Source organism: Ylistrum balloti, unplaced genomic scaffold (genome assembly GCF_031769215.1).
Source record: "Ylistrum balloti isolate Yb309-2 unplaced genomic scaffold, AGI_CSIRO_Ybal_v1 Utg370190, whole genome shotgun sequence".
Taxonomy (NCBI): Eukaryota; Metazoa; Mollusca; class Bivalvia; order Pectinida; family Pectinidae; genus Ylistrum; species Ylistrum balloti.
In genome coordinates, this window is record NW_026782170.1 from 991176 (window position 1) to 1135354 (window position 144179).

General features: G+C 35.1%; 3 protein-coding genes across 5 annotated transcripts; 2 read left to right on the forward strand and 1 right to left on the reverse strand.

Annotated features, from left to right (window-relative positions):
• Positions 1-33229: 33229 nt before the first annotated feature.
• Positions 33230-94530, forward strand: LOC132551283 (trinucleotide repeat-containing gene 18 protein-like). 3 transcript variants are annotated; one of them, XM_060215408.1, is made up of 32 exons: positions 33230-33292; positions 36591-36899; positions 57487-57603; positions 61916-62086; positions 64107-64808; positions 65088-66098; positions 70010-70075; positions 74004-74118; positions 74363-74466; positions 74581-74838; positions 75206-75399; positions 75559-75757; positions 76006-77082; positions 79642-79783; positions 81877-81963; positions 82121-82226; positions 82406-82523; positions 82838-82918; positions 83310-83378; positions 83614-83691; positions 83942-84238; positions 84605-84709; positions 84822-84928; positions 85036-85359; positions 85777-85897; positions 86189-86379; positions 86656-86764; positions 86979-87095; positions 87268-87777; positions 89747-89868; positions 90775-90939; positions 91087-94530. In XM_060215408.1, exons 2-32 carry the CDS (start codon positions 36671-36673, stop codon positions 91300-91302), a joined length of 7308 nt encoding a protein of 2435 aa, XP_060071391.1. In that variant the 5' UTR covers positions 33230-33292; positions 36591-36670; the 3' UTR covers positions 91303-94530. The 3 variants fall into 3 exon arrangements, with proteins under 3 accessions (XP_060071391.1, XP_060071393.1, XP_060071392.1); XM_060215410.1 differs by having other exon boundaries at positions 85036-85299; XM_060215409.1 differs by having other exon boundaries at positions 79666-79783.
• A 10574-nt stretch (positions 94531-105104) lies between these two features.
• LOC132551280 (uncharacterized) lies at positions 105105-119055 on the forward strand. The gene is made up of 6 exons (XM_060215404.1): positions 105105-105145; positions 111181-111352; positions 112857-112974; positions 113120-113166; positions 113400-113552; positions 118771-119055. The coding sequence occupies exons 2-6, from the start codon at positions 111227-111229 to the stop codon at positions 119053-119055; spliced, it is 729 nt and encodes a 242-aa protein (XP_060071387.1). The 5' UTR covers positions 105105-105145; positions 111181-111226.
• Positions 119056-119909: 854 nt separating this feature from the next.
• Positions 119910-122977, reverse strand: LOC132551282 (FAD-linked sulfhydryl oxidase ALR-like). The gene is made up of 3 exons (XM_060215406.1): positions 122870-122977; positions 121465-121679; positions 119910-120445 (listed from the first exon to the last, which is right to left on the reverse strand). The coding sequence occupies exons 1-3, from the start codon at positions 122975-122977 to the stop codon at positions 120283-120285; spliced, it is 486 nt and encodes a 161-aa protein (XP_060071389.1). The 3' UTR covers positions 119910-120282.
• Positions 122978-144179: the final 21202 nt, after the last annotated feature.

Consider the following 144179-nt stretch of genomic DNA (forward strand, 5'->3'; position numbering starts at 1 on the left):
TGTTCTTATGATTTGATGAAATAACGTCATGGTGTATTAAGTCCTGTAACAGGTTAGTAATCCTCTTCTTTTTTCATTCTGACCATGAAATTACGGTCTATACTTTGATAAATCACAGAGATTAATTCTCTCATTCATTGGCAGAGTATTTTAACTCATCTTTTACTTGGACAGTAATAACAACACTAGCCGTATGGAAAGGAAAGACTAGCATTACATTACATTACTGTCTATAATACAGTGTAAATATAACTATTGTCCATTCGGTGTCCATTCTATCAGAGCGGAAAGGTCACCCGGAGACTAGCAATCAGATCTGTCAAGCATCATCAGCTTCATTCCGCTTTATAAGAAGGAAATGTTGCACCGCGAAGCTTTAAGTTTGAAAAATTTCATTTCGGTTTATTTGTATTTTCTTGACAATGCTTGCACACATCACAATACTTACTCAAAACCTACATCAATGCATAGGGATAAGAGTCCATAACGTTTATAAAGCTTTTCAGCTTTTTGCCGACTTGAGCTCGGGTCAGGTGTCCATTTTAGTGATCGATGTTCATTTCACCACACACTACCGTGATGGCCTCAGCCACACAGAAAATTTAAATAAGTAAATCGCTAGACGTGCCGGTAACACGGCCTTTTGCCAGGGCACAAAGTTATTTTTATGATAAGGGTGTTTTTATATTCATGACAAATATCAGCCTTCCAAGACATCACGGCAGGTCGATGGGATCAGCTTATCCTAACAGCCTTCTCCCACATACAGGGGAACAGAAACGTATACATCCTCACTTCAAAACCAATCTAACGATCACGGCTCGTATGTACACCTTAACACTGACATAGATATATGGAAACACACGTCGGGGGTTCTCTCACAACCAAAACGGATTTATATAGGACTGGGGTTGTGCTACCTTCTACTTGTGATATAAACCTGGGGACATGATGTCCTCTTCGTATGGATGTACAAGTGAAGGATAAAACAGTGGATATCTTCCGAAGATAATTGTTCAGGTGAGTGAAATTACTTATTTAGTAACAGACGTGTCTTTAAAATCCATATGCTATTTTTTTATTTTTCATTATATTAAAAAAAAGACATTTGAAGAGAAATGAAACATGAAATAAGACAAATCTGACATGTTCCCCGAGCCGTTTTAAATATTTGTTTGAAGATGATATTTGCTTTTTATCAATACAGGAATTCAAAAAGATATTTTTTATTAACATATCTATTTCACAGCATTATCATTGTTCTCTCTGTTTTTTTTCATTACATGATATAATAACACGTGTATCCGGCGTTAAATACTCTGAATACATCAAATACGGTCTCAGTTTCCTAACATAGATTTTATTAATACAGTGTTCAATAAACTATATATTTACGAAAACGTTTAACTCATTAACGAAAATCATTGTCATAAAACCAAAACAATATAGTAATTAGCATATTCAATAAATTATACATATATTTACGTAATAACCAATCAATTTCTAGCCGGTGAAACGTTGGTGGTTTATAGACTTCTGCAGTCCTTCCCATCCCAATCTAGCCGCCTGTCTATACGCCAGAGACTTCTATCAGCCTAAAAAATCAACACGATTTAAATGTCAAAAGATGCTAATCTCCTATCTTTTCACTGATGACACTCACAGGACTCGCTCAATAAAACGCGAGAACATTTTCGCTTTTGACTACACTCTGGGTGCCCGTTTCCTCATGGTGTCAAGAGTATTTCGTCCATACGTGTATGCATTACATCCTGCAAGGTATAGCAGTAGCAAATAATAATTGTTGCTTGTTGGCTATGAATCATTGATAATTCATTACCATAAGTGTAATCAGTGTCTAATTGAAGCTTTACCTATAGCCGAAGGGGGATTGATTTTTCAAAATAATTTCATTTTGTTTTTGTTTTCTCTACCATCTTCCCAAAAAGAACTTGAAAAAACCCCACCTTTTTAAAAAGAAATATTTGACATGAGCTAGAGAAGTAACATAGCATGAAATTAGTTTGTAGTATTCAAGGAATCTGAAGAAGATGATCCTTACGGTGACATAAAGTAGTGGTTGATTTCTGGCACAGAGCCAAGTCCTTCCCTTTTAATGTTTTGTTAACTGTCGCTATTATTGAACAGAATTCTTTATAGATAAATGTATACGAAAGTTATACATAGAAATGTTCTCTGAATTGTATTCTATCGCGTTGTGAGACATAAATTGTCGTTAACGAGGACAAGGAAGGAAGGCCAGGGTTAGGTTGTAACTGGGGGTTTATGACTTCACCTAAAAACCTGATTCAGAGTAAAGAAAGATAAAACAGAATTTAGATACATGTACTTTCTTGTATAAAAGAACCTTCGTAGCAAATTTTGATATTTTTCCAATTCAGTTTAAAGAATGTTCCGGTAGATTTCAATAATGTTAGAAAAATAATGCCGTGTTTATGTCAATCAAAATTATATTATATATGTTCATCGATATTTTGACGAATGGCTTTAGTATAAATATTATCAAATGACTTTATAAATGAAGACCTGCCAGTCATTGATATGAGGCTACAGGCGGTATCTTTATCATTGTAGAGAACTCCTTATTTTCCAAAATTGACATGATGTATCAAAAACATTTTAAATATAAAAAATTGTCAATTTAAAAAGATGAATTTCACTGACGAAGATGCAATCAATGTTCGTTGTTTTAGTTTTAAAAAATACATACATATATTTTCCTTAGAGTACTAATTTTGTCTACAGATAGACCTGATGTTAAACAAATCAGGTTCACGTTATTTATAACACTACAATGTTATTTTATGAAAGAAATATTTGCGCTGAGAAGTCGAAGAATGACAAAAAAATTAAGATATGATGCAGAAAAATAGTTTGTGATTTGATTTACCTCGGCTATCGTTACAGTAAACTGGATATCAATGTTGGATTTGGTTTTTACCAGAAACAGACACAATACTGACATTATCATGACACTACATTGAACGATGGACATTATGACAACTTATGGAAAACTCATTTAATGGACTGAAAAGAGCATCACATGATTTATACCGTATTGTCGCCGGAAATGGTATTCTCGATAGGTGCCATATGTTTTGTTAATGTATTTTGAAAGTTTCGTCATTTTTTAACAGTATAGTTTAGCTGCTACTAAAATTCCTTAAAATGCTGAGATACAATATCCTTGTGATATACTTAATATTCATATTAAGTTTTTTATAAATATTTTCAAACATTTGTCCGAATGTCTATTTCAAACTGAAGAAATTATGCTGTAATTAATTGTGAAATAGGACGTTCATCTTGCCAGCTTTCCTTTACATAAAATACTGTACACGCTATGATTAATAAGACATCTGTACACTGTGCACAGTTGTTTTTCTTAATATTAATTTTCACAATTCGAGATCTTAACTCTTTTGGTGATCTTGTCCACAGGATATGGCTGTGTAAGGCCTATAAATTGTAATTCACCTGACATTTCCCTTGTTAGTAAACCGAGCAAACATCTTTCAAACCTCTTTTCTTTACATATTTACATAAGACCACTATGAAATTTCCGGTGGTCTTTCAAATATTCCTTATATTGTATATATGCTGTTGTGATGAGCCTAGGACAGTATTCAATATCTTGTTCAAACATTCCAGTTTTTCTTCGAGTTCGCACGTTGAATACATGGAGTTTATGTTTTGTGGTGATATCGAGGATATATATGTCAGCGTTTTGATATTGAAAAAGGATTACTTTCAAAACTCAATGGTTATTAACGAAACAGAACAAAATCAGTGTGTCTTGTCATACTGCTCATCTACTATGATTATTATAATGGAAAATTCACTTTATATGCGTTAGTAAAGACAAATATAAACATCATTAATTATAAAGACCGCCTTTCCTTTGTTAAAGCAGGGACTAAAATATATAGATAAAGCTGATTATAAACATTTGTTCTATATTTACTTTAAAGCGATGTCTCATCACACGTAAATAATATATTACAAACAATTCATTTAAATGGATTCGTAGGTAGATATAAAGCAGTAAGTTTCTACCCTTCAACAAACGAGCATTGGTATTTTTTCAGGTATATTTAATTGACAATTACACTATATCATAATGTCAAAACGTGGCATTTTTACGATAACTACAGATGTGTTAGATAAACTAATTTTGTTCTCTTTATGCAGTTGTCAAAATCTGTAATTTATTGAATAGATTTTTATTTTAATATTGATGTTTTGTAAAGTACCAATTTTTTGTAGATTTTCCAAACCCAATTCACACTTAAGGTATCAAGGTTTGACTGGTTTATGTCTTGTTTCGAGAGCCTTTTGATACCTGACATCATTTGTTTATATAATACAAACCAGACTGTTTACCTTGAGACCAGACTATATGTTTCTTATAATTAGGTAATATAGACCTCGTGATAGATAACCTTTATTTCTCTGTAATATTTATTGACCGTTTCCAATACTGCTTTCTTTGTCATGTAAACTATGAGTATCACAGCTCAGGTCAAATAAAGACTGACCAAAGCATCAATAACTTTAAATTAACATCAAACTTACTTAGTCTTGCTTCTGTTTACAAACCAGTTAACGTGTGTAATTTCTATATATAACTTGAAATCACCGCTTTGCTTCAGTATTATAATACAAGATTTCGAATTGAATCGGATCGTCACTTAGATATTATGTTGTAAACGTAATTCATGACATTTATTTGTAGATAAAGCGAAGAAAAAAGCCAATTTTTCTAAAGTCTAAATTCGTCATTCATATATGATTCATTTCTTTTCTAAATATGCAAACCAATCATTATCTTACTTTTTATACCTCACTGTACATGATATCTGCCAGCGACCGGTTGAATATTTTGTATAAAGCCCATGCCATCTGGTGATAAACAAAGGCAGATAATTTACATGTGTATTACAATTGCCTTATCCATTAAAGTGCAGTAAAATGTCCCTTCATTGAACATTTCATGATCAGTCTTTTAATATGGTCGGTAATCATAATACAGTATAGATATTATCAAAGATTGATTGAATGAGAACAAACACTATACATTTATTTTTTTCCTCAAACGTAATCATAAAACATTTAACTATAACATAATTTTATTAAAAGTTGATAGATCAATTCTATATAAATGAAATAATTTGTAAATAATTATTATAACGCCCTTCATTATTCACAAACTAGAATATTGTTATGTTATGTATCTTTATTTGCTCTATCCAATGCATATCAGACATGTCCGTGTTTACATTGGAAACATAAGTATCACATACATTGTTTTCACTTTTCCGTATCAATTTATTTTGTGGACAATTCTTATCAGTTAGTACTTCAGGACTTCATGGCAAAATACGGATAAGTGACGAAGTAATAACTGTCAAACGAGGTTAGGGTTTATAACTCAATGTCTATGATATGGTGTAATGTTGTGTATCATCTCGTCACACTTTATCATAATTGGTTTTAACAGAAATTATCAAAACAGTTAAATGTCTGATAAAGTTTTTACTATCATATTACACTAAATATTTTTATATCTATTTATCATATTTTGCACAGTACTTTCCAGGACTTAGCTAGATTATATGAGCGTTGTAGAAATTTGCATGTATATCCGGCTAAAACATGATTTTATCATGTTTTAGCCGGATATACATGCAAATTTGTAATATTACAAAATTCCATTGGATTTTATCATTAATAAAATTTCTCTGATAACAATATTCTATTCCTCTATATTTTTGTGTTGCTAATATCTGATATAATTCTCAGTTGTTTGAATCCCGATATATTCCTTTTGACCCCACGCATCCAGTGTAAAATGTATTTTTGGGGATAGTTTTGACGTCATTTTAAGTATCTTCGGATGTTGTGCCAGTTACATCACACGTAAGAAAAGAGAGCGACATTTCATTGACTATAAATAAGCATTTGTAGTTAGTAAATGTGTATTTTAAGTCCATTTTAAATGCAGACGATGATTAAAATGAGGAAGTAAAAACTATATGATCAAGTTCATCAACACTCAATTTATCTTACGAATATGCACATCGGGTACATATACTATCTATTTATATTGGTAATTTGATATAAAAAATATATTTTAATCATGTTATCTTCGTTATATATTTTGATGATACCCAATCTTATCTAAAAGACAGGTTTGTTGATATTAAGTAGACTTGGTGTAAGTTCTCTTAGATAATTCAAATCTGATTTTTTATATTTAACATATGTTTGTAGTGTGATTAAAACACAACCAAAAATAAAAGTAAACTCAGGAGTAGTAATGAGTTGTGTACACCATCAATGTTAAACAGAAACAGTAGACAAAAGCATGAAAGTAATAAGTGTGATAACAGCGTTCCAAATTAGGTTGTCCACAATTGTTTATAGATAAGAAAGAATAGTTGAAAGGGAAAAAAACATTAATGAAAAACGTGTTTACCATCGCATTGCATGTACATGAAATAGTTAATCAATGACCTGCACCTACATGAACTCCTGGTATGGAAATCGATTTATACCGGCTTGTTTACTGCAGCGAAGTAGAAAAGTAGACGGAGGGTATTGATATTACAAGTTATATGGGTAACAAAACCTAGAGCTGGATCACATTGTAATCGCTTTGACCCTTAACATCAGACGAATAATGCTAGGTCGAGTTGAATAGTTCTGTTCTGTTCATATAGTGTAAATATGATATAGTGTAAATATGGTTTTTCGTTTGATTTCGGGAAGCAACTAGTAAGTAAATTTTCGACTGAAAAATATAAGTTCATGAAGAACATGGCAGAAATCAATCACATTAATATCGATTTATTGTTTCCTGTGGACTCAAAAAAGTATGTATGCAAAATGATATATAGTATATATGATATGTATGGCAGGTACATTAGCCACCATGAGTTATTTAATTGCATCTTCTCCGTCACCATTGATCCTGTATTTGAATAAGACTACACCCTCTCACTGCATTCAAATTACTATAAAACATTCCGTGTCCTATTTCATCCTCTTAGAAATTCATTACTGTTCGTACATTTATCCAGTTTCTCGAAGAATGTGCAATGTCCATGGAGACGTGTACGTTGATATAAATGAGATTGTGGTCTGCGATGTGTTTGAAAAGAAAAGTTATTTATTGATAATTAACATCACTTTTTTGCTTTAGATACCAACCAGCAAAGTTTAAGAGGCCAGGCAAAGCATTATGTGTCATATGTCTTCAACTGCTGCTTTGTGTATGCTTAGAAAGTCGTTAGCTGATACACTACATACAGGTTACATACACACAAATTACACTATACAGCTGTTTAACATTTGACCAAATTGAAACATTGTTAGCACACGTGTAGAGGACAAAATCTGTTTTTTTATAAACAGTTTAACCTGAGTAAACCCGTAACCTGATTATGGCGAGAGCCTATTATGTAACACACAAAGGAGTCACACTAATAAACTTGTCACACGGCTGTACTAAAAACTGGTGTTTGGCTGCAGCTCGCTGTGAAAGGAATGCATGACATACATCCAAAATATTTCTTCTTCGCTTTCTTCAAGTCAATACCAAAATCACTTTAGCAATCCAAAACGTGACACGTCTGACGACCGCAGGATCAATTGCAATAACAGATTATATCAGAAACAGGTTTCCTCTTTAACTTCTTAACCAAGTTAATATGTCAGCTTGTATAATGTATAAACTGATAACAATCATCTGTAGGTCTTGGTATTATTATCATTATGGCTGACTCAAAAATGTGTATGTCATGTTTGTATTAACTGAATGATTGACTTGAAGGTTTGTTAGACTGTATGATTGACTTGAAGGTTTGTCAGACTGTATGATTGACTTGAAGGTTTGTCAGACTGTATGATTGACTGTTTGTCAGACTGTATGATTGACATGAAGGTTTGTCAGACTGTATGATTGACTTGAAGGTTTGTCAGACTATATGATTGACTTGAAGGTTTGTTAGACTGTATGATTGACTTGAGGGTTTGTCAGACTGTATGATTGACTTGAATGTTTGTCAGACTGTATGATTGATTGTTTGTCAGACTGTATGGTTGACTGTTTGTCAGACTGTATGACTGATTGTTTGTCAGACTGTATGATTGACTTGAAGGTTTGTTAGACTGTATGATTGACTTGAAGGTTTGTCAGACTGTATGATTGACTTGAAGGTTTGTCAGACTGTATGATTGATTGTTTGTCAGACTGTATGATTGACTGTTTGTCAGACTGTATGACTGATTGTTTGTCAGACTGTATGATTGACTTGAAGGTTTGTTAGACTGTATGATTGACTTGAAGGTTTGTCAGACTGTATGATTGACTTGAGGGTTTGTCTGACTGTATGATTGACTTGAAGGTTTGTCAGACTGTATGATTGACTTGAAGGTTTGTTAGACTGTATGATTGACTTGAAGTTTGTCAGACTGTATGATTGACTGTTTGTCAGACTGTATGATTGACTTGAAGGTTTGTCAGACTGTATGATTGACTGTTTGTCAGACTGTATGATTGACTTGAAGGTTTGTCAGACTGTATGATTGACCTGAAGGTTTGTTAGACTGTATGATTGACGTGAAGGTTTGTCTGACTGTATGATTGACTGTTTGTCAGACTGTATGATTGACTTGAAGGTTTGTTAGACTGTATGATTGACTTGAAGGTTTGTCAGACTGTATGATTGACTTGAAGGTTTGTCAGACTGTATGATTGACGTGTCGGTTCGTCAGACTGTATGATTGACTTGAAGGTTTGTTAGACTGTATGATTTACTTGAAGGTTTGTCAGACTGTATGATTGACTTGAAGGTTTATCAGACTGTATGATTGACTGTTTGTCAGACTGTATGATTGACGTGAAGGTTTGTCAGACTGTATGATTGACTTGAAGGTTTGTCAGACTGTATGATTGACGTGAAGGTTTGTCAGACTGTATGATTGACTTGAAGGTTTGTCAGACTGTATGATTGAATTGTTTGTCAGACTGTATGATTGACTTGAAGGTTTGTCAGACTGTATGATTGACTGTTTGTCAGACTGTATGATTGACATGAAGGTTTGTTAGACTGTATGATTGACATGAAGGTTGGTCAGACTGTATGATTGACTTGAAGGTTTGTCAGACTGTATGATTGACTGTTTGTCAGACTGTATGATTGACTTGAAGGTTTGTCAGACTGTATGATTGACTTGAAGGTTTGTCAGACTGTATGATTGACTTGAAGGTTTGTCAGACTGTATGATTGACTGTTTGTCAGACTGTATGATTGACTTGAGGGTTTGTCAGACTGTATGATTGACTGTTTGTCAGACTGTATGATTGACTTGAATGTTTGTCAGACTGTATGATTGACTGTTTGTCAGACTGTATGATTGACTTGAGGGTTTGTCAGACTGTATGATTGACTTGAAGGTTTGTCAGACTGTATGATTAACTTGAAGGTTTGTCAGACTGTATGATTAACTGTTTGTCAGACTGTATGATTGACTTGAAGGTTTGTCAGACTGTATGATTGACTTGAAGGTTTGTCAGACTGTATGATTAACTTGAAGGTTTGTCAGACTGTATGATTAACTGTTTGTCAGACTGTATGATTGACTTGAAGGTTTGTCAGACTGTATGATTGACCTGAAGGTTTGTTAGACTGTATGATTGACGTGAAGGTTTGTCTGACTGTATGATTGACTGTTTGTCAGACTGTATGATTGACTGTTTGTCAGACTGTATGATTGACTTGAAGGTTTGTCAGACTGTATGATTGACTTGAAGGTTTGTCAGACTGTATGATTGATTGTTTGTCAGACTGTATGATTGACTTGAAGGTTTGTCAGACTGTATGACTGATTGTTTGTCAGACTGTATGATTGACTTGAAGGTTTGTCAGACTGTATGATTGATTGTTTGTCAGACTGTATGACTGATTGTTTGTCAGACTGTATGATTGACTTGAAGGTTTGTCAGACTGTATGATTGACTTGAGGGTTTGTCAGACTGTATGATTGACTTGAAGGTTTGTCAGACTGTATGATTGACTTGAAGGTTTGTCAGACTGTATGATTGACTTGAAGGTTTGTCAGACTGTATGATTGACTTGAAGGTTTGTTAGACTGTATGATTGACTTGAAGGTTTGTCAGACTGTATGATTGACTTGAAGGTTTGTCAGACTGTATGATTGACTTAAAGTTTGTCAGACTGTATGATTGACTTGAGGGTTTGTCAGACTGTATGATTGACTGTTTGTCAGACTGTATGATTGACTGTTTGTCAGACTGTATGATTGACTTGAAGGTTTGTCAGACTGTACGTTTGACGTGAAGGTTTGTCAGACTGTATGATTGACTTGAGGGCTTGTCAGACTGTATGATTAACTGTTTGTTAGACTGTATGATTGACTTGAGGGTTTGTCTGACTGTATGATTGACTGGAAGGTTTGTCAGACTGTATGATTGACTGTTTGTCAGACTGTATGATTGACTTGAAGGTTGGTCAGACTGTATGATTGACTTGAAGGTTTGTCAGACTGTATGATTGACTTGAGGGCTTGTCAGACTGTATGATTAACTGTTTGTCAGACTGTATGATTGACTTGAAGGTTTGTCAGACTGTATGATTGACTTGAAGGTTTGTCAGACTGTATGATTGACTTGAGGGCTTGTCAGACTGTATGATTAACTGTTTGTCAGACTGTATGATTGACTTGAGGGCTTGTCAGACTGTATGATTAACTGTTTGTTAGACTGTATGATTGACTTGAAGGTTTGTCAGACTGTATGATTGACTTGAAGGTTTGTCAGACTGTATGATTGACTTGAGGGTTTGTCTGACTGTATGATTGACTTGAAGGTTTGTCAGACTGTATGATTGACTTGAAGGTTGGTCAGACTGTATGATTGACTTGAAGGTTTGTCAGACTGTATGATTGACTTGAAGGTTTGTCAGACTGTATGATTGACTTGAAGGTTTGTCAGACTGTATGTTTGACGTGAAGGTTTGTTAGACTGTATGATTGACTGTTTGTCAGACTGTATGATTGACTTGAAGGTTTGTCAGACTGTATGATTGACTTGAGGGTTTGTCAGACTGTATGATTGACTTGAGGGTTTGTCAGACTGTATGATTGACTGTTTGTCAGACTGTATGATTGACTTGAGGGTTTGTCAGACTGTATGATTGACTGTTTGTCTGACTGTATGATTGACTGTTTATCAGACTGTATGATTGACTTGAAGGTTTGTTAGACTGTATGATTTTCGTGAAGGTTTGTCAGACTGTATGATTGACTTGAGGGTTTGTCTGACTGTATGATTGACTTGAAGGTTTGTCAGACTGTATGATTGACGTGAAGGTTTGTCAGACTGTATGATTGACTTGAAGGTTTGTCAGACTGTATGATTGACTGTTTGTCAGACTGTATGATTGATTGTTTGTCAGACTGTATGATTGACTTGAAGGTTTGTCAGACTGTATGATTGACGTAAAGGTTTGTCAGACTGTATGATTGACTTGAAGGTTTGTTAGACTGTATGATTGACTTGAGGGTTTGTCAGACTGTATGATTGACTTGAAGGTTTGTTAGACTGTATGATTGACTTGAAGGTTTGTCAGACTGTATGATTGACTTGAAGGTTTATCAGACTGTATGATTGACTGTTTGTCAGACTGTATGATTGACGTGAAGGTTTGTCAGACTGTATGATTGACTTGAAGGTTTGTCAGACTGTATGATTGACGTGAAGGTTTGTCAGACTGTATGATTGACTTGAAGGTTTGTCAGACTGTATGATTGACTGTTTGTCAGACTGTATGATTGACTTGAAGGTTTGTCAGACTGTATGATTGACTGTTTGTCAGACTGTATGATTGACATGAAGGTTTGTTAGACTGTATGATTGACATGAAGGTTGGTCAGACTGTATGATTGACTTGAAGGTTTGTCAGACTGTATGATTGACTGTTTGTCAGACTGTATGATTGACTTGAAGGTTTGTCAGACTATGATTGACTTGAAGGTTTGTCAGACTATGATTGACTTGAAGGTTTGTCAGACTGTATGATTGATTGTTTGTCAGACTGTATGATCGACTGTTTGTCAGACTGTATGATTGACTTGAGGGTTTGTCAGACTGTATGATTGACTGTTTGTCAGACTGTATGATTGACTTGAATGTTTGTCAGACTGTATGATTGACTGTTTGTCAGACTGTATGATTGACTTGAGGGTTTGTCAGACTGTATGATTGACTTGAAGGTTTGTCAGACTGTATGATTAACTTGAAGGTTTGTCAGACTGTATGATTAACTGTTTGTCAGACTGTATGATTGACTTGAAGGTTTGTCAGACTGTATGATTGACGTGAAGGTTTGTCAGACTGTATGATTGACTTGAAGGTTTGTCAGACTGTATGATTGACTTGAAGGTTTGTCAGACTGTATGATTGACTTGAAGGTTTGTCAGATTGTATGATTGATTGTTTGTCAGACTGTATGATTGACTTGAAGATTTGTTAGACCGTATGATTGACTTGAAGGTTTGTCAGACTATGATTGACTTGAAGGTTGGTCAGACTATGATTGACTTGAAGGTTGGTCAGACTGTATGATTGACTTGAGGGTTTGTCAGACTGTATGATTGACTTGAGGGTTTGTCAGACTGTATGATTGACTTGAGGGTTTGTCAGACTGTATGATTGACTTGAAGGTTTATCAGACTGTATGATTGACTGTTTGTCAGACTATATGATTGACTTGAGGGTTTGTTAGACTGTATGATTGACTTGAAGGTTTGTTAGACTGTATGATTGACTTGAAGCTTTGTCTGACTGCCTGAATGATTTATAGATTTGTATGCCATATATATGCTGAGTGTATACTTTGTTATATTAAACACTTATGCCATACTGTTACCCGACTTAGTTTTGTATGCTATTTTTAATCTCTATTTGACAGGCAATAACCTTTTAGAATGCACCTTGGAGCCATCAGATACGCATAACAGCACATGGCAATTTTGTATGTTATGCAATCTGCAAAGCTCATCATTTTTCAATTGTGTTGTGTCAACGTTAAAGTTAGCTTTAAAATATTTTTTTCATTCTTATTCTCTGTACACAGGAACATTGTGCGTCCGTAACAAAGTAGGTGGATATTGTACTTACAATGATAGTGTTTACCTTTGACACTGGCGAAGTGGCATTGTACAATGTTGTACGTCGATTGTCTTGGATCTTATTCATTATGTCTAGTTAAAATGAACGAAGCATACTGGATATTGTGAATCCAGTTGAAAACGCGAAAATTTCATTCACATTCGACAAATACATAATTCTTTATGATTATATTTCGAATGTGCTGTATGATTTTATTTTGGGCGGATCGTAAACCACAACCAGATGTATGTCATCACGTAATTTTTATCAGAACCGTCTTTTCCTTCACTAAACAACGCAGTCGGTTTGATTTTGAGTATCAACTAATTGATATGACAAATTAAGCTGGGTGTATATTACTTTAGAGGACTCCCCAAGGCCGTGTTGAGGCTGAGATCTATAAGCACGGTCTTGCCAAGCTGTTCTATATCATACCATATCCTCGGTACGTGAGATTGTCATTACTGCCGTAACGAGAATTACAATGGAGGACCATGAACAAATCCATTGGCCTACCTAGATCAAATCGGATTGATCATCAATATTCATGAGCAATTAAAATAAAATTAGTTGAAATTGTCAAGTAAGGTATAATGAATCCTCATTCATCTCAGTAAGCTGGGTTTTTGAGGCTGTCTGGTGAATAGATTTGCCCTGAAAGCCTCTACTCCAAGGATTGTCTGTAGATCCATCACTCACAACAATTCACGGACTGACGGTTCACGGCGATACCACCAACACAAAAGGCAGCATCTACCAAGGCACATTAAAGCGAAAAGGAGCTTAGGACATGTAAAGTAAAAGGGGAAGAGGAAATGAACGACGTTATATGTCGTACTTAGACACACGTGTGGTAAGACCAGCCTATTCAGAACCTACAGCTACCTAGATTGGATCAGTCACGTGTCCCCCTACCTCTCATAAAGGCCAGGGTAGCTATTCACCAAACTCCAACTCCATTTAAAATCTCATCTTGAAACCAGCAGAGTTTATGAAAGAAATTTGACAGAAGTGGACTATGAATTAAATATAGATAATGATACATGTATACAAACAACGATTATCTCCTTCACAACATCTAATCCACAAAACAACTGCGATAATCTGGCAGGTAAAAGTTTCACAGGTGCAAATTATGAAAAAAAGGCTAATGACTATTCCGGTTTTCCTTTTAATGCAGTATTTGCCGTAGCTAATGATATACAATACATACAACCGCATAATGGCTGTCGTATTTCACTCCTCAAACTCACAACATCCCATCATTTTCACACACTTTCTCTACGTTTTTGCCTTCTGGTTCTCCTTATCGTTCAATTCCATGATTGCTGTTTACCTTGTGTTCGACGTTCACAGTAGATCATGTATCGTAATTCTGCCACAGTTCTCTGGTAATACTGCTTTCTATTACAATCTCACGCGAATTTTCTCTGACTACGGGGTTAATTGGAAAGTACATTGGTACCGGTGTCCACAGTAGTTGGCACTAACACTAATTGTCTGGCTATCTTCAGCTTCCTGGCGTAGCTACAGACTAGGCATATTTACTCAAAGGATGCAATCATCTATAAACCTCAATGACGTCAGACCCTACAAAGCATACGTAACTGTGATAGGATCGGCGCACGGTGCGTTTGTCGGGCAGGCGTTTTACAGACGCTGCTTATAGTACACGCGCCCTGCACATCGCTGGTCATGCACCACTGACTTGTCAAGGTCAATGCAAAACTTACATATCCTTAATAGCTCTCTGCATATGAAATGTTGAAACTTCTACACAGCACCATATTGTTTGAGATTGCAAACTTCATTGACAGATGGGTTTATTGAGGAACTGAAGCTGTTAGTTGACACACGTTCATGAATATGGCCCAGTCATAAATTTAAACTAATTACAGAGCCAGTATGAATGTTGACAGCCTGTAAACCGTGTAGTTCGAACATAACACACAAATTTTACCGATATATCCAGCCAGATATTGTTGTGCAGCTTGTGAATTTTTTTTATATTTTTGGTCATCATTTGAAAAAATTAACCACCTTTCAACATTATAATTGTAACTTAGTGTCGCCATATGATTTTTCTTTTCGTTTTTATAAAGAAATGACAAACATTCTTTGGAACGACAACTTTGTTTATATGAAGCCTTGGCATCGAAGAGACATCAAAATGTTTTCGTGACAGTAGGTTCGTGTGCTTATGTTATCATTAATACAGAATGTGAACTTCTATGCCGAGCTTTTAGATCGAAAATAAACTGAATATGTCGGAGATGGTGAGATCAGGTGTCCATTCTTCGTCTTCTTAAATAAACGTCTGTACCACAGAATGCACCTGCTCCCTTAACAACGCCTATTGTTTCACTGATTGACTGAAAGATGAACCCTTGACACGTGCGGCGACCGACCATAACGAGAGTATGTCGTCCGTGCTACTCTTTACACGAGATGGTCAGATACAGCTGCTGTCCATTCTTTCAAGGGTCACCACACCATCAACATTTCCCTCACCTCCGGAGACCTTTATTATTGTTATTCGGCATCTACCGGTGTCGTTCGGCATCTCTCGACGTTTGCCGGTGTCCTCGGAATAGGAAGCTGTGACGAAGTACCACTTTGGAGAATATAATGCGACGAAGATGTGTCAATTAGACACAACGCCGCTGTATAAAGTCTGTACCACAAGGAAAAAAACGCACTTGTCCATTAAAGCCTATTTGATAAATCCTACAATGTAATTTCCCTCATCTAGTTTCTTTTCATTGTATTTTTTTTCTCGGAACTGTGGTATCATTTTACCCTATTGACCGGTAGCGACCTCGGGTATTGCTTGTGGGGTTTGTAAAGGACAAAGAAAACCGTCACAGTTACACAGCATGAAACAAACAAAATGAGCTAGATCTGCGGAGATCATCGGTAGGCATTAGTTGTCCCAGCTGTGAGATTCCGGAACCGACCCGACGTTATGGCCTGGAGACAGCACAACTTGGCATTGCATTGTTTTAGGTGGATGGGGCAATCAAACTTTTCTGTGGTAATTAGGCAGGGATTGAACTTTTTGTTGTGGGCCCGTATCATGGAACATTAACTTCTTGTAATGTAATGTGTGAGCGGGGCGCACGTAGAACCAAGGATGTATATATCTCAAAATATGTGATTCTTTATAAATCTAAAATAAATCCCTAAATATAACATAAAAATGATAGAATAAATATCAATCAAATTTCACTGTTACGAGTTACACTTCTTAAAATACAAACATGTCTTGTTTAAATGTAAGTCTTTTTAAAATATTTTTTTATCCAGGCGCTATTTCATTCATGTAGAGCTAATGCTTAGAGTGGTCAATTGTTATTTCATACTTAAAAAATAAATTAGAAATTTAGAATAATTTGTTTTCTAATAAATGAATCATAGTACCCATACTATAATTAATACTTGTTAATCTTTGGTTCATCTTTGTAGCAAGACATAGCTTTTCATGCATTACACGATTAATTACCACGTACACCTTAAACAATCTACGAAAGATTGTACTCAAACTTATGTTCAAAGTGCGATATATTATATAAGAAGTTTCATATCATATGTTTTGTTATAGAAATCTTCTTCCTATATGATATATTATATTGAGCCTGCCTTCTTACCGTTATTAAGTTTTTTTTAGCTAACTTTCTCTTTCCTGTCTTTCGGTAGGAATCTTAATATATTAGACTACATTACGGAAAGTCGTAATGTTCCCGTAGATCAACACGCTTCAATACAATCTTTTCCAACTGGATTCCTTAGAGGATTGGAGAATGTTGAAATGTTCCTTTTCTGTTGTAATATACTTGGCTATAATGAACGTTAATCACGTTTGTAACAAAATAACGTGATTCTGTTCAGAGCTATACCTAAAGGAATATTGTTTTTATAGCTGTTGACAAAATCTTCCGTTATGCAATATATAACTCATAGAAGAAAGATTTAATTAAGTGCCAAAAAAGTTAAACATATTAAGATATCAAAGTATTTCAGACATGTCATTCAATTTTCACAAATGAAAAAAAAATCATATACCGTTACCGCTTATATCTCACCAGTGATATGATACCAGAAAACTATATAGAACAGTAGCGTTATCGAACATGTATCATCTGATTGTATAAAATATGTGATCAGTTTTCTGTTTCGTGGATGATAGATAACGTAGAAGAATATGATATTAGCGCGCTGTGATAAACATACATGCAATGATGCATTAAATGATGAACGATACATTAATATTTACTTAGATATGAAAGCATAACAACTATTTAGATGTGTAAAAATACATAAACGTAGGCTATTATATTGTCGATTTTATTTTCATTTTTTCTTTCTTTCTGTCACCTTTCTTCATGATTGTAGGATTAGAATTTAAACACATTAACTAACTTCATTACATATTAGAAATATCAATTCTCTTTTAGTTAGTTTACCATTCAGGAAAAACTCAGTTCTCTTCCTTTAGTTAACTTAAATTTATACATTATTTAAAATCTCCAATTTATACAATATTTAAAATCTCAATTATTTCCTATTTGTAATCTTAAATTTCTCTCCAATATTCAAAATTTTTATTCTCTCATACTGGCTAACTGCCAGTTGTCTACCATTGAATAACTAACATTGATCTCGCATTTTATAGGATAAAGAACTTTTTCCTTATTTGGAACTATTAGTTAACTTAAGGTTCTCTCCTGTCAGTTTACTTACGGTCCTGTCCTATTGTTTAACTTACAGTCCTGTCCTATTGTTTAACGTACGTTTCTCTCCTATTAGTGAACTTAGTGTTCTCTTTTTATGCCTCCGAAGGGAGAGCATATAATCATAGCTTTGTCTGTCCGGAGCATAACAGAAAAACTTTAAAAGATATCAACATGAAACTTCGGATGTAGACAGATCTTACCAAGGAGAAGCACAGTGTATCAAAATCATTACTCTATCTTGCATAGTTTTTTTAGTTATTGCCCTTTGTTATTTTTCATATATTAATTCTTGTCCAATAAGGGGAGCATCGCCCGTCTCTGACGGCCCTTGTATCAGTTAACTTACGTTTCTCTCTATAAGTTAACTTAGAGATCTTTCCTATTAGATAACTTACAGTACTCTGCTATAAGTTAACTTACTGTTCTCGGCTATTAGTTAACTTAGTGTTCTCGGCTATAAGTTAACTTACTGTTCTTGGCTATTAGTTAACTTAATGTTCTCGGCTATAAGTTAACTTAGTGTTCTCGGCTATTATTTAACTTAGTGTTCTCGGCTATTAATTAACTTACTGTTCTCGGCTATTAGTTAACTTAGTGTTCTCTCCTATAGGTAACTTACAGATATTTCCTATAAGTTAACTTACGTTTTTCTCATAAAAACGAATTTTCTCTATTTTTTTTTAAATTTTTAACTCACAATTCTTTTCTTTTTATGATTTCCTAATTTTGCAATATTTTAATCCTTATGTCGCCCTATTATTTAAAGCGCCTTACTTCTTTAAGTCCCGATAAGCTTGTGTAACACAACAAAGGTGCGATTACATTCCATGTACGTGGGTGTTCCAAAGGATGATGAGTAAACTACATCTGTATACATATAGTTCATCACCGTTCGACATCCCCGTATCACAGCAGACGTCTGCTACCCTGGCAATCTCCTCTAAAACAGCTTCACTACAGCCACAGATTTCTTAATGTTTCACAGGAGGCAAAATAAAAAGAATTAACCGAACTGAACAATGGAATAATAAGTCTACACTCTCTTCGTTAATCTAGGTGCAGTCGCTGTACAACGACCGCACATCTGTTCGTCGTCAAAATCGTCGTCCGAGATAACATCGCCCTCCTCTGATGAAGATTACATCGCCTTGCTGTGACGACGATTACATCGCTAAGGCATATGTCTCCCGAGTACTGGACAGAGTAAACCTTTGAATGCTGAGATAACAGGCAAATAAAATTCACCATTAATGTTTGTTTTACCCGCAAAGTACATCGTTTATGACAATGCACTCTTTGGCAATGCATTTGTAATTGGCTCGTGCTACATCAAATATACCCTAGCATAATTTACCTCCAGCCGCAGTCTCTTGGCTGAGCACGGCCTATCACACCACGCTCTTTAGTGGACGCAGGGAACACACGCTAGATTGTCCTTATTTATTTTCTACATGTGCAATGTCATCATGTAGACATTTAACATATGTCTCATTAATTAACTTATCTCTGTTCTCAACATACATTATCATATATTCTATCATATACGCTAATACAGAAAGTGAAAAGCAATGAAGGAAGTTTCACTTAATTATTCATTTAATTGAATTATATGTAAATGGAAAGTAACCAAACATTGAAATATATGGAATCCATATGGTCTTTCTACTTGTAGCTGGATATAATGTAACTGAATGACAATATTACAAACAAGTACAAAATTAGGGAATTTTTTTCCAATTAAGTATATAGAGAATACATGGTCAGTGTCTTAAAATATATGCTGTATTTTGGAGAGGATGAAGTAGCTTGCCACTTTTGTCTTTCTGTCCCGAGTCAAAACTTAAACAGTCTTGTTGTTCAATCTGTGTTTACCTGACATTGATGTTACGCTGAATTTTGTGTGATGACGGACGCCAAAATAATTGCTCCACGCGGAAACATAGTTCCAAACTTCATCGGATATAACAGCGATTTTATGAATTTTCATAAATCAACTTTATCATTACATCATGTCAAATCGCTTATTTCAACAACTATTTATATTTCTAAACGTAATATTTAAGTAAATTCAGAGCGTAATTCTGCCGAATTACGGCACGTGCTAAAATAAAGCAGTTTTCCGTCACTGTCGAATACAGCAAAATATATATGTGGCAGGTGTATTCTGACAATGGCAGTGGCAGTTGCAGGAAAAACAATATAACCTGCTCTTTGCTATTTTGTTGGGGTGAATGTTGTGAAAACCCTAAGGATATGATATATTTTGTGAAGGATCAGTGACAAGCTGAAATCTGTATCAGATTGTATATATAATAAGACTAAGGGCGTGTCCTTAAATGGATGAGAGAGACTATATTGCAGAAGGAAAAAAGGGATAATTTGTGTAACCGAAAATTTATTATTTGGTCATACAACTGGTCCAGACAGGTATATTTAGTACGAGCTAAAAGGGATATCATTCTATCTCGCCAACATACAGCTAATGTATTTAAAGAAGTGACATACGGATTTAACAACATCTAATTTGAAAATGACATCGTTGTGTTTACGTAGATTTTGATGGGCTGATATCATAAACAGAAATATGCATGGCTGATGCACTTATCTCCTACTTTTGCAGGAGTCTCCGTGCAAATATTTTGTTCATTTTTCTCCATAGTTTTATTGAATAATAGTTTGGATTATGATTATTTTCATATGGTTGGTGTTTCTGTGTGTTTTATCATTAACACTGACATCAAAGGATTGTTGCGATGTACCATCATTGAACAACCTCAATATCTAACGCATAGAACCATTAATTGTTTTCTAGATAGAGCGGTAAATAGACATACAATACAACACGGATTTGTTTAGGCTTTCACTTGTTTCCAGTACCTTATCATTGTAACTACTTTGCTTATTGTCTATCATTCTTTATTATCATAGTGTTTGAAGTTATGATAATCATAATAAAGGATATATTTATTGACTACAAAACGAAACATAATTGATCATGTTTACTGTTTTTTCTGTGATTATTAAAGTGAAATAAATAACGTTATTTTCGTATTATTTTCGAATAAAATATGATAAGGATGAACTTACTTTCTTTCTGACGGCATTAATATTTATTAAGATAGAAAAAAATCTCCCCTCTTCAATGTTTCCTTAGTGAATGTTATCGTCCTTTTGTTCTGATTTTGGCCAGCTGTGTTGATCTTGTTCGCAGAAATGTTCCGTGTTATATAGACTTAACGCGTTGTTTACTCTTGTTTATTGTCATCTGTGTGGAAATTAACGCGATATTAAACAAGTGTGTTATCGTGATGAGTTGACACGGCAATATGTTTCCCTCCACACATGCACTATTGATGAAGTTGATCGGGATGGTTTAATTTTCGACGTTAACTTTTTCATATTATTAGGACTTATCTATCATATATCTACTTCTCTATTGATCTCGTAAATATTTAATATGCATGACTATCTAAATTTCCAAGATTTTTTTTCCTCAAAAATTTTTATGTTTTCATTTTTTTTTCATTTTTATCATAAAATATTTATAAGGATAGTGCAAACACGTACAGGAAAAGAGCGTCTTTTACATTGATTTTAGCAATGAATAATAAAAGAGTAAAATCGTCAAAATTAGTTACCAGATACGATTCATAAGGCTCTGTCTTTGTGTCAATTACTTCTATAGATGTGAAATTGTTCTAGGAATATCATTGGTACCATGTGTAAAACTATTGTTGTACAAAGTCACCGTGGCGTCAGCACGCAAATTGTTTGTCAAAATGTATTTTGTTTTTGTTTTTACAATTCATTTGCAAACCACTTGAATAGGCCCATTTTGATGCAGGCCCGAAAAATGGATCTGGAATCTAAATCAATATATACCAGATAGTTTCCATGAAAATTAACATTAGAAGCAGATATTTAGTATACCTTTTTATGTCTGATATCCGGTGTTTTGTACATAATAGCCAATACTTTTTTCCTCACTACCTTGTGTTTTTCACCGATTCCTCAGTAACTGACCATGTGGGGAGAAATGTGATAGTACATTTCGATTGCTTTAATCGTTATTCATCTAATTTATCATTTAGATAAAAAATAAGATATCTCTGGACAAGGTATTGTTGGGTTTCTTTTGTCTTGCTAACACCAGGCTGCTCTGAATCAAACATTTGTCATATGAATAAGTTATAGAGAATATCCGTTTACGTATTATCATATTAATTATATCTATGAACTGAGAGAATGTCCCGAAGGCCATAATATGTAAAATTGTATTGATGAAATCCAGTTCTTGGTGTAATGTTTAGGTCCATTTCATATTCCGACACGTTCACAGAGGCAAACACACTGTACATCACGGACGACAGTCGTTACGCACTCAAGCAATCCATCAAGTGGAACAACAGCTGGTTTACTTCCAACGTTTTGCAATAATCTTGAATTTTAAATGTCACTTCATATCTATATATGACAATTAAGTGTTTTGAAACATAATATTAACATTGTATGTAACAAATATTCAGTTTATATGGTTTCTATTTAAATACTGAGTACACATCATATTTCATGTTAACATTTGGCGCCGAGTATAGTATCCGTCTGTAGTCCTATAACAACGAGTCATTAAAACAGTGAAGCGTTCACAAGAATTCTTGTGGTTGAAATCCGTTCGTCCTTATTGTAGTTTATTCAGTGCTTTTTTTCTAAGGTAAAAAATAACTACAGCGACCACTTCAACATCAGGTAAAACCAGGAAACCGCATTGGATGAAGTTTTTTTCGCTTATAACCTAAACCGACCACACCGCCACGTTTCTCGTGCTCTCTTCCAACACCTTTATGTACTTCCTTTTTTTTGTCCAAATGTCTCGTGTTATCGGACTGCTATTATATCTCATGTTTTACAAAAATGAAACGGACTATGAAATTAATATTCCTTTTTTTTCAGATTCGTATTGATTGATAATCGACTGAATCCGGCAGTAACTTTGGACGATGCAAAATGAAAACGTGCTTAAATTCTTTATTAAAATGTTTTTCATTTGGCACGTTTGATAGCGGGGATTCAATCTACAGTATCAAACGTGCTAATAGTTAATAGTAACCATAGTCAATCGATAAAAATAGACATGTACAGAAATATATGGTATGAAGATAATTTTAACTTGTAACCTTTTTAAGAAGTTTTAACATCAGAATGCCTTTTACTGTTCTCTGTTGACTATCGTAGGTAATACCATACCGAATTTCCTCTTTATTTCGATATTTTCTTTCCAGAGAACAGTTAAGTGCGATATAAAATGTTGTGGAGCATTCAGTACGGAAATCACATAAGAAGATATTACAGATAAAAAGCAATGTTGTAATTGTAACTAAACTTGACGAATGATAAATCAACTGAAGGCGATATATAAAATAAATATTTACACTGATCAATGACATTGAGGATGGAATCGTGACAATGATTGAATTCTCTCTTTGACACTTCTTTTGTGGAGATGGAAGGGATTGATTTTCCGATCATTTCCCCTGGATATTCACACCTTTGTTCCTTTTATCACTGAAGAGACCTAGAAGGACGGGAAAAAAAACTATGATGGTGTCCATTTGGTTTTGTCATATACCTATTACTAAAGTAATGTTCCTGTATGATATATTTTGGTAACGGAACAATCCGTTTATGACACTAAATTTAACTAAACACTTATCAGACATATTGATAACTTTATAGGTTTCAGGTTCCCTCTGTGGTTTCCTTTACAATTCTCTGAGCTAGTTCATATATTCCATTTGTTTGCTATGTATCTACACTTAGTTCAGCTGTAACATTAAGGTTATTAATCAATACTGAATCTGGTGTAGATACACATTTGGCATTTAAAAGATGCTATATGAGCATGTTTATTAAATTATAAAAGTTGGTACATGCGGTGGAAAATAGTTGCTCGAAGTATTCGATTGTTTGCACGCCAAGCTGAATTATTCAGTGAGTTTATCATAAAATGTTTCAAAAGGACTGCTAATATTTTTAATCCAGATTTAAACATTTCTTGTATTGTCATGGGGAATTACATTGACAAATATATTTTACGTAATTTACACCGACTTGGATTATTCATTTCAATTCAACAATAATAAAGGTATTGACAAAGAACGATAATCAGATTAGAAAGACAAGATATAAAACTATACAAGTCAATCCAAGTCATGAAGTCCTCTCCTTAAACAATGCATCATATTGCAATATACAAATAAATCAAGTAACGACACCAAAATATAATCATATTCAGTAGGTGGAGGACTTAAGTCAATAAAATGTTTTGTTTGACAAGTCGTAGAGAAGAAACACTATCTCTACGGTATTATATAAATACTGAAGAGTGATTGTTACTTGGTTGAAATCCCTGTTGATTGTTTAAGGAAAAGAACAGTACACGTCTTCTGTAATAACATTTGAAAAAAAACCACTATGACTTGGTGGTCTCAGTTGTAGCAATTTACATTACACTCATACATGTATGCTATCTCATATTTGTCTCTGTAAAAAGCCTCTTTGAGTATACTTACATTTTCAGGTAGCAAAATATTCTTGTTAATAATTTAATGTATATATGTTATCTTCGTTTTTTTTACATATCTATACAAAGTATAAAAAGAAAAAAATAATTAAACACTAAAAATCTGTAATGTTCTTTATAGAACGGAAATAAGATAAAAAAAAACGAGTAAGAATTATAACGTTTGCGAGTGTGACCAGTAATTCCTGTATTTGTGTGATGTACATTTGCATGGTCTTTACACATTAATAGGCTTATTCGGGTTATGTATTTAATTCTCAGCATACATTACATGAATGTATTAAAGATGATTTAGGTGCATTAGGTTATATTTCCGATGAAGCATTTTGATTGATGTAGTAAATGCGCTTTACTTAATGATATCAATACAATGTTTTATGTAAATATATATTTATTTGTTTCTTAAATGTATTAGTTTTGCTACATGAGTAATAATGTTCGCTTAGCAAAGATTTTCGAATAACTGTTTTTTTGTTTTTTTAGTATTTTCTGTTTTTATGAAATCTTCTGTATAGTTATTCGAGACACTCTTTCGCTATTTAGGAAACATTTTTATTGTGCTGTTGTCAATTTCACTCCTTCATAAGTGCAGCACATGCGCAATAAAGAAATTACCCGCACGTAATGGAAATTGACGTGTTGATGCGGGTGGCTTATTCTCAACACTTTCCTCAGTCACTACAATGACATTCATCGCTTGTCAACATCATTACAGCGCCTGCCGGAGTTAGACCCCGAAGGCGTTATAACCAAGTCATCCGAAACGGCAATGGTCAATAGCGCGTGCTACCTTGTACATACCAGTGCTGTTCCCTTGTCTTATCATGATACGTAGATTTGGGTAGGAGCACGTAGCCTTTAATACTCGTTGATTTATTGGCCCTAGAACAGGTCGTCTTCTCTCATGTATGTATACTAAAAATCCCCGCTTCGTTATTATCGACGGCACATTCATCAAATAGATGAGCATCATAATTTATTAAAGAATATCAATGGAATAAGTTATCTCTACTTCCGGTCAGGAAAAGGCGCGATCACACAACAGGGAATAAGGACGGGCGCAACTTCTAAAAATGTAGTTAAGTATTGTTGTCTTTAAAAATTGGAACATGTGTTCACTTTCTATTCGGGAACGTCGGCAAAAGATATCCGACTGTGTTGTAATTCATCTTTTCGTTCGATGATTATATAAAAGACACACGAGGGAATAGCACTTTTTAATACAAAGTTAGAGTTAGATACATTATAGAGCCAAACAATGAATTAAACTGCATTACACAGCTGTGATGCTTAGGGCCTGAATATTGAAACCTGCGAAGCCAAAGAAGAAAATCCAAAGTGATCAAAAGAAAAAGAAAACTCTAGATAGGGAGGTGCATTAGCCCAAAAATTCAATAAATTTCGTCAGATGAGATAATTTTAGAACGTCACGTACATGTGTATATTCTGAACCGTGCGGTTATTCGATGCACGATGTTGTTCAGGATGTATTGCTGCGTTCAACAAAACCTCCAGAGATTAAGACGTGACTGCCATGTTGTCAATACTCGTTTAGTTTGGAGTCTAGTTGACCACCAGCAAGGGTCTCGCACTCGTGTGTTATTGTCACTTACGAAATTGTCTGTAAGTAGATTTGTTATGATCGCAGTCAGTATTCCCGTCTGATGATTTAGAGAAAACGTTTTTCGTTCGAGTGACACAATTCATTACATCGTGTGTATGATTGAATATGGAAAAAAACTGAATTTTGTCATAAAATATTAGATGTTTTCATTTTCATCGCCAGAGCCGATTTCAATAATAGTTATTCATATAAAGTTCCAAGTGCACAAGGACAAATTTAGTTTATTTTTTAATTCAAGGTAAATTTACATTACATGTAATGCTGAGCATTGCAGAAAATCTTAACTGCAATTCATCTCCAAAAACTACTTCGTGAAAAGATGGCAAAGGTACACACTACTGACTACGACAGACGTCACGTTGAAGACTAACACGTTTAGCACAAAAACAATAATTTTCACGAAACACCTGACACCAATAATACTAGAAAGTAGAGATCTCGTCAAACATTGCTTCCTTCATCTCGTTTAGATGTCCCCTCAGCTAACAGTCTCAAATTTTAATATCTATCGACGTTGTGTTAAAATTTAATGTCAGTGTCGTCACTCGGTGGGATATCTATGTTGATTTCAGCTGTAGGGAAATTGATGTTACGTCAATTAAAGAGAAATAGGGTATGGTGTCGCACTTGTTGATATTTGATTTACCCAAAATTGTCCATTTTTGCATCAATAATACCAAATTCTTGTTCAGTCTACTGTTCATGATTCGTGGTACAGGAAACAGATTTAACATGAAAGAAAAATGCTTTATTCAATAATTGTACGCGGATATCTACATCTTTTGTTTGTTGATTTATCTTCGTAATTCACCTTTATCTTAATGATGGAGTAATGCACATTACCTTACAAACCTGTATATATATGATTTTTTTTCTGTTGTGAACTAGCAACCACAATGGTACAATGTTTCTCTAGAAATATCAAGCAGTTTGACAGGACCTGGACATGAGAATATTTAATTTTGATATCAACGTTGCAAATCTGGTACATTTAAGGTTAATCTGAAATCACAATGATAGTGCACAAACAGTTATATACAACTTACTAACTTTTCATATGCAATGGCATCGCCAAAACAAAGCCAACAAGAATTAACCGACCTGTCATCAGGATTCAAATACAGAATCAATGGAACAATAGCCTCAACCGTCATGCTATTTGCAGAGTATAGATCTGCATGTTGTTTTTAAAATGTTAATGAATGCGCCACAGTTACCTTTCTAGTATTTAAATATTATTTGGAAGTCGTCCAGTTACCAGCTAACGGTTCCCTCATCTCTTCTTCCAATCTGTTCTCGTTGTCACGTTGTGATTGGTGAATTAATGACGATGATTTGTTTATATCGGTTTAATTGTTGCCCGATAATCACAGGCTTTGTTTCGATACGTTTAATAGTTGCCCGATAATCACAGGCTTTGTTTCGATACGTTTAATTGTTGCCCGTTAATCACAGGCTTTGTTTCGATACGTTTAATTGTTGCCCGATAATCACAGGCTTTGTTTCGATACGTTTAATTGTTGCCCGATAATCACAGGCTTTGTTTCGATACGTTTACTTGTTGCCTGTTAATCACTGGCTTTGTTTCGATACGTTTACTTGGTGCCCGTTAATCACTGGCTTTGTTTCGATACGTTTAATTGTTGCCCGTTCATCACTGGCTTTGTTTCGATACGTTTACTTGTTGCCCGTTAATCACAAGAAAATATTGATATGCTTTATTGCTGATTTGTTTTGAAATGTTCTCTGTTGTAAATCCGAAGAAAGGCATAGAACGACTATTATATTGAATTATTTCAGAGATTTATTTTTCTTGCTTTGTTTTGTACAATATGCACAAAACACATTGTATTAATAATCATTAAATTCATTTCATGGTTTTATCACCAATAACGGATTGATGCGAAAGCATTTTATGATTATTTGCAGTTTTGAGCAACTCTTACGTAAAGAAATGTTACAAATGTTATTGGATGATTTGGATTAAGTGAAATACTGAGTCAACAACACTGTCGAAATAACTAACTATAACATGTTTTTATTGCAAAATATATTTATTTTTGAATTCTTCATCATAGGTATGTATACATGTATAATTATCACAACAATAATATAAAGTCAACAGTCTAACAGAATATAAGGATTAACATACCCTTCATAGCACAGACACAGATAAAACACTATATTGGGTAAGGCATAGATCGATATAATAATGGTAATATTGTAGAAGTGACAACGATATAATACTAACAGTATTGCAGAACTGATATTATGCTTTCAAACTTGTAGAAATGGAATGGATGTGAGACAGACAGTGTCATAGTTCTAACGGTTTAACATTACTTTAGTACTAACAGCAATATAATAGTGCTGATAATGTTGTAATACTTAAAAGCAATATAAAGCTGATAATATTGTAATTTTATCAACAAAATACTAACACTGGCATTGATGTTTCAATATAACGCTGAACGTGGTATAATAATATACCATTATTGTATTAACGATTACAACATACTGATAGATAAACTATTAGTAACAATATCCTAAAATATCTATAATACTGACATAATATTGACGACAATGTTACAACAAGGATGGCATTTTTGAGACAGTTATTCTCTATCCAATCACAATACTAAAGACACAAATGCACTTATGACGAGACAAAATATCACATCACTGTTAATGATATAACACAGACAAAAACCATATACAAGTATAACATTGGTAAAAACCCTATTAACATATGCACATATCCTATTAGCGTCATATTTAGGATCACGTGGAGAAATAAAGGTAAAAGTGTAGAGCATATATGATGAAATGGTGACAAATGATGCAACCTACTTATAAAATGCCAAAGTCAATGATGTAAAATGCTTGCACAATCCCAGAAACCCTTTATATAAAATACTAAATTATTCCCCATGACGTAATAACGTAAAATATGAATGCCTTGACCACACCATGTGATGTACAATTTTGATGTATTTTCCACAAAGCGACATGCTATTATTGAATTCCCCACCCCATTGATGTATAGTATTGCTATTTTTCTCACAAAGTGATATTACGAAATATTACTCTTTAATATGGGTATATTTCCCACAGATGCCGTAAACTATTGATGATCCACACCAATAATGTATAATATGGATGCATTCCCCACAAAGTTGCATGAAATATTAACATTTTATACACAACAATAATATTTATTATTGGTACATTCCCAACAAAATGACTTAAATATTGATACATTCTCCATCACAATGATATCTTATATTGATGTTTTCTTCACACCGATAATATGTATTACGAATGTATTCCCTATACAAATATTTAAATATTGATATATTTTCTACCCAATAAAGTTCAGCACGGGGTATATTCACCACCAAATGATTGATATATACCCCACACCAATAAAGTATATTATGGGTGAACTTTCCATACAATAACTGAAATATTGACATATTTCCAACTAAAGTAATGTATAATAGGGATATATTCCCCGCCAAATGACGCATTGATACATTTAACAAATCATGATGGTAAATACTTGCTTTTGTTATCGAGAAATGATGTGAAATACCTATATATAACCAAAGAAATAATATACACTATTGATTCCTATCACCACCAGTAATATAGCACACTGTTCCCCATATCAGTTATGTATTGAAACATTCCCAACAACAACGGTAGGAAGTACGTTTCCCAACAGATAATTTTTTTAATAAGTTTGTTCCATTCATCTATTTTATCAATGTGTTACCGAGAGTGATACATCCTATTTTCAGCTGTGGAATAGTGAGATAGGAAGTCCCGTAATAATATTGTGGCACTAGTCTGTTTCCTTTATAAAAATGTGTATATATCAGGTCAAATGGGAAAGATAACACCTTGCCTTGTCCCATGATAGCTATAAAACAATAAAAACCCTAATATGCTTAGAGGACTGGTCAACTTCATTTCATATTTAGTCAAGCTCCCATACATGATTAAATATCAATACATTCAGTCCGTGATCACCAACCTACTGTGTCAGTAGAATACAGGCTAATGTCATTTATTGTCTTAATATTAACCAGTTCTCCCTGTAAATATCTTATCTGTATATTAACTGGAGTATCGATAATCAAATTATCTCGTTTTTGGTATGATTTTTCTAAACATGAAGTTCTTAGCTGGAGTTTTTTTTTTCCTTCGGAGATTACAAACCGGATATTAATTTAAATGATGTATAGTGAAGTAGTATTACAAACCGGATATTAATCATCGGTCCTTTCTTGGAAACCTGGTTTTTATCACAAAATATACAGTTCTGTAAAACCCTTATGAAAACATTTCATCATTCGATTAACATAATGCTATGTTGTTTCCTTATCATTTCAAAAATGTGTTGGCAAAGAGTTTCAAAAGCAATCAATAGACACATGGTTATTCTGTAACTGGACCTAGATTATTATGCAATTGTTACAATATGAAAATATAAAAACAATTAAACAGGTTTGGATTTGATAAAAGACATTAATGAATTTCACGAATCATATTTTCTTTTGATACAGTATAATAATTAACGTTTTCTTTGTTCATTTGAATCATCATCTTATTGCACTATAGAACAGAATGATGCATGTTTTATAAACAATATTTTGAAATAGATTATATCCCAACTTGATAATGCACAATGGACATGGCATTCAGTATCGTGTAAAGTAAGATATCTTTCTATGAATAGACGGGGAAAATATATCATATTTTCTATTTAAAAAATAACCATATACGAAAATCATATTTCATTGATTTGGTTCCCATATTTTGTCAGGAATTAAGAGAAGATTCTTAAATAATTTCTGAAAATTTGATTTTACTAAATTTGTCGCTTAAAATTTCATTGAGCAAAACGCTCACCATCCTTCATAACATTATCAATTCTAAATGATAAAATAATAAACTTAGATTTATCATAAAACATTAAATGGACGTAGAATTACTTTCATATTTAATTATATTGTTTACAGTCATTATTCCCCATATATTAGAAGCTAGATTCATTTTGAAAACTCAGCAAAATGTCAAACATGTTACTCCGTCGACCACAACAGTACTAGTACTTCATGTGTTTGAATGTCTTCATTATCAGTTCTTAGGTAAGATTCGACATATTACTGTTTGTTATCCTATATAAATTTGAGTGCTTTGAAAGTCTATTCTAAGTAAGATTGATTTAAACATACTTCTCATCAACCATAGATCAAGAGCCGAAACACATGTTGTTATTTACGAATATTCAGTCTTTACATCCGGGATGGTTATCTGGTAATATTTATCAAACTAGAACATAAAGATTTTTTTGTTTGAAATATGAAGTGCTTTTGACAAATATGGTTTTATATCCAATGTACATTAAGTGTATAATCGTTAACTTATTGATACATCATGTTATACAATGTAAATCAATATAAATGTGAGCAATATGTTTATCACAGAAATGTATCTGTATATGCCTTTGTTTTGAAAGATAAACAAATTTTAAATCGGAACTACAGTTTGCTTCAGTTATTCATATCAGTCTATTTTGAAGTTTTGTAACTATACTACAATTCTAAAATATCCCGCACCGGTGACATTTCAAAAGAGTTTATCTAGTTAAGTAACTGTGATTGATAAACGATGTCAAAGTGTTTAGAATATTCGAAACTGAAAAAAATATTGCATTACGTTATTTTAATATAGTAATTTTACATTTGCATATTTATATTTATCATAGTACCGGGAAAAAAATTCCAGCGGCAATTAAAATTCATTACAAGAAATTATGTTTTCAGTATAAGAGTAATAATTTAAATCTCTACCTCCAGAAAATATTAGTTAATTATCAAAATTGCAAACACAACTACGAACATAAAGTAATTTAGCAATAGACAGATTTTTTCTAAACTTTCGATTCTTCATTCATGAAAAAGATAATTTAGTTTTCCTGGCGCAATTCATTTTTGTATAAAAAAATAATTCCCGTGGCTTATATTTTGTATAGAGTTGTAATATAGCACAGGACTGTACGAAATCACGCGAAAACAAAATATTTTCAGAAAAAACCAACGTCCTTAAGAAACTACTCTTCAGTCTGCAGCGAAACCGAGATACTATCCAAAAAGGTTGTGTTTTTATCAGAAAAAAGAACCCCGTAGATAACCTATCACTCGTACAACCTCTATTCCCACACAACCATAGACACATATGGCACATACGAGCAATACAAATTAGCATAAATATATTCAGACCTACCTTAGTTATATATAAATACACCTAAGTATGTAAGACAGACCTGCACTCACCGTTAACGTTAATACAATGAAGCATCATCTGCCCTCGCACATGCCAAAATACATAAAACGAAATCTTTGAATTAAATATGTCCTCGCGATATATTTCCGGAGAGGTTGCTGTATAGCAATTTAATATCATCTGCTTGCCATTCCATGTAAATTTGGCCCAGCCAGGGGTCGAAGGTCTCTTCGAAAGGAATTAAAGCTTGAATCACTCAATGTTTACACGTGATCAAAAGTGAATACACACGGTTTCTAGATCCCCTAGTTTATATCCGTGAAGTTTATTATATGTAAAATGAGAGTGCGGAATGATAAATCAGTCAGACCCCGGCTCTCTCCTCCATTGACAACACCAATCTACTTTAAACCACTGGCAGCCATTTTCCTTTCAGCTTGCTAGCAAGGGGCATTTCCAAAACACATCCACATATTTCCCGTTCATGACCGGTTGGCCGGCTTACAATGGTAATACACTTTTTTCCAGGTCAGCAACGTCTTTCTCTAGGTCTAAATAACCACTCCCTTCCTCGTAAGCCGTGACAGTTATGTTTGTTTACACGGGCAACTAAGAAACCTAAGTACGGGACAGGCAGATAAGTATGTCCACAGGGGATTCGTGGCTAGCCAATCACAGCCGTGCTTGTATAGCTCGGATAGACAACCCGCACCAACAATAACTCAATGTGTCGTGATCACTACAGCAAGCCGCCATGATAGAACTCGCCTGGTAATGCAGGCTACAGTGGCTTTTTACACACCCAACATAATGTTGATTTTTTCATGGAATTACCGTTCGTAAAGGTAAGAATTGTCATGTTTTTATATTTAAGCTTAATTGCGATTGTGTTCATGTTTCGATATACCGATTATATCAATAATACACACGTACCTGTGTGTATATTCCTGTCCAAATCATTTTCAAAACAACAACTGGCCTACTTTCCAAATGTATACAGGTAAAACCACTTCTCGAAAAATAATGACAGTTTTCTTAAAAAGATCTTTGAAGCTTCTTCTATATAGGAAAATTATCAGCCAAAGTATTAACAATTCCATTTTTATATTAAAATTTGTCGAATTTTGTTTATTGCACTGCACAAGTCACGGCGTAGTTGTGCGTCACTCGTAACACACGCTGACGAGTAAACACCCCAACAGAGTGATATTTACATCGGGTATTCACTTCTAATTTCCTTGTAGCAAATTTATTATTAATTTTAAGGAAATAGTGCTACTTATGTCATATTTGTATATTTTAAATAAAATACCGCTGATTGTGTAATATTTGTACATAAGTTTGGTTTCTTGAAAAGGGATTCATTCTATCTGAATTATTACTTTTTGTGACAAAACAATAAATTCAGAAAACTCCATTTCATGAATATTAAAACAAATATAAACGGAATTAATTTAATTTTTTGTGGAAGAATTTCCTTATTTTTGACATCATTATTATATTACCACGTTAGCGTAAAATGACCGAGACAGGGAAATATTTCATTTTGAATTTGAACGCAATAAGAGCAGATTTCATTTATCACAAATCGGCATACAATAAAACTTTACACGACGGTTGACATATGGAAGTATTGCAAAATCAATTGATATAATGTATATGGAAAAAATTAATGTTGTTAAGGAAATGAGTTATTTAACAGTTCCACACCAGGAATTTATTACATATCATATCCTGTCTGTATTAATTTTTATGTTTTATTCTGAATTACTTGTTTCAATCATCATTTATTGAATAGTTTAGATTAAAATTTAAGAATTTATTCATAAAATGATGTTGAAATTCCGACGTAACTTTTGGACTTGTTTATGCATATTTTTATGAAAATGATAATTTTTTTTAGACTTTTTCGCGGAATGAAATAATTTTGTATGCATTTAATTCTCTGACACATTACAACGTTATTTTTGGTTATTTTTAGATATTGATTTTACAGCCGATAATTAACTATATCTGAAATAAAACTTGTAAATTAACGTGTTATATGACCAAAGTGTTCATATATAGATTTAGCTGTTATTCGGTAAGTAGAGACGTAGGCGAAAGTGCGAACAACGTATATTGTAAAAATGAATCAATCAAACAGAATTCAAGAAAAAGATATTAATTATTTAGCTATTATCGAAACAAATGAATAGTGTTTAATATTTGTAGCCGGTGATTAGCCACGTAACATAATTCATCTTTGTATTTAATACGGACCAATATCAAAATATGCCCGCGTGTGAAGCATAATGCTTCAGATATCTTCAAAATGTTACTGCAAAATTATTTCCATATTACCTTCAAAGCTAGATATACGATAAAGGGTTGTGACTGTATATGATCGAATTCGTCCTCAGACGGTCAAGCATAGGGAGCGGTGTTTGCTTCAGTTCCACTTTTAATCTCGTCAAGTGTAGAAGTAAAACTTGCAGCTATACACATATACAGAACGTACATATCACATGGAAATGCTATCCCGCCATGATTATTAGCGTATATGTCATACAACTGGTATTCGTAGTAATTTATGAGGAATGCAGGTTTGATTTCAGTTTGGCAAGGTATCCAACATAACGTAACTGTACCACATTGAAAATCTGATTCCGTCGCACCATATGATGTCGTTGGACATTTTTGTAATGAGGGTTGGAATTATGGGAGGGGGAGCCAACGAGCGTATTCCGTCCTATCACATACAATCGACTAGTAATTTCTGAATTAATAAAGATTTTGAGTGTGTATTAGATAAGCTAATTCCGTCCACTAAATGTAGCAAGGAACTGATTGGCCGATAACTCTGGCAAATTGGTTGAAATTGAAGAGCCAGTATCAGAGCTAGAATGAACCAGTGTAGGGGATTTGTAAGATCATTCTAGGTTCATCTTATATCGGCACATGCCCGCACTAATCTAAACACTTACCCGGAACGATTTTACAAGGAACAGGGACTGAAAGGCAAGGTGCATTTGGTTGTTTGCCTCTCAGAAATGGAACTCACTCGCCTTTAGTACTAGCCGATTGCTGTTCGGTGAACACATCAATATTTTACTGGTTCTGCGATGAAGCTTGGCTGGTTTACTTAATATTTAATTCCTTTTAGTTGGTCGACTGAGTACTTGTAGGTAGATGTTGTTTAAACTAAGTTTGACTAACCTGCAGAGATTTAGTTCTGTTTTTTGAATACGCCTACTTGCATATCGTTGGTTTATTATCACGTGTATTTCCTAGAATTTGCTGATGTTTCCTTGTTCCTAGTTTGAAACATTTAACGTGTCTGATGATGTGAGGACCAGGACATGATTTTATCATGCATGTTTATTATAGTAGCATACATATTCAATAGTCCATATTCATAATATCTTAACTATTCAATATTCATTATAGTATACCTGTTCAATATTCAAATTAGCATACCTGTTCAATATTTAACAATGTTAAAATGTGCGGTTGTGGAAGTCCCTTGTTACAGTCACATTCTTTGCAAAACAGGTATGACACTTGCGGGAACGCTGCACCTAGTTTATGTAAGATATCAAGTTTAGATGGAGGAAACTCCATTTTATATAGCAAGGTTTATGTGTACAGGATAAAGCTAGATAATTCCCTCCTTATATCGGGTATTTCACGGAAAGTTAACAGCACGACTGTTTGGTGTTGAACACGGAGCAAGGCAGTAATTTATTGACATCGCTTTCAAGGCCGAACACAAGAGGCTTACATTAACTTGCGTGCGGTTGTGTAATGAAGACCATGGGTATGCTAAAGCCATATACTTATTTTGTGTTGACTGCAAATTGTGGATTTTTGAGGCAGAAGTTACATCAGGTAGTGTCATGCCAATGCACTGATTCGAGGTACTTTTATGTTTGTCTAAAATGGCGTGCAAATGCTTCGGAAAAACAGCATAGAGACTTGGCATTGTTCCGATAGTAACAAACTCACCATTCCTTCTATATACGTCACACTATTTAGGAAATACATGGAATGCCTATTTTTCGTAACAACATTTGCATCCCAACGTACTTTATTAGACAATCAGCAGATATACCCTTCACATCTTAAACACAAATGTAATGAATGCCTTATTTCGAATTGTAGGCATGGGAGATTGGTGGTGTGCGTTAGGAAATGGCCACTGCACCCGGGCTTATGGATAATACTCTTCGGATATTTACATAATGGACGCTCCACTTGATTTTACTCTGGATCGAGCTCGGCTTATAGGTGCTAATGCTATTGGGACGTACGAAACAGGTTTCGATGCCGCGCATTCGGCGGTGCTTGGCCGGCCGGGGGCAGGGGGAAACGCCCTACAGGACATGGCCCGGGGTGCGACGCCAACAACTTCTCAGTACCAGGCATACCAAGCCCGGTTCCTTCCATCCTCACTCCCCGTGCCTTCACAAGGTAAGATTTTATTTTGAAGGTATGTGGCAATGCTTTAGTGTGTGATAACGTACCTCACGTCGCGGGTGGCCGAGTCTTTACATAGAAGGGGACATTGTCAATGTATGACTTTAGTTTGTTATTCAACCTCATTATATAAAAAACCCTTATGATTGGAGTTTAATGATCATGCGTCGTATCTGTTCTTTTCCACTTGAATACGTGTTTGTACAATAACATCGAGTGCTTTGCTGGACGCTGAATATATATGAACAATGCATGAAACTAGCTTCACATATAATCTGACAGTAGTTTGTAGAATTGTTCTAACTTTCACGAGGATAACCACACAGCCTTACCTCCTTTAAGTCGTACACCTCTTTGACACTTCACTTCTGGCTTCTGAAATGCTTAGCAATTTGTCCTTTTTAAAGTTGATGGCCATCCTCAAAGTCGAAACAGTCTTTCTCAGAATATCCAGTGGAGAGCTTTCATAAAACCTTCATAAGGTGAACTTTTACAACAATTGTCTTAACATTCAGATTTTGAATATTTATACGTTTTATTAGTTTGACATTATGAAGGACAAATTAGTGTAATACAAATTAGTACAATACAAATTAAAATAAAAACTGGAAAATATAAAACAGCCGTCAAATACAGATTGAATTACCAACCATTGCAGATTGGTTGGCATAGTTTCTTTATCCTCTTTGCGTGGTGAAAAATAATGATCTAACCCACATACGATAAACACGAAGAAATGGCGTCAATAATTCAATTATCATGTGTTTTGTTTTCTGTATGCTGTCGTGTACCATACATGTGTTTAGGGATTGAGTTTGTTAATATTTCAACTCCGAAACATGAAAAAAACATGAAACGAAATGAGATTCAGTTAATTTTTTTCACAACATAAATTAAAGTGTATAATTGTGGATGTTCACGTTTAAATGTCAAACCGAATCATACTTGCAAAATATATGAAATAACTTTAAAGAGTTTTTAACACAAAAACATTAATAAGGTTTTGTCAGTTTATCTACTTGTTAAGCTTTGCCCTGTACTAGAAACCTTCCTTGTGTATGGATATTACAAACCGTCCTATACTAGATTTTGCACAATGCCGATTAACAAGTTCCAAACTCGTGTGTCATACTACAGAAACACCATCCGCAGTGTCTTTACCAGATGTTAGGCTTTAGCAAATGGTTCTGTAAAATTCAGATAACGGGAGATACTTAAATACCGCGCTGAACTACAGTCAGACGTATTGTTACCAGTTAGTGGTATAAATATTAATTTATACGAAACTGCTTACACATAATTTTTTTTTAAAATCTAGCATTTTCGAAAGCTGTATAGATTTTCGTCAGTATGTTTAAATTAGTGAAGATACGTTAAGTGTAAAACCGTAAATGACAGTTGATCATCTGTTGAAATATATGACGAACATCGTTAACGGCGTAACAATGCTCCTCGACAAATAGTTTGTAGCGACGGACTTATTGCAATCTTTGAAAATTTTACAGGCATATGCAGTTAAAACTGAAATAAAAATAAAAGTACAATTCCAACACTAAAGATAAGTAAAAAGCCCTGAAGTATTTAATAAACACTGTGTATCATGAACTATTACAAAAACATATTGTGGTCTCTGATGTATTTGTTATTGATACACATCTCATTTTCACTCAGGATTTATGATATATTCTCAAGTAATATATTTTCTTTTTAATGTATATATCAACGATTGATAAGAGATGGCGTAGTTTGGTCGTGCCTTTTGTTTTGTTTCCGTAGAGGTCAATGTTTTGTCGACTCCAATTTATCCTCTTTTGCTGACGATGCAGTGTACATGTGTTTTATCTTGTATATTATACTTTGCAGTTATTGTACAATTTTCCCAAAATATCTATTGTGATAGGGTATGAGTTTAAACACCAGCTGGTGATTTCAGAAACTTATGATGATCAGCGAGAGTCGTTGTCCTATAAGGATGTGGTAATTTCTGAAACACATTATTTGTCCCCTTTGTTGCTGAGTTTAGGCATAAACTGTCAAGTTGCATCGAAGACAAATAACATAACTTGATTTGATAAGTGGAGAGACACATTTTACTTACAATGAAGTGAGAGTGTAAAGTAGAATTAAATCGCAAGTTGGAGTTCGTTTTAACCTGCATGCCACATTTTACTTCTTTTGAACGGTGGCACGTTTCAGAACAAACACATATACTTGTCCTTGTTTTGAAATTACCAGATATATGACGATAACGAAATTCATGAATTATGGATTTAGCACACCTCTCCATCTAAATTTTGAACTTCTTTCGATCAATATTGATTTTCGCTAGTCGCCTCCAAGGTTTCAAAATTTAGGACCTTTATCATTACTGACGAGAACGAAACAGCTGTATGAAGTAGTTCAAATTCGATATTTGACTCAATTGTATCTAATTCGAAATTTGTATTCAAAGGTGTCATTCATTTGTTGTTTTTTACAATGGGCTTACGATAATACAAAAAATATGTGAAATTCCATAATAAAATTTGGAACAAAAGGTGATAAGAAGATTGTGAAATAGGTCGTTATTCCCATTTCCTCCTAAACTGGAATCAATACGATATTGTGATAGTAATTAACCGATATCTGTGCGTCATTTTGTGAACATATAAGGAGAAGAATACATTTTAGGACATCCACTAAATTAGAGAAGACTTGGAACGAATATTGAGTCTTGGGAATAAATAGCTTTTAAAGTACCATGTACAACGCAATTGCTTCGTTTAAAATTGACCAGAATCATTGTGCAATTAAACTTTTAACACAACATATCGTGTTATTGTCATGCCATTTCGAAATGAGAACAAAACAAATATCCCAACAATTGATAGCCATCAGTGAAGCATGAGATTGAATATGGATGGACATAGAGGATGGGCGGAACACATGTAGCGTGCACTGTATATACTTGGCAGACATGGTCGCTCGCCACGGGATATTGACGAATAAAATTGATATCTAGGGATTTTTCACGGAAATGTTAAATGCTATAAAGATAACACAATTGATTGATTGTGGAGGGGAGCATAATACTAAATTAATTGCAGAGGTCTTTTTTGGAATGCTTTTCCGCCGTGTATTGTTAAACAGGAAAACTTAAGTATGCACATATCTGAAAAATAACATTAATGAATTATAACGGGCAGTGTTCATGTCCAGTTGGATACTTTAATGTGTACTACGAATTAGGTGATAAATCACCAAATTATTTTCATTGGTTAAGGAATTGTAATCTGTATCTGGGAACGTGTCGATATGTGACACAACATAGTGGATATCGAATAAGGAAATCTTAAATTGGTTTATGTGGTGCTCTTCTTCATTTCAAAATTCAAAACGGTTAAAGCTTCTGCTTTTTCACAATGTTCATGTGATAAGGATATTCAGAAAGGCCATGGCATTATAAAAAAAGACATATCCTAGTCCCTTAGAAAACAAGAGTAAATAGATTTCCACTAATTGATTTCTGATATGAATAATAGACGAAAAAGAAAATTTAGTGAAGATAACTTAGAGTGAAGTCACGACGTGACTCGCGCTAATAATAGGAACCACATGTACAATCGACGAAATGTATGCAAAGCCCATGATTAGCAGATGGCTCCTCTGTATCGATATTGTGATAACAATGAACATATACAATGAAGATTGATAGTGCGGACATCGGGGAAGCTTCATGTCATTTCTACACGTGCAAATACCGTCAATACATTAGGCATGATAATGGACCGATCCTTATTATATCCATCTCATATGTCGTTAATCTAATATTAAAATGGCATGCAGGTCAGTTAGTCTGCTACTATATCATTTCTTTGTCGAAGACATATTGATAGTTACTAAAATATGTCAAGGACTCGAACGTTTTGAAAAATTACATAAAAACTATATTTGCGTATTAACTTCAATCACATCATTTTCAAAGAGAAAATTACATTTACCAACAAAATGGTCTTAAATCAACTAAAAAAATTTATTTCATTATGAATACACACTAAGAATTAATACGATATGAAAATTGTTATTAAGAATTTTATTAAGACATTTGACTTCTGGGCCATCGTTTTGTCGCCGGGTTTCCTTGGATTCTGTTCTTGTTTCATTATTCTCATTTTTCTTTTTTTTCAGTTTTTTTTTTATTTACTTTCGTTTTGAATGAATGGTAAGGCATCGGCTGATTTATGATATATAAACATTTTACACACTATATTTTATACTCGAGAGGAATATATTCTAATTATTGTAAACAAATTGGCATGGTTAAGACAATACAGTTGAAAATCTTTCCTTGTATTTCATTATTTATGTCAAAAATATTATCTTTCATTATCTCAAAACATAATGCATACGTTGATATCCAATGATACACCAAAATAAACCGTGGATTTATTTCGTTATAGCATAAAGGTGACAAAAAGAAGCGAGTATATTGCCATGCTAAATATTCACGATAGTGACACTACGATTTTGTTGAGAATATCTTGTGTTTATTTTAGGATTTTTTAAAAAAAAAAGGTAAAGAAGTTAAATAGATGTTTTTATATTGCAAAATGTTAGAAAAGAACATATCTCCAATACATTGCCAACCTAAAGAAAATGTTCCGAGATTTTCCGAGTTATTCAAATTAAAGTGTTAATCCAAGATAATGTTTTAACAGAAATAGACTAGGTGATATTGGTGATGATCAATACTGGTCGCTACTGACGCTACTTATCACGATAATTCACAGGTTTATACAATTATATAGAAATTTGCCGAAATATTGATATCTCTTTATTAAGAAAGAATCATAGACGAATGAAGCTAAATATGTAATGTACTGTACCACGTCATGAAAGATATTTCTTATTATTAAACTGGCAATTAAACTAACATTTTTGTTGTACTATGTTCCCAGTAGTGCACATTACGTATGTTATATATTTACAATGTTTAGCTAAATCAGATGTTACTAAATCAGTATTCCATGCAAACAGTGTCAGAAGAATTCAGTCACAGAATACCTTCAAATACCTGTAGTCCACCAGATAATGGTTAAATATAGTTATGTCGAATTTATCGGAACTGTTGATATTTTGATTCTATCGGCAAATTCTGTCAGAAATATAAACCCATTAGAACATCACGTTTGATACAATTAATAGCAATATTTTTTCTGGATTAAATGTAAATGTAATAAAAAAATTCTTTAAACTGTTCAAATGATTTAAGTGACAGACAACACATTTTAAATCAAATGTTATTATATTTCTCCTCATTAAATATTTATATAGATTTGTATTTCAACATTTATATCAAATCATTTATTACTTGAATTTCAAAATATGTAGATTAAAACATCGAACCATGAATTTCAGCCGCATCATTGATTTATACACAGTACAACAATTTGCTTCTTATTCAAAATGCACGCAAAAATCTAAATAGGATAATGTTAATATATTTAACACCCGATAGGTTCATAATTTTATTATATGCTATCCAGGTAACCTATTTACACTCGGACAGTAGCATTCAAATATAATGAACACGTCGAAAAACGAAACAATTGAGATAGCGAAACACCTGTTCTTGTATTTGTAATTCTAACCTAGACGTTCTGTTTATATTATTTTGTAAAGTCTAAATGTATATAAATAGAAAATTAATTTTAAACAGGAAATTTTGCTAAATGGCAGATTTGTTGAACGAGGATAAAACTCATAAAATGCATAATTTATTGCAAGGAAACAATTCCCGTAAATGATAGTTCAGTATGCTTAACTGGATAATATGTTGTCTAAAAAGCTTTCTAGCCATTGTTGTTTGTCGTTATTGATTGATAATCATATATGGGAGTAACAATACAACGATAGTATTCCCCGACATAGTTTCTCTTCACATATAACACGGTGATTTATTGACTTTGTGTCTCTATTGTCTACCAGCAGAACAAACAACTTTAGCTCTGAATTGTCTTTAAAGCTACACAACCTTGTACTGTTGTATAATAACATTAAAAATTCATAAAAGTATTCCATTTAGATGGAGGTTGTCAGAGGCATTGCAGGTTTTTGTGAAATCGATATGTAATATGTTAAGTTTTTTGGGCGAACTTAATGTTTAAAATACATACAAACCTTTGTGTAAGAAAAACAAAACAACGTGAACTCCATTTTAATGTCGACTAATCCACAAAGAATGTTATCAACAACCGACTACACACGCGCAACACTTTGTGCCCGAGTATACACAATGTACACACACACACCACAGAAACTCATGGCAACCGGAACAGCCGACATTCCATTATGTAGACTGTACTGCTTGCTTATTTGGCATCCATATTCTATTGGATTCCATACACAATCGATTTACCTCGTCCTGTAATAACTTTCCTTTCAGGGACAAAAGCCTGGCATGGCTCACGCTGGGCCGTGTATGGCCGTACCAGGCCAGTCGACCATTTTGTTAACGTGGTCTGGCGAACACACTGTAGGTAAACTTTAACACTCGCATATACCGATGTGGACGAGCCAGTTCGAAGGCTTGCTACAAGTCCGTGTTATTCCTGTCAAAGGACATGGCGGACAGTAGAGAGTTATAGGCACACACAGTCGTGTAAGGTGACCTTTACAGCCCTCGTGTATCTCAACAGGCCATTCAATGACTACCAGCGAAACTAGGCCACAGGGCAGCAAAGGCCACTACATACGTACGTGTGCAGGCAGGGTTATACACAAGGAGGCCCTTGGCAGATACAGGTCATACAATCCTTCTATTTCTAGAGTAATATATACGATTCTCTATGCTGAGTGCAGTGAAGCATAGGCTTGGTATGGGGAAATAAAGCTGAGATTGTTCGTGGTAATGTTAATGGACTTTAATAAAAGGTTTTCAACACACAAATAGTTATATATACTATTATATAGACTCTGTACAATGAAGATCTTACCACAATTATTGATGAACACCCTTGGGATAACATACAATTATTTACCTCCTGCATACAAAAGTGTTTCCTGTTAGCTTTGTATAACATCTTAACCAGTTCTCAGTAGCAACAAAACGTTCTTGTGCAATTTGTGATGTATAGGTTTAATTTTATTCACGTGTACATGCTTAGGGACGTAAGATTATCACGATGGAATCTTTATATAACTTCATTTTGTGACGCTTTATCACTACAATTATTATTATTATTAGAATCTCAGAAAAAACATACAAAATGTACTTGTACGACACTATGATACAGCAAAAGTAGCTCATTACAAAATGATATTTCATAATTTATTTGATATTATCAAATATTTGTATGTAAGCATTTTCTTATTTTCTTTTTCAAAACATCCCAAATGAAAAAATAAATGAAATAGACGAAATAGACTTTTAGAAGTATGACATAAGTGAATATTTAGTGTGTAAATCTCATTTTATAAACATTATGTATATAAATATGTCATCTCCGTTAGTTTAAATATTGTATCTAGGAGATTTGTCTGTAAGATGAGAAGAAGGCGAGGGAAGGGATAGAAACATACTGAATGGATTAACTGACAGATTATATGAATATACCCTGATTATATACTTAAAATGAACCGTATAGATCATATATTTTACACAGGTACAAAGATGTTTGGCATAGATATTTGTAATTAACAAGATATGTGGTGTATTTGGATGTTATTTTAGAATAGCTATGCATTGTTATAGAATCGCTACGTATTATTTCAGACATTTCGAACTCAGGATTTTATTGTCCTAATTTTTATCATATCATCAAGTTATAAAGATCAAATTATTCAAGTCGAATAATGCGAATGTGGTTTACTTTTAATTAATTAAGATAAAGATTTAAGACATAAAATACCTTAGTTAAGTGTAAACCGATTCCATGTGATTTGGGGTTGTTATATATACCTATCCCAATCTATTTCACAGAAGACAAATAAACCTTAAGATAATTCATTATTATTTTCTGATGATTTTATATCATCTAATAATCTTTTAAAAACTGATTCAAGCAAACCAATGTCGATAACCTTTTAAAGATAAAATCACTGTCGCCTAAGATATGCCTCACACGATGTTCCATGCGTTATAAAGTGATTTGGCCGTGGTTAAAACCGACGAAATAAATATTTTACTGTAGAAACGGAAGATAATAGCAGTAAATCAAAATTCATAATCGACTAATTGAAAACACAAAAATACTTTAACCGATACTACTTTATTTTATTTTGGTAAGAATTTGTAGGAAAAATGATTACGAGAACGATAGGAGAAATCGACGAATATTAAAAAATATTACATCCTAGCAATAGTATTTCTTTAATTACATTGTATAATCTTATCATAGTAAACATCTAATGCATAACATATGGATAATAAAAGTTGGTTTTTACTGTATTTGCTCCCATTTTTATTATAAGTGACAACTGTTGTATCCGTACCTGGTTTTACTCCAGGTGATGTTTTCTTTATCCGTACTTCGTTTAACTCCAGGTGACATCTCATTACCTGGTTTTATTCCAGGTGACATCTCCTATATCCGCACCTGGTTTTACTTCAGATGACATCTCCTATATCCGGACTAAGTATTACTCCAGGTGACATCTCCTGTATCCGTACTTGGTTTTACTCCAGATTACATCTCCTGTGTACGTACCTGGTTTTACTCCAGGTGACATCTTTGTACGTACCTGGTTTTACTCTAGGTTACATCTCCAGTGTACGTACCTGGTTTTACTCCAGGTGACATCTTTGTACGTACCTGGTTTTACTCTAGGTTACATCTACAGTGTACGTACCTGGTTTTACTCTATGTGACATCTCCTGTGTACGTATCTGGTTTTACTCCAGGTGACGTATCCTGTGTACGTACCTGGTTTTATTCTATGTGACATCTCCTGTGTACGTATCTTGTTTTACTCCAGGTGATATCTCCTATGTACGTATCTTGTTTTAACTCCAGGTAACATCTTCTGTATCCGTACTTGGTTTTACTCTATGTGACATCTCCTGTGTACGTATCTTGTTTTACTCCAGGTGATATCTCCTGTGTACGTACCTGGTTTTACTCTAGGTGACGTATCCTGTGTACGTACCTGGTTTTACTCTATGTGATATCTCCTATGTACGTATCTGGTTTTAACTCCAGGTAACATCTTCTGTATCCATACCCGAGTTTACATGTCTTTCTATGAGGTACCTTGTTTACACATTATCTACAAGGCAGGATTATTGTGCGTCAAATCTCTATCAGTCGTTATCTCTCTTATGTACGTACCAGATTACTTGTTTCGTACTATTGATAACGACTTAGTATAAGCCAGATAATAGTTTTGCATCAGCAATTTTGACAGCATGGGTTTAATAATTTGTGATCCACCCAATGTTGTTAAAAAAAACTTTGACTTGTGGTCCTGGTTACATCAAATCATATTGATTTCTGATATCAATCAAGTAATTGAAATTTCACTGTAAGTTATGTACGACAATGTTTCAAAATTAGTCACTGATATAACAAAGAAATGTTCCGAAAAATAGATTTCTAACTAAAACAAAAGTAAAAAACCCATGAATTTCGGTTTTGTAAACGACTGCGAAAACCAGGCTGTTTTTGAAAGGGAACACCTACCTATCTAGTGTTTTTTTTATGATGCCGGGTGTGTGACATATGGCTGTGAAACCTCTCTGGGGTGTCTGCCACAGCACGTTATGGATGTAGAGGTTGTACCTCCGTAACAGCTGTGTAAGCATGGTCGGTCAGCTTCTAGTCCAATACACAGCACTGATCGAAACCCCAGTCGTGGGAAAACGGCCGCTGAAGAAACTTACACCAATTTTATGACGCTTTGCTTTAGGGGGAAACAGCAGCACACCTCCTAATGACCAGCGATTGGAACAAACATTTATCTCAGTTCACAGTAATGAACCTACTTTTCGAATCACCTTGTCAATCCAAAGACAGGTAAAATGTGCAAAGTGGTCACTTAAAGATTCTGCCGCCGCTTTGTACCAACTTTCCGATAGTAATTAAACGGAAATTATAAAACTACGTGTGATATTATTCTAGGAGTTATCCCGGGTTTGGATATTGAGCCGTGCCAGAAGAATTTAGTTTCACGAAAAGACGATTGTGCCATATTCATGCAGACCTATCATATGGTAGAGTGTAAATAATTTTTTCTCCTGGTATGATTGATCGCGCTATGATAAACCAATTCTTTCAAGTCTGTGTTACAAGCCTATTGGCATACGTACAGACAAACCATTGGAAATACAATTTGTAATAAGAAGTTAAAAAATCCTCGCTATTATTCGATTATGCCTGTTTTTAACCAGTATAACATAGTGTATATAGCATTTCTCAGTACCATTGTGTGTATATATCCATCATTTTGTACATAGCTATTTACTTTTTTATTAACAGGAATATTGCATAATTCAAAATGAACATGCTTGTTTACATTTGCTTATGTTGAAATTGACGATCGTTTAGTATAGACTCGGTTTTCATTTTGGATAACATCATAACAATTTAGCATGTGTAATACATTTTATACACCTACCAAGCCACACACACACATACACTCACACACATATATATATAACTAACCATGATATATTGTGATTAGGAATTCAACATCAATGCCATAAAAATAATTAAGATAAAACAAACAAAATCATATTCTTAAACATGATAACGATTGGTGATGCTGTCAATTGTTCTTCAAATGCCACATATTCGATTGCATATTTCATGTTATTGTTAATATTCCATTCTCACGGGTGGTCGTTTGGGAATAGCAAACTCTTAAGTAGTCTTTTACGAAGACGGACGGAGTTAAATCCACGACCGGATGTCAAAAGGCATATAAATAAGGACACCTGCTCAAACACGTTGGTTTTTTTCGCCGTGTACTCTGATTTCTTACTTTCAGGCTCGCTATTATAATTTGATATTATTTGGATGTGTAATTTCTTTTTACAATTGTTAATGTCTTATATGTCGTTAACATTGCATACTGATGTCGATATTTTCCACGTATAACCCGAAGGTATTTGAATACCAAGTATGATAATTGAATATATAATGCAGTTTGTCTTCGCTCGGAATTACGTGTTTGTAATTATGCCAGTAAAAGTATACCAACCAACCGTATAAATATACGTAAACCGTATGACGTACAGATATACATGTGTATCTATGATCTTATACATACTCGTGAACTAGAAATGTGCTTATATCACTTCAAAGGCGACACCTTTTAGTGATTCAAAGTGTTAATTGCTTTATCAAAGAATATAATGCTCTCTTGGAATCGTCCGGATTCGCCTTTATACTAAATGCGACACGCAAGCTCAGTAATATACGAGAGTGTTTCAAGTTCTTAGATGGATAGTATCAATTATTCCTTTAAATCAGAGCTTTCATTTCAACTTTCATCAATTTACAACATGCTGTGTAATCAAATCAGCGCTGGGCAATTCAACAGTGATAAGATGTGTTTGAAGATTTTGTTAAAAATTCGTTTTGCGCTCAGAGAATTTTGTTATTATTTTATTCAACATCAATACAATAAAGCTGAATACCGTTCAACAGTTTTTGTTCTGTTTTTGCTTTTTTAACATTTTGTCAGAATATTTTCACAAGATTTATCGGCTATTCCAGCCCTATACGATACCGCAGTATGTTACTTCACTTTGTATGTCAACACTTATGTTCATAAATGAGTGAAGGAAATTTGAAGCCTTTCACCATTTGCGATGTTAAGATATTACAGAATACAATTACCTTCTTTTGTAAATTAAATTGATATAATGTATCATGCTTTTGTTTGTAAACAATCTCTGTGCTGAGTGTTAACAGGGGAGTTCGGGCGAAACTATTTCTTAAATTATACTTCAACTGTTTTTAGCATAATATTTGTTGAAGATACTGAATCCAACCCCGTTTGTATGTTCTGAAATTATTTAAACAACAATTCACAATTATAACTATAATAGATTTTTTTAAAAATGCGTTTTGTTTTAATATTTCACCTCTAAATGAAAGAATTTCGTCTTGGAACAATTAATGTAAACGGTTATATATTTATATATTATCGCCTTTGTACAGCATGTTATTATATGATAAAATTAAGTTTAGTCGGCGCAAAAAATAAAACACAAGGTTTGAGGGGCTTATACCTTGATGACCCGATTTTAAAAATGTTTCTTTAAAACATAATTTTGTAAATACGAACTTTTGAAATTCAGCGATAGGTTTAGGACATGTGTACAAACTTCATTTTAAATCTTTATTAATCACTATTATTTATTCCATGAATAAAAAAATGATTGACCGAAGACAACATGGAAAATACTCACGGAGAAGGATTTAATTTGGAAATCATTTAATGTAAATTATGTTCGAACTCATGCAGTATTTAAATACTCTTCGTTGCTTGAGGATGTTTAATTTAATGGATTTTCAATACGTTAAGCTAAAATCTATCTGTCTATCTAAAATTCTGTCCCATAAGGTTTAACTATATGACACAAACACTGTACACATTTCATGCAATGTTGACTTCAAAATTCAATCCTTCCTCACTATAATAGTTTGAATACAGACCTCCTTAATATATCAATCATTGCGAGTTTTCGTTCGATGTCACTTTCCAAAAAAAAGAACATTTGAAGAGAATAACATTTATTATGTGTAAAGAAAAAGAAATTATGCTGTATTTAATGACGGACAAATAGTTTTGTAAACTCCTTTTGAGCTAACAAATAAATAAAAATATTAAAACATGAAATATACTATAAGATGATATGGCCGGTCCGCATTCTCTTGTACACAATACGTCTTCTCTCTGATAAACGTGAGAAATGTTATCTATGTATCTACCCTATTTACATAAAGTACTCTGTTTATATGGTTCAAGTAAGTGATAAATATGACACATCACACATTACAATAATTATTATATACAGTGAACGAAGTACCAGTAAGAGATAGCCCTTCTGTACCAATAAGTATACACCTTGTCAGTCTGGGATATTATTGTTGTTAAACATGTAACAACTAATAGGATCGATCTAAGGACACGTGTTATATTTTAAATGACCAATTGAGTCAATATCGTTGTTGTCAGTATTGACAGACTCCATAAAAATCAATTTTCAAAATTGTTTACTGTGTTGTAAAGGGATAAAACATGTAATTGTTAAATTTGCTTTTCGATTGTTACTGTAGTCTTATAATTTCGGGAAATGTAAAAGAAAAAGGTCAGAGTTATACTCTAAACCAATTTTATTCCCTTGAGCTCAGTCGTATGCTTACTACAGTAACGTCAGAGCTGAACCCACCTTGATAGTCAGTGGCAATAGTGTTCATTGCTATTTTGGGAGCACTTCTAATCTATGTTTTTAAGAGAATAAATGGTATCAAACCCTTTGAAATGGTGACATAAGTAGAAGCCATTGTTTTAAATGCATGAAAAAAAACCCCCAAAAACATGCAACATTATTCATGTTCCAAGAAGACATCATATGCCATAAATTTAAAATATTTAAGAAAACATGCCGATGTTATCTTTTGTGAAAAGTCAACGACGTGTACTTTTATTAAGGAATATATAGCATTGATGTTTTTTTTCATGTTTTTAATTTGAAACGATCGATATATCAGCGTAAGGCGTGATAAACTGATTGAAAGGGGTTGTCCCCGGTCCTATCTTGTGGATTGGGCGAGGTCTGCCAAAGAGGATGTTTTCACGACCCTATCTGGTGGATTGGGCGAAGTCTGGCCAATGACAGACCCCCGTACAATAGTGGATACAGTGTTAATAGTGTATATGGTTGTTTTCTTTATATATCTGTCGTAGATCGAATCCTGGCAGTGAGCCATGGTTTGAGTAAAATGATAATACGTATGTCTGGGTGCTTTGTACTTATCATAAAACACGAATTACATGCATTGTAAGTAGAGCGATAATGACAGCATATGAGCGCGGTTTTATAACACACACAAGCTTTATAGCATAACCAGAGCCATCAATGCACATTATTCACACCTACTTGTTTTCCAAACATCAATGCGACTTAGTGAAAATCAAGAAACCAAAATAAAATCCTATTGAACAAGTCATTTCGTACAAAACTCACGTTAATTAAAGCAAAGTTTACCTGTATAAAAAGACTACTCAGGTAAGTTGATTTAGTTGTAATGAGATGCATTTTTGTATTGATTACTTATTTTAAGAGGGCTGGACGACAACAAGGCAGCATAGATAAAAGTTATTAGGCTTTATAGACTGTCTAAAACTGCAGTCGTTAAACAGGTGAGGACAATGTAAACTTGATGAGCAAAGCTTCACCGTGCATATCAATCAAGACATACTGATATCAGTTTAAAACGACGACGGTAATTTTGAATACTGAAATGAGACAAGGGAACAAATTAAAGTAAATGAAACGAAAATATTTTCTGACTTGAAAACAGAGGATGTAATCAGTGAAGTAATAAAAAAAACAATACAAGCCACGCAAAAGAAAAAAACATTAATGGAAGATAAATTTTTATACCCCACTTTCTAAGATCTGATAATTGACAATGAACTGAAAGCCTGTTTAAGCTAACACAATCATACTGGAACTCTAAGTACATTGAAAGATGCACAGAGGAAAGAGCAAACAGATATCATTAATCATAACACTTTTTCAGACAGTGCATAATCAAACAGAAATTGTTTCGTGACTAGTGTGTAGATATAGACTCAAGGACCTATAAATACACACTGGGTATTTAGGATACATGCATACAATGACTTTCGATGGTATATAAGGGTGTCATATTCCAAATATCCAATGTCTATTTATGATGCGTAATTGATATAATAGTTATCTATTGTATATTTAATTCAAACATTTTTATATAGTCGTTAATAGGCATAACTATGAATGTCATCAATACATGTCTGTCTTGTTGTCTGGAGGACCGTCATTTAGTTTGAAGGTCCTTACTGCATACTCCTATCAAACATATGAATAATTAATCAGACGTGGCAATGTTTGGTTATATTAACTATGTTTACAGCAGTGTGACTAATCGTTCTGTATCTGCCATATTTTCTCATAGAACCATGCAAGAACATTAAAATTGAAAGGGTCGTCTGTATTGGATGCAGATCGGAGTGGCATTATAATTGAACCCTATAACGATCAGAGAGGGGTCTTTGGTAATGATGATGAAAGAACTTGTAACATGAAAAAGATATATGAATAAAATATTTAAAAAAACTATCATCTATCAAGCGATATTAAATAACATGGAAAAAATATTTAGAAAAAGATTTTTTTATGAAAAGTTAGATCTAAACGAACGTATCCCATAATTATAAAATTTCTTACTAAATGACGATCATGTTTTGATCCTTTTCCTCTACCCCCACCCACATTTATGAGGAACGTAAAGAGTATCAAATTGTGTTATAAATGACGGGTTTGATCATATATTAACTAGGTACAAGAGACATAGCAGTGTGTAAAGCCATCCAGCATTAGGCTTGTCAACAGATACTGGCACCGCGAACAGCGGTGTACGTCATCTATTTTCTGATCACGCTTGCCGGAAAATCAAGATGGAATCCTCTCCCACAAAAAGGATCTCAAAAACAAATACGGATTAAGGAGATAAATTGGTGCCATCTTATCGTGTTATTCAGGTCAGACTTGCTTAATGGTTTGGTTGTGATGTTTATGATGAGGACATATTTCACGCCAGGAAACAGAAAAGTCACAAATCACTACTGTCTGCATATAATTACAGCGAAAGGTACACGGGAATTGCCGTTTATATCACCCTAACTGACGTCATATATTGCTGAACAAATACGAAATAGAGACTATTCCGTATCTAGGCAAGGCATGTCTGAATCGTGGTCACTGTTTTAAACCTTTTCAACTATTTTCATTACACATGTTCTAGATATCAAAAAGTACACATAACAAAACTCGCGAAAGCTGATGTTTGGATGAGTAATCCACTGCTGGAACTCCGGGGAAGCTGGTATTTCAAAGTAATGCGCGTATAATTCCGCCCACTGGCAAAGCTGGACTTTTTTCAATTACTCCTGACCTTACCCGGAACACAGATAGTCGACTTTATTTTCAGAGAAACTTGAACACTCGACCAAAAGGTGAAGTACATTTTGTTTTTCTCTTCGTGTAAACGGGATCCTTGACTCAGTGGTTGATGTGGTGGGTGATTCTGGAAAGATAATTTGTAATAATTTTTTTTCCGAATACGAGCGGACATATGCTGTTGTTTACAGTTGTTTACAGTAGTAAGCTTATTCTTGAAATAATTTCAGATGGTTGTACTGAGAGATAAAGTTTGGACAAAGATGTGTTGACCTGTGTATGCATATAGCAATTAATTAGTAATTTATTTAGAATTATCATTTTCATCTTTCTCATTTTGTAAGAATTGTTGGTTTGTTTATGGTGTTGATATTTAAAGAATTAAAACCGGAAGATTAGTTTTAAGTCTTACTCCTTGCTTCCTCATTCAGGATTGAGGGTCAGTAACGCTCAGATTTTGTTTTGTTTTAAAATATATTTTATTGTCATGGAAACGACAAGGGGGTTAGGTATAAATAATTTCAATTTATGAAACATCCTCTCCCGGACATACAGTAAAGTCAAAACAACATACAACAAGCCTAGGTAGGTACACTTAATTTGGAACTATTCAAAATTTAACTTTGTGTAATAATACTTGAACGAATAATTCTATAAGCCGTCGATATTATATTTCATTTTAAACTGTCGACAAAACCTCAAATCTGATCATTAAATATATATGTGACAAACCCTTGTAATGCTTTTATATGTATTAACTTCTTTTCAAAATATACTTAATGTCGTTCGTGAAATTTCTGGTATCTGACGGCGGAAATTTGAATTATAATACTTCTGATATTTATACTAAGGTTAGTCCAAATGTCAAAAGGCAACTTCCGCCGAAGATGTAGCCTCCGCAATCTTTAGCCCCAGAGATGTCGTGTCCGTTAGATGACGCTGTTGATTATGATTAAGCCCCCACTATGCTGCAGTAATCAGTCGCTCGTACACTTGTCAATTAAACTGTCAAACCCGTGAATACACATTCCCGTTTTAAAGGGCTGTATTGAGTAGACGTATTCTATAGAAACCTTAAGTATCTGTACCGACAACATCACAAGCTATCCTATATTTCAGCAGACTGACATCTCTCATATGGTAAGTAAATTATATAATTCCGTTACAAGCTTAAAATTGTATCGTTTTTGTTTCTTTATCCATATTCCTCATTATGGAACCACAGACTGGCCATATAGAATACAAAATTACCAATCTTTAAATAACTTTCAATTTTCAATAAAACTTTCGGGCCTCTCTGTCGCTGGAGAACACTTAGTACGCTTTAAAAAAGTATATCCAAGATCTAGGAATAAAAAAGTGTATCCGTGCATGTCAACGAATGACAAAGACGAAATAATTTCGTCTCTGGTGTAACAAAAAGTTCTTCTTTGAAGCTAACTTCACAGCAAATATATCAACAGAACTACAGAGGTATATATCTAAAGCAATTGAATTTCTCTAGGTTTTTTTAATCTCTGGAATCCTGTAAAGAGAACAGTATTCTTTACTGAAATTAAATGTAGTAACCTTTTGAGAATGAATTACTTGTACAGAGAGCGTCAGTTCATTGATAAATACAGACATAGCTATTCCGAGTTTAAGTCGAAACAAACTTCCTGGCGTGTTATTTATTATTGTTAATTGAAAATTTGAAAACTTCCACTGTCAGCATTATGTTTTTGGACCTGTTAAAAATTATCGAGAAAAAGTCCCAATCAGTTGATAGTTTAACATCATGTTAAGCATAAAAACAGATACCGCTCAAACCCAGGCACTGACTTTTAATACAGTTTAATACGGCACTGAAAATTTCCGTAATATAAATCTCGGATTATTGTATTTCTGAAATATTAATTGATGTTATTTAATTATAAAATCCGTAATCAACAAGTGATCGATTTTATTTGTTTCAAATATTTTCTCTGACCGCATCGTTATGTATTTTTTTTTTAAAAATATCATAATTATTTGTCCACAATATATAAATAGATAATCGTGAATTCTGCAAGGGATTAAGTCTACTGTCAGTGTAATGTTTTCGTTAATATATTGATATACCCCCATTGACGTATGACCTTTCTGAAGTCTGATTTATACTCCAAATTGACTGAAATCATTTTCAATGAAGGGTTAGAAATATAGCCTTATATAATCTGTGTTGCCCTCATTCCTTGATAGATCTTCTACAATACCCATTCTCTTATCTATAAAGACTTGTGAAAACATTTAAAAGTTTTTTTTCTCTATTCATACTAAGTTACCGTATAAAATATGATCTACACCACTACACCCATGTTAAACTCTACAAACATATGATTGTGTGATTCCAACTCCCGGAAATACAAAGATGTAACATGAAGTATGGTTGTTGATATTTACAAATATAATGTTTATAGATGGCATGTCCAACCCCTGTTTGTTGTGTAACCCTTTTCATACATCTTTTTACTGATTTTGATCTTCCTGCAAAATTTAGAGGAGAGTGAAATCGTCACCACATTGATTAAAGGAGACATGACAGAACAATCTGTGAAACATAAAACGACTTGTCTGTTGATGGAATAGTGGATTATATATGTAGCATGAAAAGTGATATACTTTAAATAATGTAATTACTATCAGGTATTTTTGTCCATATGATTTTACATGCAATCGACGCCTTTTAGGAATCCCAGAGGCTGGTAGTTTCCGTAAACCGCTTGGATAATGAAGGCTGATTGTAGGACTGATTGTCTCTGTGTGGTTCTTTGACACTGATTGTTTCTGTGTGGCTCTTGAGGACTAATTGTTCGTGTGTGGCTCTTGGAAAAATATTGTTTCTGTGTGGCTCTTGAGGACTAATTGTTCGTGTGTGGCTCTTGGAAAAATATTGTTTCTGTGTGGCTCTTGAGGACTTATTGTTCGTGTGTGGCTCTTGGACACTGTTGTTTCTGTGTGGCTCTTGAGGACTTATTGTTCGTGTGTGGCTCTTGGACAAAGATTGTTTCTGTGTGGCTCTTGGACACTGTTGTTTCTGTGTGGCTCTTGGACACAGATTGTTTCTGTGTGGCTCATTGGGACTAATTGTTTCTGTTTGGCTCTTGAACACTGTTGTCTCTTTGTGGCTCATGGACACTGATTGTTTCTGTGTGGCTCTAGGGGACTAATTTGTTGTGTGTTCCTCATGGACACATGTTGTCTCTGTGTGGTTCTTGGACACTGATTTTTTCTGTGTGGCTCTAGGGGACTAATTTGTTGTGTGTTCCTCATGGACACATGTTGTCTCTGTGTGGCTCTTGGACACTAGTTGTTTCGGCGTAGCTGCCGTTGACTGACTGTAATCTGTAAAGACTTTGGTTGACTCTTAGAATCTGATATCTGCATGGATTTTCGGGATTGGTCGTTACGGTAAGAATAATGAGGCCTACTAGTTCTTCTCCCATAAAAAACAATCCCGAAAGATATCCACGGAGAAAAAAATAACGCTATGTTAAGGTAAGCATTACATTAATTAGATCACGAGTAAAAAAGTAGTTATTCTGGTATATAAAAGCGAACATAACATGATGACCGCGGAGCCGTGCGATCCGACAGCAGACATAATGTCACAGATTATGGAAAACTTATCTCATGCCACAGACCATTTCTCTTCTCCGTCCATGCGTCCCAGTGGCACTTGAACGTCAATGAACCCGCAATCTTGGCCGGGTCACCGGGATGTAATTTTGAAGCAGACACACTTCCGACTTTCACCATTCTGGAGTCCTTCTGGTACTCGGGTCACGGTCACTACATCTAGCAACTAAAAGATACAAATGTTTCTTGAGTTCCGCTAGCAAACGTCGATGGTTTTCCAATTTGGCAGCGTTTTATCTGCCCTGTAGCTCCCCCGACTCGACTCCAGTTGAAGCCGGATGTAAGACTACACACACGCATACTGTTCTGATGTAGAGATTAGAGAAATTACAAAAATATATAATGAAGTGTTGTGTTTTTGTCCACATTTGTTGTAAACCCATCGACATTTACGCATTGAGCACTACCAGATTACGACAATTTCCCCCTCTATACTGGTAGGGATCCTGGCCTTGCAAGTCGTCGAATGTGTGTAATGTTCCTGCCAATCTCCTAAAGCTCGACTCGCAGTACTTGTAAGCCGCACACTAATTGGCTAATCGTCTCTGCAGTTATTTGTTTTAAATTTTATTACGGCTGTCGTAAATTGTCAGTCGTGCTGCCATCATGTGCGTATTACGTCATCGGGTCGAACATTCCGATCCTTGTCGGCCTCGAGCACTATGCATGAAGACGCTTGGAGGTACTCCCTCAACTCCATACTCATGAATACACCCTACACAATGTCAGGTATTTGTGGGGATTAATGGTGCTACCGGTTTGTGTTGACAGGTGGCGGGTACTCCATGATGTCTAGCTTTCTATCGTCCGGAGGGGGAGGAGCGCCAATGGGGGACCACCTTAAAGCCATTATCCCGGACTTTCAGTATTGGAATAACCCAAGTGACGGTAAGTACTTGTCCTGAAAGATCACGTGTGTCTAAGCGCGTTGTTTCCAGACAATATCTACGTTCCTCCTACAATTCTTTAGACCTTGGATTCAAACTGCCAGTGTGTGTTTTTTAGTAATTGGGCTTCCTGCTGACACAGGACTGGGTTGACATCTTATTAGCAATGACCTGATTGCAGGTGTGAGAAGCCCGGTTCGAGGATGAGCACATTGATAGCACTGTACTTGGCGACCATTTTGGAGAATATATCATGACTGACATTGTATTAGGTATACAAGGTCTCGATCAACACGTGAATAGCAATGTATTAGCGGATCACTTCAGTGCAGAAATGGCACTGATGACACAAAATAGGATTTATTCCTCAGCAACCCATCTTGATGATTAGATTAGGACTTTTTTATAACCTAAATTTCATTTTCATAAGCAATGTTAATTTGAAAACTTGACGAGAAGTTGTTAATACGGATGATGCAGTTATAGCATTGACATTGACACAGTCATACCTAAGAGATTGACATATTCCAATAATGTATACAGTCCTCTTTACGTTTATGTAGAATTCACGATGTGGTAACAACAGGACATTGTTTGTATACAATAACATTAAAATATGCAGGGATATATAAGTACGCACAGCGCACCTATCTGCATCCCATTTACATTGCACTGATATTCTCAGAATACAATGTACATATTTACGAATATGTGTTCATCGTGATTACAGAGATAACGCAAAAGTGATGTATGGATTTAATTCACACCAGGTACCATGGGGATTCAACATTACCGCGCCACACACGACGCCGTTACCGTTTTGAAGCGTACATGCTTTTCTCCCCATTGGGGGTATCATCTGGTTCAATGGCACAAAATCCACAACACGTTGACGGAAGTCTTTACCGAAACGACTCACCAAGATAAAGAAAATTTTTAGATGTTTTTCGCTTGAAAATATCTTAATAAAAGAATTAATTTATTTACTTTGATGATCGTGTCTGATATCTTAAATATAGCGTATTTGATTTTTTTTCTTATATTTTATGCAGTGTCTAGTAGAAAGTTATAGGAAAACTACACAATGTCCATTGTAAACAATCAAAGACTATCGCACACAAAGACATACGGACGTGATTTCCTCATTGATTCCACGCTGTGTATTTTCCTCCATGTCACTGAACACATTAACTATGCTACGGAACCCGCTGTAAGGATCACCTGACCACAATATGAAGACACACATTGATAGGATTCTGATACTTTAAGGTCAATAATCATCGCTTGGTTTTGGTTAAACTGATTCCCTTTAAATTAATTTAAGTTTAACTCTGTTTTATTGTTCTGTTAGATAAACAAACCGAAACTAAGGACTCGACTAAAATCAAACTAAATAAAATAAATTAATTAAAAGTGCGTTATACTTTGTTTATTCTGTAACTAAGTATATAGCATTAAGAATTGATATCCACTCTAAGTACCTCTGAAAGATCAACATGCTATTTTGATTTGCTTCAGTGGCCTCAACAATTAAGATCCTAACAGCTGTTTGATACCATTTAATTCAGGGATGACTCTATTGTGTCTATTTTATACTTTTTTTATTCTGGAAAATGCAATTCACTTGCGTGCCTTTTGTACAACCCTGCATATTGTATTCAATTATTCTGTTCACCTATTATTCTATCTGTGATGAAAAGAATAATCCTACCTTAAACCTCAATTATGAAATATACCTGTGTCACTATATGGTGCAGTTAATCATGGAACATGTTGTGTACGATGTCCCTGTGATTTAATAATAATGTTGACGGATCGTATCACTGTCAGTGATTAATATGCCAATTTAGCGAGACTAGATCTATATGTAAAATAAGTGTGACATATTGGTAAAATATGCAGTTTTGCATGCGTGAAATACAGCTTCATATAACTACTGGCTTACGTAACCAATTATCTTACAATATTAAACTGACTTACGTAACTAATATTCTTACAATATTATACTGACTTACGTAACTAATATTCTTACAATATTATACTGACTTACGAAACCAATTATCTCACAATATTATACTGACTTACGTAACCAGCTCTCCTACAATATTATACGGACTAACGTAACCAACTGTCCTACAAAATTATACCGACTAACGTAACCAGCTCTCCTACAATATTACACTGACTAACGTAACCAGCTCTCCTACAATATTATACTGACTAACGTAACCAGCTCTCCTACAATATTATACTGACTAACGTAACCAGCTCTCCTACAATATTACACTGACTAACGTAACCAGCTGTCTTACAATATTATACTGACTTACGTAACCAGCTCTCCTACAATATTATACTGACTAACGTAACCATCTCTCCTACAATATCACATTAACTTTACCACAATATTACTATAACTAAGGTGACATGCCCTTCCACAAGCTCTCACTGACTAATATAAGCAGCCGTCCTACAACATTCTCCCACTTAGTCAGAGCGTTCTGCAACTTGAAACTGCAAAATAGTCACAACTTAAATTTGTTAACATTGTTTACTTATTCTTCTGCACTTAACTGAATGTATGATAATTTTCTCTGACATCAACAAATATTGAAACATGTCTAAAATGTCGGTAAGCACGTGGGTGTTAAATCATCATATGAACTAATACGGTCAAATGATAATGCGTCATTATATTTCATAACTGTAATTGTATAATTGCATTAAATAATAAGGTTTATTTAAAATAATGTTATGCTCATTTACCAGCTATCTTAAAATATGTCACGAAGATTTCTATCGGAATAATTTATCGTTCACTTAGATATGATTGCTATGGTTATATTTATAAACAAATATAGTAAGTTTTACCAAGTATACTTTAGGGTGGGCGTCGTGTGTCGATCTACGATGGGGGTTTGACTGTTACCCGAGTACATTATAGGGTGGGCGTCATGTGACGTTCTGTTAATTGGAGTTTGACGGTATTACCTGAGTATACTTAAAGTTAAAGCGTCGATATGACGTTCTACTGATTGGAGTTTGACTGTGTTACCTGTGTATACTTTAGGGTGGGCGTCGTATGACGTTCTATTGATGGGAGTTTGACTGTGTTACCTGTGTATACTTTAGGGTGGGCGTCGTATGACGTTCTATTGATGGGAGGTTGACTGTGTTACCTGTGTATACTTTAGGGTGGGCGTCGTATGACGTTCTATTGATGGGAGTTTGACTGTGTTACCTGTGTATACTTTAGGGTGGGCGTCGTATGACGTTCTATTGATGGGAGTTTGACTGTGTTACCTGTGTATACTTTAGGGTGGGCGTCGTATGACGTTCTATTGATGGGAGTTTGACTGTGTTACCTGTGTATACTTTAGGGTGGGCGTCGTATGACGTTCTACTGATTGGAGTTTGACTGTGTTACCTGTGTATACTTTAGGGTGGGCGTCGTATGACGTTCTATTGATGGGAGTTTGACTGTGTTACCTGTGTATACTTTAGGGTTGGCGTCGTATGACGTTCTACTGATGGGAGTTTGACTGTGTTACCTGTGTATACTTTAGGGTTGGCGTCGTATGACGTTCTATTGATGGGAGTTTGACTGTGTTACCTGTGTATACTTTAGGGTGGGCGTCGTATGACGTTCTATTGATGGGAGTTTGACTGTGTTACCTGTGTATACTTTAGGGTGGGCGTCGTATGACGTTCTATTGATGGGAGTTTGACTGTGTTACCTGTGTATACTTTAGGGTGGGCGTCGTATGACGTTCTATTGATGGGAGTTTGACTGTGTTACCTGTGTATACTTTAGGGTGGGCGTCGTATGACGTTCTATTGATTGGAGTTTGACTGTGTTACCTGTGTATACTTTAGGGTGGGCGTCGTATGACGTTCTATTGATGGGAGTTTGACTGTGTTACCTGTGTATACTTTAGGGTGGGCGTCGTATGACGTTCTATTGATGGGAGTTTGACTGTGTTACCTGTGTATACTTTAGGGTTGGCGTCGTATGACGTTCTAGTGGCCCAAGAATTTTTTTCCGGCACATAGTCCTATTGAAAACAATTCCTACATATATTATTCACTTTTTGATGATTTCATTATGTCAGAAATGGAGGCTACAGACTACCTTTCATGTATTTGGTTCTGTTTATATAGACGTATATAAATCATAGATATATAGAAGAATAAAAAATTGGCATTGAGGAACATATTGATACTGTCAAGTAAAATTGCGATGAATACATTTTTTCATAAAAGTTGTGTATATTATTAAGATGATATTAAATCAAGTTAATTTTATACTACAGGTTGTGCGAGGTATATTGTGAACAACAACACAATATATTCTTCGCCTTACCTCAACTACTTACCTGCCACTGAGTCTCTGTCTCTGTTTGCACATAATGTGGGTGTTGTGCCTCCCCCCACTTCCGGTCCAGCCCCAATCAGCTACCACCGGATGTATGACCTGCAGAAAGGTATGCTTTATCATATGGTTAACTAGCTTCTAACAATTCACCGATATATTTTCTATCCATGACAAAATCAAATAAAACGAACAAAAAAGAGCATTTATGATAAACGAATGAGGTTAAAATCTTAAATCGATAGAACACAAACAAAACATACACAAAAATAGTTAAAGTACATTAAATTGTCGCATTTGCTGATATATCGTGCTTGAACAGATGTTGCGTACTCTACCAAGCACCTGTGCCAGCCATACAAAACAGCAGGTAAATAAATTACCCTCAATAATTAATCATTTTCGATGTAAGTGGGTAATTTGAATACGTCGGCGACACATGTGAAGCTGCCTAAAACCTCTTCATATGACAGGATCAGTTATAGCATACTTAATGTACGACAGACTGATAGCTACAACCGAAACACGATCAAACGAATTGATTCAATCTGCAGTTATACGTAACCCGAACACTCGTATCGAATTGTCTGTACTGGGCAACGCATATACGAGCCAGCATTCTCTGAATGCGGGACCTATTCATTTAACCTGGCACGTTTACTTCGTTTCTTTAAATATACTTGAAACTGAAATGTTGCTGTTAGACTTATCGGAGACAATGTCTGGTTTTGTAAATTTCAATGTACACGAAATGTTTTGTGGACACACTTCGTGAGTAATCAGTAACAAAAAAAAACCGTTTTATTGACTCTCCTGTCGTCATGGTACCCCAGAATCTGCCGTGACACGGTTATCCTCGCAATAATTTGCCGCAAAACAGTTTGTTTTCAAACCACCAGAGAAATGTAGGAATATAGTCCTGTATGGAGAACCTGTTATAACCAAATTAGTTTCAATCCAGTGGCAGAGAGTGACGCACGACCATGGTACACGATGGTAATCATTCTAACGTTTCAGACAACCTCACGTCGTCGGCATGGCGACGGAGGGTTACTTTAGAGACGTGGTCTGGGCTCGTTACCTCCTCCTCGTCTGTGGGTCGACGGACCAATTTGTGTCACAATGTCACACAAATTGACTGACTAGTTTAAACTGATGAAGTCGGTATGTAAACATTATGTACCGACACTCTTCATAACTGGAACTCATCACATACTTAATGCTATTTCATAGGACCACGCAGAGTTAGACATATAATATATCTAAGCGGCAGATTAAGTGGCCGCTTGTCTGACCATCGGTCAGGGAATAAGACACAGGTGACTCAAAACGAATCTCTCATGGCAAATGATGTAAGGACATTAACAGGTGGTGAATTAATTTCTGATCAACCATGTTCACTTCACCACACTTAATGACAGATCCAAAAACAGTCATCCCGTAACATTTTAGACATAATCATCGCGTGAACAATATCCATGATATTCTCTAATACTTAATATACATGTAATTTAAAACGTCTTGAGGATGTTTCAACCAAAATTACCTGTTATCAGCCTACAACATAAAACACAGATTTTTAATGAGTAGAGGAGCTGTATAATCGAGGTAGACGTCGTCATCAGAGATAGTACCTTAGCATAAAAGACGGCGGGGATCTGGACATATCGCGAATACACATACTTAGAATTCGTTTCAGACGATACCTTCAAAGTTAGGCTTTCATTGGCCAAAATATGTTAATGTTTAGTATATAATATTTAGTTAAATCACTTTAAGTTGACTTGGCTCGGAAAAACAGAACACTTTCTGCATTGATGCGTATGTTATGTAATATACTAATGAAATAGTATTAGGTTTTGTGTGTTTATTTAACTTGCTGCCTTACGACTCATAAGCATTCATAACAAATAATTGATACATAAGTAATATGAAATATAAAGACATTATATCATCAAGCGTAATATTGCACGTCGTATTTAGTATAAATTCGCTGTTGTTATCATGTACACGATAAACAATTATATGGAAGATGGATAGCTCTTGTATAGTTACTTTACATCAGTGAACATTGACTGACACAGGCGAGAAGAGAACAGAATAGTATAACGATGTTAACATTTCTCTTACAGAAGCGCTTTACAACGGTACGCCTCACGTTCCAGGAGGGCCTGCGCTTTTCCAAACCTCTTCCGGCATTTCCCCTCCGTCAACACGAACATCCGAGTCGCTCACTCATTCCGGGAATCTAACCGTCAAAAAAGAGTCTGGTCGACATGGAGATAGCAAAAGGTCATCGGAAAACAAACATGTAACAAAATCGCTTGACTCACAAAAGGCACTAATAGCTACAAAACATTCAAAGGACCATGACAAAAAGAGTGATTCCAAGAAATGTCCGGATAAGACGGAAAAGCTCAGTGATGTTAAACAAGAACATAATAAAGCTAAACAACAGGACAATGGCAAAGAAGTTGTTGTGACCACGTCTCTGTCACCAAATAGTCAGCCTCACCCGAAAGCTAAATCAAATTCTACTTCCCCAACACGCGCTCATATAGACAAACGCAAAAAAGATAAAGATATTTCTCCATCACGTGATGAAAATGAGACGACTTGTGATAAGGACACTGACAAATCGGAATCAATTAACAAATCGGACGATAAAGTTGAGTCACCAAATTGTAAACATATTCATGAGAATGAAAAGGAATGTAAACAGAAAGTTGTCCCTACTCTTACAACTGTCACCATGACTTCCGGTCAAAGCGTGACGTCACCACAATTAAGCCCGAAATCCGTCGGTATGATACCCCCGCCAATTAATAGAGGAGGTAAGCATTTATAGAACAGAAAATAGAATTGGCTAAATGTACCATGAATCGATAAGAAAACATGTTTATCATTTCTATTTTTGAAATGGGCAAAAAATACATGAACTTGTGTTATTTTGGGATATACTTTTATGTCAACATTACATTCTGTGGAAACCGGATAAGGGAAACTGTATTTTGTTCAGTTGATTATTATCATTCAGAATTAAAGATTAAACGTGAAACATAAAAAGCAGGACTTTGTTCAGTTTTTACACGTACCTTTTTTTCCTTATGTAGGTATCTCCCCGCAGGCTAGTGCGGTGCCCGTTACTTGTGACGCCCTCACATCCACAACATTTTCTCTGCCATATTATCATTCGATTTATTCACATTCACAACCCAGTATTCCTGATGGGAAGAAAGTACATGCGCCAACCTTTACACCGGAAATAGGAACGTTGCCAAGTGTGGTTGCTATGACAACAATGCCCGTTCAAACAACCGCTTGTGATATGAGAATAAAGAAGGAAAGAGGTTCGTATTCCTGTTGTAAGGACAAATGTGCTACTAGTGTGTCTCCTTGTGCTGTTACTCATCAACCATGTATGTCTCCCTCAAAACCAAGTCATGACAAAAGGGAGACCACTCGACAATCCAGAAAAGGCTCGGACGGAAGGGATGCGAAGTCCAAAAAGGCAACCCCTAAGATGTCTGAGGGGGGAGACAAGAATTCTAGGTCTCCAATAGGTTCTGTTGGTTCGTCTCAGTCAAGTATAACCCCGGTGATACAGGCAAAAAGTGCTGTCGTTACAAAATCTAACAATGTAACAAATTCTGCGACAGTTCTTGGCAAGGCTGCGGAAAAGGTGAAACCAATGGCAACCAAAGAACAACACGTGGTTCCTATCCGACCTACAGCGGAAGGGTTTGTTAAACCACTCAGTTCTGACGACACAAAGACAACAGTGAAAGGGGTTGTCGCAACTGTAGAGGTAACGGGGTCTAAGCGTGTCACAAACAATGACGCACCTTCACCAGGTACAGCGGATCCATCCAAGTCTACCTGCCAAGAAAAAGACGTTCCTGTTACATGTGTTAAAAAGCAACAACAGTGGCTGGCAGACGAAGACAATACAAAGACTCGAAATAACTCGAAAACCGAGAGTGCAGTGAAACCGTTAGCTCGTGGAGTGCAGCAGTGTAGATCCAAGGAATTAAAATCCAAACTTCACGAAAAAAGCATGCGTTCGCGGGAGTCACGACGAAAGTGTGATGGTCATGGAAAAGAGGATAGCTCGTCATCAATAGGTAAACATTTGATATCTTCTATAAATATCATACAGCTTTAAATGTTTTGAAGATCAAGTCGGAAAGACAAGGCACTTTCGAAAAGTTTGCAAATTTTGATACTTCAGCCTGAGATTTTTTGAAATGACTTTTTTTCCTCGTAGAACTAAATAAAGCATATTGAAGAGTATTTTGTGTAAAAGCCATGCAAACACATTACCTGTTGTAAAGGTAGGTAATTAGACAAATGTGCGACGTAGTCAAATTTGCGAAATCCAATCCAAGTAGCTGTTTTTGCAATGCAGTCGCACATGTGTATCTTTTCTGTGGCAGGTATAATATATGAAACCCGTCTTCTATAGGCATACCATTTTATTTATTTTTTTCTGAAACAGACATACCACTTTATCTATCTTGTATAAAAATGCATACCATTTTATCTAATTTGTATAAAACAGGCATACCATTTTATCTATTTTGTATAAAACAGGCATACCATTTTATTTATCTTGTATAGAACAGGCATACCACTTTATCTATCTTATATAAAACAGACATACCACTTTATCTATTTTGTATAGAACAGGCATACCACTTTATCTATCTTATATAAAACAGACATACCACTTTAGCTCTGCAGGTAAACAGTAAAAATTGTACCTGCTGTTCCCGTTGCATAATCGTAGGAAGCGACTAAAGTTTTTTTTTTCGAGACTTCTTTTCCTCCTTAATCCGTTTTCACACTCATATCTCTCCAGTCAATACTTCTCTCTTGATATTAGTGTCGAGGTCGGACAATGGTATGAAGGTAACAGATTCTCTTCCTTGACCAAGGCAAACTGTTCTTTGCTGGACATTCCACTTTAATGAAGCCGTTAAGTCTGGTTAATCGATGTCGGTGTAATATAACCTGTAGAGTGTCTTGATGCCTTGTCTAGATTATGATATTTCAATGTCAGGACTACACCGTAAAAACGTTCCGGAGTGGTCTATCATCCGCGGACATGGAAATTATGTCTTAAATCATTTAAGTTCGCTGTAGTTTCGAATAAGCATTTTTCATTTCATCTATTTGAAGATTCTTAATTCAAGTCAAGTGTGGCAGGTTCATTAGACTGTGAATGTTGTAAAGACAAGCAAAACCAGGTATCCACTAGAGATTGCCGAAAATAGGGTCAGTTACTAACGAAATCACTAGAGATTGTCGAAAATAGGCCCAGTTACTAACGAAGTCATTAGATATTGTCGAAAAAAGGCCCAGTTACTAACGAAGTGGGTTTAAAATATATCTTGTTGAAAGGATATAAATTTTACATGGAAATTGCAGAAGTTGGTCGATTTACTTACATATCAAAGGGATTGCTAAGGTAAATATATATGTACCGAAATTTAACTTGAGACACTGCCGGTAAGCTTTTGTCCCTGAGGGTTGTCGTAACTTGCATGCCAAGTTTAAATCATTAGAATAGTGACATGGTTTAAAATATACACAGGTACTTGAAGTTATTTCGAACCATCCCACATTGAAAAAAAGTGATGTATATGGAATTCTTGGAATTGCGGGGAAGTGTTCTTCTCCATTTTGGTATTGACATTTCTTTCGAACCGTTTCCATTTTCCTCAGCAGCTTCCTTGGTATCAACTCTTTAGACCTAAGCATCACCGACGAGTCCTAGCAGGACGAAACAGATGTACGATGCAGTTTAATTCATGTTTGATTTTTCTGTATCCGATTCTAAATTTATATTGAATGGTGTTGATTTTGTGTTTCCATTGTTTCATCCTTTGGCGCCACTGATAAATTACAAGGACGAGACGATCATATGAGGTAGTAAGCTGGTGTCGACTCTAAATAAGTCCTTCCTGATTTCGTTAATCAATCAACTCTCTATCAAACTTGCACTAAGACTCTGAAGCGTATGAAATCAAAAGCGATTCTGTGAGTAGCTTCGGAGACTTGTCTTGCCTGACTTTTTGTGTATTTACGTCTACAGACATTTCGGTACCAAGCTTCTCTTACCATAAGATCGTGTTCTTAAACTTTTCAAGACAATTAGTCATGAAATGTAATGGAAATTGTTAATTAAATAAAATTTTCTGCACTATTGGTCACATACCTAGTCAGTTTTTGCTTGATGCCATTTACTTTGATCGTTTTCTTGTCGCAGAACAACACGATCCTGCAAGAAGGGGTATATGAGGACCGTTAACGTTTTGACTACTTGGATTACTTTCGTCATTTGTAGATGATGTTGATTTCCTATTCTTTAGTCTGTTGATGTTTGTTAAGTTCTAATAACACCGGCTGTGAGCTTTGTGTTTAGGTGTGTCTAGAGTATCAGTAATGTTGAAGGAAATGTGTTCGAGTCTGTCTTTTGGAGATATATATTTCAATCGTTTCCTAGCAACATCTGTTATCTGATTAAACCTAGTTTCTGTCAGGCCACCGTCTTAATCATTAACTATATTTTCAATGTTCATTGTACAGTCTACCGGTAGTGTCTGTCGACGACCTCCGAGTGGATTTCCTGTCATACTTTAACGTCACAGGTTGTCCCATATTTAGGGTTTACTTCCTGAATGTAGAAATAAAACAAAATTATGTATTGATGTTAAAACAATCTTTTGATTTATTCAATGTAAGCCTGAAATGAAACTGAATGAAATTCAAACAGTGATGCTATAGCAATATCGTAATTGGTTTTTTTTCTAAATAAAGCAGTTATTTCCTTTAACCAAATATACTTGTCACATGCAGATATTCAGTGTTTCATAGGAAATTATTGAAGAATTAAAATAACAGCTATCCAGAAAGAACATTCGGCTTCCATTATATTTTTAAAGATATCCATCAAAATTCTGTATTTTTTAACCTATAAATAATAGACATTGTGTTTTTGAGGTATCAGTATTAATAATTTATGTTACATGTCATACACTGATGTATCACTATGGAAACAAATTCCATTAAATTGTAGAAATTATTTCAGCAATATTTGTTTAAAATCTTAAAATTTCGCCTGAAAACTTTTAAACGCCCCGACGGCCAGAGTGCAAATATGATATTAAATGTTTTCTAGGTCAATGTTCTTTAAAGTAAAATTGATCAGCAATATTTCCCCTTGGGGTCGGGGTTGTGGGATGGGACAAACGTGTTTCTGGCTGGGGAGCCATGATATTTTATATTGCTACCCAAGTGAAGTTTTTCCATTGCTTATTTGATTATTTTCCGCGTACATTATTAAAAGACATGGCAATTGAATCTCAAATACTGTTAAATAATTCATTTTCGTCAGGAGTTTGTTTTCGTTGATTGTTTTGGTACTCAAGGAATTCACGAATATGTCCACGATGTGATAAACAGTTTAGGTGGCAAAGTATCCAAGCACTGATGTATTTCGTTAATACTTTTTATCCACAAAATCGATTGTAAATGACAGTATATTTAAACCACGAAAGTTAAGTCTGACGAAAATATATGAGTTTACAGTAATGACTTTCATTGGTAAAAGATGTATGTGGACAATGTGACATTTACTGTTATCTTAGTTTTGTTTTCTCATGGTTGATAATCTGAATATTCTGTTACTGGTTTCTGAATTCTGCCTGTGATGACATGAGCATTGCATAATACAATACTTTATAATTGAAACACCAGAATTTGCTTTGGTCCTTGATAAATAGAAATTATTTTTTTTTACTTAAAATTCCATTTCTTGCGTATGGAAATGCTAAAACCGTGCCAGTAGGTTGAATCGGCTGACGGTATTAGTTATGTTAAACATTGTACTCGATCAATACTCTCTCCCTCTCGGCCTGGTGCTGCTGAAGCAAGGTGAAGGACGCTCCCTATTATACTTACACAAATACGTACATATGGAGCGGTCTACTCTCCTCCCTAACTTGTCCTTCTGTCCTTCCTTTATTCGCAGGAATGAACATACCTATTGGAATAGCCGTGGCACAGAAAAGAGAAGAGTTCAAAGAGGAGAATGTCGGTAAGTTAGTGATCTGGTGTAATTCTCTGTTACAGTGGAGAGATGTAGTGTTTAATGTTATGGCCGCACATGCGTAGTTGGGTGTTTATCTACGTAAATAAGAGCCCCTGAACTAGATTTTAAATATATCGACAGAATTGTAATTTCTATCGTTATGTCGATTGTTTATTTGCAATAGTAATTGTGTATGAATTTACTTCGTTATTGTGTATAGTTATACATGTGTTGTTACTTGATTAGGTAGGTGTCGTGTTCGGTTTAGATCTCACATGTGTAGTGCCTACATAATATAGAAATCCATTCTGCCCAATCTAATGTCTAACTATGAAACATGTTTTTGGATAATGCTGTAAAATGGTAATAATGTAATTGCTGCAATTTTAATATTTGTGATAATATGATATTTAAAACTGTGTGTAGTAAACTGAATGACTAGCTATCAAGGCGCCTGGCTAATATTATCACGCATACTTGTCTACATACACATGTGGCCTACTGGCCTAACACACAATTTTTTCGTGTTTTAAAAAGTCATTGCGATGGTACAGGTTCCTATTCATCTTTTCCTGTTTCTCTTTAATTGTAGCACAATTCAGTGAAATACAAAAGCTATCATATATTAAGTAGGCCATGGAAACTTAGATATCATCTGTATCAGGTCAATATTGATTTGGCGTGCATATACGCCATTGTCGCTGTGACAAACACGCGCCAGTGTTGCTGACTCCGCCCTAGCCATTGATGTTAGGGCTAATAGGTCGAGTTGACCTCAATTTGAAATACAATCAGTCAATTTTAGGATGGAGCACATTGATAAAACACAAAAATAAAAATACTTTTTGTGTCGATGTATGTCATTCATAACACAAAAAGTTAATTACAGAACATTTAGTTTTGAGAAATTCCATTTAGTAGAATATAAGTAGTTCCAAGATTCTGAAAATCCTTGAAGAGACATATTTGCCAAAGTAACAAATAGGTATTTTACATGTTGGTGATTGTTTTATTATACTTCTGTAATCTATTAAATAAGAGAATAAGATCTACTAAGAATTTTGAAGATGCAAATTTACATGTAACCTATTTAATGAATATTTAATTTTTGTATAGCAACAGGACAGATATGAAGCCTTTTTTTTGATACGTTAGATGATACAACATGATAACTTTTAATTTCTTTTGTTACTCGATAATGAAGGCTTTTAATGTGAGCCTTCATTCCTTTCTTATCAATAAAAACCAGAACAATAACGGTTAATGGATTCTATGCACTACAGTTCTGCAGAATGTTTAGCAATAAAAGGATAGACGTCATGGACGTATCAAATTATCAGAAAATGTTAAAAGTGTAAATGTTTATATCTTATTCCTCGTCAGTGTTATGCCTCAATGTTCAGAATATAATAATCCCCATTTCTCGGTGTCATGATATATTTAGGAAAAAAATCGGTGAAAAAATAAACTCGATATTCCAAATGTTTGCTAAAACAAACGAGCCGGATAACCATTTACACTCCAACACACACTGAATTTAAACATATCACAGTATATAGAACCATGCTATCAAATCAATACCCGTTTATTTCCCGAAAATTTAATCATCTAAATAAGTACAGAAAGTACAATCTAATGGCATATTTATGCACTTTATTATCATTTCTGTGTGATATCAAATAGAGGCAACGTTTTCAAGTTACCTCATATTGAGATAGATTTTCACCTTGAGGTTGCGCCTGTTGTGAAAAATATCCTTAATTTGCATATTTCTTAGGTCTGCAATGGTTAATCAGGTTGACATTATTCTGATGCTTGCATTAGTCACGATAATCATAAACGCCATATTTCTTTTATACCATATTCTATATAGGATTTATAACATATTTGTTCTATTTACGGTGTATATATAAATAATATCTGGTAATCCTATATATTATGGAAGATATCTTGTACAGTATTACCCGTATTCATTGTATATTCAATTTTTATATTACAATTTGTTTTGTAGGATGATTTTATGGAGCTAAAACACATAAACCGAGTGTTTACTTTATAAAGGAAATACACTACATTCCATGTTGATATTTCAGTCTGTATTAGATATCATTCAAGTTAATATTATCTAATCCATCCTAACACAACACAGGGGTCTTCACTATAAACACAACACAAGGGTCTTGACTATGGACACAACACAAGGCTCTTGACTATGGACACAACACAAGGCTCTTGACTATAAACACAACACAAGGCTCTTGACTATAAACACAACACAAGGCTCTTGACTATGGACACAACACAAGGCTCTTGACTATGAACACAACACAAGGGTCTTGACTATGAACACAACACAATGCTCTTGACTATGAACACAACACACGGTTCTTAACTATGGAAACAACACAAGGTTTTTGACTATGGAAACAACACAAGGCTCTTTGCTATGGATACATAACAGTGATCTTGACCATGGACACATCACAAGGTTTGTGACTGGAAACAACACAAGACCCTTGACTATGAACACAACACAAAATTCTTGAAAATGGACACATGACAATGATCTTGACTTTGGACACAGCACAAGGGTCTTAACTATGGACACAGCTCAAAGTTTTTAACTATGGACTCAACACAAGTTTTGTGACTATGGAAACAACACAGGGCTCTTGACTATTGACACAACACAAGGGTCTTGACTATGAACACAACACAAAGTTTTTAACTATGGACACATAACAACATTCTTAACAATGAACATAATACAAATTTCTTAACTATGGACACATAACAATGATCTTGAATATGGACACGTCACAAGGTTTGTGACTATGGAAACAACACAAGGCTCTTGACTATGGAAACAACACAAGGGTCTTGACTATGAACACAGCACAAGGGTCTTGACTATGGACACAGCACAAGGGTCTTAACTATGGACACAACACAAGGGTCTTGACTATGGACACAACACAAGGGTCTTGACTATGGACACAGCACAAGGGTCTTGACTATGGACACAGCACAAGGGTCTTGACTATGGACACAGCACAAGGGTCTTGACTATGGACACAATACACAGCTTTTACCTATCATTAAAAGATTCTTTTTTTCCCAGATTATTTTATAATTCACTGCCAACGAGGTCATAATGAAAGATAGCTATTCTTTGCTGATTGAAATACTTTTTTTTACACAAAGATAAATTATGTTATTTACTCCAGATAAGATATCTTGTCAAGATATAAGGTATTTAATACATATTTCTTTTTCTTGCAATATGCCATATCTGTAAATATATTTTTCTTAATTCGGTTATAATATATCTTATAAAACACCTTATAATTTGATTAAGGTGTTCACATCGATGGACGTTGTCCTATTATTCATCTAATAAAGCTTTTTATGACTTATACCATCTGAACCCCCCGTCCAGTGTTAATAAAAGTAAAGAGAAATATTCCCCATTGTTTGTCACGTTCCATTGATTAATCACTCTCATCCCAGTAGTTATATTCCCGTCTGTTTGTTTGGTATTCCATCGAACAGCCACTGTTATCAGCAGTGCGTTAGCGATATTGATAATACTAATGTCTATTTGGCTGACAAAAGTAGATTCCTATATTTCTGTAACCAAACGATCCCATGGGAGGTGGCGCCACTGGTAGTTGTAGGTTAGAAACAAAATCACAAAAGCCTCTTTGGAATTGATGAAATCATCAGTATGTTTCTATAATTATAATGTAAATATGTCATGTAAACCTGTCGTTAGTACTTATTACTGATATATCACCACTTCGTCCCACGAAAAACTAACATTTAGTGTCGTTGTAAAAAATGTTAATGGACATACTATAGAAAGTCGTGTCAACAGAAAATTATGACCAGTTTGTGGTATTAATCCTATTCTATCATTTTCTCTGCATCTCAGAGCCAGACCCAGACTCTACCCCAGACCTCGGCAGGAATACCGGTGATGTCCGGAGGAGTCCGGGGGACGGGGAGCCACACCCTATTACGGCGGTCCATCACAGAGGGGGCGATGGGTGAGGCTTAATTACTTCGTTCACAATAAGCTGTACAGTAACAGAAATGAAATGAATTTAAAGTTACAAAAACGTTTGTTATTTTTTCAATAACTTTGAAAGCACGCATTCAGTTTTTTTATTTATAACACGTCTTTGAATATAGTAGCGAAGTCAAAATTGCCAGCTGTTTACTAGGAATTGTAGAACTGTATACCCTTAAATTAATCATCCAGAGGCAGTAACGACAGCGCTTCTTTTTCAGACAACCAAGCGCCTTCGGTGGACCAATCATATCAAAATCAACCTCCCCAAATGCGCCTGGTCCCGACATGCGTAACACACTCCCGGCAAATCTCATTGTCACTGGTGAGTTTTTAGTGTTTAGTTGAGAAAGGAAAAGAAATACCAAACAATCAATCAAAGTTTGTTTTCTTCTACATATCTATCTTTCATATTAATTATTCTATGCCATGCGTTCAGGTTCAGCGACTGGAGCTGGGATCGCATGGTCGGACGACCCAGCTGCACGTCACTTCCCAAGCCCGTGGCTCCCAACTGGACATGGCATGAATCCCGCATCTTGGATCGGGCAAATGCCCTTCACACTTCCACCGAACATTCCCTCAACATCCGGCACGACAGATCCAAACCAACTTCCAGTGTCCGTTCCCCCAGGCTACAAACTGGTACAGGACTCGGTCACTGGGCACTTGATCATCATGCCAGCATCAAATTTAGGTAGAACTACAGACACTCTTACAATTTTACATGCATTTAATACTGCTTTCTGAAACCTTTCTACAGGTCAGTGATTTTGTACTTGCTTATACCCTTGAATGAAAGACTTTTAAAACTTTGCGACGATAACTAATGATCGTTCAAAGAAGCATACATCAATAGCACTACTAAACCTTAATATCTCATAGATACAATAAATGTCAAATAATAAGTAAATTTTGCAGCTGTTTCATCTTTCATGGGTTCATGCATTGGCGAAAGAGAAATAGCTGCATGAAATGTGTCATAGCTTATAATCAAACAGGACATTTAAAACATTTAGAAATTCAAAAATTTCGGGTTTGTATCATACCTTATTATATTACAGAAATGTACGACCCTAGTAGGATGTGGCCGGGTGGATTCCCCAGTTCGACCCACCCAAATACATTCCAACAGATAATGGCGGTACATCAACAGAACCAGATCCAACACCAGGTGATCGGTCACCCTGGAGATCGACAACCTACTGCAGATTTTGCCCTCGCAGTTCAGCAGTACCAACAACAATTACAGCATCTAGTGAGTTAAATAGACAACCTTTATTTCTAACTAGAAGCACATTATGATAAATATGAATAAAAATCATGATAGGATAAGTCAAGAAAGGTAACAGGAACGCAAAAAGAAACTAATCTTCGGGAAACTCACATTTTGACTGTGTCATTATATACATTGCAGTATCAATCACGTCCAGAAACTGGGTCATCTGAGACATGCGCACCTCCATCAGGTCAGCCTGCCATAGTTGACCACTCAAAATCATTCGAAAATACGGCTGCCAAAGAAATCCATAGTTCCAGCAAAGTTCCCTGTCCGTCCACAGACGCCGACCACACCGGCAAACCAGCATCAGTTGTTCCCCACCCACCCTCTCAAGGTACAGTGATAAAATATCTTTCCTACGTTTCAATGTTCATTGATATCTCACTTAATGAAAAATATGAAATACAGTGAGACCGGGTTTCCATCTTACATCATTCTTCAATATCTTTAAAATCTGGAAAATTATTTAAAATTTTGATCCTGAAAAGCCAGATTATTAAACAAATGTTGTATAATAGTGTTGTAATTTTGAAAATTATCCTTGTTCGAGTAGCTTGAACATTTCGTTTTTTTTGGTTACAGATCTTACACTGCACAATGGACAGCCCCTGTCCTACCAATACCCCGCCTTACCAATCGTTTACAGTCCTTCTTTACTCCCAACAATTCCCATTCAAGACACTGTCAAAACGGAAATGTCAACGGTGCAATCACGTGGGACGTCGCCGATGGTTCCGGCAAGTGAGATCGACGACACGTCACAAGAAGTGATAGATGCTGCTCCATCTACAACACAATCTATGTGTGACATTATAACGGACATCACAAATGTTTCCCAGAGTATTGCGTCAGTGCAAACGTGCACTACTAACGCTTCTTCTTCTACAGAACTTGTGACATCTATCACGTGTTCAGTGACCAAAGACAAGCCAGTGTCAAGCAATGTTGATGACTCCAAGGCAGAGTCATGTGACCATCCTATTCAATCTTTAGAAAGTGAAAATTGCAGTAAATCGGAAAATGAGTCTGATTTGGCAAAAGATGGAACTTCTGAAGATAAACTCGACACAAAGCAAACTATGACACCATCGACATCAGTGACTGCTGACGAGTGTGTTCAAAACGTTTGTGAGCGTTCTGAAACTGAAGAACTTCCCGATGGTGTGATTAGTGAGAAACAGGATGAAACTAAGCAGAGTGATTATAATCCATTCCTAGACCCACAGATTCTACAGGCAGCTGATGGATTAGAACTTCTCAGCACACTCGCAGAAATACGAGCAAAATGTGTGACATTAGAAACGCCCGTGGCACCCCCTAGTGAATCCCTCATGGTATCTCCTCCTCCTCCTCCTCCCCCTGAAGTCTCAAAGGAGACCTCGGGGACAAAAACAATAAAAATGGGCAACGCTTCTAAGGCACCTGTGGGCAAAGAGGAAGCAACTGATAAAAATGTTGGCAAGGAAATCGAAAAGACTGAAAAGAAAACATCAACTCAGGAGAAACCAAAACCCACTGTTCAACGCAGTAACTCTGACGCGCCAAAGCAATCCAAGAAGAGACCGCTGAGTCGCACACGGTCGATACCTGCTGCTAAAAGTGACTCAAAAAGCGAACAAGCAAGTTACTATACATCGACGGGCCTCAAAATTCCACAAGGTAACAAACCATATTACTGCCTGTATATAATGTCAGACACACTGTAAGCAAAAAAGTAGATCGTTTCAATAGAAAGTTTGAAAAAGTAAACGGAAATGTAGTGCAACAACATGTTTTTTTTCAGGGAAGATTGTGTCTGTAAATTTATGTGATACCAGAACAGCTCTTCTCTGACATGTACAGAATCTCTTCCTATTGATTAGGTCTTACGCATACGTTCTATCAGTAGCCGCGCTTGTTGGAATTTCACCTGATAAAGATCAAGAGCAGACCAAACTGGCTCGATTTTAACCTGATAAACTATAGATACGTAAGCGATTTGGAAATTTTTCACGAGAGTACATCATCGTTAGTTACTAGATCTGTTTAATGGACATTATTACATTATTTCAAATTTAGTGATTTGATGACACACGTCGGTATGGCATGGTCAGAAAATGCACCTTGTAGATGTTTTTCATGTAACTAAAGCGCAATTAAAGATCAAAGGCAAGTGAAGGCATAAATGGTTTCTATGCAAATTCATTACATGTTGTCTTTACGAGTAATGGGAAAATTAGGTTGATGAATGTAGATTAAGTTAATATCGATTTAGGCAAACACTTAATAACGTGGTCTTTGAAGTTACGATGTATGTGGTATGATATAAACAAAACAATCAAAATCAGATCATGACAAATTGGATATTTTGTTGAATGTTTCACTGAATTAATTCAGTAGAAAAAATATCCTGACCCAAGATAGACCGAAATGAACATGTATTTTCGTTGTTGATTGAAAACAAAATATAATTGTAGTAGATAGAGATGGGAGGAATGGATGAAAATTAATCACATAAAAATAAAATGATACATGAGTAAAATTGATATATATATATATATGTTTAGATTATCTGGTTAAGTCACATAGACATCACAGATTTTATTTTACTTTGATATGTCTTTTATGTACTGGTTAACGTTATGAATTTTCATTGGCCTTCTTCACGATGTACGTGGATAATAAGATTTTTTTTTAGGTGATCAGATTTTGGTGGGACAATATATTCATCTTAATGATCACTTTGTAGTGAATATTATCACACTTAATTCTGTTTATCTCTATATGAAAATAGTCACATTGTAGTTGATTAGAGAACACAAATGTCGTTCACAACCATAGACAATAGGAAATGTTTAGGAAACATCATTTTATAGAAAGCAAATTACTTCCATTTCAAAGTACGTTTGCACAACAAAATAGAATAAGTAATAAACGGATAGAGGTACGTCCAAATTACAAGTTGTTTAATTAACACATATGAATAAGCAACATCAAAAGTACATATTACTAGGTATACCAAGTAACAAAATGCTGAAACTACTACAGAAACATCAGAAGTACATATTACTAGATACACAGAGTAACAAAATGTTGAAACTACTACAGAAACATCATAAGTACATATTACTAGATACACAGAGTAACAAAATGCTGAAACTACTACAGAAACATCAGAAGTAGATATTACTAGATACACAGAGTATCAAAATGCTGAAACTACTTCAGAAACATCAGAAGTACATATTACTAGATATACAAATTATAAAATGCTGAAACTACTTCAGAAACATCAGAAGTAAATATTACTAGATATACAAAGTAACAAAATGCTGAAACTACTACAGAAACATCAGAAGTACATATTACTAGATATACAAATTATAAAATGCTGAAACTACTACAGAAACATCAACCAAAGCAAACGGATATGCTTTAATGCACATGAATGGTATTAAACTTATCTAAATATACATGTAATTATAAGATACAAGATGCGCATTTAAATGTCAAAATGACAGATACATATTTAAATAAACTCATGTATTATGCATTAGTTTGTATCCACTAAGTAGAGCTTTTCAATTAATATTCCATTATTTCATATTTCGATTTTTTCAAGTTTAAGGAGATAGTTTGACAAGCTTTGTTAATGACCGTGAAAACACAGACAGAATATCCTCCGTCCATCTTTATTTTTTCTTTATATCATTTCTATGATAGTTAGTTACAAACGGGATATTACTTTTTAGTGTGTATTTTAATAAAAATGTCATTATGCATTTTTGTAAAAATTACGTCAAAATTGGTCTTTGAAAAGACAGAAGTTAATAATAGTAAATACCTTATATATTTTGATTTACACCACAATATCTTCAAACGAAAATAATCACCACATCCGAAATCGACATTACTGATCAAAAGTATTGACCATTTCGGTAACAACGTTTGAAGGTTGCAAATTTATACTTAGTTCAAAAGTATATTGATATTGTAGTTGAATGTACTGCGAGTCCTATATACATGTTATTGTGCTCAAATAAGTATCCTATGTTATTGTTACATCGAAATGCCATATCCGTTTTAAACAGAAGATAACAGTGTGTTCCTGGTGAAATCTAGGTATTTAGCATCAGGATACTTATTGTTTTAATGATGTTATATCTTATTTGGAATCCCAATGTGTTTGTGCTCTTTCTCTGTCGTTGTGTCCATTCGCATTACAACTCAAGGAAACAGACCTTACTGCTTTTCTTGACATAGGAGAAGAGGAAATCAATGCCATCGAACTGGACATGCGCATTCGATTGGCCGAACTCCAGAGGCTGTATAAAGAAAAACAGCGGCAGCTAGCGAAACTTCATCCAAAACGGGAAAAAGAGTAAGTGTCGAAAATCTTAAATAGAAGTGAAGGTGTATATCAACAGTAATTTTGTTTAAGTAAACATTATGTGGTATACGAAAAAAAAGCAAATAAGCATTTAATTTGACGCTTTATGTTAACAGAAATATGCAAATTAATATCTGTGTGAAATTATAATCTTATTATAGCAGGAAGTGCAGCTAGATTTGAATATTTTTATGTTATAATCAATAGGATAAAACGAACGATTGCTATGCCAATTAGCTAAACCTTTCAAATAGTGGCATGCTCTGTGTGTAATGGGAACACATTGCTGTTCTGTTTTACGGGAGACACGGCCTCCAAAAATTACAATAATGCCGCTGAACATTATAACACAGGCACAGCAGCATCGTTCCATTAAATATTCTACATCAGTTATTGTAGTTGTGTGAGCAGAAACATCACATCTGAATATTCAATTTTAAGGCGACTTAGATAATTGAACCCTGGATCTTTTTATTGAAAGCTGCTATGTTCACTTCTCGATCTTATCAGGCTAGATATGTGCGCAGTACAAATATATAAAGAAAGGATGTTCATTGTGTTTGTAAAATATATAGAGCCAAGTTCTGATATTTTTTCTATGTCAAATCAAACGGCTTTGGTCGGTCTGGGTCTATTGCTCAATTTGTTGTGTTCATTAAATGGTGGTTTGTTGCACACACACACAAAATGTCAAATGCAAATTGAATGAATGGTCCATGTTCATCTTATACATATAGGTTATAGATTCTATGGTAGCGTCATTTTCATTAAAGCCTTCCTGTGGCCTAATGTTGCAACTGTCATTAAAGATACAATGAAACTTGTGAAGACCTCCTATACTCGAGTGATCGCATACATCTATGGTACAGACGTATACCAATTACTCATTTTGCAGCGTTCTAACAATGTCCTCCGTTGATAACAACATTCTAACAGTTTGTTATTATAAGTGTTTCTTTTTAATCGCCCGATATGAATGTTCTTTTTTACTATTTAAGAAAATGAATATACAATAAATTAAAAAGATATTCAATGTTAAGATATGTACTGCTGGAAATTTGTTCAGAATTCTCATGTTTATTCGTCGATTTCCTTTTGATTTAACTCATTGGATTTGTACTTCCGGCTTATCTATATTTTAACGGCGCTGAAAGTTGATGTTCACTTTTATTCACTTATTCCGTTGGCAATTCAGAAACTATTATTGAGAATGATATACTAACAATACTTTTCTATAACATGTTTACAAATGCGAAACAATTGTTTTTGGTGGTAAACCGAGGATAGATCGGTGTTCTGAAGGGCTAATGATTTGGTTGACGGTGTAATTGCATATTACACTAGTAGGTAGCGCTTGTGAGTAATGTCTAATGTTGTGCTATATATGCCTAGAGCAATTCACATTACGTTCTAATATACACTGTATTTGAACAAAATATCAAAACATCACCATTGAATTAATTATACGATGGTAGGCAATTGATAAAAATTAATGTTTCGTGAAAATATGAGACATCTAATGTATGATGGAAGTAATGTTGATCGGAGGGTGTGTGATCTAGATCCAGACCGCCATTACAGTTAGTAGCGCGACACTTTCATCTCTCCTCCAATTCCTCCCTTAATCGCCTATGTAGGCTTTATGGACTGATCCTCTTGGGGATGAAACACTTGCCTTAGCAGAATGGGAAGTTGAGGAGCTCACCTAGTTGTACCGATTTTACCTCTACCATATAAATGGAAGATGTTAATTGTACCATATTTCGCTCCAAAGCTTTTACGCAGAGATAAAAAACTATTATCAATTATTTCAAGACGCGTTCAAATACATTTATTTAACATTCTACAGTTTTAATTTCGGGGCTTTAATAAAAGCACACTATGGTGGAAATACATAAAATAGATATATGTTCGCGTTAATGATATACCCCATCGCGCAACTAAGTATAGATAAATGTCGTTATCATCTGCATTATTAATTTAAAAAATCTGTTCCTATTTAAACCAATTAACAATTTATGTATATATATTTTAAGTTACATTTTACGTGTTTTAAGTTACATTTTACGTTTTGTTGTTTACAGTGACCCCCTCTCTAAAAGGGGGCCGGGTCGGCCAAGAAAACGGAAGCACCAGACAGTGTCAGACACACCGAAACCGGAACCTGTGCAGTAAGTATTCATACAGTACTATGGATATTTTTTTTGCAAATGGTATTTTGTCATTAAACAGGTTTATTACCTAATAGTATTAAATATAAATCACATTTATAATCTCAGATATCAACAAAATGTTTAAATTTCTTTGTGCCTTTGGTTATATTATTAGACCGAAATCCAACCAGGCAAAAACAAAAGAGCCAGTGGTCAAGAAAAAGAAGCAGGCAGAAGAGCTAGTGGACAGAGTGTTTCGAAAGACTGGAGGCGGATTCGGGGTAAGTTAATTTAAAAGATAGAGATGGCAGAAATTTGGCGGAAAATTGGTGTCACTCAATTTACCGATGGTTAAGAATCGTGGCAAAACAAATTATTTAGAGTACAATAAAACTGTACATTTACCGTAACAGAGTAAATATCAATTGGTTGGATAATGTCTTACCCTTCTCTAATCCAGATGCCACTCAGCAAGAAATTGAAAGCAAACGCCATGGCAGCATTGTTTAAAACCCAGTCTGGCTTTACAGTGAAACGAAAGGGCATCACATCCAGTTTACCAGGCGGTGGTAAATCTTGTAAGTTCAATTACTCAAATCATACATCATATTGATATAAACGATAGTTTCTACCTGCAACTTCTATTTATAGTAACTATTAGTGTCATTGCTTTTGTGACATATGCAAAGTAATAAAGGTGATGTAACACCATGTATCTTATAAACTGGATTTACATAGTTTTCGGCGAAATAGTTTTTAAAAGTGTTATGACAAATATAGCATAAGTGTCCATGGCTATTACGAAGTATTATGTTGAAAACAACCTGATACCTACCAGAACAGTAATGGTAGTAAGCATCGTTACAACTACAGTATTTCTTGCTTTTCCAAGGTGATTCCATAAAAATGAATGAAAAGAAACCTGTACCTAAGAAGCACGAGTCACAGTCTGATACATCTGTCATCACCAAAGGTGAGAAAAAGAGACGCGATATTCACACTAGCATGTGTGTGGCAAATAAAAGATGCTAAGCGGCATGTAATCCAGATATAGCATACTGATTTTAACTAGTTTCCAGACACCACATTCCGATTTCAAATGCTTCATAGATATAACATACTGATTTGAACTGTTTCGAAGACATGCAATATTAATGTCTACAAGTTCCATAATAGACCATTATTAGAAGATGTTATTGATAGTAATGCGATATAATTTAAAGAGTGAAAATGACGTTTAAAACATTGCAAAGAAAATCACGCAAAACTGACAGCAAGCATATACAAAACATACAATACTGTACTGTTCATCTGTTTATTTTTACTGGTTATTTACTTTTTTCTACATGCATGTGTATTTCCAGGTAACATGAAACCTACGCCACCTGTTAAAAAAGCGGCTCCTTCGAACAAGGATAGTTTTGCTACGCCTAGTACGTTTTTATTGTTGAACATAAACAGAAAAACGTAAAAATCTGTTTCTAAAAATGAAAACATAGCGTATTTAAAAATACGCTTTTTTGAAAAAATAAATGTGATATACATTGAATTGTACAGGGAAAAACATTGATCAAGATATATGTGGATTCAATGCCTTATGTTAAAAATGTATTCACTTGATCATATAATATACACAAACTCAATTAAGTATTTATATTACAAATTCAGAATTGAAATCCGAGAGCTTCTCGAGTGGCCTGGTGGCAAAACAGACGAAACCAAAGCAATTACTTCAGCCACCTGAACGTGAGTTCTCACTTTAACTACCTGAATTTGTAAGCCAATAAATATATAATCACTGTTTATAAAACTATTTAAATGAAAATAGAAAATATTTGTAATTAGAAATGTTGTAACACATCTACCTTATCAAATAATTCTACTTATATATATTATCAACAAAGTTTTCTCTTTTTAATGTAACAACAAACAGATCAATTTATGAACAAAAAATTGATATATTTCACATGTAATTGTTTATAATTGCCACAAACAGAGGAGAAAGCCCATGGATCAGAAGAATCGGGGCTTGGCATGTTGGCCAGTGTGGCAGACGACAGCGGTCTGGGTATACTAGCAAAATACGCAAGTTGTGCTGCAACTGAGAGTATTCCCACCAAAAAACATAAAAAGAAACGAGAGGAAGGTGTGTGTACTACGTCATTCAAGCCGGACACCACTGCTGTTTCTGCTGACATACCCCAAAATGATACCCCTGCATCCGATAGTAAAGAGGTTAACACTGCTTGCAACAGTACGAATACCAATACTACCACGCCTGCCGTAAAACGAGGTAGCATATCAACCTCTGTCGTCATTAGTTGTGTTCCGCTGTAACTAACTCTTAATATTCCCATGATACCTTATACTTTAACATATTAGCATATTTAAATAGTTATGTTGTAACTATAATTTTGCATGTTTATGTAGATTCGACTCTTTTATATGAATATATTTGGTTTACTAATGCACTAACTATCCAAACAGGTCACTGTAAAATATATAAGTATAGTAATAATTCGCTTTGGTAACGTTTAAATAACAGCAATGATAAAAATGGCGACCAATTTCAATTCCTCCTTTGAAACATACACCTTGCTGCTCAAAATTAATTTACATGTATTTGTATACGATAACAAAACTATATTGATTACTTTAGAATCAGAATCGGATTCGACGCCAGAAAGCTCCTCGTCTGTCAATAAAAAGCGGAAGCCTGGACGACCTCGGAAATGTAACCCTAACACGACACCTGGCGTTACAGGTCAGTAAATATGATATTTTAAAGCTTTGTTCCATAAAATGATTTTTCTAAAAAAAAATATGTGACTCTTTAATTACTCTTTCAATGATGTAAAGTTTCTGTTTTCTTTCAGAAACCATTGTCGCAAGGAACTCCAAAAACTTCTTCTACCACTTCCATTCTTTTGAGGATGTTGTGAAAGCACATTCCAATACATCTGCTCAGGAACGGAAGGCAAAGGTTAGCACTGATTCAATTCAATTAACACATATGCTAATGAAATTTTGATTTTTTATCAAAGTTTTTTTAATCATATACTGAAATGCTTTGACACATTCATATTTCAGGTTGAATCCTCTGCTCCAATGGAGCCATTGTACCTAGACCAGGAGTGGTTTATTCGACGGAGCGAGCGGATCTTTCTAAGTGAACCAAGCCCGCAACCTTCTCCAAATACCACGAACGTCGTAACGAACACCCCTAAACCTTCATCAGTGGTCACACCTCCACCTAAAAAGTCATCACCCTCAGCGGCTCCCTCTCCTGCCAAATCTAAGAGTGAAAAAGCAAAACTTCAGAAAGCCAAAAATATCAAGGAGCTTACTCAGAAGGTCAAAAACAAGTACAATAAGGCATTCCAATACAAAAGCAAAGCAAAGGAATCCAAACATGTAAATAACCCATAATGTTTTCTAGTGTCTCTCTGTTTCATTGGAGATTGATAAAACACCTCACGCATTTTCTGTTTTCCCTAGATAGAGAGTTAAAGAAATATGTGAACTGTGAAATAGAAACTTGTGTAAGGTCATCACATGACTGATCTACCAGTGTTTATTCAAAATCGAATTACTGAAATGTTTTAAATTCTGAAACTGTCTAAGCCTTATTCAGGCTAGAAATATTCAAATTATTGTGAGCATGTCCAGTGAACAAATTGTATATCATAAATATTTAGAAGTTTTATTTGACGCAATCACAACTAAGTTTGAAGTTACATATTAAAAAAAATGGCTACTTTTCGAATGATGATTGGAATACAGATTACATTGTATTGTACCAATTTCTGTTTTTCTATTTTGATGTATTAGAAGCCAAAACGAAAGAAAGAGCGTTCAAAGTCGGAGCCTATAGTGTGTGATTACGACTCGGATAGTAGTGGTAGCGACAACATCCCACTCAGTGTACTACGCGAAATGCCTTCTATCCCAGGTAAGGATATAGATATACGGGCAAGGAAATAAAATTTGTATGCTCCGTGAAATATTCTTATAGATATGTACTAACTGTTGATTTATGATATAAAAAACAAATAGGATAATATTTTACTTTATCTTATGTACTAACTATTGATTTATGATCTAAATGTCCAATAGGAACATGATTTACTTTATCTTATAATATTGTCAATTAATAAACGAAAACAAATGTTTATGTTATCTATATAGATATTTTGTTTTATAGATGTTGATGCACTCATTGTTGTTCACGTTCCATTGGCAGAGCCCCGTTCCTGTGCAATAAGTAAGGATGAACTTGCCGACAACCTGAGGGTTCTGGTGTTTAAGGATGGTCTGTTCTATGAAGGAGCCGTCCAAGGAATTCGTCCTCCAGACGTATACGGCGTTCTCATCGACAACGAGCGTGGCAACCGACCTCACATTTACTCTCAGGAAGAGATTCTTAAGGAGGTGGTAAGTGTTCGATACCAACAAACAACTACATATTGGGCTATATCAATATAGAAAACAACAGCAAATATTAAATACTAACCTTAACAGCTTCCAGATATGATGATTTGTATGGTATGTTGTGAAAAATTATGATAAGTTAAGGACAACATTGCTTTTATGATAAACATTTCAAAAGCTTTTAGGCTGATAGTCTTTATAGACTTCAATCACTTTTTGCTGTTTTATTGATATCTATATGCTCGGAACTATAATTAGATTTCCGTTTGTTATCACCAGATAGTAGATGTGAAACCCAGCACAACTCGGTGCCTTCTCGAAGGAACCCGTGTATGCGCTTACTGGAGCCAACAATTCAGCTGTCTCTACCCAGGCACAGTGGCAAAAGGTATCTTTTTTTCTACTTGTTTATAACCTTTGTTTGATAACTGACATAATTTGCCACTCATAATTTGTCTCTGTTGACTGTTGGTAATGTAAAATATATGGAATATGTCTCTCAATGCGTTGAAAACGTGAACTGTAAACAAAGCATTTATTCATATAGTTTTGACTCGCTTAACTCGTGATACCGAATTTTATTTTTGGTGTTTACATTACAGCGAGTCCAAACCCTCATGCCGATGCTGGGTCCATCAATGTTGAGTTTGATGATGGCGACTCTGGCCGTATTCCATTGGATCACATCAGAATGCTACCTAAGGACTTCCCTCACGTTTGTAAGTTTATTTTTGTGTCCGTTCGACTTTATACTGTATGCTAACTCTGTCCTTCAATTGATGATCCATTTCATGATACAATAAGACAAAATTGAAAGTATGCTGCTTTATAAGCGGATATAATACCTTTTTCATATACATTCATAAAACGAATTATTGGCTTGCCTTGCAGCATATGACCCTAATCCACTATTACTGATAGGGAAGCGACGTCGACACACGACCTCTGATAGCATGGAAACACCTCGGAAATCCCACAGCTCTGAAAAGTCTTCGGAGCCTGCTCCGAAAACAAAACGAGGTCCCGGTCGACCTCCTAAGCTGAAGAAAGACGATGCAGGCCAACAGAGCGACGTTTCTGCAGCAGACGAAGACGAGGAGGAAGAAGTCGATGTATGTGGATTTGATGAAGATCGTGATGACGTCTTTAACAATGGTTTCTCGATGGAAAATTTCCGTAAGGAAAGGGCAAAGTCATCCAGCAATGCTAAAGAGTCTGATACTAAACAAAAGAAAAGAGACCGACCTTCGAATGGTACTGGTAAAGACTCTAAGTCGGAGATCAAAGCTAGTGAGAAGAAACGCAAAAAGGACAAGGAGTGTAGCGATGATTGTAGGGAATCGGATATTTCGGATGGGAGTGATGATGTTTCTGATGATGGTTCGAGGAGCTCTGATCAAGGTAAAACACGATATCATTGTAAGGATTCTAGCATCAAAAGTAAAAACATTCATGTCACTTCTTTGATAAAGGCAGCTACATTTGAGTACAAATCTTCAGGATCCCTCCATATTCTAAATAGGAACAAAAGTGAAAGTAGAATTGACAATTTGTTTGTGGAAAGTGAAAACGATTATCAGCAGTGGGATGGTGATATTTATTCCTTTGATGAAGACGCTAGTACTTCAGGACATCAAGCCAAACCCAAGTGCACAAAAAGATCACTTTCCACTGAGAGTAAAAGCAAAATCGCAGGTACGATCGAAAATTACATTTTCGATTTAAACAATTATAACAAATAGTTGCCTTTCTTTTTGGACTTTCATAATCAAAACCGATATGCGAAATCTGCTTTTTGTTCATTTGCTTAGCAATGTTGCAATATTCTATGCAAATATCCGACCCCCACATATTTCTAGTGTTGGAATTCTCGGAGGGATGTTGTTAGTACGTATTCAGTAAAACTTAAGGTCACATTGACAATAAAATTCACATATGCTTTCGCTTAATGCTTTAAAAAAAGACATTTGCTGAAAGAAAACATAGACGCTTAAACTTCACTGTGTAACAAACTGAACCTGCCTTAATTTTGATTAATAAACAAATTGTTGGGTAATTTGCCATTGTATCCCAGTATGTGTAAGCTAGCAATTATTTCACGTTTTTGAAACATTAATTACATAACAACATTCGGTGGAAACGGAAACAAAAGGTGACGTGATTAGCTTTTATATGAACTATGGGTTATTGGAAGATCTAGGACTTGATGTAGCGTGATGGCCACGCTGTAATCAAATAACAAAAGTCGTGTAATGCTCATGATGTGCTCGTAAAATGTAACGGAGAATGAATCATACTTGTATATCATGCTTGCATATTTGCTTGTGTAATTGTGCTGCCTCTTTTTGTCATGACAAGCTTTAGTGATTTCTGTGTCAATATTTATGATTCCTGATATATATTGTGTATAACCTTGCAGCATGAACTTTGGCACGACGTCACCAGAACTATGTGGACGATATTTACGTTTAGTCATTACCACGTGTAAATATCGTTTTTCGCCCAGATATGTCGATATATCGGTGTTATCGGAATTCTTTCTCAGATAATTACCGATATATTGGTTTAAGCGGAATTTTCTTTCCAATATATATCGATATATTGGTGTAAGCGGAATTAACGCTTATATGTTTTTCGATATATCGTTGTAAGCGGAATTAACTTTTATTTGACCATCGATATATCGGTGTAAACGGAATTCTTACTGGTATGACTATAGTCAAGTGCTGGTTTTGTATCCTGCTTCCTGTGTGTAGTAATATACAAAAACAACTTACTCGGGAATGGAGATATATATATATATATAGTTTAGCATTTATCTTCCTTTCATTAGTCGCATTTGTTTGTGCTATCATAGACATGACTGTATGAAATATTGCTCTTCGGAAAGAAAATCTGCATGTATCAAGAATGTTTTAAAGGATGGAAATAATAGCATGGAAATAATTTTGTTCAGGAAATTATATCCATCGCTACCATTTTATCTACTTGCCTGATCATCTTCATCTTTATAATATTGGTAAGCGAGATCATCAATGCAAAATAATGGTTAAATCACAATGAAAATGTGTTTCCCTTCTCCTTATCTACCGAATTGAGTAAATCAGAGATAAATTTTAATATTAAGTTCACGTATACATATTTTTATACATTGGTTGATGCTGATGAGTTCATTTGATGGAGAAGAGAGGAAACAAACGATGTTTGAATTGTGGTTTAATTTACTCTTTATTATTATTTAATAATTCATGTTTGGTTGTATCGTTTATTTTTATAGTTTTATCAAATAGTGAGTTTCTTGCATGATTAAGTATGGGACCTATCGGTAGATCATAGGTCCATATTATCACTTTCAATCTATGTATTGCAGCATTTCTTCCTGCAAGGCAGCTCTGGCGGTGGTCGGGAAAATGTACAAAGCGGCCCGGTCTCAAAGGAAAAGCCAAAAAGGAATTTTACAAGGCTATAGTCCGAGGCCGAGAAAATATTTTGGTAAGAGCAAAGCAGGGACTTGGAGTCAAGGAAATCACAGCGCTAGCTATATAGTTAAGATAATATTTGAAAGGTTTATGAGTATTTTCCTTTTAATACACTGGCATAGCAAGATTTCCTAAGGAGTCATCGATAATATACTTTGTGATATTCTCCACCATTGTAAGAAAAGATTGTACTGACGGCACACCTTTAAATAAACGAGACTAACTAATTAGATACAGTAGAGCCAAGTATTGTAGTTAACTGCGTGATATAGCTTTTCGTCCCTACTTGTAAGTTATCCTTCAGATTTAAATTATGAAATCAAGGAGACGACTTAGGAAAACAATGTAGGTCAAAAGAAATTTATAAATATCTAGACACTAGCCTCATATCTAAATCAGTTTTTTTTTATTTTCGGAGATGTAATGATTCAAATGGGTATAGTCTGAACTGTTCCCCAACTCAAATGAATGGAAACATATTTTCTGACTGGTACAAAAGACGCTAAAGTAAATTACTAGTTCAATATAAATTCAGAGTTAGATAAAGCAGAGTCTAATAAGGAAATGAACTGCATCATAAGCTGTTTCATCCTTCTAGGACTCGTCAGTAATGCTAAATCATACAGCTGTTTCATCCTTCTAGGACTCGTCAGTAATGCTAAATCATACAGCTGTTTCATCCTTCTAGTACTTGTCAGTGATGCTAAATCATACAGCTGTTTCGTCCTTCTAGGACTCGTCAGTGATGCTCCGGTCTAAATTTTGAAACCTTGGAGGCGACTTTTGCAAACTAAAATTGATCGAAAGACATGTCAAAGTCGAAAAAATAGGTGTTTCGCACTAGCTCCACAATGCATTTATAGTTTAACATAAATGATAATTAAGTACATGTACTGATGTTAAAAACCGAAACTTTCAGGTTGGTGACTGCGCAGTATTTCTCTCCACCGGAAGACCACATCTGCCATATATTGGTCGCATTGACAGTATGTGGGAGGCTTGGGGAGGTCAGATGGTTGTCAAAGTCAAGTGGTTTTACCATCCAGAGGAAACAAGGGGAGGGAAGAAGCTACAAGATATGAAGGTACAAAGTGTAAAACAGCAAAATAAAAACTGAAGAAAGGTTTAAATGAATAAAAAATACTAGACAAATTAAACTATTCATACATTTTTTGTTAAATATTTACAATATCCTTTTCTATCTTAAATTATGAACTCGTCGTTTTTGCAGGGTGCCTTGTTCCAGTCACTTCACATCGACGAGAACGATGTACAGACTATTTCACACAAGTGTGACGTACTTTCATACAAGGAGTTTTGTAGGCGACAAAAGGAATTAAAGAGAAAGTGTGGGAACGGAGACGAACAGGATGTGTATTATTTAGCAGGAACATATGAACCAACTATCGGTTTGTTAAAGTTCGAAAAAGACATAGATATCACTTGATGTATCGCAGAAAAAAACGGGACTCACTAAAAATCAGATTCACTAAGTGTTGTTGATATGCATTATCAACATCTGTTGTGATATGGAAAACACAATCTTAAGTAATTGATATGATGACGTATTCATGTGACGTTATTTATAGATACAGAAATATGGCGTCTTCCTACTGTGATATTTTAAATCCCCAGACTTATTGTCTATGAATTTATCAATCAGTTTGCCGCGAAAAGATGTCCTTCTACAGTGAGTACTATGGTTGTTATGTTGGTATAGATAACATTAATCCCAAATTGTACAGGTAGTTCTTCATGTACATAATACAAATGATGAAGAACTGCAACCCATGGAGTCCAGTGGATGACAATAGCGTGAAAAAACATGTTTGGCAGGAGTGACAGTGACGAAATAGAACACATATGATGGCCAATGTTAGTGACGTTCTGATGTATCGCACGTCACCTAGTGGAAGAGGGTGTCAAAATTTGTCAGAGTTATTTGTAACGCATGGGATATAGACATGATGTGTTCTGTTATTATTTTGTCGTTTGATGCCGAAACAAGCGCATTTTGTATCAGTGATGAAAGATAAATGACTGTTATGCATTTTATGAATGTGGAAACAGATACAAAATGTCGGCAAAGATTGGTGCTTTCATGAGCCATGGCTCTTAAATGTTAAAATATATAAAAATGTTACGCATATATCTTTTTTTAATTTTATGCTTGTTAGACCATTCATAATTCTCATTTCTTCAGAGTTCCTGTGTATATAATATATCATATTGGCTTTCTTTGTGCAATAACTGATGCATTTGCATCTATATGTAATCCTTGGTTGTCGTCCATATATTGTATATAATGTAATTTTTTACCACAAATGTGCCCGAAAGATGCATTTGACAAGTGCTTGACATATGAAAGTGCTGAAAGTCTATTATAAATACGATTTATATATTGTTCATCTTTAACCTCATCCTTCCTCCGGTTGCGATGACCTGTTGCATATACTATTATATGTTTGTTGGATCATTGTATGTCAAGGTATTGACCAGTTGGTTGCTATATTTCCTGAAATCATTAAACAAAGACAAGAATCTAAGTTACGTCATAGATTCTTTAATCATATTGAAAACACAAGAAAATTATCTTATTTTTCCATGTACACACAAAGCATAATAACTTAAAAGTTCTACGCAACACTTCAAGACACAATAATTCAGTAGAATAAGTCTAAGATACGAGTCTACAATAAGTCTATATAATGAGTCGTATACACAACGACGCCTGTTACAACTATGCTTTGTACAGTCTACACAATTACGAATGTTGGTTCATCTTCAAAGTCTTTCAGATAAAGCAAATAATGATAGTTTCAGTATATTGTAAGTTATGTGAATGTGCGTGAACTTTTGTATTGGCGCCAAGCGCCTCTGAGACCTGGGTGAATGTGGCAGATGAATGTGGTGATATTATGACATTATAATAAATAATATTCTTTATTAATGATTAAATCATTGTAATGAATTGTAGGGGTAAATAAACAAACTTGCATTTATTCTAGTTCTGTAATATTTAAAGAGCATGTTTGGCATTTGTTGAAGTGTTATATCACAAACAAAAATCAACATTGAGTGTTGAAAGTTTTTATCCTTTTTAAAAATAAAACGGAACAACCATATTTTTACAGTTTTAGTACTTTAGATACTTTGTAACATTATTGCAAACCCATTGAACAAAACATTGAAATACCTTAATGTCACACGGCGTGAACGTGGATGAGGGGTCGGGACGTGAACATTATGGATGAGGGGCGAGGACGTGAACTTATAGATAAGGGGCAAGGACGTGAACGTTATAGATAAGGGGCGAGGACGTTGACGTGATAGATAAGGGGCGAGGACGTCGACGTGAAAGATAAGAGGCGAGGACGTGAACGTTATAGATAAGGGGCGAGGGCGTGAACGTTATAGATAAGGGGCGAGGGCGTGAACGTTATAGATAAGGGGCGAGGACGTGAACGTTATAGATAAGGGGCGAGGGCGTGAACGTTATAGATAAGGGGCGAGGACGTGAACGTTATAGATAAGGGGCGAGGACGTTAACGTGATAGATAAGGGGCGAGGACGTTAACGTGATAGATAAGGGGCGAGGACGTGAACGTTATAGATAAGGGGCGAGGGCGTGAACGTTATAGATAAGGGGCGAGGGCGTGAACGTTATAGATAAGGGGCGAGGACGTGAACGTTATAGATAAGGGGCGAGGACGTTAACGTGATAGATAAGGGGCGAGGACGTGAACGTTATAGATAAGGGGCGAGGGCGTGAACGTTATAGATAAGGGGCGAGGACGTGAACGTTATAGATAATGGGCGAGGACGTGAACGTTATGGATGAGGGGCGAGGCCGGAAATTTCATAGTCGTGTGGATGGGAACGAATTATGTGTGTATGGAAGGATGGGAACGTTATGATTCTGTGTGTGTGAAGTTGGGGCATTACAAATCTAGGTGTGGAGCTATTGAGACCCCTACGTACTATGAATATATGTGTGGAGAGATTGAAAGCAAAACGTGTCTATGTGGAAAGGTTGGGAGCACTGAGTGTGTGTGGAGAGATTGAGACCGTTATGTATTATGATTCTATGTGTGGAGAGACTGAAAGCATTACTTGTCTATGTGGAGAGGTTGGGAGCATTGAGTCCAAGTGTGAAGAGAATGGGAACACAGTCTATATTTGGAGATGAAAGCATTATAAGTATAATGAAGTTATTCAGAGGAAAGAACTGTGTGTTAAGAGGGATATCGATAGGGTTGACGTATTATTAGACTTGGGGAGGTTGACGTAAGAGTAAGAATGATAGGTGGCTCTATAACTAGATAAGAAAATTGGCAAGGGGCTTTAGGATAAGAGAGGTTGGAATGCGTAGCATTATAGATGTGTCCGGTGATATTTTAAAAGGTTGTACAATTGCGCAAATGTGATGTATAATGAAGATGTGTAATATATCCGTTTAAAAGGCATATATGTGTGATAAATGTTTTGAAAAGGTATGTGTTCGATATATTTGTCAAAGGCATGTATGTGATACATGGTTCATACGCATTGTAAGAACGCTAGTTATAGTTATAATATAGCAGACAATTGTATATAATGCATATTGTCTTTTTTAATGTCTTAAACATCAGACACTTATCCGTGACTTGTCTCAATAAAGTTACTGCTCATTTAATTAATTGTTTTTGTCATTTTTCATTCGTCTCATAACGTGACCAAAGTTGCAGTTGTATTTTAGTACAGTAGGTTCGAGCTTTCCGTCTGTTTCCTGCAAATGTAGTGGGCTCCGGCACTAGTTCGGAATCATAGACACATTTCGGGTTCTGTTTCCATTTTTTGTCTGGCGATTAATAAGCAGCAACCAAACCACGTATGTCTTTTACTTTGTTGTGATTTTTACAAAATCTAAGTGGCAGTTTTCAATGATAAATTCAAAAGTGACATTCCTTAGTCGTAGTAGCATCGTAAAGGTTGTTGACTGCTAAAGCACGTGTAGAAGCTCTTATGTCATGCTGTCGATATAATTCAGTTATAAGATTGAGTGATCAACTGTCAGGAAAACCATTGTCTTACTTTAGACTTTAGACATTTTTTCACTAAAGCTGGCATTGAAGCAATATATTACAGTTGATCCAATACTATTGTCAGATCTAATTTTCCAAATATTCTCCCTTGGGCGCTTTGAAAGAATAGGTCTTTATTGCATAAATCCTGGAGATGGTATCACAATCTACCTGTCATCTAGGGTACCCTGATTATACTGTAAGGCTGACAGCATAAAGGAATAGCTGCAACACATCTGAAAATAAGGTATTGTTCAAACTGAAAAGGGTATCTTCTATTTTACTGCATACCCGTCTGCTGAAAGACTGAGAGGCCGTAATAGGGGTCGTTAAATCCGTTAAATGAAATATCCACATGGTCAATTACACGAATGGTATTAGCTTAAACAAACTGGACGACAAAATTCCATGATGATGTTTGAGTGGATTGACTAAAAAAAACTCAATTACAAAATCTCGTGATGACATTTGAATGGATTGACTAAAGCAAATTGGGGTACAGAATGTCGCGATGACCATTGACTGAAACCAACTCAAGGACAAAATGTCATGATGACGTTTGAGTAGATTGACTAAAACAGACTCAAGTACAAAATGTCGTGTTGACATTTGATTGGATTGAGAAAAATAAATTGGGGTACAGAATATCGCGATAACCTTTGAATGGATTTACTGAAACAAACTCAATTACAAAATGTCGTGATGACGTTTAAAAGGATTGACTAAAACAATCTGGAGTACAGAATGTCGCGGTGACGTCTGAATAGACTGACTAAAACAAACTGGAGAACAGAAAGTCGAGATGACGTTTGAATGGATTGACTAAAACAAACTGGAGTACAGAATGTCGTGATGACGTCTGAATAGATTGACTAAAAGAAACTGGAGTACAGAATGTCGTGATGACGTCTGAATAGATTGACTAAAACGTACTGCAGTACAGAATGTCGAGATGACGTTTGAATGGATTGACAAAAACAAACTGGAGTACAGAATGTCGCGGTGACGTCTGAATAGACTGACTAAAACAAACTGGAGAACAGAATGTCGAGATAACGTCTGAATAGATTGACTAAAACGTACTGCAGTACAGAATGTCGAGATGACGTTTGAATGGATTGACAAAAAGAAACTGGAGTACAGAATGTCGAGATGACGTCTGAATAGACTGACTAAAACAAACTGGAGTACAGAATGTCGAGATAACGTCGAAATGACTTAAACAAACTGGAGTACAGAATGTCGAGATGACGTCGAAATGACTAAAACAAACTGGAGTACAGAATGTCGAGTCTGAATATATTGACTAAAACGTACTGCAGTACAGAATGTCGAGATGACGTTTGAATGGATTGACAAAAACAAACTGGAGTACAGAATGTCGAGATGACGTCTGAATATATTGACTAAAACAAACTGGAGTACAGAATGTCGAGATGACGTTTGAATGGATTGACAAAAACAAACTGGAGTACAGAATGTCGAGATGACGTTTGAATGAATTTACAAAAACAAACTGGAGTACAGAATGTCGAGATGACGTTTGAATGGATTGACAAAAACAAACTCAATTTCAAAATGTCATGATGACCTTTGAATGGATTGACTAAAACAAACTTCAATATAGAATGCGTTGACTGCTAAAACAAACAGGATACAGAATAATGTTTGATTAAGTCGGTACATTTCATTCGTCATTGGATATCCGCGTTTCAGGATCTATGTCAATTTTGCGTTTTAATTGATAAGATATTGAAATGGCACTTCCTTGATATATTCCCATTATACTCCCCTTGTGCTGGGGTTAAATCCACTACAACGTAAAAACAATTTGACGTATGGTGCGCCAGAAACTCTAAACTAGCATTTCAGGAGTCCAACGTTTAAAAGGGTCCAAAGAAAACTTAGATTTGCAATTCTATAGGAATATGGACATTATCTTCAGCACTGATCTCCTTTACGTCTGGTGTGTGTTCAGTCACTCTATAGTCCATTGTTAGAAACTTTACATAAATATCACAGATAAATAGAGGATATTTGAACATTCTCTTTTGATATCATATATCATGACAGGATATAGTTATTTTCTTACGAGTGCGAAAGAGGAATAAAAATATCGATTTAGTTTGTCATGCGAGTGAAATATATATGGTATTCTATGAGAACCGTTATATTAAAAAGTGTTATAGGTAAAAAATGTATATAGACATGAAACACATCAGTGTGAAAATTGGGCGGAAAACAGATAGTTATGACGTTATGTTTGATGATATCATGTCGTTTTTATTGGTCAGTTTATGCAGTATACAACAGTACGCTATTCGGTTCTAAAAGTCCAAGCCAAAAAGTAATACGATACGAGTATTTTAGGAAACAAAGGCCTTATGATAAATTCCCTTTATTCAACCTTCGATTTATTTGCCACCAAACAACCGGGGAATGAATAGAAAGCCCCGTTCTGATTGGTCAAAATTATGTGATGATATAAGGTTTATCATCATCACTGCAGTGGTGATAGCTTTTATCAAAGAATATACAAAAGTCACACAAGCTTATAGAACCTTTCAATACAAATTTAGAATTCGATACCGTAGAGCACAACGTTGATATTAAAATGTATCATGAAGCTGCTTCGTTCTTATCGGACCAGTCAGTGATGCTTATGAATATTTTCTTTTATTTCATGGGCGAAAATGTAATAAAATGGTATGTCGCATGATACGTTCCTCTAACCCTGAACATTTATCATTTTATATCGCCTTTTCACAACAAACAGGCAACGGGCAGTTTGCTGGTAGTATAGCAAACTGGCTACACGGGTGATTTTATTCGTTTCTAGTATCATTATGTTTTTATAGAATATATAATTTCATATAAGACAGCGCTGGTTCCGGTATTACCCAGATTATGTATTCTATAATGGGTCACATTACACTTTATATTATATATCACAGTCTATAATTAAGTATATCATGACAAATACTCCTTTGAATTAGATGCCAGAATTTCCTTTGACCGTACCACGTGATAACCAGGCCCCACTTGTATAAAACATCTCAACTTGAGATTTCCTCAAGTCGAGATTTTCCTCAGCTAATATCTCCTTGAAAATATCTTGTATGAAAATTCCTCTAGGAACAACCAGGCCCCACTTGTATAAAACATCTCAACTTGAGATTTCCTCAAGTCGAGAATTTCCTCAGCTGATATCTCCTCAAAAACGGCTTGTATAAAAATTCCTCTAGGAATTTCAGGACATCCTAGACGATGCCTTCCTCCTGTTCCTTGAGAAAATTTTATACAAGCCGTTTTTGAGGAGATATCAGCTGAGGAAATTCTCGACTTGAGGAAATCTCAAGTTGAGATGTTTTATACAAGTGGGGCCTGGTTGTTTACTTTCTTTGATTTACTTCAAATACACTTGGACATTTTAAAAATAATCGTGGTATAATGAAAATTATAATGATATATTATACCCTCATCAGAGGCAGGATTACACATATCATGACATCCGGTCCACAAACGACTGTGAAGTGATAAATAGCTATCCTAAATAAAAGTCTAAACTCGATGGTCTCCGATTTCTCTATCATAAGAAAACAAATATCTATCTTCTCTTTGAAACTGCGTCATATTGTGTCGTGGAAAATAAATTGTTTGACTGGGATATAAAGGGTATAAAACTCCTCTTCTAGCGAAATAATAAATGTTCCTGTCTATTCCATTTATAATGAAATGATACACGCTAAAACTAAACTGTCTATCTGTATCATTGAATAGAAGTGTTACTCATGCAATATTTAACGTTATGGATTCTGCTTTCCTTGTGGACATATGTTTCTCACCTAGAACTCACTGTGTCATGGAATAGAAACTATCCTCTATTCACATCACTACAATTATATAATAAGATATCTTTATAACCTATCGCTTATTCCAATGTTTTCCTCTATCCGTTAAGTATCGTGGTTCAAATTACGAGATCTTCTTGAATTATGGGTGAATGCTGTGTCATTCATTATCATTTCTTACTGTATTTAATTTCTAAACTTGTATTGAAAGATGTTATTCACGTGCACGTCTTCTGTATAATCGTTTAGGATATTGGTAGTTGAGATATTAGTTAATTAAGTCTATGTACAAATGCACACACAGGTGAAACAAACATGCATGCTGATTCAGGTGTTGTATTTAATCAAACTGATCATCACAAATATTATAAACATCTTTTTTGTCATTATTGTTCGGCGAACGTGACAAAATCCATTTTCTCCTTTGGTACGTCAATGGGACCAACTCAGTGCCTAGCTCGAGTCGTGAACATTCCATTTTAAGTTCTAAATGTAAATCTACGTAAATAACAGTAAAATCTTTAAAAATGAACCTTGTACGAGAACAAGTCAAACAAAAAGGACGCAGTCTGTTCCTGTGTGTATGACAATTTCTTAACTGCAGATCCTACCAACAAACCCAACGACTATATCATTGTCCAGTCATTCGCGTGATTCTATTCTCAGTGAATATTTCATATTGTCTTTAGATGTAGTTTTCTCGCACCACACTTCATTGTACTTCACGACCATACGTTTGTACCACAATTTAAAGTGAGAACTCTACGTAACAAGAAAATAAGCTTGTAGCTTTAACTAGACATGGAATATGACAAGGAGGGTTGACAAATCCATCTTACTCAACTCAGAAATCACATTTGTTTAATATGTATAATTGATTGATTTTGACAACTGATAAAGAATGTCGAATATTTATTTATGTTATGTATTTATTTACTTATTTATTTATTCATCTATTTGTATTTTATCTGTATATCAGATGATACAGTAGATGATGTGTAAACTATGTCTGATAAAAAATGTGTACATTCTATGATTTATGAACGAGGTAAATTCCCTCTCGTCTTAAAGTCTTTCACAATACAAGTAGCCAGCCTACCTTATTCCTACTGTACAATATCGTGAGAAATTTGGTGACACAAGACATAACTGATATGATGGGCTAATGACGCGACCCTACAATTTTTTTTGTATTCTTCTGGATGGATTTGCTTACGATTTTTTAGTGATTGGTTTCGCGAATGCAGGGTTGTAAATAAAATGTAAATAGTCCAAGCAATAATCTATTGTATCCTCCTTCGTTTTGGGGATCTAAAAAAAGCCTGTACAATGGAATATTGAGAATACAAAGCACTGTTCTGACGGTAGTTAAAGTGATCTCTTAACAAAGAAAAATCATAATAAGCATATTTATACTCTTTACCATTAAAGTCATAAACAATCTCTCAATATAGATATATTATATGTAATAAATGTTGTAGTAAAATGTGTCTTGATTAATTTCATAGTTGTCGATTTTATTTTTTAGATATGATTACCATTATCGTTTATTATGTTCAGGGTCACAGATTTTCTTTTTAAAGGCGCATAGTCATTGGTATTGATTCATACATCTATTTTGTATTTGTCTATATAGCAAAAGGCATTAGGCACAAAAAGAAAAAAAATACAAAAGTTTAACAGGAACATGTCCTAGAATATCGAATAAACTGTGATATGTAAACACCATAGATAGGTTGAGGATGCAGGTATGTTGCTATCCGGAAATGGAAAATTCACAATATGGAAATTGATATCATCACGGTTATCATACAGATTGGTTGAAGTAGTCCATGTTGGTTAGATCTAGGTAAGCGGCTGATGTAGAAGTGTCTGTCGTGTTCCTGATTTCCAAAAGTATACGTGTGACCGACACATCATTTGATACCCGGAAATGAAATGTATTTCTTTATTAATAATACATCGTATTTGGAGACGAACGTATCTTCCCATATATTTACGAAATATTCAGCTAAAAGGTCATAAGCAAATAATAAGTTTGTTCAAAACACACACAAAAATTGGAGAATATTTATTATATGTAGTACACTATTACTTTTCGAGCAGCTACTTATTGTTTTGTATGTATGTGTTGTAAAGGTTGCACTTCACCTGTATTTCTCTTGTCGTTAACAAAGATATCTGAAAATGTTGTAAATTTTGTCGTTTTATAGGTTTTTACAAAATATCCACCTGTAAATACAGCGTTAGGTCCTAGATCATTTATTCTTTGTAATATCATAACACTGATAATCATGTTACATTATTACTAGTAATTAAAAATGGCGAAACAAAATTATTGCCTCCGTTTGATTTTGTCCTTCACATTGTGACTTAAAAAAACTTGTCAACGTGTAATTTTTCTGTGCTAGGTTATTAAAAGGATTTAAAATCTGTCTTCATTTAAGATGGATTTGCATAAAGTCGCGTCGATTTTTTTTCTCTCTTTCCAAGGCGCGCAAAACTAAAAACCTCTTATACTCGTTTGATAAAAATCCTATGTGAAATGAAAACTGACGTGTTTAAGATATCTTATTTACTTTATGCATATGTATTTTCAGAAATGATTTTACAAACATATCGATGTGTGTAGAGATGATTGAACGGGTGGATGGATGTATTTACTTTGTTATATTATTTAATGAAAATATTATTCAGCCATCTATGCAACATTGTTTTGCATGCACACGGCCCCAATGTGACAACAGCTGTCGGGACACCTGATAAGATATACTTCAACCCGATACACTTTACCGCCAGAGTGGTCTAATATCTCTGAATGGATAACAACATACTTAAATCTGTAACATGAAACACGATATAAAACACATGCTGTATTACGTTTCCAAATGTAAGTCTGTATTTATTCAAATGTATACTGTAACATCTTACCCTGGTTGAAGTCTCGCTATAGTCTCTAAACATCAAGCAGTTCTGATCCAGCAGTTCGGGTTTTTTGTTAAGGAAGGGAAATAACTCGTATAAGGTGTGAAAAAAACTGGAAGCATTTGGAGGAAGGGGAGTAAATACTGATCACATTGATGTATAGCACTTACACTATGTAAACAGTCAAAAATATACGAGAAAAAAAAAAAAACCATCTTAGCAAAACTTACCAAAGTATAAAAAAGGATGGAACTTTATGTATGTCGAAGAATTCTTCACGAAGAATGGCAATGCCATCTTGTCAAGGTGAAGAAGACTGTAGACTGAATTGGGTAAAATGGAGAAATTTCTTATATCCAAACAATAACATTTTTATCTATTGTTCTATATGGAAAACATGCGTCGAAGGTCTAATACAGCACAGAGGATTTTGTTTACAGAACAAACATGTACTAAATATTGCTTGTTAAGTAACAAATCATTTCGTCACTGTGAAAGTTTGATTATAAAAAATGATATTATCGCATTGTGGCAAAGAACTGTTTCGTTTTTTGTTTTTTTTTTACCCATAACTCACACAGAATGGAGTAAAAGATATAAAGTGCAGACATTATCGTGTGACATCAGAAATGTGGAAAATTCTAGAAAGAATATAGCTTGCATTACTAGTCCCTTCCTTACTTTACACTAGCCAATGTTCCATTTTTAAGTAGTAATGGAACAAATATTTCCAAAATTTAAATAAATCGATTTATATATTGTCATTGAAATTAACACAGTCAGAAAGTGATTTACACTTTGTTTGTTGTTGTTTGTTGTCGAGCAAATCAGCGATATTATCATTTTAATTTAAATCACAGGTAAATGAATACATAATCACGAAAATGCGCCTGGTCTTGTTTTAAAAGAAATCCCTTTTAAGACTGAGAAACCCGGGCGGTTTAATCATATATAAACTGACATGTATGACAGTGGTAAGAATATAGTGCTTGATTATGTCGGAATATTCATAAAAGCAATGAATGTCTTCCACTATTTATCTGATATCTGACACATAGGTCAGATTACATCCTAAACTTATTGGAAATTAACTCAAATTAAAAACGATGTCTTTAAAATTTATCTCCCCGACAGTATAAACACACCATAACAATATGACACTCATGAATTATGGATATGACGTTCACTTACAAAATCTCCATTCAAAACACAACATCGATTAAACAGATCTTCCTGGCGTGCTAAAGAAAATTGAACACGTATATATTGTACAAGGAAATAAAGGTGCGCGGGAGGGAGCGGGAGGTGAGGGGAATGGTGAGGGAGGGTTGATGACTATCATTTCCCCGTAGACTTCAGCAGTCTGCACCTCTCTAGACCTGTATTATAAGTGTATCTATCATTCTCATGATTTCATCCACACTATGTACATACGAAATAGTCTTCGGTTTGATTTACAAGTATATACTCATCTTCATGGAATGAAGACTTCCTTTTAGTTTGGATTGTCTGTGATAGTGCTCTTTGAAAAAAAATATCATAGTCTTATAGTACAGATAATTTGTAGGGGATGAATGTCTTTTACATTTGCACCCGTTAAATCTCCATCTATACAGTATTACAAATACTGACACCTGATTTGATCTATCAAGAACAGTAGAACGACTATTGAATAAAGATTTGTGGAATAACTGGACAAGCGCTACTTATGTGCTTGCTCCTGAATAACTAGTGTCACAGGTACTTATTCATAAGTAGCTGGTGTCATAGGTCTTTGTTCCGAAGTAACTGGTGTCATAGGTCTTTTTGCCTGAATAACTGGTGTCATAGGTCTTTGTTCCTGAATAACTGGTGTCATAGGTCTTTGTTCCTGAATAACTAGTGTCATAGGTCTTTGTTCCTGAATAACTAGTGTCATAGGTCTTTGTTCCTGAATAACTGGTGTTATATGCCTTTGTTCCTGAATAACTAGTGTCATAGGTTTTCGTTTCTGAAAAACTGGTGTCAAAGGTCTTTGCTCCGAAGTGACTGGTGGTACTAAGTGTTTTCTTGTTATTGTTGATATATCACACTTAGGGTCAGTCCACTAAGTGTTTTCTCTTTTTTCTTTTTGGTAAAAAAATACCACACAAATGGTCAGTCCACTAGGCGGTTATTTGTTATTGTAAACATGCCACACTAAATGTGAGTCCACTAAGCGCTTTTCTGTCATTGTTATCATGTCACACGTAACGTCAGTCCACTAAGCGTTTTTCTGTCATTGTAATCATGCCACATTTAATGTCAGTCCACTAAGGGTTTTTCTGTCATTGTAATCATGCCACATTTAATGTCAGTCCACTAAGGGTTTTTCTGTCATTGTAATCATGCCACATTTAATGTCAGTCCACTAAGGGTTTTTCTGTCATTGTAATCATGCCACATTTAATGTCAGTCCACTAAGGGTTTTTCTGTCAATGTAAACATGTAATACAGTTTTTTTCTATTATTGTAAACATGCCACACTAAATGTGAGTCCACTAAGCGTTTTTCTGTCATTGTTATCATGTCACACGTAACGTCAGTCCACTCAGCGTTTTTCTGTTATTGTAAACATGCCACATTTAATGTCAGTTCATTAAGCATTTTTCTGTTATTGTAAATATGCCACATTTAATGTCAGTCCACTCAGCGTTTTTCTGTTATTGTAAATATGCCACATTTAATGTCAATCCACTAAACATGCCACATTTAATGTCAGTTCATTAAGCGTTTTTCTGTTATTGTAAATATGCCACATTTAATGTCAGTCCACTTATCGGTTTATTTCCTGTTTTACTGATAACTTAACTATGGGGACTCAATGTTAAACTAGCAAATAAACAGCTAAACAAATTAACTCATTTAAATCCAATACACAGAAAGGACTTGATACGTTTTAAGAATTGGCTGTATTGAATGGATTTGGAAAAGTCTCAAGTTAACGTAGATGACTGATAGGACTTTCGTAATGCCTTTCATTATAACTGTCGAGAGCGGACAGTGTATACGCCAATATCTGGCACACACTTTCCTTCATAACGGTCTGATTACTGTAACTTTATCATCTGGGATCTGATTAAAAATAATCTTAATTCTTCACTGTTGACGGAGAAACGTTTTACATAGAGAACACTGTGCATACTGAACGTCGGTAAGTGTTAGTATGTACTTGACTCTAATCCTTGTTTAAATCGGTACGAGAGGGTACTATGGTGTGTATTGTGACCATATGTACATCAGTAATCCATGTGTAAATATTTGTACTTTTTTCTGATTCTCTATATAGACCAGTTAAAAGACTATGTCCATGTTAATGAACATATAGTGGGATAGTGACAGTAGATACTGCTGGAAACTTATGGTGAAGACAATCTGGACATGTATGTTTCTTACGGATTCTGAACAGGGAACATAGATACCAGGATATTGGGTTAGTACATAATACGTGCCTTCCTCCAATCGCACACTGTCATTGTGTCATTTTGTTCTGTCGTAGAACAAGTCTATTTTTACAGACAGTGGTTGTACTTCATCTTCTTAGGGAATTGACAAACTTCAAATGGTTCTTGACAATAATTATTATAAAATAGTTAGGTCTTTATTAGAGAAAGATGCATTCGGCTGTCGATTTGTTTCCATATATTAGGGAAATGGGATATTATAGTCACCAATTTCAAAAGATATCGTTAATAAGAATACAATGGATGTAAACATTAATTTCCGTTATTCATTTATTGAAGCCTAGCTTTATTACACGTACATGATTTGTAAAAGAACATTCGAGCTTCCACAAATCACATATAACACAGTGTCATTCGAGCTTCCACAAATCACAGGTAACTCAATGTCATTTTGTCTTCCACAAATCACAGGTAACTCAATGTCATTTTGTCTTCCACAAATCACAGGTAACTCAATGTCATTTTGTCTTCCACAAATCACATGTAACTCGATGTTATTCTAGCTTCCACAAATCACAGGTAACTCAATGTCATTCGAGCTTCCACAAATCACAGGTAACTCAATGTTATTCGAGCTTCCACAAATCACAGGTAACTCAATGTTATACTAGCTACCACACATCACAGTTAACTCTATGTCAACATAGTATTCTCAATGTCATTCTAGCTTCTTCTACATTATAGGTACATCGATGTTATTCTAGCTACCACACATCATAAGTAACTCCATGTCTTTAGAGATTCCATTCATCATAGTATTCTCAATGCTATTCTAACTTCCACACGTCACAGGTAGAATGATGTTTTACAAACTTAAGACGTAACTTTATTTACGGTATGAAAGATTGGGCTCACGAAAGGATTTTAATGAACTCAATATTCAAGTATAAATGTATTCTAAAATCATTACTATAATTACGTAATACATGTCCTTTAATATAAGTTTAATTATATCATTTGAATTTATAAAAACCAGTTCGCATGAAATCATTTCTAAATGGCTTGAATATAAGTATACAAGAATCTTTGTTAATTATTGTGATTAAAGATCAATAGATTACCATTTAAAAGCTATTTTCATGTTAAATATACGTCATGTGAATTGGTTTAATTATGTGTATATTAATATACAATATGGAAAAAGCAAATAGTTTTAAAGTCATGATAAAAAAAATACAGACCACAAGACAAGATCTATAACGTCAAGTAGATAGGACAATACAGCATTGAATATTATAGTTATTAACACAATCACTGACGTCATTTTCCTAAACATAATCAACTTTTGAGGGGAAATATTGTAATAGCCCACAAGTTGTATACATTTAAATAGTACAGTAACAGTTTTCTCTGAAAAAGAAATAGAATTCTCAGGAGTAGTGTGGAAAGAATTTACTGCGGAGGATATCAAACGTGGAGGTAAAGTCCATCGCATAGTGGAAGAGTTTGAAGTTAACAACTTACCCAAATTGTACCAGAATTTTTTAAGATAAGACTGCATGTTAAAAGTCATTTTTATTTCACACTGCATAAAGTATGTCCGATAAATTGTTATGCGACATTTGTTATGTAACATAAAACTAAGAAATCTTATTCAGGCAGAAAGTACTCGTAGTATTAGGACTTTGATTAGAAGGATTTCATGAACAGAATATTTATTCGCATGTTTGAACTGTGCTAGTAACTTGTTATGATTTTTCCTCGATTTTGATATACCAAATCTAAATATAGTTAGACCTGAAGGACACCTGATCGTCTAGTTACACAGTAAGGTGTAAACATACAAATATTATCAGGTACTCCATTCATTATCTTTCATTATCTGTACGTTAAGATTTACATAGAGTTGTTCAATGTGTTTTGTTGTAATCGTTGGTATTTTTGTAATTGTTACGCACGCGCTTCTAAATCAAAGATAAAATCAGCACATTACAAGTGTACAACATATTTATTTGAGACACAAAGGTACCAGTCACAACAGAAGTTACAACAATATATTCATTGAAAGCAACACCGAGATAGAAAGTGATTTACAGTAGATGTATTGATTTATCCAAGTCGACGCAGGTGCGTGTGTTTGTTTGTGAATTATATGGTATCGATTCTTGTTCAGTGTAATCAGGACCTGATAAAGTGTCTGAATCACAGTCTGTGTCCAGCTTTCCTCCGGTATTACTAACTTATCGACTGGTTATTACTACGTAGTAAGTATATTTACATTATTTATCTTTTTTTTTATTTCAAATTTTTTATTGCTTCATTTATTTCCGGATATCAAGGTTGAAACCAAGAATTCACTTTCCATAAACGCATGCATACCTCTGACGGGGGATATTCTACAGCAACTTACACACAAAATACCAGGTAAAAAATGCTGAATCAGAAACACATATCTAATAGAAATAGTTTTGTCTTTACATCTGTAACGGCATTATGTTAAACCTATTTGGACACTGTAACATAACTGATGCGCGGACAATCCTTATCTCGAACACTCTCCGAACATCGAAATCATCTATGGCACCAAATCGTCGTGAAACAAGTTTGATAAAGTGCATGAATGTTGACAAAACTCTAAATCAAGAATTATTTGTTTGGAAAATCGCTTAATATAAAGTAACTTGCTTTTCCAAAAACCGGCCCTAGTGTTTTCCCTATCGCTAGATTTACCCTGGACAGTAATGGTAACGTGATTAATTAGTGAGTTTATGACTTTCCATGATGGGGTGTTGAACAGATTACCATAGTTGTTAACTATTTCCTGTTTCTTCCATGCTGATTTTTTAAATGTGATTTTTACGAAGACTAAAGTACGCACTTAACGTAAAGGTATTTGGAAATGCGATGATCATTATCAAGTCTATTGATATCAGCTAAATATATATCTTTTTGTCCATAGGTTAATACAGTTGAGTTCTGTCACTAACCATCTCCAGACAATGATGTATTTAAGGTTTAATATTTGTTTTCATAAATTATTTGTTTACCATTGATTTTTTACTTTTTACCTTTTAAAGGATGCGGAGTCTTATTTTGTAAAATAGAAAAAATCATCGAAACGTTGTGAATTTTGATAGTTAAAATATGTATTTAATTGCATGTATCTCTTCTAAAACTTACTGACCATTTATGAAAAGATGCCTATTGTTTATTATAAATCTTATATTTCATGACATGAGAATATCCTATAAAAAGATTTTGTACAACTTTGATCCAGCAATCGAAATAATCATCAGAATTTCGCTTTAACAGCTACGAATTCAATTGTAAACACGGTAATGTATTCCAGTGGTATCACATCGATAGCTGTGCTCTTTTGATTATAATGTCAAAGAATCTAATTTTAAAAAAAATCTTGGCCAGCCCTTTAAATAGAGTTTTATCAAGGTTATCGTGGAAAGATAAGTATATATTGTTGACAAATCTGATGACTTGCACACTTTTGGACCCTAAGATCATTTAAAAGTCCTTCAATGATGCAGTTTTATTTCTTATCGTTATTTATACATTTTCATTGTTGACACTCACTCTTGACGTTCTTGAGTACTTATTCAATACCCCAATACCTAGTGCTCTGTACGTGTTGCTGATATTCCCTCGATATAATGCGTCATTTCCTTTTCCTATTTTGTTTTTCGATTTTGTGTTTTGTGTATTTGCTATCAGTATTTGACCAATATACATTTTCTTAACCACAAGTATAACCTTCTTGATTTCAACATCTTAGGCTGCTAGTATCACAGTTAGGACGTTAACAATAGGCCACAAACCCGTCAGGAATAAGCGCTATTCTCTTCAGTAAATTTCAGGCCAAATGTTTATTATGTAAGTCAGCAGCAAATCTCAGGACAAATGTTTATCAAGCAGGTCAGCAAGAAATCCCAGGTTAAATGTTAATTATGTAGGTCAGCAGTAAATCCCAGGCTAAATGTTATTTGTGAAGGTCAGCAGAAAATCCCAGGCTAAATGTTATTTGTGAAGGTGAGCAGTAAATCCCAGGTAAAATGTTATGTATGTAGGTCAACAATAAATTATTGGCTAAATGTTACTTATGTAGGTCAGCAGTAAATCCCAGGCCAAATGTTTATCAAGTAGGTCAGCAGTAATCCCAGGTATAAATGTTAATGAAGTAGGTTAGCAGTAAACCCCAGGTATAAATGTTTATCAAGTAGGTTAGCAGTAAACCCCAGGTATAAATGTTTATCAAGTAGGTTAGCAGTAAACCCCAGGAATAAATGTTTATCAAGTAGGTTAGCAGTAAATCCCAGGTATAAATGTTTATCAAGTAGGTCAGCAGTATATCCCAGGTATAAATGTTAATGAAGTAGGTCAGCAGTAAATCCCAGGTATAAATGTTTATTATGTAGGCCCAGTGTATGATAAGAAGCCACAAAAATCCCTAAACCTTGTGCGAGACAAGAATTAAACAATAAGGCCTTAACCAAGAACGAATGTTATAAATAAGATCTATAATAAGCCCTAAACCTAGTGCGAGATAGAAAGCCAAAATTTATCCATGGGTCTAGTGTTGCATAAGAATCGGACAATAATCCATGGACCTAGCACTAGTAATAAATAAAATGTCAGCCATATGACTTCGGCCCGGTAAGTATAGGAAGGCCTTGGCAATATGTTAGGTAGAACAGACAAATACAATTAAATTATTCATTATGTGCTGATTTCCACTTAGAGCTATGAATATTTAATATGAACATTATCTACATATGGCTGACACACGCATGATTCTACATATCATAGCGCCTATGTTTAGCAAAATTTTCCCTGCTAGTGTTCTACTGGCCATAGCGCCTATTGTTAACAAGCATTTCCATTGTCGGATTTTACAGGACATAGAGTTTCTTGATGACAAACATTTTCGCGGTAATGTTTACTGACAATAACGCCTATATTTGACTGCCTTATTTCGTTGTAGGGTTCTACAGACGATATCGCCAGACCATAACGCCTACATTTGACTGCCTTATTCCGTTGTAGAATTCTACAGACCATAGCGCCTATATTTGACTACTTTATTCCGTTGTAGAGTTCTACAGACCATAGCCCCAGACCATAACGCCTACATTTGACTGCCTTATTCCGTTGTAGGGTTCTACAGACCATAGCGCCTACATTTGACTGCCTTATTCCGTTGTAGAGTTCTACAGACCATAGCGCCTATATCTGACTACTTTATTCCGTTGTAGGGTTCTACAGACGATATCGTCAGACCATAACGCCTACATTTGACTGCCTTATTCCGTTGTAGGGTTCTACATATCATAGCGCCTATATTTGACTATCTTATTCCATTGTAGGATTCTACAGATCATAGCGCCTATATTTGACTATCTTATTCCATTGTAGGATTCTACAGACCATAGCGCCTATATTTGACTACTTCATTCCGTTGTAGGGTTTTACACACCATAGCGCCCTACCATAACGCCTACATTTGACTGCCTTATTCCGTTGTAGGGTTCTACTGATCATAGCGCCTATATTTGACTATCTTATTCCATTGTAGGATTCTACAGACCATAGCGCCCTACCATAACGCCTACATTTGACTGCCTTATTCCGTTGTAGGGTTCTACTGATCATAGCGCCTATATTTGACTATCTTATTCCATTGTAGGATTCTACAGACCATAGCGCCCTACCATAACGCCTACATTTGACTGCCTTATTCCGTTGTAGGGTTCTACAGACCATAGCGCCTATATTTGATTGCCTTATTCCGTTGTAGGGTTCTACAGACCATAGCGCCTACATTTGACTACTTTATTCCGTTGTAGGGTTCTACAGACCATAGCGCCCTACCATAACGCCTACATTGGACTGCCTTAGTCCGTTGTAGGGGTCTACAGATCATAGCGCCTATATTTGATTGCCTTATTCCGTTGTAGGATTCTACAGACCATAGCGCCTACATTTGACTACTTTATTCCGTTGTAGGGGTCTACAGATCATAGCGCCTATATTTGACTACCTTATTTCATTGTAGGGTCCTAGCGCCTATGTTTGACTAGCTTTACAGCACTGGACTCGTGATGGAGTGTCGATGTACATGTAGATGTAAAGCGAACAAAGGGATGATGGTGACGCCACAGATGCATCGTCAGAAATCCGATATGCAAGAGGAGCTGCTCGTAAAACTCGGCGCTAAGGAAGAAAAGGTACATGATAGATCGTCTTTATCATTCGATTTCAAAACTTTGCCTGTACAGTCGTCTACGTTTGAAATGTGTGTGGCTCCAGTGATATGCCATTCCCATTCATTTTAATATGTATAAATAAATACTGTATCTATGAGCTCAAGCAAAAAAATCTTTGAACCAGAAGCTTATAGTCACAGTAAGTCAATTTGTATATTTATTACAAATGTTTTAGTAAGTGGGGATACAGTTTCACACAATCTGAATATGTTTGATTATATATTCAAAGTCGCTTGAAAGTACATTTAACATGAAAGTAATTAATGTACACAGTTCGTAGACATTCATGTATTTGGTGGTGGTTTCATCATCACAGTTCTCTTAACAGAGGCATTTAGATCCTTATAGGCGATCCACCGGGCGTTTTGTGAAGGTTCCCCAACCTAGTGAATCAAAAAGCCTGTTCCTGACTCCATCGTTCTCTGATCCAAGATACGTTTGATTTTGTACTCCGTCCCTGGATTACAGGAGAGGTCAGAAGAACTGTCTGTGGAAGTATATTATCTTTTTGGCTTCCGAATATTTCATTTTGGACGTTCATTACCGTAAACAGTCTGTGATTGCTGTACAGTGTCCGATGTAACTTTATCCGTTTGTAGAGACTGCTCTGACATGATATCCGTAACACTGTCAGTGTCATTCTAGGGAATGTCAAAGGTTGTGAGTTTGAATTCCTCATGGATATCCATTGATGCAATTTGCAGTAGTTGTCCGGTTGAGGAGCATGAACATAAACACACTTAAGCCGGTCTATATGTACAGGTCGAGATACAAGTAATTCTGTAGACGCAGCCTGAGATGATATTATATCCATGACCACATACACTCGTTTGTAAAGATCCTGAAGTTTCTGCCTCTGTCCTGTGGGTACATGGTATTGATAAACGTAATCACTTCTTTGTAGCATAAGAGGTCTGTTCTTCTCAGATTGAGACGACTTAACATGTTCACAACGATGTTCTCTGATACCTTCGAATGTATGCTTCGTTTTGTTCATGTAAGTGTCAAGATCAGGAGAACCATTGTCTTGAATTGGGTTTGCTGAACATAACGAAACCGATGGTCGGAATCCGAACACAATTGCAAAAGGAGAATATCCTGATGTAGAAGTTGCAGAATTGTTCATAGAGAAAACTTAATTGCTGGCTAGGCTTTAATTGTGGCGGAAACGGCGTGAACGAGGCACAGAAATAATCTGGGGTTTTCAGTTCGGTTTTTTGTAAGAAAATATCGGTTAACACACCTGTATCAACATTGAATGTGTTTTCATCTTCGGTGGGTATCGTTTGGATTCTCAACCATTTCGCCAACTTCGGTTCTTGTTGCTCTGAGCTAATGTCCCCACAACAATCTAAGATGGCGACACTCTACTTAACCTAACTCTTAATTTGTATGAAAATGTGTTATTTACTTTTGTGTCTTTTGTACAATTTCTGAGCATCAATTTGTCTGTTTGTACTCATAGTTTGACTGGCATCCAGACATCCTATATCGTCGTATGGAACGGCCACAGTCTAGTGTCGTGGCGGACTACTCGATCGATATCAAGATTGGCCGACCCAAATTGTATTGCATTGGCACTCGTAAGTCGACTTCACTTCTTGATTCATGCTAGTGTATAAAATGTTATCACCATATAATAACGCTGGAGAATATTATCTGAATTGCTCTTCACTTATAATGCTTATTTTGTTTTCTCAAATGTGTTTTTTGTAAATGTACTTTTAGGTAACCCATGGGATTGTGGAAACCAAGCACTGCGGCAAATGACAATGGTTCGTTCTTTTTAATAGATAACATTTCAGACGACCTGAAATCACATAGCTAACAACGTATGCAGTATGTTTGCTGTGAATAATTTAAAAAAAATAATCAAGAGCAACTCATAACAATTATTAAAAAAATGAAGGAAATTTTCAACCAATGGTGAAAGTAAACTTGTTGATTGGGCTGTTAAAATATATTATACCAGACTGACCCTGATATATTTTTCTTTCCTTTTTTGCAGAAAGCAAAACAAGGTCCTCGAAGTCTTTTCTTTGGAAAGAAACCAAAGCCGATTAACATACTAAACATACATCGACCAGCACCCCCAAGGATATCCACAGCAAGCACACGGGTCATACTCCAGCCTTTGTCGTTGGCTAGAAGCAAGACAGCGGTATGCGTCATACACAAGTTTAGCTTAATTATAAAACCACAGAGAAAATAAAGACATGTAAATGACAAAATATTAACAAAAGAAAGGTTTGTAAGGAGACTCCTGTAAAAGTACAAAGAGAATAAGACCAAGGGTTTCGAAAGCATAAGCGTATCATCGACACCCGCCAAAAAAAGAGAAGTAAAACCAGAAATATCGACGTACCGAATATGATTGTCACTTTCGCTGAAAATTAATGAAATACCAACAAGTTATAAAAGGAAAGATTCACACCTTAAACCTTAACAGGATAAGACTCGGAAGGGCAATTGGTTTTCATCAACGAAACCGCCTTGTAAGACTAGGTCAAATCACAAGAGGCGCAATGGGCCTGCATTGCACACATTCAATGGTAGTCAATGTTTATCAAAAATAGAATCGATGTTAATCACAAATACACTTTCATTAATACATTCACCATTGGCTTTTAAAGTTGGCACATTCAATCAGTTTTGTCTAATATTTAAACAACAACTGCACTCTAAACAGCGACAGTTATGACAAGGATTATAGGTAAATGTCTTTTTTTTCAAAACATGTCGGGCTTTGACTTAGAAACGCTCTTCAACCAAATATTCTGCTTCCCAGATTTTGGTTTGCCAGAAAGCGTCATTCACAGGTTTTGACAATTTAAAACATGTAACCTTAAATATGGTTCAAGGTCATCTCTCTTTTGCAAACATTATTGGGATTCATCTTAGTGACCTACCATTCCAATGTCATGCTTCTGTGCCTTTTAGTTAGTGGTAAAGGAGTTGTTTTAAGGTTTAAACGAATTCCACCCCTGTGAACTTGAATGTGGATTAAGGTAGTATCTTTTCGCAAACTTTTTCGACGTTTATCCCAGGAACCATCAGCCAAATACCATGCTTTTGTGCCTTTTGGTAAGTCAGAAGAAGTCGTTTAAAGGTTTTAACAAATTCGACCTCTGTGACTTTGAATATGGGTCAAGGTCATTTCTTTCTGAAAACTTTGTCCGGCTTCATCCTAGAAACTTGTCACCGAATATCACGCTTCTTCGCCTTTTAGTTAAGCAGAAAAAGTTGATTAAAGGTTTAACAAATTCAATATCGTGACCTTGAAGAAGGGTCAGTCATTTCCCTTAATTTACATAAACTTTCCCATTTTGAAACGTTATGAAAGCGTTGAAAGTTTATCCACTAGGAATTGATATCTCTCAGAGCAAATCCTTTGAGCAGTTTCTATCAAGAATCATTGTAAAAAAGCAATGTTGAAGTAGAAAAGCACCAAAGTAAATAAGGCAGAGATAAAAGGTTTATGTAGTCGGCGAGATGATGTGGTCTAAAATGATCTCTGGGGGTGCAGATTTACAATCTATAGTTTTTGCTATTAATTTTGAAGCTTTATCGTGTTCTCCTAGTACTCTCTCAATAGCCTCCTGGTTGTCCTGTCACTCTCTCAATAGTCTCATTATCGTCCTGAAACTCTCTCAATGTCTCTGGAATTCTTGTACTCTCTCAATAGTCTCCTGATTCTCATTGTACTCGCTCAATAGTCTCTGTGATAATCTTTGTGCTCTCTCAATAGTCTCTGTGATAATCATTGTATTCTCTCAATGGCCTCTGTGATAATCATTGTACTCTCTCAATGGTCTCTGGGATAATCTTTGTACTCTCTCAATGGTCTCTGGGATAATTATTGTGCTCTCTCAATAGTCTCTGTGATAATCATTGTACTCTCTCAATGGTCTCTGGGATAATCTTTGTACTCTCTCAATGGTCTCAGGGATAATCATTGTACTCTCTCAATGGTCTCTGGGATAATCATTGTATTCTCTCAATAGTCTCTGGGATAATCTTTGTACTCTCTCAATAGTCTCTGGGATAATCATTGTACTCTCTCAATAGTCTTTGGGATAATCATTGTATTCTCTCAATGGTCTCTAGGATAATAATTGTATTCTCTAAATGGTCTCTGGGATAATCTTGATACTCTCGCAATGGTCTCTGGGATAATCATTGTACTCTCTAAATGTTCTCTACGATTATTTTGTCACTCTCTCAATGTTTTCTAGGATTCTCTTTTCACTCTCTCAATGTCTCTTAGATTCTCCAATCACTCTCAATGGTCTCCGAGATTTTTCTGGTACACTCTTAGAGTTTGAAGAAGTGCTTCATCTGTATCCACTTAATTTTAAAAAAGCACTGGGATGATAGTAATGGAAAAGTGTTTAGAAGTTTGGATAGAGATTAAGGTGAACCCGTACATTCATTGATAAGGGTTCATTATGAAGTACATGTATGTATGAACCAGCTGTGCATGGCCATATGATATGAATCTTTTACATAACTGCACCAATTAACTTAAGAAACACTAACCCATTAATAAATGTGTATAGTGCAAAAATTGTCTATATTTATATAACAAGAGGCCCACAAGCCTTAAGGGCCATCTGATTATAAAGGCCTATACATGAAAGAGGCCAAATAAATTGCTCGACTACTCTACAGCTTACATAGAAGACATTGTTTCTTCATAAAGACTCTTTCTGCAAACTTGAAATCATATTCTTTATACATGCACTATATATGAATGCCATTACACAGGACAAATTCCTTATTGAAAAAGCGTGCTACATGCCAAATATCAAGGCCCTTTGCCTATTGGTTATTGAGATGACGTTGTGTATGCATTTCTACACTCTTTCACCCCTGTGACTTGACAGTAGGTCAAGGTGAACAAACCTGGTAGCATTTCATCCCAGCATGCTACAGACCCAATATCAGCACCCTTGGACTTTTGGTCATTGAGAAGTTGTGTAAAGATTTTAACATCATTGACCACTGTGACCTTGAAAGCAAGTCAAAGACATTCATATGAACAAACTTAGTAGCCCTTTATACCATCATGCTACAGGCCCAATATCAGAAACGTGAGCCTTTTGGTTACTGAGAAGTCATTTGAATGGAAAGTTTACACTCTGCCGACGATGACATGATGGTTATAGGCCATCCTGTCCCATTGGGTCAGATGACCTAAAAAAAGCCTATCAAGTTGTCAAGGAATCGAGGGCTATCTCAGAAATGAGTATACAGTTTATACGTTAAACACAGACATACATAATTCCGTCAAAAGAAACTGGCTACAACTAAAGTAACATTCTACAGATAAAATCAGAGTTAAATGTGTACAATGATTTACACAGACACAAAAAAAGTAAGAGGTGTTCTGGAAAGGTTAGTGTCTTCTGCTTATTATTACATAAACATATGTCAATGTTTGTAATGTCATGTTCTCAAAATAAGAACTTTGGTGTTAACATCCCCCCACCTGGCATACTTAACAATATTGAAAACATTCAGCTTCATTTCACACAAGGATTTATTTCTATGAAAGCAAGCGGGATAACAACCATTTAATTTTCATATGTATAGTGAATGGTAACCACATGCTATGATACTTCTGATGATTTAAAGTATTTCTTAATACAACTGTATGTAGTTGTTGCATTGAATGTAATTTATCCATCAGTGGGTTGTGGTTCATTATTTATTTTATCTGTGTGATTTTAAGTGAATTTAAGTTCTCCTATAATTGTGTAATGATTTGGAGAGTGGGACCCAAATGTGATTTTTTTTATCTGATATTTTTTGTGTGATATTATATTGATTTATTGATTGATTTATCTATAATAGTTTGTGTGTATTATGTATTTCTCTACTATAGTATTTATTCTATTGCAGATTTACTAAGGGCAGTCATTGGTAACAAGGAAATTTACATATAACATCAAAGTGTCATCAGTCACAGTCATCAGTTACTGTCACTCAAGATGGAATAACAGGACACTGAATAACTTTGATGATAGTCTGAGGCAGCTTTGTGTTCTACACACACTGTACGTGATACCAACCAAGTTTCTATTAAAACATCAACTGTAATTCTGTATTCAGTATTTTTTCCCTGATACAGTTATGTAGCATCATGAGAAATTCCTGGCATCATTTTTAATACAACATGCATGCCCTTCACACAGGCAATCTATTTTAATAACTCTAGTGCTCACAAGCATCATGTTGACCATTTCATATTTCAGATATGTTGGGATTTGATGGATGTGATGTAGTGTTTATTTTTGGCACAGCAGAATGTAATCCTGGATTACTTCTTGGACACTTTGTTAATACATGTATTAATTAAGTGTTAATGCACTCGCCTTTCACCTAGCCGACCGGGGTTCGATTCCCAGAACGGACGTGAAAAGGTAAGGGGTCACCTGCCCGACCACGTGGGTTTTCCCCGGGTACTCTGGTTTCCTCCCACAATAAGACCCCTCACGCGCTTACATCCGGGCCAACAAGAGTGATTAGTATAAATAAAGTTTATGTTTATAATTAAGGGTTAAATCAAATACCTTAATTTACTTGTCATATAGCCTGCCTGATATCCAGTGAATTCATCCATGTAATAGTTTTGTGTGTCACTTGTGTTATATACCCTGGAGTGATTTTTATTGACTGCATCAGTCAGATATCAATTGTGATGTCATACATCATGAGTTGAAAATTGTATAACAAAATGACTGCCTGTGTTGATTTAGTCCTCCCCACTTTGACTAAAAACATATCAGAATGTAAGAATAAAAAGTTCTAAGATTTGCTTCATAAAATCTCATATGAAATAACAGCTCATTAAAGATCCTGTATTTATTAAGTCTCAAATAAACATCTGGTGCAAAGAATAGTGCATTCTAAATATAGAACTATGCCATTGATGATTCAAATATCAGTAATACCGAGAATTTCGTCAAATCGTCAAAACTTTTCAGTTAAAGAAGGTCTAAGAGAAAGATATTGTATTTATAAGTTTGAAATCATAAATAACACATCATTGCCAACAATAGGTGAATTCTTTCAAATGCACATTTTCTAATGACAGATTTTTTAAAAATAATGTTGTTGAGTTCATAATGGAAATGATGACATCACTACATGAAGTAATAATGGCAATGGAAGTTTAATAACACCTGATAGCCCTTCATGCCACTCACATCTACCAAACATCATGACTATTAGCCCCTACGATTATTCAGTACCTGTATGAAAACATTTTAAGGCATTTTTGAAAAATAATTGATTTTTCCTTTAAGAATTATGCTTCAGGACCAACATCAATACAATCCATATCACCAGGAGAAAGAAGCAATAACTCATTATAGAAACCTAAAGTATCAGTCAAGGAAAGTCTGCTGAAAAATCCTCAACAGCTCTACAACAATCTCAACAGCTCTACAACAATCTCAAAGCTCTACAACAATCTCAACAGCTCTACAACAATCTCAACAGCTCTACAACAATCTCAACAGCTCTACAACAATCTCAAAGCTCTACAACAATCTCAACAGCTCTACAACAATCTCAAAGCTCTACAACAATCTCAACAGCTCTACAACAATCTCAATAGCTCTACAACAATCCCAATAGCTCTACAACAAAGTCAATAACTCTACAACAAAGTCAATAGCTCTACAACAGTCTCAACAGCTCTACAACAAAGTCAATAGCTCTACAACAGTCTCAATAGCTCTACAACAATCTCAATAGCTCTACAACAATCTCAACAGCTCTACAACAATCTCAACAGCTCTACAACAATCTCAATAGCTCTACAACAAAGTCAATAGCTCTACAACAGTCTCAACAGCTCTACAACAAAGTCAATAGCTCTACAACAAAGTCAATAGCTCTACAACAATCTCAACATCTCTACAACAATCTCAACAGCTCTACAAAAAAGTCAATAGCTCTACAACAGTCTCAACAGCTCTACAACAATCTCAACAGCTCTACAACAATCTCAATAGCTCTACAACAAAGTCAATAGCTCTACAACAAATTCAATAACTCTACAAAAATCTCCATAGCTTTACAACAGTCTCAGTAGTTCTACAACAAAGTCAATAGCTCTACAACAAAGTCAATGCTTCAGACAAAATTTAGTGTCCTAGGCCTCTTCCTTCTCTTTCCTCTCTGACCCTAATGACCTTGAGATTAGGTTAAGGTCATTCAATTGAAAAGTAAAAGCTAGTCGTTCTAGTGACTAATGGTCAAATGTCTTTCACCCACAAGTACTAATCCCAGTTTATCTTACTATAGGTTGCCCGCAATATTTTGCAGAGTTCTTAATTTTTTTTACATTTGACTGACAACAGACTTTTGACAAAACCAAGAAATTGTAAGCAATTTTAGCTGAATCTGATGATTGTATTATAGTTGTATAACAAATACATGTAAATATATAGCAACAAAAGCAAGAATACAAAAAAACACATATATATATATATATTTATGTAAACAGTATTTTATTTAAATATCATGTTTCAACACACACTGATATAACATATATATACAGACACTGTAACTAACTACCATATAGGGAAGAGTTCTTTAGAAGTTTTTATTAGTACTGGGAGTCTGCACACTATTTCAATGTAAAATAAAAGACAAGATGAATCAAAACACTTAGATGGAAACAAATAAAAAAGTGATGAAGGCTCTTGACCCATTAAATGTACATCATCATAAAAATCAATCACAGATGCTTTGAATCCAGATAGCACTAATAAATGCTATTACAAATTGTTGTGCAATATTCAGATAACTAATAGATACTTTTCCTCAGTCAAGCATCCCACCCTCCCATATAAAAAGTCAAATATATTGAAACAGAGTCATCCACAACTACCATCCTTCCAACCATCTCGCCAACGTTCGTCAACTTTACTGCAGTCAAATTCCGGTTTTCCAATTTTCACATTAACAGTGTTGTGCAATCTACACATCCATTGTGAAAATGCATGCTGACTGGACGTGTCTGGTTGATTTGTCTTCAACCTGCCAAATGTCAGAAATAAACATTTATCACATACATTACCTCAAATAAACTGCATGTAAACTGAACTTTGACAGAGATTATTAAGCTGATATGGTCTCCAAGAAGAGTGATGTAAACTAAATGTAGCTTTACAGATTTCAAATCTTCTTTACAAACCAAAGTAAGTATCTATGATGTTCATGCATAATACACATTAAAAGTTATCCTTTCACTAGATATGCATTTTATTTTTTTCTTGTTGTTACATGCAACTCTTCCTGTCACTGAACTGGTACATTTCCCCGAGTAATATGTATCAGTACTGGATATAGAAACCACCATCCAATTTCAAATTCTACAGCGGGAAATTAATCATAACAACTAGAGGAGGCTGGATAACTAGTAAGACGAGAGATTAAGGAGTTCTATTTAACAAGAGAACTTTGGGTGAAAAAGGAACCATCCGAGGCCAACAAACATCCACCTAAACTTTATACATGTATCCCAGGCCGACAAACATCTACCTAAACTTTATACATGTATCCCAGGCCAACACACATCTACCTAAACTTTATACATGTATCTCAGGCCAACAAACATCTACCTAAAGTTTATACATGTACCCCAGGCCAACGAACATCTACCTAAACTTTACACATGTCTCCCTGGCCAACAACCTGCACCTAAACTTTACACATGTCTCCCTGGCCAACAACCTGCACCTAAACTTTATCAACGTATCCCTGGCCAACAAACATCCACCTAAAGTTTATACATGTATCTCAGGCCAACAAACATCCACCTCATTTTTAAACATCCCATTCAAATAAACACCCACCTAAACTTTTCAGTATAACAAAAGAATATGCATGGAATCATTTTGAATATTATGATTTGAGAGTGATCTTGGTGCCAACCATCATTGAGATTTAGTTCTTTGTAAGTTGGATCTTTTCCCATCTTTTCCCTTACTTAATATCATTTGTTGTATTGAAAGGTCAGGTCAATTACAGAGTAACATTTCCCTATGAATACATACTCCTCTCTGAGATCCTCGGCACAGTAATCACACGGGTAGAATTTAGAGAATAAGTGGATAAACTGCTTCATGTCTGACTGCTGCATTGAACTTGGTTTGTTAGGAAAGTATGCTGCCATCGTATGGAGAAATGACCAGGTGTTCCGCCCCAGATCATTTTTGTCCAGTGGGCACTGAAGTTCATCTTTAAGTGTGGCTTTCATCGTTGCTGGAAGCTGTCAATGGCAAAATGTATTATACATGTTAATTCTGAAAGTTATTCTGTCTAATTAATGTACATGCTGAAATATGACTGTTTTATAAGTAAATATATATGATAAATTTTGAACCAATGTTATCCTTGGTATTTTTCGTTTGTTTTGTTTTTGTTTTGGCAACAAGACTGCAGTAATGCAATGCCATGGTTGTGTCTGAGGACAGTTAAGCCCTTAATAAAAGCAATTCAGTTCATCATAAAATAAAAAAGAAAAAAAATATGGTTGTGATTTTATTTGTTCCAGTTCTGTGCATTACTTTCTTACTAATAATAAGAAGAAAATTAAAACATTTTGTCAACAAGAGATGCAACAATGATCTTGGTGCCAAACAAATATGTTATCTTGAGGCCTTCCTAAGACTAATTTTGTATACATAAATGTGGAAACAAATGCAGAATTAAACTCAAATTACTTCATTCAAAAGTGAACTACAGTAAGTGAGGACAATAACTTCATTCAGTAATTGTCACATGCATGAATGAAAATTAAAGGATATGCTGTTTTTAATGAGACTGACCTTTAATGTGACCTTCAATTTGTGCAGTCTGCTTCTTTAACCATTATTTTATATCAGGTGACAGAGAATTGTGTAAATCATGCCGTTTAAAAATTCTACATTATAGATACCCTATCCTCATAAGAAGATGCTAAATCAAAAGTCTTAACTTGATTAATGCATATCATAATATTTATTATGCAATACTTAAAAATTATGTCATCATTTAAAACTAGATTAAACATCAAAGTAATAAAAATGTTTTCAAATATGCAAACTGTGTAACTGGTAATTCAAATAAAATATTTCAACAGTCTGTGAGACTCAATAACAATATTTTACAATGTTTTTACAATATTAGTTTGGTAAATACACTGTAGGTCAGGATTATCTCCCTTTAGCCCTTTTGCTGTTCACGCTATTTCGTTAGCATTACACACGAAACTCTTGAAAAGTTTACGTTATTTATCTCAATTAATACAACGAGAGTATATTGTTGTTGTTTTTTGATAATTCATTTTTTAATGTCTTGCCTACTAGGTCTAACCATGCTTTGATCAACAGACCACCGAAGCAACGTTTCGTTATTTGGGAAAATGACGAGATTACATATTTGAACTGTAACCAAAATACCTCCATGTATGTAACTTACTTTCTTTTCCTTCATATATTGATCAACATATGAATCGAAATCAGTACACGCTCTGCAAGGCTTAGATCTACCGGGACCAGACATAAAGTCACCCATGGAGGCTGCCATGTTTACTAAATGACAGTTTACGGTAGTCGCTACTCCTATACGACTGTTATGAATTAACACAACGCAGCTGTATTGGCCAAAATAACATATTAATTTTTGAATTATACTTTTACAAACAAATATGTTATAGTTGACTTCGAGAGATTTTAAAATGTCTTTGAGATGTCGTTATTTTCTACCATAGTCGGCCTCAAAATGGCGACTAAACGAATCCTCCATGATGACTTTCGAGTGCTTTTGGCACAGTTTGGTCGTTTGAAGAAAGCTGGTAATTTTCAATTACTATTCACATCATACAATATAAGGAATAGCATATGCAGTTAACATCGTTTTGTTTAATATATAATGGTTATGCTATTTAGCAAAATGATGACCTTCTTCGACCCCTTATTTTGTAATTTATTGTAATATCAAATAGTCAATGCATAAAGTAAAAACAATTTGATTAAGAAGGGTCATATGATATGATTTTTTAGAATTATTTTTTAATGTTTATTTCACGACTTCACGTGCAAGATTAATTCCAAGTTTTAGATCTAGCCCTAACCACAGGTATCAGCCTTGTCTGTCAACACACTCATACTTAAAGAGTATTATGTAGGAGTATATTTGAAATGAGGTTGGTTCCTATGACCTAACTGCCAGATTTTTACTTTGGTTTGGGAATTTTCTCAGTCGATTAAAGGTTTCAAACTTAGCATCCTTCAAAAGCAAAATAACTGTACAATGCAGTTTTATTCATTGTGAGCTCTTTTATATTACTAATTTTGTATTAATATATATATATATATTAGAAACAAGGTTGGACACATTTCCGTTGTATGCACAATAGTTGTGCATTTGAGTGAGAGTAAAATTGCAGCTTTTAGTCATAAATTTGTTACTAAAATACAGAATAATTTGAAGTAGAAATTGCTTTAACACATTTATACAATCTTCAACATTATAAAAGAAATTTCATGAACATAAAAAGAGTATTTCCAACAAAATAATATATAATGCAGTGTTTAATACCAGGTAGTTACTTTTCTGGCTATGACAATATTATTTCACTTTAAAGTTTTACACTTAGATCCAATACTCAATAAGTCCTGGACATATGGCTAGATTAGCTTCAAAACATCCATTATTTAAAAAATATCTTCTAGTACAAATGCTTTTCCTATCAAGCCTAGAATATAAAGTCAATCACCGATGATTAGCAGTTCAAGGGGCTAGCAAAAGAAATTTGATACATCAAGAAATTTTGCCACAGAGCGAAAATACCTGTACAGTACAGTGGTGTCAATCACGGTGTTATCATAGCTAATGATCAATAGAACTTAGATTCCTAAAGGAGTAAAATAGTAGTAATATATAGGAATGAAATTCGAGACAGGACAACAATTTAAAACATCAAGAAATTTGAATCATGAAATTTTGATTCATACATGTTTGACTATACTTACATCAAATGTAACCTTTGGGAAAAGGTGAACAAAAAGGTAAAGCAGCAGAGAAAGAAAAATTGAATACTGACCTCTCAAAACTTTCATTACATTGGAATTGGATATTACTGGTTATTAATATGATAACATATTAATTAGATATACTTGTTTACATGTAGCTATCATCTTCATTACTTATCATTATAGTCTAATTTAATCTAAATACATGAAGTCTTGGTAAATCAAAAATGTCTTTTTTTATTCTCTTTCATTACAGATTTTACTCACAAGATGTATTACAGTTTCTTCGAATGGCCTCTTACAGCATTTCTATTTGGTGTAGCCTGTAAGTATTACGGTTTGGTGTCATGCATGATTTGAGGTATATTATGCGTTATGTTTAAAAAGATTTCACCAATAGCCAACCATCAACATGTGGCCTACTCAAATCGCATTATGTCTCTGGTTTGTCTGCCCATAAAAAAATGCTTATCATTATTTCTTGAAAAGTAATCATGGATATTTCTCCGAAGGTTCCCTTTGGTCCCTAGTTGCACCCAGGCAGCTGTCTCAAATATTGACTATGAAAGAATGTTATCACTATTTTTCAACAAGTATTACTGAATGGATCTTTCTCAAATATCACATGTAGCTAGGGTCACCTTGGTGTTGCTAGCTGTAAACTTTGATTTCGAGTAATGGTTTACTGGAAAAAACAAGTTTGTTATTGCTATTAGGTTCCCCAATAATTTTTTGGGCAGCATATAGTCGCCCCCATGTCCATCTGTCTTTCCATCCATCCTACCGTGTCTAGTAGTCTGGAGCATAACTTTGCCTACAGTTAAGAAAGGATTATGAAAGTTAGTATATTCACTGGTCATACGTAAGGGGATGGGCAATGTACCAATTTTAGGGCCTTTGTATATAAGATCAATAGATCAAAAAGAAAACATAAAGATGTTATTAGTTATAATGATTTGTATAACAATTTGGAACTATTTCATGCACATATTGCTATACTTCTTGTCTGGTTGGAAGAAAAAATTTTATCACTTCTTCAATTTATCTCCCTTTGTTCATACTTTCAAAGTTTTCATTCTGTGGAAGATATCAGGTTGCAGAGATGATCATCTATATTTGAATAGGCAACTGATTTCTGACATAATTCTAAGAGAGGAGGTTTGTATTTGTAATTTTATTGTCATTACCACCACAGACTTCCTCTTCCTGGTGCCACTTTTTCTTGGAGGTCAAATTTCTTACATGATATCAAACAGACGAGTGAATTAAATTTCCCTTTTGAAAATTATATTATAACAATAAGTTAATTGAAAAGTTTGTGAAACCTTTAATGGAAAACAATATTGACTTGTTTAGAGTCAAGATGACCTATTGTTGTTATGCTTTGGCTGTACACTGTGTGATGTCCACAAAATTTTCCTTTAAAATACTTCTGCAAAACAACTCCGTGGATTTCAACTAAATTTGAAACATAGTTCTTATTACATGGTCATATCTTCCTGATAATTTCAAGGAATATTCAAAATTTTTCTGGCCACCATCTGCAAATTCTGTGGTTTGTCCATCTATTCATTAATGGTAGATGACCTTTAAGGGCCATGACCCTCTTGAATTTTGACTTCAAATATAAAACTTTAGATCTTCTTGGATTTTGATGCATATAATTTATATATACAGATGTGATTTATGAGAGTTCATTACTTTAAACCGTCTGTGGTATATATTTTTGCTCTACACTGCAAAAGGTACAGATTTCAGAGTCACACTTGAATGGGCATGATCAGTTATTACCTGTCCATTCACACTCATCCACCAAATGATTATATGGAGATCTTACCATGATATATCTGTATGTCTTGAACATTTATATTAGGTTGAAAAATCACTAAAGCTCAGAATTCTACTACCATATCCATTCACACTAAACACCATTAAGTACATGTACATCCAAAATTCAAATGCACAAGGTGTCTTCAGCTATTTCTGTCTGGACAAAAATAGAATTGTGGATACATAGCCAGAGCCCTTCAGGCTAGCTTTCCTATGGGCCAGGGGCACACAACTATGTCCATACAAAATTGTATGGGGCTAGTGCTGATAGTTGTGCATTCTTTTTTTGCTAAAACATGATTCTTTTTTAATATTTCACTGATATTTTCTCTGTTTCTATAGATACATATTGCCAGAAATACATAATTCCTTGTCTACAAGCTTTTTGGGGGCAGCACTTCTTAAACTGTGATCTCCAAATCTTTTCAAAACTTAATGAAGCTATTGCCTCGTCTGCATATTTTGCTAGTAAATAATATTAATGCTAATAGTTATCATTTTGCTCCAAAGTTTTGATAACACAGCTAAAATATATATCTAATAATAAAACACCAAGAGTGAAAGACACAGAGGATCTACATAGAAATAAAAAGATAAAAACCTACTAACAAGGTATAACTGTCTGGTTTGATTTTCATGCCAACAGCTAGGCATGGGGTACAATGCCACCCTTTACAAGTCCTTGTCATTATTGAATTTCAGTTGTGATTTTGTTCACTTGTTTTACTAATGACATGTAACTTTATCTACATACAGGTCCTGTTGTCGGAGGTGTGAAACATTACTTCTTTGACCCCAAAGGAGATGATTACCATCGCTTCTTTAAAACTTACCAAGGTAAGAGATGCATTATATAACATATTTTACATTAATATCTGTCCAAATCTCATCACGGGGTGAGTTTTTCTAATCTAAATCAAATCTTGCTATTGCTATTTCTGGAGAAATAACTATAGCGCATAAATCTTCCTATTTCCTATGTAAGTTTTCATTGATAACTGATTTTCATGTTTAATCATCAATTTTGTGATATAAATCAGAAGACCTAAAACAGCAAGACTCATAACCATCTTGGATTTTGCCTAAAAAGTCATGAAAAAAGCCTTAGTGTTGGTCTGTAATGAACCTACCTCCTTGTATCTACTTATGAGTCTGAGATTGTGTGTAGGCTCAAGCTTATTATGCTATAAATACAGTAAAACCTTACTAACGCCAAACTTCTAGGGACCACGATTCAAGGAATAAAAGCTGTTTAAGCAAGTAGCTGTTCCATAACTAATTAAGATATTTAAAATTAGTTACAATTCTCTATTCATTTACTTTATTGGTTGGGCTGGAAGATTGTCAGTTTTGTTTACGGAATAGCCATTTTGTTTGCTACTCTTGTTTAGTTAGTATAAGTATTTGGTGTATCAAATTTGTAGGTAACTTGGAAAATGTACAACATGAAAGTGGTAAAATGTCATTTTTCTTTTTCAACTTTCAGTTAAAAGAGTGAAGGAACCCAGCTGAGATCTATTGAAGAAGTGAAGTCAGTGCTGAATGGAACTTAAAGCACTGGGACTGAGACTTTGTGGTAGTTTTTTTTTTTGTAAATAAAGTAATGAGTTATGACTGAGTCTTCTTAGTTGTAATTGGTTAAGTATTATATTTTCTGAAAAGACAACATGTGAAAATACCTCCTAGAAACAAATTTAGGGGTATACTGGAATTTTACACATAACAAGAGGATGTGCATCTGATGGTTATTTGGACTGTTCCAACTCCTTCTTGTGGTGCTTTTTTCCAAAAAAAAGTATAACTGTTTAGTCCAAGATGCTACATGACTATGTACCTGTATTAGAATAAAGCTATATTCTTGATGGGTTTTTTGACATGGACTTTTCAAAATGCATGGCTTGTCTGTCCGTAAACAATGCTTGTTACCACTATTTCTTTAAAAGCACTAGGATCTGTCTCAAATCGGACAGTTGACCGTCTTTGATTTGACACTTTTCTACTGGTTATTACCAAATTTCTTCAGATCAAGAGATTGTAAAAAGTACCAGAAAGGGTACACCATGTCTGAATGATGACTGAATTATACATTATACATTTTCTAATTCGCCAGACTTCAAAGCAACAAACTAGGTACTATGCACACCAATAAATTGTATTCAACACCAGATCTAATATAGATAAAACTTCAACTGTGTATTATATATTCAAGAGAAAAGTAAGGGCATTTGTACATAAAACAAATTAAAAATATATCATTTGAACTATGATGAAAGTTAGTTGGAACAATTCCATGCAAACGTTGTTTTAACCTGTTGCTTGTATGATGTTCTTTTAACACGTGTATGCATAGTGACTCTAGTGATGCAAACAAATCTGGTCAGAGAGCAACATTAAAGTGAATAACTAAATAATTTGGAGTATGGAAGCTTATAGGGACCATCATATAATGTTATATCTTATTATTTCAACTTTATTTTTCATAATAAAAAGTTACAACCCCTTCTCTTTTCTTATTTCATTTAAAACAAGATTCTTACAAGTACCTATGGTAACATAAACATTTGAATATGTCAATGCGATGGCCCCTATAAGCTTCCGTATACACTGGTTATCTCCTCTGTAAGAACGAAAGTTTTTTCCCGGTGTAACTGTTGAAGTGATTCTTTTTCGCAGATAAACTTGCATCAAATGTTTCTGTAGGAAGGACTATTTTAGTCTTTACATCAGCTTCTACAATGAATTTCTCCGTCTTTAATATTGACTTTTGCACTTTTTCTTCTCTTGTATTTACTTTGATAGTGAATTTCACATGCCGTAAAAAGAGCGAGAGAGAGATTTCTATACTTCAACGGTTCTTCTGCTGAAAGGAAATACTATTCATGCCAAGTTCTATTCATGGAGCAAGACAAGATCTGGATTTTCCATAGAAAGTACATAAAGATTTTTAAAGATTAAACATTATAGAACGGCACTGTCTAATTTTAGATGAAGTCTCGCATATAAACAATGGAGATAACGACACAAAACAAATAAAACCTTTAAACATTTATACATCGACCACTACTGTCGTATACCGTCGGCATCACATGATAGCGAGCTGCTTTCATGTCTCCAAACCGAGAACCGCAACAAACACAGAGCTAGTGAACAAAAGTAAAACTCATAGACACATTGTAATTAGGACACTCATAGGCTTCCAGCAATATCAAACTCCTAGAATTACAGCAATATTAAACTCATAGAATTACAACAATATTAAACTCATAGACTCACAGCAATATTAAACTCATAGAATTACAACAATATTAAACTCGTAGACTCACAGCAATATTAAACTCATAGAATTACAACTATATTAAACTCATAGACTCACAGGAATATTAAACTCATAGACTCACAGCAGTATTAAACTCCTAGAATTACAGCAATATTAAACTCATAGAATTACAACAATATTAAACTCATAGACTCACAGCAATATTAAACTCATAGAATTACAACAATATTATACTCATAGACTCACAGCAATATTAAACTCATAGACTCACAGCAATATTAAACTCATAGACTCATAGCAATATTAAACTCAGAATTACAACAATATTAAACTCATAGACACACAGCAGTATTAAACTCACATAATTACAACAATATTAAACTCATAGACTCCCAGCAGTATTAAACTCATAGACTCCCAGCAATATTAAACTCATAGACTCACAGCAATATTAAACTCATAGACTCCCACCAGTATTAAACTCATAGACTCACAGCAATATTAAACTCATAGAATTACAACTATATTAAACTCATAGACTCACAGCAATATTAAACTCATAGACTCACAGCAATATTAAACTCATATAATTACAGCAGTATTAAACTCATAGAATTACAACAATATTAAACTCATAGAATTACAACAATATTAAACTCATAAACTCCCAGCAGTATTAAACTCATAGACTCCCAGCAATATTAAACTCCTAGAATTACAGCAATATTAAACTCGTAGACTCACAGCAATATTAAACTCATAGACTATTTTCTCTTCATTTGTATCCCGTCGACTCCAGTAAGGATTGTTCAAAATCGAAAAGTACAGGATGGGCTGAAAACAGCAGTTTGATATTATATTAGCGATTTAAAATGGTAAAAATCATTGTTGATTAAAATCTATATGTTATCGGATTATTAGATCATTTGACCTGAAGGATCAAGATGACCTGTTTCTATCGTGCATCGTCAGTCGTCCGCTCTCCGTACACATTTCCTTTAAAACACTATTCTTACTGAATGACTGGGCGGGTTTCAACCAGATTTGGTCTGAAACATCATTTAGAGGTGAAAAATCATTTCTTATCAATTCAGAAAGTTGATTCTACCCCTAGGAACCTGGGAGCGGGGCCCCAAATGGGAAAGTTAGTTAACGATTTTGCTTCAAAATACTATTCTTTCTTAATGCTTGAATGGATTTAAACCAAATGTGATCTGAAATATCATTGTGGGAATTCATCAGATTTGTCACACCACCTTGTATTTGTCAGAAAACCCTGATAACAAACGACACCGTATATTTTGATTTCCTTAAGATATGACAGGACTATTACGGAATATTTCAATATTGATTTACGGAAGTATTTATTTTCCCTGTGTGTAGTAAAACTACAGAAGAGAATTCCGAAGGGTGTGGTATCTCCTACATCGATATAAAATGGAATTTAATATGTATATGATATAAAATAATTAAAACAGACGAGGAATCTGGTTAACAGGGTTAACAAGGAAAATCATATTAAACGCATATGTCGAACATTTGACGTGTCAGTCTGTTTTATTAGTACATGTTTTTCATCTGTGCTACTACATAAGTAACTACAGCCTCTTGTACTATTTTTAATTGAATTTTTTAACTTGTTACATTGTGCGAGATTCGGATGCTAATGCATTCGACGAAGATAAATCCACCATTCGCATTCTGAAGTTATAAAATTGACATAATTAAACAAAAGCGGAATTTGGTATTTCCGTTGAGAGGGAGAAAAAACCCCAGCTGTAATAGAGTTATTTCCCATGGTATAGTGTGACATACTATTGTACAGTAACTTAAATACCCCCATCCCCATCTGTTTGATAGCTTTTGACTACAACTTAACCTTCTTTTCCCGATTCCGGAATTAGATACGTAGCCAATCGGATTTGTAGGACGAGGGGCGAAGAGAGGGTTTGGGTGAAGCTGGAAAGAAATCAGGATGGTGTGGCAAATGATTTGTTTTATGACAATGATATTATGTAGCAGTTTATTTGCGTAACGGCGGCTATTATGATATCCCGCTGCAAAATGATATCCTTCAAAATCTCTAGTTGCTATTCTCGCGAAGAGTTCTAGAGATAATTCTTTCCATATATAGACTTTCCTTTGTCTGGCAAACCCAATATAGGACTGCGACATCGTTAAGATAAAAATCGCTTCTTGGAATTTGAATGAAAATTATATTTGCCTCTATATCTTGGATGAAACGTCATAATCCTTTTCACAAACGTGTATATATCGGAGGCGCTCCCTCTGGATCCGCCAGTGGCAATTGTTTAGTGCCCATGGGAGGAGGTGGCACTTGAACGACTTCAGAAAATAGCGTATTCATGAAACATCGACAGATACTGATATAGGCTGATGGTTGTAATATCATTTAGCGGTGTTGAATAATGGTATATAAATTTTACATACGTAAATGAGATCACGTCGAACGTAAATCAATTATGATGTCATTGGAAAGTGACATTGTAAACAACCATTTGTTCCTGACACAAACTCCAAAATATTCACATCTATATACAGCGGAAGTTATGAGAACGCCTTTCACTGTACGTCTATTACCGGCACAACACATATCAACGGTAAACAATAAAGGTAAATATTACAGAAAAAATAAATTGCAGATTAGTGTTAGACTGCTTGGCGATGTAAACGTACTTCAGTTTTCAATATCAAGAGCGTAGAGCGACATTTCTGTTCCTCTTTGACACAGACATCCTCTATCAACACGTCATTAAATGATACTATTCAATAGAAAAATCAGTGTGGAGTAGACATTCCTATGCATGTCCCTTTTAAATGCAACCCAGGAACAGCCCATATACGTTCATACTGTAAACTGCAGGATAACTTTGACTCAATAATGCCAAGGCAGGATTGTCCCACACACCTATAATAGCAAGGACGTTCAAAATAAGATAATGGATGTCCCAAGTTTTCATTATGATTTCCAGTCCTTATGGAATATATCCGATACAAACACATTGTAAATACATTTCGTTTTATTATCCAAAGTTTCATCAATGTGTCTTATGAATATAAAGATTCTTGTAAAGAATAGGATTCGAATATAAACGAGGAAGGTTCGCATCCCGTATCGTTAACCAGTTTTATACTGACGCATATATATGCAATATTGCTTTTTTGGAATTTTCTTTGTTTTGTTTTTGTTTTTCGATCAAGTATAAGTCCTTTTGCCGCTCCAGAAAATGTAAAATATCTTATTTTGCAAACAATGAGTGACGCTCTATTAAAAATAAGTTACGCTGCATCAGACAATGAGTTACATTTTATCAGACAATGAGTCACAGTGTATCAGACAATGAGTGACACTGTATCAGACAATGAGTTACACTTTATCAGACAATGTGTTACACTGTATCAGACATTGAGTTGCATTGCATCAGATAATGAGTTACACTGCATCAGACAATGAGTTACACAGCATCAGACATTGAGTTACACTGCATCAGACAATGAGTTACACAATGAGTTACACTGTATCAGATAATGAGTTACGATGCATCAGACATTGAGTTACACTCAGACATTATCAGACATTGAGTTACACTGTATCAGACAATGAGTTACACTGTATCAGACAATGAGTTACACTGTATCAGATAATGAGTTACGATGCATCAGACATTGAGTTACACTGCATCAGACATTGAGTTACACTGTATGAGATATTGAGTTACACTGCATCAGACAATGAGTTACACTGTATCAGACAATGAGTTACACTGTATCAGACATTAAGTTACACCGTATGAGACATTGAGCTACACTGTATGAGACATTGAGCTACACTGTATCAGACATTGAGCTACACTGTATCAGGCAATGAGTTACACTGTATCAGACATTGAGCTACACTGTATCAGGCAATGAGTTACAATGTATCTCGTTCATCCATTCTCCGCCATACCTTCCCACAGAATCTATAAGTAACCAGAAATCCTCATTCCAATCAATGGAAGCATTTCCTTGTGTATTTTTACCTTCATTCTAAGAGCTCTTAGTATTACTTTACATTTTTCTTCAAGTTGGGAATGTCAATGTAGTCCGAAGTTCTCTAACTATCTATCCACAATTTTATTTTAGCATGGCTGCGGACAATATCCAGAATTCATAAAAAAAAAAACCAAATCATTTAGACAATGTTTTATATAGTGACAGTTTTAAATCATACATCGATGGACATATAAAACGCTGTTCTGTCAGTGGCGTAGCAAAACATTTTTAAGAGTGTATGCTTTCAAGAGAGGATCCAAGGGCGAAGCTCCGGTTAAGGGGGTCTAGGGGCGCAGTAAGGTTAAAAAAGTAGGGCAAATATATCTCAATGGAATTCGAGTGTATGTTTAAGCATACAAGCATACATTATTGCTGCGCCTCTGTCTGTTAACTTGCATGTGTCAACCAACCTTACTTTTCCAGCGTATTTCACCATGGCCGCTAAAATGCAAATCTACCATTCCCACAAATCTCGCGAGAATTCACTTTTTTTGATAGGTTTACAGACACAGGTGTTGAGAGATTCAACATAGTTGCCACCATTAAAATTTGTACATATGCTGGGAAGTGAATTTGTCTTTTCCTTGGTGTTTTGTCTCTTAGTCTTTTTGCTTTCATTAAATTAGCTGTTAAACTTCTGGATTGCCTAATGTCGTTTAAAACCTACGTCAGTGTTAGTACGCTCCATACTGGTAATTTGTGTGAGGAAGGTGTAGTCATCCAGAAGTTACACTGAACTGGATGTATTCTGGTAGCTATAAAGACAGACAATTTCATCCTTAAAGGTCAAAGCGGATACCACGACAGACATGCATGGGAAATGTCTAACCAAAGATTCTTTCATAGAATTCGAGGACAGTCTCTTTACTTTCGTTGTAATTTATTTTAGTAGACGGTACATAACGTGTGCTGCATACAAAGCCGATCCTGAACGGTTAACTGGGAGTCAGGATAAGGTAAACACATAGAGTTCCGTGATACTGAACGATCCAAAGTAGGTTGTCTGAAGGATGAGAGGCGACAGGTGTCATTGCTAAGCAGTACTCTTCCTGCATGTGTATCAGAGAGATCTGTCTAACGCTGGATACGACGGCGGGGAATTACACAATGCAGCACGTATATTAACATTCTAGTTCTGGCAGGTGCGTTTCGTATCTCAACACCTTAGTGTCTTTTGATTAACAAGTATGATGAAACGGCATGTCTTTGAAACAAAAGCATGAACCGTGTGAATATTATTACGATAAGAGTTATTTAATAAGTATGAGTGTTCTCTTTGTATGTAAAACATCCGCTAGGCTACCATAACGATATTACATAAGAGTTCTTTGATGAACAAACAGGACTGGAATGTAATATTAAGCAGAATCAGCATATTAACATGATGTAATATTAAAACTGACGTAGTAAGGGTGTTTATGTAAATATGAAATCTCTTTGAAATTCAGGGATTCTGTGATTAAAAATAGAGATCCAAGCCTAACGCGAACTCCTTCAGTTTCTTTAACTTTTGAGTGGGAACGCCGCTCTATAACAATAATTTAAATCCCTGCAAAATTTAAAAGTTTCAAGAAAATCTCCGCAATGTCACATGTTTCCAGTTAAAACATCCTATAGTTATATTTAAAACATTGAAGTACGATTGGTCTGGACCCAATGAATAATTTAGCTAGTATCATACCGTAGTAGTGGATTTTCTAAAGGAGATAATGTAAAGGTTGTCAAAACACCCAACGATAATTTACATTCTTCACTGGAATGGAACCTCTGTGACTGACCGCTTGGAGCGGTCACAATTCCACACATTATACACGTGTAATGCACACATGCATGCACCAGTTTACATATTTCAGATGTGTGCGAACGAGGATATAAACAGGACATTTCAGTATATTATGTAAATATAATATGATTTAGTGCTTTCCACTACGTTATACAAAGGACGATCCGTCTTGTGTGGTTAATTTCTATATTGGATCTTAAGAGAATTTTCATGAGCTTTTATGCAACAGGTTTTAGAAATTTTCCAAAATGGGTTTCGGGACGAATTTGATAAAATCTCAGATGAAATTAAAACAGATCTAAGATGCTTTTTTATCACACTACTCAGAAAAGTTACGCTTTAACAGGCTTTTGAAGAAATAATACGAAGGACAAAATCAAACAAAACGTCAATTGCCATTTTATGATTTCTGACTGCCACAGCCAATGGGAAACGCTCAAGGGTTTATAACGCAAGTGACATATACACAAAATATATAATTGGTTAATTCACTAGGTTACAAGCAGGTTATGTGATAAATATGTTGTTTTGTATGCATGCGGATTTGTGCAATATGGCAGCGAACTGGTAATGCGGACCCAGGAACAAAAAACGGCAGTAGCGTGTCTCAAGATGTCAAAAGTTCACTGAATGGCGCCTCTAGATAATCAATTACCTGTATTTGTGTTGATGCAGATTGACACAGAGGAAAACTTGGTTAATTACATGGTCAAAGTGACAAAATGTCTCTTGGTTAATTGAGTTCTTTATTCGGTATGGAACCATGAATGCAAGATCAAAAATGAATGTTTGGCGAATCGAGGAAAATGTAAATGGACAACTTTGTTCAATTTTTCATACAAGTTTGATGACATATTAAGTAGAAAGTGGGCCTTTGAACCGTTTGTACTCTGCAATTTTCTACAATGACTTAATCAGAAAGAAGAGGCCTCACTTCCCACCTCCAGCGCGAACCTAAATAAAAACACAAACAAATCTGGGCTGCTTGTAGACATGTAGACTGAAACATCAATTAAACGTAAAATTGGTATGTTGATGTGATGAACGCGACGCACATGCGCTAAGCCACAGGGACCTGCGAAGTTGTCGAAGGTGGATTTGGACATATCCTGACGTGTATATAACAGTTTAGATGTTAGAGACTATCGAGTTCTGCCGAAATTGACATTATAGGTCCAAGTTATGAGGTCCTTGTTAAGGTAGATATATATACTACAACTAGACTTATTGGTACATCAGGGGGAAAATAATAAGACATTTTTACATGTTATAATTAACAGCATGCAGTGTACTGAAAATTTAAGTTAAAATAATGCTATTTACCATGTCTAAACGTCACGCTCAAGGAGACATGCTTCATACATTGCATAGAATATATTTGTAATCAAAATATATTTATCTCCTTATAAATGATAACCGAATGAGTTTGTGGTCATGCCCAAAATGTTTTCAACCAAGTACAAAGTATCACATATGAGATATATTGGTATAGACCATTGAACTCTTTTGTACTGGAGTCTGTATGCAGAGTTATGTTACCCTTCATAAAAACAGTATGTACAAGTAGGCTTGTACGTTTTTGTTGTTATGTATAAATTAGGGTGTTAAGGTTTGATGTAACCAAATAATTGTCCATTTTACAATTTGCACTGATAAAATAAACATGAGAGGCACCCAGAAAGACAAAAGTATAAAAATCAAAAGGAAAGTACAAATGTAGAAGCTCAGAATGAGTGGGATTTCGACGGCAGAAGGCGGGTTTTGTCTGACGAAAGTTTCATTTTGATTATATAGGACCACATTAGCCGCCTCGCAAGCTCGTGCAATATGATGTATTACTGAAGCTAACGTAGCCCTTAATTTGGTATCACTATGTCCAATAAACAATGGATACAAAAGAAAATTGATTTAAAACAGTCGTTACCGACTCATATTTAAAGGTCTGTGTCTATTAATACATGTATTAGTGACATTCATAATCTGTTATAAATGCCATTACAGAGGTTTTCGCCGGAGATAACATATACAATTTTTAACTGCGATGATATTTTTTCAAGTTATTTTGTTGATAACCACGGCCTTTTTTCTTTTTTGGTTTTGAATACCGTAGGCTGATGTATTTAATGTGTATTTTCGTGCGTTAGCCTCTATCTTGATGTTTATTAATGCGTTTGTGCGGATGTGCTTCTAGCCTCGTTGTTGAGGTTTGGTACTGTGTTTGAGCGGTGTGTTTCTAACCGCTGTGTTTGAGGTTTGGTACTGTGTTTGTGTAGATGTGTTTCTAACCGCTGTGTTGAGGTTTGTTACTGTGTTTGTGTGGATGTGTGTCTAACCGCTGTGTTGAGGTTTGTTAATGTGTATGAGCGGTGTGTTTCTAACCGCGGTGTTGATATTTGTTACTGTGTTTGAGCGGATGTGTTTCTAACCGCTGTGTTGAGGTTTGTTACTGTGTTTGTGTTGATGTGTGTCTAACCGCTGTGTTGAGGTTTGGTACTGTGTTTGTGTGGATGTGTTTCTAACATCGGTGTTGATATTTGTTACTGTGTTTGTGCGGATGTGTTTCTAACCGCTGTGTTGAGGTTTGTTACTGTGTTTGTGTTGATGTGTTTTTCACCGCTGTGTTGAGGTTTGTTACTGTGTTTGTGTTGATGTGTGTCTAACCGCTGTGTTGAGGTTTGTTACTGTGTTTGTGTGGATGTGTTTGTAACCGCTGTGTTGAGGTTTGTTAATGTGTTAGAGCGGTGTGTTTGTAACCGCTGTGTTGAGGTTTGGTACTGTGTTTGTGTGGATGTGTTTCTAACATCGGTGTTGAGGTTTGGTACTGTGTTTGTGCGGATGTGTTTCTAGCCTCGTTGTTGAGGTTTGGTACTGTGTTTGAGCGGTGTGTTTCTAACCGCTGTGTTGAGGTTTGGTACTGTGTTTGTGTTGATGTGTGTCTAACCGCTGTGTTGAGGTTTGTTACTGTGTTTGTGTTGATGTGTGTCTAACCGCTGTGTTGAGGTTTGTTACTGTGTTTGTGTTGATGTGTGTCTAACCGCTGTGTTGAGGTTTGTTACTGTGTTTGAGCGGTGTGTTTCTAACCGCTGTGTTGAGGTTTGTTACTGTGTTTGTGTGGCTGTGTGTCTAACCGCTGTGTTGAGGTTTGTTACTGTGTTTGTGTGGATGTATGTCTAACCGCTGTGTTGAGGTTTGTTACTGTGTTTGTGTGGATGTATGTCTAACCGCTGTGTTGAGGTTTGTTACTGTGTTTGTGTGTGTCTAACCGCTGTGTTGAGGTTTGTTACTGTGTTTGTGTGTGTCTAACCGCTGTGTTGAGGTTTGTTACTGTGTTTGTGTGGATGTGTGTCTAACCGCTGTGTTGAGGTTTGTTACTGTGTTTGTGTGGATGTGTGTCTAACCGCTGTGTTGAGGTTTGATACTGTGTTTGTGTGGATGTGTGTCTAACCGCTGTGTTGAGGTTTGTTACTGTGTTTGTGTGGATGTGTGTCTAACCGCTGTGTTGAGGTTTGTTACTGTGTTTGTGTGGATGTGTGTCTAACCGCTGTGTTGAGGTTTGTTACTGTGTTTGTGTGGATGTGTGTCTAACCGCTGTGTTGAGGTTTGTTACTGTGTTTGTGTGGATGTGTGTCTAACCGCTGTGTTGAGGTTTGTTACTGTGTTTGTGTGGATGTGTGTCTAACCGCTGTGTTGAGGTTTGTTACTGTGTTTGTTTGTGTGTGTCTAACCGCTGTGTTGAGGTTTGTTACTGTGTTTGTGTGTGATGTGTGTCTGTGTTTGTGTAACCGCTGTGTTGAGGTTTGTTACTGTGTTTGTGTGTGTCTAACCGCTGTGTTGAGGTTTGTTACTGTGTTTGTGTGGATGTGTGTCTAACCGCTGTGTTGAGGTTTGATACTGTGTTTGTGTGGATGTGTGTCTAACCGCTGTGTTGAGGTTTGTTACTGTGTTTGTGTGGATGTGTGTCTAACCGCTGTGTTGAGGTTTGTTACTGTGTTTGTGTGGATGTGTGTCTAACCGCTGTGTTGAGGTTTCTTACTGTGTTTGTGTGGATGTGTGTCTAATCGCTGTGTTGAGGTTTGTTACTGTGTTTGTGTGTGTCTAACCGCTGTGTTGAGGTTTGATACTGTGTTTGTGTGGATGTGTGTCTAACCGCTGTGTTGAGGTTTGTTACTGTGTTTGTGTTGATGTGTGTCTAACCGCTGTGTTGAGGTTTGTTACTGTGTTTGTGTGGATGTGTGTCTAACCGCTGTGTTGAGGTTTGTTACTGTGTTTGTGTGGATGTGTGTCTAACCGCTGTGTTGAGGTTTGTTACTGTGTTTGTGTGGATGTGTTTGTAACCTCGGTGTTGAGGTTTGTTAATGTACTTATCTATGCATGTGCAATACCTAACAGTACATACAACCGGACGTGTCTATTAAAAGATAAACTACAGTCTGTTAACACTTATTAATAAGCAGTTGAAGGCGAACAATTAGTGCCACCAGATCACCTGCTAAAACATGTGTATCAGTACGATCGTTGTTGGAATCACTCCTCCGGGTTAGGTAGGGAGAATCGCGTCCATTGGCAGTTACTATCGGGACCACGCTCACTTCCTTAGTCAGACTGATGTGTCGATCTTACATGAGGATTCCTTTGTTATTCCCATCAGGACGAATACAACAATGTTATGTCCTTGCAGTTTTCTTGATTCGTCAGTTCCATATCCTGAGCAGATGTTCCTGATATTCGCTTGCACCTTGAGACCGAAATCCCTCTCTTAAGACTTTATTTGTTTAAATAAATTGAAAAATAAACTCGTTTTTGAAATCCTTTAATATGAATCCATTCCATTTCTAAACTTGATTAAAATTCCAAGAGAAACGACTTCAATGGAACAAAGACCGAAAATGTTATATCAGATAGAGCACGTCGCCAGAATACAGACGTCCGTCGGGGAGACAATTCCTAGGAAGAGTCAAGGAGACGGAAAACCAGTAACCAACCAACCAACCAACCAACACCCTTGACCTTGGCACATCACTAGGAGAGGGGACTGCTGGGTAATATTAGAAATAGTCTGTCCATACGCGCCGAGTATTTGTTGATCCGGGAACACCGTAGAAAATATTCCAGTTAGTTTCGAACACAAAAATGTCATCAGAAAACCAGAAGTGGGTCATGATAATTACTTGAACCCGCTTCACATTTTGTTTTAAAAATGCAACTATCTATTTTACAACAATTGCGATGTTATCTGGAATTCTATTAATCCATTTCGTTGGCGCGGATAGAAGCGCACGAGGAGTCGTACTATGGAGGGAAACTGGAGTACCCTGAGAAAACCCATGTTGTCGGGGTGAAAGGCAATGATGTTACCACTGCACCACCCGACTACCTACATTTATTTATGATTGTGAGTTGGCGAGGAAAGGCAAAACGTAATTGACCGGAATTTACAGATATTGTCTGGCGAGGAATGGCCCGAAGGAACTGACTTAGATTTACAGATATTGTCTGTAATCAGCGTGTTTACATTATAATGTTTACCTGTGTCTGTTTCTTGTTGATTCTTCAAAGTAAGGAAATGGTTTACTCACTAGCTTTGTTTTATACAAACATAATAAGTACATCATTTTTTCTATCCTCCCTCTCCTGATAATAATTAATGTTAAGCCGCCATCTTTCATCGCCCTGTTCTTGCTGGGGATGTGGTGCGAGATTTCCGTTCTCGGAACATTTTCTGTGATTTGTTAACATTCCAACAGGGCAACACGCACATCTACCAATGTTCCAGATCAACGATAGACATTTCATTGCCGTCACTAGCAAAAAACCATCTACTTCATCAGTCTCGTAAAATAGCGCGTGTAAAAACATCTCAATTGGTTGTTGATGAAAGATTATAAACAAAATGTCATTTTGTGAAATTGTTCTCCGGTCGTTATGTCTTGTTTATCAAAGATTTTAATGGTACGTCGCATTGTATACATTATCAGCTGTATGGGGGATATATTACAATACATTATTTTATTTAGATGTGGAATAAGATGAGCGATTAATGACGCACAAACATTATTAATAACTGACAACTTGTTTACAAACATTTCTGTTTTGCTTAATTGAAGATAACAAGAGATGTGGTAAACAACCGATAAGCCAGTACAGAAGAGTGGCATATTTTTCATATCTGTACGTGAATCTCCAATTCACATTTGTCATCCCTGTATAATAGTCGTTAAAAGAAAACATTTATTTATTTTACAACAAATGCAAAAGAAATTTTCCAACATATATTAATTATTATTGTTTGCCAGGCCGGAGACGCGGGAAAGGTTTTACGGATAGAGGAAACAATAGTTATCCCGGGAAAACCCACGTGGTTGGACAGGTGACCCAATACCTTTTCAAGTCCTTTCTGCTAATCGGACGTATATCTGCAACATCTCGACTCCTCGCGACATTTTTTGTGAAGGAATTGCCTCGATAATGAATCGGATTAGTAAGACATTCCTTGGACCGGTTTTGAAATATTCTGCTTTTGATAGATATGATTGACTAGTTATTTCTAAAGTGTTTCTCTAGAAAATTGTTTTAAGAAAGGGCTGACGAATTACAAGTCTACTTTATAAAAAATTACATCTTCATTCCAATGCGTGCTTTGAAAATGCGTAAATCTATAGAAGTGTTACGATTAAATGCGTTCTGATGTGGTATATCTTTAGAAGTAATATACGATTAAATGCGTTCTGGTGCGGCATATATACAGAAGTGTTACGATTAAATGCGTTCTGATGCGGTATATCTTTAGAAGTTTTACGATTAAATGCGTTCTTGTGCGGTATATATACAGAAGTGTTACGATTAAATGCGTTCTGATGCGGTATATCTTTAGAAGTGTTACGATTAAATGCGTTCTGGTGCGGCATATATACAGAAGTGTTACGATTAAATGCGTTCTGATGCGGTATATCTTTAGAAGTAATATACGATTAAATGCGTTCTGGTGCTGCATACATACAGAAGCGTTACGATTAAATGCGTTCTGATGCGGTATATCTTTAGAAGTAATATACGATTAAATGCGTTCTGGTGCGGCATATATACAGAAGTGTTACGATTAAATGCGTTCTGATGCGGTATATCTTTAGAAGTAATATACGATTAAATGCGTTCTGGTGCGGCATATATACAGAAGTGTTACGATTAAATGCGTTCTGGTGCGGTATATCTTTAGAAGTTTTACGATTAAATGCGTTCTTGTGCGGTATATATACAGAAGTGTTACGATTAAATGCGTTCTGATGCGGTATATCTTTAGAAGTTTTACGATTAAATGCGTTCTTGTGCGGAATATATACAGAAGTGTTACGATTAAATGCGTTCTGTTGCGGTATATCTTTAGAAGTGTTACGATTAAATGCGTTCTGGTGCGGCATATATACAGAAGTGTTACGATTAAATGCGTTCTGATGCGGTATATCTTTAGAAGTGTTACGATTAAATGCGTTCTGGTGCGGCATATATACAGAAGTGTTACGATTAAATGCGTTCTGGTGCGGTATATCTTTAGAAGTAATATACGATTAAATGCGTTCTGGTGCGGCATATATACAGAAGTGTTACGATTAAATGCGTTCTGGTGCGGCATATATACAGAAGTGTTATATCTTTATGCGGAAGTAATATACGATTAAATGCGTTCTGGTGCTGCATATATACAGAAGTGTTACGATTAAATGCGTTCTGGTGCGGCATATATACAGAAGTGTTACGATTAAATGCGTTCTGGTGCGGCATATATACAGAAGTGTTACGATTAAATGCGTTCTGGTGCGGCATATATACAGAAGTGTTACGATTAAATGCGTTCTGGTGCGGTATATCTTTAGAAATGTTACGATTCAATGGGTTCTGGTACAGTATATCTATAGAAGTGATATGATTAAATGCATTCTGGTACGGTATATCTTTAAAAGTGTTACGATTAAATGCGTTCCTCAATGTTTTCGTAATCTTATTCAAACGTTAGAGGTATGAATGGAAGCAAAGGAAGGTGTCGTTTTCTAGGTTGCCCACGGAGTCCGCCCTTTCCTTGAAAACTTAATCGTTTACTCAAAGTTGTAGTTTTCTCATAAATCAGTTTTCTGGAACATTCATTCTTTTATCAACTGAAATCACTTTGCGTCACATTTTTTGTCTGATTTAGAAGTAAGTATATATGAAAGTTATTTCATAAGAAAACACATATAATCATTACAATAATATGTTCATGTCGTTCAACGTAAGTTTTACTCTGATTTAGAAAAAGTCATTAGCGGCGGTGGAAAAAAACACTATTCGCTACAGACGGTACACATTAGATAACTACATCCAAATTTCCTCCTCTGTTTCCATGTCTAAATTGAGATATGACAGCAACTGAAATATCTATATTGAATGATAAGCTATTTCCCTATCAAGACTTCTATTGATTTCGCTTTTTGAGGAAACAAACCTATCTCACGTCACTGTCTTTCATCGTTTACAGCAAATAGCTTACCGTATCGCATTCTGGCATATCACTTTTCCTTTGGACCAGAAACTGATATCGGTCTTTGTTATTTTGCCTTGAAATCAGAGTTTAGCAACAAAATGACGACGTCCTTTATGAAAGTTATATTAGCATATAACAACAGATGATGTGTTGTTTTAATCATGGTTTAATTAAACTTTTGCAGATGATACAAAAAGTGTAGAGATAAAATACTATTAAATGTAAAAGGATTGACATTTTTTTTGCAAAATGCAAAGTAATACTTTTAATCGGTTTGTCTTGATATTAAATCGATA

Coding starts and splice junctions, on each gene's coding strand:
- LOC132551283 (XM_060215408.1), top strand. CDS start 36,671: ATGGACGCTCCACTTGATTTTACTCTGGATCGAGCTCGGCTTATAGGT. Junction 74,839..75,205: donor CATGCCAGCATCAAATTTAG/GTAGAACTACAG, acceptor ATTATATTACAG/AAATGTACGACCCTAGTAGG. Junction 77,083..79,641: donor GGGCCTCAAAATTCCACAAG/GTAACAAACCAT, acceptor TCAAGGAAACAG/ACCTTACTGCTTTTCTTGAC.
- LOC132551280 (XM_060215404.1), top strand. CDS start 111,227: ATGGAGTGTCGATGTACATGTAGATGTAAAGCGAACAAAGGGATGATG. Junction 111,353..112,856: donor TCGGCGCTAAGGAAGAAAAG/GTACATGATAGA, acceptor TTGTACTCATAG/TTTGACTGGCATCCAGACAT. Junction 113,167..113,399: donor CACTGCGGCAAATGACAATG/GTTCGTTCTTTT, acceptor CCTTTTTTGCAG/AAAGCAAAACAAGGTCCTCG.
- LOC132551282 (XM_060215406.1), bottom strand. CDS start 122,977: ATGGCAGCCTCCATGGGTGACTTTATGTCTGGTCCCGGTAGATCTAAG. Junction 121,680..122,869: donor AATATATGAAGGAAAAGAAA/GTAAGTTACATA, acceptor TGCCATTGACAG/CTTCCAGCAACGATGAAAGC. Junction 120,446..121,464: donor GCCGAGGATCTCAGAGAGGA/GTATGTATTCAT, acceptor GACATTTGGCAG/GTTGAAGACAAATCAACCAG.